This window comes from Myiozetetes cayanensis, unplaced genomic scaffold (genome assembly GCF_022539395.1).
Source record: "Myiozetetes cayanensis isolate MyiCay16 unplaced genomic scaffold, myiCay2020 scf4, whole genome shotgun sequence".
Taxonomy (NCBI): Eukaryota; Metazoa; Chordata; class Aves; order Passeriformes; family Tyrannidae; genus Myiozetetes; species Myiozetetes cayanensis.
The window spans coordinates 50,012,499-50,126,760 of NW_026087631.1; the positions used below are offsets into that span (position 1 = coordinate 50,012,499).

At 39.5% G+C, this 114,262-nt stretch overlaps 2 protein-coding genes across 5 annotated transcripts; both read right to left on the minus strand.

Annotated features, from left to right (window-relative positions):
- Positions 1-876: 876 nt before the first annotated feature.
- On the minus strand, positions 877-51,639 carry CMYA5 (cardiomyopathy associated 5). Its single transcript, XM_050328891.1, is given in 14 exon segments — positions 877-1,428; positions 2,310-2,486; positions 3,459-3,558; positions 4,279-4,412; positions 12,787-12,931; positions 16,350-16,496; positions 17,488-17,637; positions 21,508-21,629; positions 23,514-23,536; positions 25,330-25,563; positions 26,223-26,318; positions 28,882-35,269; positions 35,271-39,293; positions 51,467-51,639. Coding segments are annotated over 14 exon segments (12,165 nt in total). The 3' UTR covers positions 877-1,175.
- Positions 51,640-52,788: 1,149 nt separating this feature from the next.
- On the minus strand, positions 52,789-94,112 carry TENT2 (terminal nucleotidyltransferase 2). Of its 4 annotated transcripts, none has more exons than XM_050329060.1 (15): positions 93,917-94,112; positions 92,152-92,343; positions 91,426-91,554; positions 90,110-90,365; positions 88,854-88,968; positions 88,641-88,732; positions 87,770-87,836; positions 82,947-83,016; positions 79,791-79,867; positions 78,814-78,942; positions 76,676-76,719; positions 70,698-70,834; positions 63,568-63,659; positions 58,326-58,405; positions 52,789-56,478 (listed from the first exon to the last, which is right to left on the minus strand). In XM_050329060.1, the coding sequence occupies exons 2-15, from the start codon at positions 92,304-92,306 to the stop codon at positions 56,404-56,406; spliced, it is 1,518 nt and encodes a 505-aa protein (XP_050185017.1). In that variant the 5' UTR covers positions 92,307-92,343; positions 93,917-94,112; the 3' UTR covers positions 52,789-56,403. The 4 variants fall into 4 exon arrangements, with proteins under 4 accessions (XP_050185017.1, XP_050185016.1, XP_050185018.1 ...); XM_050329059.1 differs by having other exon boundaries at positions 91,426-91,563; positions 93,917-94,111; XM_050329061.1 differs by lacking the exon at positions 93,917-94,112 and having other exon boundaries at positions 91,426-91,576; positions 92,152-92,297.
- Positions 94,113-114,262: the final 20,150 nt, after the last annotated feature.

The following is a 114,262-nucleotide window of genomic DNA, read 5'->3' on the forward strand; positions in this document are numbered from 1 at the left end:
AAGCAGGCACAGCACAAAAAGCATTGCCTGCCTGTTTAAGATTAATTTCCCCTCAACACTCACTGGAGTTCAGCACCACTGGCATTTGTGCCTTCAGCCCTTGGGACAGGCAGGAAGACAGCCATACTACTGATGTGTGAAGTGCTTGGAAAAATGGTTTGAAAAAGCCAACAGTCAAAATCAGCATCCTTTTCCTTTGCTAATATCAACCAATTTTAGCCTTCCTGTTTTGATGACCCTGAAACACTGCACCTCACTGTCATGATGCTGGTGCTAGTGCAGGCAACGAGAGAGCAGGGCAGATGTAGGAATATATACACAACCCTGAAATTAGGAGCATCATTTTTGTAAGACCAGAGGTAAAAAGCAGTGATGGAAAAATGGTGATCCACAAGGTCCTGAGCAGAAACATTCCTTTCACCATTAAAACCACTTAACCAACAAACTGGGGATGAAAAACATAAGGGAAGACTTTTATCACTACTATCAAGTTTCCTTACACATGTGTTTCATGAGTAGCTATTCACAGGAACAGATGTTTACTGACACAGTCAGGTAGATGTTAGTCTGCTGTGAACACCTTAGGTGGGTGTGCTATACTCAAACTTTACCTGGCTGATACAAAAACTAGTCTGTGACCCACTCATTTTGCAAATATGCAAATTTTTAAGTCTCCAAGTTTTCTTAATTGATACATTTAAAGAGTTGGCAGACAATAGCACAACATATATTATCCTGCAGAATGTTTCAGTTGTTGAAATTTTTACATATTTTCTAAGCCAGTTGCCTTGGATTCAAGCTCTGACTGCCCTGGCAAATGATGAAATGATGACTTTCACATATTGCAGTGAGAAATGCATTTATTTCATACACAGGTTCATAATTAACTTTAAAAAGACAGCTAGCACTATCATATCTAACAAAACTTCTTTATCCCCTTAGAAGTACTGCTGTGTGTATCACTGAGTGCATCTCCATCTGAAGAAGTTGATTTTCCTTCCAGGCTCCAGGTGATTACGTGTCTGAGCACTAGCAAAATTACTGATGATGTGAGGGAGAGCTGTGAACATAGTGTTCATCAGTGAAGATTAGACATCCCTTCCTGGCACCCCTCTTCCCCTCTCTATCCCCTGATACTATAATTGTCAATTTTACGGAAAGTATGAAGAAGGATATCAGCATTGCTTCACGAACTCAGGCAGCTCCATTCCCGTGCACAGGGTAAGCACTCCTGCCTTCTCCAGGGCAAAGGCTGGGTGAGCAGCATCAGTGAATTTGTGCCTCACAGCAAACAGCACTAGTCCTTTCTCTGCATTGAAGAACAACAGTCTCCCACTACTGTAATCCAACAGGATGCCAATCTTGGCCAGATGTTCTGTCACATGGACATCACTCATCACACCAGTGTGAAGAAATCTGTAAAGAAAGCTGTGGGAAAATGGAAACCAGAACACAGTGAGCCTCCTCATGGCAATTTACCAGAAATAACTTGCAGCTTAATTCCAATCTATTAACAGGCGGCTGCATACATCAGTTTACCACATGGTAACAGCATTTTGCTCAGTATGTAGGCAAAGCAAATGTGGCATCACTTCAAAGCCCTGCCTGGTATGCTGATGAGCCTTTTCACTTGGCATCTCTGGACTCTCAGAATAAAAGCATATTGGATGTTTCATTTAGCTAGTTGTGTTCATACATCTATATGATTTCACATTGAAAAAAGCGCACTTGTTTAGATCAAGATCACCTTTACACCATTAGCAGGGCAACACCTTACAAACCTCCAAGCAGCCTGATATTGGCCTGCTACCACACACTCTTCCAGCACCCTGCAGTCCTGCCACAGTGGCAGGTGAGTGTCTATCACTGTGAAGGAAAAGGTAGGAGAAAGCATTCTCTGTTGAGGCTTGACATCTCTTGCAGAAGGAAGTAGATTATAAAAAGACTGCACTTATGGAAATAAATACACTTGCTGGGGTTTAGTGAAGCAGTTCAGGATATGAACCTGGAATGACAAAGGAGCAGCAAACTAGTTCTTTAAGCTTTATTCACTGGCTGAATGAATAAAGCGTGATAAACTCTCTGTTTGAGATTAATTTTATTTTTAAAGGTATTTTTCTATGGAGGTGTTTTTAAGGTATTTGTTAAGGAGGTCTGAAGACCTTTGGTAGTTGTTCTTTTCTTTTTATTCAAATTTTCATAAAGAAAGCAGAAGAATCTTTTCTGCTCTTATGATTCTTGAAGCTGTCTGGTTTTATTTTCATGAATGACAAGTAGCTTCCCAAGCAGCTAGACCGACTTTTCTTCACCTGGTTTGTGTAGGACAGCACCGCATGCACCAGGAGGTATCACTCAGCCCCAGGACACTGCTCTGTGTTATTGTCTCATAGCAAATCCCAATCCTGTAGCTTCTGCAGGCAGAGACAATAATTTCCCAGTAATGACATCCTTGAGCAGGCAGCAGTTCACCCAGGACTGAAGGAAACCTGTTTGTGAAAGAAACATGCAGTAAAGTAAGTGTGGTGGTAGACGAACCATATTGTGATATTTCTTTCAGTCACATCATGAAGCGTCACCTAAAATTACTAATGAATTGCACTCTGTTGTTCTAACTGCAGGGTTTTAACAAAGATTTAAATGTTGTCACTGAGAGTCTTTTCATCTTTGCAATGAGATGGTCTCATCTAAAAGATGTCAAATTTTGAAGGCTTATTCATACTAGAAAGCGTAGTTGTTTGAGTAGTCATAGTGATAAATATCTTGTGTACATTCAGTTGTAAGAGTAAAAAAGGTGCTTAAACCGCTAAATCTTCATCGCCTTTAAGAAGCCATATCAGTATGTCACAGTTGTTACAAGTGGACCTGCGTTTATGATAGGATTGATGTCAATATGTCAAAAAATCCCCCAGGTTCACAAAGTATATAGCTAGCTTGGTACAACCATGTTAAACATATCCCAAGAGCACTTCCTAGTTCTCTGAAGCCACAAATACTTTGGAAAACATTACCAATAATGCCCTCAGGAGAGGAGCAAAGTACAGAAGATGGATTACTTCTACCCACAGTATATTAAAAAATAAGCCCACAAATCTGACCTTTTCAAGGCAGCAAAAAATTGCTTTGAGACTGAAGTACTCTGATGGATTAAGCAGTGACCATGGGTTGAAGCAAATCAAGCAGTCCCAGAGATACCACTGCCTTTGACTTCCTGGCCATTCCAGAGTGTAGCACTGAACTCTTCCCAGCACCTACATCAATGCTACCACTGTCTTTATTGAGATGTTGCAATGCTTGAAAGGGGGGAAGGGTAAATCACACAAAGTCCAGGGGCTGCATGACAATGATTCAGTTCTTCTTCACAAATGGTATCATGCGAAAGCTGCCCATAAGCAAAAATACAAGTGAAGGATCTATCCTAAACCCCACAGAGTAGTTATGCTCATCATGCTTCTACTCACCCAGTGAGTTTAGTTTTCTCGGGAAGGTAGATCACTGTTGCATTGGAGGAGATTTGCAAAGCTGGATGGGCTGTGTCACTCAGCAGGTGAAATCGAGTTCCTGGTACAATTGATGACAAGGAAAGACCAAGATCTGAGAACCTAGCTACTTTAACATGAGACAAATCATAAAAAGTTAAGCAACAATAATTACTATCTTAACTTGACACAGTTGTGTCTACTGGCAGGTAGGAGTGACAGAAAATTGGGTACAAATGCAAGGGGTTTTCCAAGCTATGCCAAACTGGAACATAGTCTAATATTCAGAAATGCAGGTGGGTGATAAAGAGGTCTTCAATATTTAAAAAGGCTGAATAATTTTCAATAATTTGTTTTTTGAAAAAAGCAAATTTGAATTTTGAGGCTGATTTGGAAGAACCATACATTATTTATCTGGGAATCTTAGAGTTTAAATCATCCGTTACATTTTAAGACACTTGCTTTGCATACTTCCTCACCACTGAAACTCAAAGTCCATCAGGCTTTTATCTGAATATGTTCTGCCATATTCATGACAATGAGATTGCCTGAAAAATGTTTAATCACTTCATATCTGACATAATTCAATGTTTTTGTTTCTGAGGTCACACCAGTTTTACATTGAGATAAATATACAAACTTAAGCAAAAAAAAAATGATATAAATTTGAGTTATTGAGATAAAAATTTCAATAACTTGTTTACTCCCCAGTTGGGGACTTCAGATATGATTTTCAAAGAAAAATGTTTGGCTGCTTTGGCCCTCCATCCCATTGCTTTGTCATCAAGAAATTATGATCTACCTTTAGTTGAGATGAGAGCTGCTTCACTTTGCTCACTTGTTCCAAATGGGTTGACAGCCCTCAAATAGAAGAAATAGTTCACATTGGGCTCCAGGGATACTTGCAGTTCAGGTTTCTTTATGCCAGCAAAAGATCTGCAAATTTTGAACATACATGAAAATTTCTGCACTTACCCAAACTAGGAAAGACTAATTTAAGAGAACAGCTAAGCTGCCTAACATTATTACTGACTACTGAAACATTAAGCACCACACAGAAATTCCAAATCAGAAAGGTGAAAACTGTTTTTGCAAACAACTGGGTTATGTAGGAGCTTCAGTGTGGAACTTGAGGGATTGTCCTCACTTTGTCTGAAAAATTTTCAGGCCCTTGTTTCTGTACCACCTTTTCACTCAGTGCAATAATTTGGATTAGTGATCACTTTATGTTTGTTTGGCATTATAATCACCACATAAATTTCAAACAGCACAGAGGTAAATCCTCATCTGCCTCTTGTGAAAAGTCTGCTTTACAAAATTAAGAAGTTTCTGAAGAAAAAACCCACCCTTTAATTAATTCAGTTGCATGACAGTGAATGCACTTGTGTTTTTACTGTCTGGACACATGCTGCAAGTCCAAAAGAATGGCTACCCTTATATGAGGCCACAGAGAAATCATGTACTTCATTATAGAATTATCATAAAATAGTGATTCACCTTCTTATTATGAACTCCATGCTCACAAATCTTTCAACAGCTAAGTCTGAGCCCTGTCTCCCTCATGCTGCTGTGCACTCAACAGGGCAGTTTTACAGGAGGCAGCAGCAGAAGAGCTGCCTTCATACAGTGCCCAATTTTGACTAAGTCTCCCCATCGTGGTACTTGAAAAGCTCCAGACCTCACATCCTAGACCACTGGTGTCTTTTTGCTAGAAAGCAAAGGTCAGCACCCACTCAATCTGCTTCACAGGTGCTTTGGAGTACCAGTGAAAAGATTTTGGATGGCTAGAAAGATGCCAATTTTATTTTCTGTTTTGCCAGAAATATGAAAGATGGGCTTAACAAATTCTCATGCACTGGATCTTGATTTTCCTCGTATTTGCCTCATATGGTAACATCGAAGACAAACAGTATATATGTACTGCATTGTATGCCTGGAGGTAAAGACCGTTTATAAATTAGCTAATTACCTCCCAAAATGCTTTCAGGAATTTTCAAGGCAAGTATTTAAATTCGCAAACAGGAGACCTGCCTTTGGAGAGTGTGCAAGGCCCTTTCCCCTCCAAGTTAGCTTTGAGAGTGGAGCCCCCCGCAGACAGTGCCTCTGTAAGAAGCTGGACTAAACAAATTACCTTTCTCAGCACAAATTTCTGTGACCCCAGAGGAGATAAGGCAGGCGAGTCAGCAGTCGGACCTGCTATTCATTTCGAATGACTGTTTTCACCCCGTATATCCCACCAGAGGGCAGTACAAACTGAAGTATGATCAGTGATCATCCATAGTGATCTCTCATATGCCTGTCTCTGCTGCATTTATCACGTCAAGGTAACATCTCCCGGGTCTTAACACACCAAAATCCTGCTAACACCACACAGATCTCTTTCTAGGAGGATCCCATCTTGAGAAAAGTCTGATGCATCATCCTTATTGGTCTCTAATATGTATTTTACACTGACAATTCGATCACTAAAAGTGATTGAAAGCATCGAGAAAAAGCTGGGTTTTCCTGTGATCTGTTCTTTCAAATTAAAAGAATTTCAGGGTGCTCAGGGCTCCTGTGTGATTAGCACAGGACTATGCTACCTTTGGGGACAGCGTTACATTAACACTGGAACAGATGCAATAGAGAGAAGTGGTAGAAATTGCATGTTTTGCTTCACCCTGGTGACTCTATGAAGCCCCGAGCACAGGAGCATTTCAGCAAGGCACTGGGAGTCCAGCAGATTGGTCAGTTTTTACTAGAAGGTTTAGGGAAGACAGGTAACCTGATAAATTGCTTGATAAGAAACCTCAGCTCTTTAGACTTGAGAGAAGAAAAAGACTCTGAGTATAGAAAACAAGAGGAAAAGGGAAGATAAGATGAACAAGATGGGAACTGAGAAGAGACGCAAATACAAAATAAGTGAGAGAAAAGAAGATGAGGATAGGCGCAGAAGTGAGGAGAAGAAGTAGGCACCTAGGCTTTGAAATTTGCCCACACTTCCTAGGCAAGACTCACCCAATCCTTAGAAGGACCATAGTGACATCTTTGATGTAAATCTGAGAGACAGACCACTAGAAAGGAGTTTGGAGCAAATACTTACAAGTGAGATGAATTAATAACACACTAAGCCATTCCTCAAAAGCTGTTTGTAGCAACATGTAGTACAGCACAATAATGCCCTGTACATGGTTCCTTCTTCTGTCTTCTAAAAAATGACATATAGTTCAGTATCCTCCAAAGAAATTAGATATTTTTCACTACATGCCATTTGTCTGATGGTTAACTAACAAAACACGAAATTCTTAATTCAACTACACAGTTACATTCTGGTGTAACGAATAGACATGGGGTATTCATATTCTGGAACTGAATCCCAGAGACTGGGATCCAGCCACTTGCAGAATAGGGTCAGCCATCAAAATTCAGACTTGGATCTCTTACAAATATGAAATTATTCGAAGAGGAATTTGGATGCGTATTTACATCAGAGACCAATAGAATGCCTTTTTTCTGTTGTAATAGTCAGTGAGACAGAAAAATCATGACTTTAAGCAGATCTAGTCTGTAAACCAGACTTTCGCATAGCGTTCTCTGCTTGATAATCTATTTCAGCCATCTTTAAGCTGCCTAAGAATTAGAGCCCAGTAATTTTTGCTATGATTAAGGCTTACAAATAGTCCTGCTGCTGCCAACTAATGAAACAGAATATGCTGACAAAAAGGAATTTCATTTGCTACATTCTGAGCTGGGTCCAAGCTCAAAAGTTGCGTGCAAAGAAGAAACTATCTATTGCCTTGTTAGAGGGTAGGGTGAAGTGGGAGAGTAAATACTGAGGACTGTAGTTTCTCAAGCTTCAGGTTAACCCTGAAAAAGCAAGGATGAGAAGAAGGTATGATTAGTGGTTAGCTTACAACATCCAGGTTATGTGTAGGAGAAGGTGAAGGAAAATGCGTCCTGACGGTGTTGGTGAAAGCCTGTTTAATTTCTGAGTTCTTGTAACAAGCACTGCAGCTAGATCTTACTCAAGCTCACCTTAAGTACTGAACTGTAATTTTGAAAGAAAAAGAAATTTACCTACAACATTTCTAAAGTCAGCTATTTTCTACTTTATCTACACCTGCCCACTTTATAGATGATTAGAAATGCAATAATGTTGTTATCAAACCATGAGGCATCCTGGCCTTTATATTATGTTATCTTATTTGCACTGTCCTCTCAATTTCTTGGTATCATGACAGAAAAAATAGTGCAGAGAAATTTAAGAAACATTGGAAGTCAAATATTTTAAACATCTCCTCTCAATCCCTCTCATTATAAGAGGAATCTTTAAGTCTGAAAATACCATCTCCAAATTTCAGGTATGTGCTATTCAGAGGAGAACAAAAATTGCATATATCTTCACCTTTAAATTGTCAAGGAATACTATAGTAACAGTTGTCTGTTAAATCTGCAATTTCACTGATTTTAGGGAAATCTGATGCTGTGTTTTGATGCACATTTCTCTCATCAGCATCCTCATTTATTGAAAGGAAACAACATCTAGGGGATTTTTTTTGCATGAACCCAGCAAACGATATGCCTTGCAGTGATGCATAACACCCTCTGTGCTATAATTGTCATTTCCACCACCAAGATCCCACTGAAACAATACCTCCAGAGCTGTGCTGGTACCACTGATGTGAAATTAGAGCTGAAAGTATACAAGCTTCTCAAGATACATGTAGAAGCAAACAAAAGCTGTGCACCATGAGTGGAAAAAAAGCTCTTGAAGGTAAAAATGATGAGTGAATAGTTCTGAGTTGGCTCCCAGCTGTGCCACATGCTTCCTCTTTTCTCCTCTGTTCCAGCTCTGGCTGTTTTGGGGTTAGGTCACCAAAACACCACCTGCAACTGTACTTGCTGCTACCTGTGATGGCAGAGCCAGAAGAAAGAAAGATTCTGTATTTCCCATACCCTGTTTTCTGAGCTAGCAGAACAATCATGGGGGCAATGCAAGAGGAGGGAGGCTTGCTCCTCTTGTTCCAACATTAGACCTGCTCCATGAGAAGCCTGAAATTTTCAGCTGCTAGAAATGCAGGTTTTGCATTGTTGGAGAGGAAGACAGGCACTTCCACTTCTACAAGCCCACCACATACTGCACTAATTCCTGCCTCCCTGAGTCTTACAGATTTCTCATGATGTGATACAAGCTTTCCATCTGAACAGCCCACACACCTAATCCCTGGACTACATTTCTCACAGCTTTCCATCTTCCACCCACAACTCCATTGACTTCTCAATACAAAGAGGATGAATGATAAGAAAATAGCAGAGCTCTGGAAACTGAAAGAAATATTTCAAAGCCTCACTCATAAAGATTCTGAAAAAAGATTCAACCTAGGAAGGAGCTTTAAAACCACAGCATCAGGCCAGGGACCCATTGTTGCCAAAGATTTAAGATGATTTTATATGAAAGCACAGCCCTCAGGTGGTAAGCTAGCAAGGAGAGAGAATGGAGAAGGGAAAACATAGATTTGGGTGAAGTTTTGGTTTTTTGGTGTGGGAGGGTTGTTTGGTTGGTTTGGTTTGCTTTGGGGTTTTGTTTTTGTTGGTTAGGGTTTGTGTGTGTGTGTGTCCTATGGGGGGGGTTGGGTGGTACTTTTTTTTTTAAATATTTGAAAGGAAACTTTAGTGAGGTTTCATTTCCAGATGTGCATCAAATTCTCTCCCTGGGGAGCTCAAACTGCTCCAAGGACCTCTTTTGAGATGTTCAAAAGCCTCCTGGACAACTGGCTCTGGGTGGCCCTACTTGGTCAGGGGTGTTGCTCCAGGTGATCTCCAAAGGTCCCTTTCAAGCTCAAGCATCCTGTGATTCTGTGATATACAGAAGGTTACAGGCTCAGATCAGGGACTCCACATGTGTCTCCAGCTGTTCAGTGGGGACATTTTTTCCTGCCTACTCCCTTGGCAGTGTCCTTCACCTTGGGTGAGCTCACAGAGAGATATCTGTGAAAGCAGCATTGTGAGATGGGACTATGCTGCTTTCTTCGGGACTTTTCTTGGATGTTCTTCCCTGACCTCTACTTTCAAGCTCTGCTTCCAGCAGCAGCTGTATGAACCTTCCAAGGTTGCTGCAAAATGTGTTTGAACTTCCACCCAGGGACTAGGAAATTGCTTAGCTACAGGGCTGCCTCAAGCACAAAAGTCACAGGCTGTCTGTGAAAGGGCACCACATTTGGCTAATCCCCAAAATGAACATTGCTCAGGAAACCTGTGAAGGACTAACTCCAAGATTTCAAGGAAAGAAGAGAAGAAATGACAACATTTCAGGTCAAAATTCTGGATATGCATAGAGACTGTATTATTTCACCTGATATCGGCCTCTAGTCAAGTTGATTGACTTCTAGACCTTAATTTCACATTAGGGGCCTTGGATAGGAGCAATGTGTGCTCCATCCACCAGTGTGCTCTGTCCACCAGTTAGCTCTTTTTCCCTCAGCTTTATACAAAATCTTAAACAGAAATCTTTAAAAAAATGTCTCCATCAGTGACACAAGCATTACAGAAAATTTCCAGGTTATTCTCAGGGGACTGATTTTGGAAAAGGAGAGAGGAATATTTTTCAGGAAGAATAAGTAGCAAAACATTAGCTTTGACATGCAGAAAGAGGTCAGAGGCCTTATGCAAATAGCGAATTTTAAACTACAGCAATTCTGAGAAAATTTGTGATTTTGTCCTGTGGGAAGTTTTCACACTTGTCATAGTAAAAGGCCAGCTTCTGCCCACAGGGAGGCCAAAAAGCCAAATGTGACTCAGTATAATTATAACCACGTTAGATTTTGTATAAGGTGACTTAAGAAAGTGAATGGGTCAGTCCTGGTAGCTTTTTGCCACAGTTATCGGCACACAAACTGCGTGATGTTATCAACACCTTGCTCATGGATTACAGGAATGAGCACACTCTCTGATTCTTTGAGAAAAAGAGTCAGTTTCAGTTAAAAGCACAGAAACTTGAGGGCAAAAAAGCGGAATTTTTGGGAGCTGTTACATTTTCTTACTCCCTGTTCTCTTCAATGTCTCCATAATGGACATAGGACTAGAAGGGACACTAAGCAAGTTTTCAGATGACACAAAACTGGGAGGAGTTGTTGACTCCCTTGAATGCAGGGAGGCCCTGCAGAGAGACCTCGACAAATCAGGGCAGGGGACTGGGCAATGACCAACCATGTGAAATTCAACCAGCAAAAGAGCTGGATTCTGTGTATGTAATGGGGCAACCCTGGATGTACAGAGAGACTGGAGAATGAGGCGCTGGAAAGCAGTGCCATGGAAAGGGACCTGGGGTTCTTGGTCAATGGCAAGTTGAATCTGAGTCAGCAGTGCCCTGGCAGCCAGGAGGGCCAACCATGTCCTGGGGAGCATCAGGCAAAGCATCGCCAGCCAGTCGAGGGAGGGGATTGTCCCACTCTACTCTGCACTAGGGTGGCCTCACATTGAATATTGTGTGCAGTTTTGGGCACAACAATGTAAGAAAGATATTAAGCCATCAAAGAGTGTCCAAAGGAGGCAACGAAGATGGTGAAGGGCCTTGAGGGGAAGCCATGTGAGCAGTGGATGAGGTCACTCGATGTGTTCAGCCTGGAGAAGAGGAGACTGAGGGGCAGGCACTGATCTCTTCTCTGTGGTGACCAGTGACAGAAACCAAGGAAATGATCTGAGGTTTTGTCAGGAGAGGTTTAGGTTAGACATTAGAAAAAGATTCTTCACCTAGAGAGTGATTGGGCACTGTAACAGGCTCTCCAGGGCAGTGATCACAGCACCATGCCTCACAGAGTTCCAGAAGTGTTTGGATGATACTGTCAGGCACATGTTGTGACTCTTAAGGATGGTTCTGTGCAGAACCTGGAGTTGGACTTGATGATCCTTGTGGGTCCCTTCCAACTCAGAATGTTCTCTGATTCTGTGATCCCTGACCAAGAGCAACTTTGGCAAGCTGACAGAGGCCTGATGGCCTCATGAAATATGTACTAAACAAAGCAGGTCACAGCTGCCCTCTGAGAGGCAGGAGAGCTGGACAAGACTTCTTCTTGGTTGCATTAATACAGCACACTGGTACTGCATGAAAAGAAGTCTTCCACCCATAGAGAAATTTTATTTCAGTTTTCAACCTACTTTTGTAAGGACCAAGGCATGTACAATTTCACTGTTGTACTGATCTACTACAAACCCATAAACCCTTCAGTCCAGTTAAGTAATTTTGACTGCAGGGAGAGGGGCTCTTCCCTCTCTGCCACATCTCCATAATGGTCACGTGAACTAGCCCCTAGGTGAAGACCTTACTCAGGTTCCTCAGGAAGTGAAGACAAGAAGTGAAGAGCCTCACTGAACTGAGGCTCTTCCACAGGGTCCTGTGGCCAGTCACCCCTCTCCACTTCCCAAAATTTCTCAGACCTTTGCAGTTGTAATTTCCTGGAATATTGTCACGGTTTTTAAAAAGCAAACAAACAAAAAACCCCAGGCCCCAGGGACATACAGACCACGACATATTTCCCTGCCCACAGCAGCAGGGTTGGAACTTCATGATCTTTAAGGTCCCTTCCACGATGCAGGTTATCCTAGGATTCTGTGATTCTAAAATAATTTTCTCTGCATTTCAGCAGTGCACTGTTTCATGGCTCAGTGGTGCCTACATCCCTCCTCACCCTCTCCTCTGTGCAGCACAGGCTTAGCATAGGGGAAACCAGAGAGGATTTGGCATAAAGAGACACTGCCTCAAATTTCAAAGCTACACTCAGACCCCTGTGGCACGCCTGCACAGCCTGGCAGCACTGAGCTCATCTGTGCTTTGAGGGGGCATCTGCATGCACATCCAGACACCACAGATGGGTCACCAATATTACTGGGATACCCATATCACCCTTGCTAAGCCCGGAGCTGACTCCCATGTTGTTCTCCACAGAGAGCAATCTGGTCCAGGCTACCCCATCACACAACTCTCCATGGAGCTGAGCTGCCCTCCCCTGCCCTGCCCCGGGGCCAGCGATTGCTTCCCCGGCCAGCATAGCCCTGAAACTTCTGGTTGATTGCAGACAGCACAACATCTCCAGGGTTTTGGCCCCAAATGAAAGGGATTGTCCGGTTAAGCGGAATAAAAAGGAAGTACTTTTGTGTCTCAGACTAATCTCATGGATTAGTGTCTGTCCCTTAAATTCCTCAGCACACAGAAGCAGATTTCTTCCTCGCGTGGCTGAAGGCAGAATAATCTCTTGCGTAATGAACCACGGCCTGGGGGACGGTCATTAGCGGCTGCCTAATCTGACCAAGGGGCTTTTATGACCGCGGCACTGACCTGAGACCTTCTCCTTCCGGCGAGTGCTGTCGGCAGTACTCCAGGATGAAGGACTCCGCTGACACAGAGCCGGCACGCCAGCGGACGGTGGCCGAGTTCCAGCACACCGTGCAGTCCTCGGCCTTGATGGTGGGGACAGCGGGTGCTGGGGGACACAAGGACACGTTAGCTTTACTCCGAAGACGGTCCCAGCAGCTGGAGGGGATTGTTTCAAGGGAAAACAAGAGTCACCTCCTTGAAAATCTATGGGATAGTTAATTTCCCCCCCTCCAGAAGTGATCTTTTGCTTGTGTTTCAATAGCAGAGGGGCACATTACAGGTAAAAAATAAAAACATACTGGGAAAGTAACTGTGAAGATCTGTGCATTTCTACACATCGTTAGAATGGTAGTGTAAATTTTTATGCCTTTCCTCAAGCACATTTTCCTCATTTCTGCCAATCTTCAAGAAGCAGAACAGAGAGGTAGCACTGCCTACGGCTCCCCCTGCATCACCTCAGTCCTGTCCTCAGCAGTGCCTGCATGAATTGCATCACAAAAAAATGTGGTGCTGCAGGGAGATGCTGACTTTCTGTTTGATTATGTCCTGGTTATTTTTGCAATGCTAAAATTTGGTCCTGTAATTTCTCCTTTTTAGAGACTTAGTTTAAGAACTACAGGGCCAACTGCAAGACAGAAAATGGAATGTAAAATAGTGCACTAGATACAAGTAATCAAAAGCTATTGTGTGAAACTGCACATTCACCACTGTAAGTTGAGAATGGATCAGTTGTATTTTCTTGCTTTCTCCCTTTCTGGGAAATAGCAACTTAAAACACCTTATGGCCTGTTGTGAAACTCACATAAATAGTCTTAGTACCAATTCTAAAAGAAAGCTTATTATTTAAAAAAACCAAACAAACCAAACAACATAAAAAGTCATTTAACTTCTAAAGACAGAAGGTTCCAAATAGGAGGTTTAAGTCAAAAGCAGAGATGATACAATTTTATGACAAGATAATCTAATAGAACTGCAACAAACATTCTAAATGCATTCTGTCTTTTAAGAAAAATAATTCGTTGTTAGTAGAAAAGGAAAGAAAACCACACAGAAATATGTAACAATTTCCTGGATAGTGAAAATTGGGCAGGTAGTAGTTCAGATTAAGATTTACTTGATGTTTTACTACATCTACTATCTAATGTAGGCATTCCCCAGAACAATGAATTTGTGGGATAGAGTCTCATCTGCTAATACCTCTTTGTAGCTCCCTTAGCAATAGTTCCTTTATTCTCCTCACATATATTTGATTATCATCGGTTTCTAAATGCATCTGTTCCTAAAGAACAAAAAATTATTAACTGAATCCCCTAATGCCTGCATTCAGCAACTCACACACATACTCACATCGGTGTATGTGTAAGCAGCATGTTACAAGACATGAAGCTTTTTTTTTAATTTTAATTTGAAAATATCCATCTAAAGAATAACTGGAATGAACATACCAGAAAAAGCTGTTACTGTGCTTCTGAGATTTTTTTAACAAATTGACTGCAGCTGGAATACATATCTAATTTAATCATAATCTTTCAGAACTTATTTAAGTGTTTGTATAAGAGGCAAAGAGCCAAATAGGGTGAGAATCACATGGGTTTTGAGCAACAGCAGAAGGTGGGCTCCCTTTTATGTCTTTAGGACTGCAAAGAGCCTTCATGAGGAGATCAGTTTAGGGGAGGGGTTGGAGGGTTAAGGGATTCTTCCTGCCTTTAGCATCATTTCCTCACAGAAAATACTCCTTGGAAACAGCATGTTCCTCCGTGTGGGGAAAGACAAGCTGTGAGTTTGGGAAGTGGAGGAGCATGAGTCAGGAGGTGCTGGGGGAATGCCTCAGCAGCTCCCCCTGCATCGTCCACAACTTCCCAAGCCCACTGTCACCTCCACGGGTACAATACCAACAGAGAAACTTTGTGAGGATTCCCAACACCTGGAAGAGTCACAGCTTGTTCAAGCATTGGTGTGTGTTTTCACATACCTGCAGATACCAGCAAATTATTTTCTTCTGTGTGCCAAGTTTTAATTTGAACTACTAAAAATAAACTCTAAATTCTTGCTTATGAGTTCACTGGGCTACTTGAAGAATTGAAATATTTTTTTCTTTATATCAAAGCAGCTGGACTCCTTTAGAAGAACTCTTTTCCATTACTGGTGCTTATTTTTCTGGATTTGGTATTGAGGAGATGCAGCAATTTTGTACCACTTAGTGCTTGGTAGTGCCCCACAGGTCCATCTGGGTCTCAGTGCACTCCAGAAGGAGTTCAACTCAGCTTTGAGAAAAATTGTTTAATAAGACCATGTTTATCTAATTTATTTGTTTTCTTAAAGAAGCCGGCCAAAGGAAGCAATAAAAGACTCATGGAAATTGACTTCTTTTTAGAAGGCTTCCATTTTGAGGAAAAGTATGGTGATCTTGATGCCAAAAGACAAAGTGATTTCTTAAAAATAATAGTGTCAGAGAGGTGGAAACCTTTTTTTAAAATTATAATTTATTAGCTAATAATAACAACCCATCATTATTTGGGCAGAAAGTCTACACCATGTTCACAATTGCATTTTTGAGGCCATAAAATATGAATTTCCACTTTGAATTATCCAAAAATTAATCTTTCTTAAAATACGAATCCCAAATTAAGTAATTAAGAGAATTATCAACACATTTCAAGTCTATTAAATTAGGCAAAGGGCTTGAAGCTATGGGTGCTGTCAAGTGATTTCAACAATACTCTCAGAATTTTTTCGTTATGAAATTGTTAAATATCCTTCCCTGTATTCATGACTGCAGGAATAGAATAATTGCTTTTATCCTGTAGCACTGAAAAAATTGTCTGGCAGGAGGGCCTCAGACACAAGGCTGCTTCACCTTGTGTGTAATTTAAGAAGCAATAGTTTTGTCAATACAAATTATTAAAGTAATTAATGCTGAGAAAAGTGAATCAGTCAAATGAAGCTCATAAGAAATGCTCATCTAATTACTCAATTTATACTGCTTAAACAACAGCAGAGCCTCTCAGCCACACCTGAGATTTGTGTCCCAGTGAGCAAGACACAGCATGTAAACTTGGTAAAGCAGGTCCTCCTTTAAAAAATTAATAACTTAAATCAATGCAATGTAGGTGTATTCAGGAGGATGGCAGAGAGGCAAACCACACAGTCATCTTCTCTGTTGTGTGCAGGAAAAGGAGCAGCAGCAGGGAGCAGGCAGGTGGCTTTCCCAGAGCTTCTCTGGAGCACTGCAACACACTCGGAAGAGAAAGGCATAATGTGCTGCCCCAGTCCCCAGCCATCTGGCCTGAGACTGGAAATGTCTTCAAAACTGAATGTCTTCAATTTTCCTCTCAGGAGCAATTATGCCTCTATTTCCTAGCAAAAGGGGAAATGACTGTGAGCTGTCTGCTATCTGCCAGATGGGCTGAATGAAGCAGTTTCTTCTGTTTCAATAACACTTTGGACTAGAATTTGGTTTTGAACCTGAGGCTTGTAATAATAAAATGTCAAAATAATAATCAAATACCAAAATAAATACATACCTGTTTTAAAAATGGCTTTTTCACTGGGTAAGCTACAGCCTGTGCCATTCACGGCCATGACCCACACGCTGTAACAGTGATCTGGCTCCAGGTCCTCCAAAATGCAATGGCTCTCTTTCACCGTCACTCTGTACTCTTCCACTAGGGCTAAGAGAAACACACACTAGCTTGGAACATCACACTCGTGTTGCACTGTTAGGGGTTACAGTTCAGCCTCTCCACTAATATATTAAAAAAGTCAATTAAAAAAATCCAGAAAACATTAGTAGCCCAGATCATCGTATCTTACACTAACGCGGTTCTGACAGAAAGTTTTGATGTGCCCTTGAATTGAGTGTACACAAATACCACTGATACAAGGGGAGATTATGGCCCCCAGTCCTACCGAGGACTGGACTGCAAGTTTGGGATGCAAAATCAGCAGTTACCAACACAGGCTCTATAACATTATATATATAATATAACAGGCTCTATAACATAATAATTTCTCATAATAACCTGTATAGGACTTAGCTATAAATTATCTATTTTAAAAAGCCCTTAGCATCCTTTAGCCTGCACACACATGCACACATGGATTTGTGCAGGGCGTGGTTGCTAAAGGTGACTTTATGATCAGTCTGAGCTTTTTAATGAATGAATGTTTCAATTCCTTTTATTCAATTTCACATTTAACATATGACCTTTTTTTTTTTTAAAATCTTCATCTACATGTGGAAATACTGATTACCTTTTCCTGCTGCTTTTCTAGTGAATACGTATTTCAGAAGCACGTGCAGGGCCCTAAAGCTTAATGGAGGCTGTCCCTTTGGGAGATCTATCTGCAGTCTCCTGAGTACCCAGGAGCAGCATGGACACATCTTCTCTAGAGGTCAAGCCACTTTGTAAAAGGGCAACTCAGCAAGTGAAAACAACTGCCCTTCACTTTACAGACTATGACATTTATCTTACATTTTGGAGGACAAAGGGGAGGAGAAGAAACATCATTGCCCATCCTCAGTCCTACATGTGATGTCTTCACAGCCACTTTTCTTTCTGTGTCCTTGTCACTCCCCTGCAGCTCATATCCCCCTCTGTTTACCCCCTCTATTTAGGGCAGAAGGAACTCCTGCAATTGAGAAGGCAAGACGTTACGCACCCCCTGCATCTTTGCTGGCTTGCAGCTCCTCCATACAATAGACCTGGAAGCAGTCGATGACATCCCCATCGTTCACGGACCAGTAGACAGCAATGGAGGTGCTGGTGGCTGAGTTTGGCTCCTGGGGTACCACAGTCGGTGTCTGTGGGACTGAGAGGAAAGTATCCCATTGTCATACGTGCTCCTGTGTTTTCAGCCACATTACCTACAGGTTTATGAGGCAACCCAGTTGCTTATTTTCATTCAGATTGCTTATTTCCACAAAGCAAGTACAACAGGAAAGACAGAATACTGGCACAGTTTTAGAGCAACAGGTCCTCCTAAATTAGGAGCAGAAAAAAGTGTGTGCTTAGCACTGAAAGTTGTCCATTTCCCTCATAGTCTGAACGAAACAAGATCTAGTCCTGGGACTACCCAAACCCAGCATAAAGTGTGTGCCCACACCCTCATCCAGAGACAGATGTATGAACTGATCCCAGAAATGTGGGTACGGGAAAGGACCTGCCACACCAGGAAGGGATTCCTCCAGTGTGTCAGTTCTACAGATACTGACAGCAGCAGGAATGTGCTTTAGGCAGAGGAATGCTCTAACAGCACTGTGGAGCAGAAGGCTCCCTGAAGCCTTGGACCTGAGGTGGACTCCCACAGCACATACACAACTCAGAACTCCTTCCTGGCTTGGTCATTTTTCCACAGACCCAAGGGACTGAGAATCCTTGGTGTGCAGGTGAACCTGAACTCTGCCGAAGTACCTGAACCCCACAGTACAACCAGTATCATTCCTCACAAAGAATGCTTTGAAGACTTTCAAGGTTCCCCAGATTTACCATAAACTTTGTTTCCTCATTGACACAGATCCACCCCAGATGAGATATTGTTCCCCTCTGTGATTATGTCTTAAAAGAGAGAGAGGGGAAAGAAAGAGGCAAAAAGCCCCAAAAGATGTTAATTGTTAAAATGATTGCAGGGAACGAAAATACATGGTTCTATTTCTTCACTCAGTTAATTTCCATACTGCATGAATTCTCTTAAAATCTCAGCAGAAAGCTTTTGCTTTCTTTCCAGTTATCTCCACAGTAATGATGATGATCCCCTGTGGCATGAACAAGGCAAATGCAGATGCTGGCTGTTTTCTTATGACTTATACACAGAGCTACCAGTACAGTAGGATTACATCTGCTGCCCATTGAAAAAAATAAATTATCCTTCTCATTGCTAAAAACAATCCTCATTTTGTCTTTTGACTGTAACTAGAGTTGGTAATTAAAAAATCTAACGTCTTTAGGAAAATACTTCCAATCAATGGACATAGTAGGGAAACCATTTTTCTTCCCCATGAAGTTGCCTAGAAACCACTATTTATGATCACAGAAACCTCACAGTTGCAAGATTTATTATTATGCCAAATCTGAACAGAAGCTGGTTTATTGAATGAAAGTTCTGGGGTGGGGGTGGGGGGGAGAGTGATAGATCAAAATTCAGTTCAGCAACACTGAAAAACATTTGATTTCTAATTTCCTTTTACATAATATCAAACAATTTGAAAGGAAGCAATTTCAAAGCAAGAAGTCGAACTATTCTCCTCAGAAACAGAATATTTATGGGTTGTCAAAGTACTGGTCCCTTTTTAAGTGTATTTTAATTTAAAAAATGAGATATTTGCAACATGAGTTTGAATAAATGATATTTTTCAACAGAAAAGTGGGAAATGTTCTCATCACTTCACTTTTCATTGAAGTGTTGTGGTGTAAGGAAGTTTTCCTTCTCACTACCTAACACCCACTGCCCCTGGAAGAAAAATAATAATCCAAAATATTTTCCAGTGTAATGAGAAAAACACTCCCTTGGCTTTGTGGATTTGAAAAAGGAGAACAGTTACATTCCTCTGTGACTCTATTGGAAGAATTTTACAATCAGTAAAGGTCCTTGCCTTACCAGATGGCTTTGGAAATAATAATCTTTAAATTTTAAAATTTTTGATTATTTTTAATTTAAATTTCAAATAATAATTTTAAAATTATTCTGCCACTCTTTTGTGGCAGAACCTGAGTTCCTATATGCTCAACAGGATGCTGCTACAGTCTTTTTATGCTAATGCATTTGTGAATGGGGATAGCTTACATGAAAAGAGGAAGAATTTCAGGGAAAACAGTTTTACATTAGTGAATATGGAAAAATCAGATTCTATGAAATTATTCAGCAAACCACCACACTTTCTGAAGGAAAAATATATAGATTGGAGAAAATTCATATGTATTCATCATATGGCTTCAGGCAAATAAAAGAGTATCTGACAAAGGTCTCCAGTATATGACAAATTAAGTATTCAAACTATTCAATTCCAAATCAAGTTTCTTGTATGCATATATAACTCTATTGTCCTTCAAGAAGGGAGTAACCTTGAAAAACAAACAAGCAAATGAAGATAAAACACCCAAATTTTTCTGTCTTCTGCTAGCTAAAGTAAAAATCACAATAGCAATTTAAGTACTTGGTCGTGGAAGTGAAGAATGAAAACCAGCTGCCAAGTAAATATAAAGGATAAGGAACTTTGAAGATCTTTTGCTAAAGGACAGTCATTCATTTGCAGTTTGTCAAAGTAAACTGGTCTGGAGTCAGCAAACATAATAGCTAATGCAAACCAACCCAAAAAGCACATTTCAGCAGTTTAGGGAAATACATGCTGGAGTGGTTTGTGGGAAAAAGAAACAGCATGACAAAATGGATCTGTCCTCCTGTATGACCTTGCTAGTAGGTAGCAGCCTAGGAGGAATGAATGGTTGCACCTCTGGGATTGCAGGAGGAAGTTTGGGGACTAACCAAGACACATAGGCCATTTGCACCAGCAAGTTGACAGAGTGGGTTACAAAAAAGGTCTTTTTATCTGACTTCTGAAAAAATGACATGGGATAACAATGCATGCACTAGTACCAGTCCAGCCTCACCTGAGAAGCTTCCAATGCCATAGGCAAATTCTTATAAATCTGATGAGGATTTTAAGGTCTCAGACATATTCAAGTTCTCTAGGTCTAAGTAGTGGTATGGAGAAGAGAGACAGTCTTTCAATAGTAACACTGCTAAGTGCACTCAACACTTATTAGACACTGGAGTGTCTGCACAAAGTGGCATTTCTCCAATGTCCCATTAGTCACCTGAAAATTCAGCCAGGAATCAAAGCACCTTAGGGAATTTGATGCTCCAGTTTCAGTGCTCAGGAACCAAACATATGAGAAAGAGGCTTCACTTCCAAAGCCAGGGAGTGACTATGGTAACATTGCTGCATATGGATGGTAAATGGGAGGCCACAAAACATGACAGTGAGATGCAAGGCTCTAAACCAATGTTCTCTTGAAAAAGAAATTGAGTGAGTTCCATTATGAAGAAAATTAATTCACAATTTGGTGCTGACAAGCTGTCCAGATCTAGATATGCAGGTAGATCAGAAAGGCTTTTTACAGGACATGAAATACCACACACAGTTTTCACTACTACCCTGACAAACCATGGCTGTTTCCAGCTATAGTTAACCACTTTCTCTTCACATCCTTTGGGGATTTCATGTGCCTCCATTCCTTTGGCACAAGTTCAGGGACCTCAGCCATCAACCATCCCCATACTCTCTTCCCCATACCAGACATGCTGGGGCTGCCCCCCTTAGAGGAAGAGAGCTCAGGAGACCATTAGGTTGCTTCTTCTGTCCCTGCCTGCAAGGAAAACCAAATTCTTTAGCCCTGGGAGATTTACAGATCAAGACTTTCAGACAGTTGGAGGTACAGATGTCTGAAATGATGCAAGAATTCCCCAATTTAGCACTTCTGTCTCTGTTGCTCATCCTACTGTCCCTACTATAAGCCAAACACTTGTGCACAATTAAACTTCATTTTACATTCAAATCTGATTGCTAATTACAGGGTTTTCAAATTTATACTTCTCAATAAGATTCTGTTTTTAGATTCCTAAAATGTCCAAAGCATTGCCAAACTGTTAGCTTTTGTAAAGATGATATTTAGAGATTCTTACCAGCCACATGTTGTAAGGACTGCTGGTTGCTTTGTCCTGGACTGTCTGCATAGTGCTCAAATAGTGAAAAAGCACTGGGCACCTTCTCTAAAGGGAGGGTGATATCCATTGCAGAAAGTAACCTATTTGGAAGAAAATACATCTAAATAATTTGTGTCACTGCATAGTTTTCCAAAGGCCAGAAGCAAAGACCATGTGACATATCTTCTGTAAATATTTCCCATGAACTTGAGGACGACATGCATGGAGAAGCTGTTTCCCTGCTTTTGAGCTTTAGACAACACTGCAATTTTAGATAAGGAGCACAGTGAGAGACCACATGGTCTGTGTACACTTAACCCATGAGAACATGAAGATCTGAAGTTCACAGAAAGAGTCCCAAGAGCACGGGGGTTTGGGCTTGCTAATGCAGTGCCTTTAAAGGTTACCTTTAAGCTAACTTCAGCAGCTGACTCCAAAGATGTAACATAAAGCAGCTGCTTGTGGCAAGTCAAAAAAATATGACAGGGAAGATAGATTCCACTTAACTAGCCTGTATTTGCTGAGTTCATTATAGAAAAAAAGCACCAACATATTTTTAATTCTGTGACAGAAGCAGCTTCAAGAAAATGAATTTTTTTTTTAATTCAATTGAATTTTATCTTTCTCCCCTTCATTTTTATCTAATCACTGAAGTAGTAGTTAATTATGCATAATTTTAACAAAGCACAACAAATATAAAATACACTTTCTTTAGAAAAACATGCATTGTTAAATAGACTTGTTCTTAACATTTTTTAGCTAGTCAGGTACTATCAAATTAAAGTAATAGCCAGCCCATGCACAAAACAGAATTTTAAAGTTTATTGTGTAAGTAAACAAGTGGAGAGAAAACTAGGAAAATTGTTTTGTCTCATTTTACCTCCAATAAACTAAATGCAGATATGTGGCCAAAACGTTTGACTTGCAAGAAGAGAGTCCAAATTTATAGTCCTAGTTCTGAAGATGATTGGAAACCCTGAAGGGGTGTTTGGCACATTGTTTTGAAACCACTCTCCTGTGGTTGTAATTGCACCGGACAGTGAAACCCTGGTGTCACTGTTATATCCCAGTCTGTGTCAGCACACATACCACTGCGATGGCAGAGGAAGCCCTGACAAGGGTATGTTTGATGTGCACTGCACAATGCCCAGGTCCCTTGGGAAAATCGGGGTGGGGAGGGGGTGGGCAATGCAGTTTTGGGGACTTGCATAGGAGAAGCCTGTAAGCCAACCACTATGAATCTTTTTAGTTCACCCTGGAAAATTTTTTTGGGGAATATGGGCTTACAGTTGAACACTTTTCTCATAAAGGATGGGACTCTCCCAAATGACTCCCTTGAGAAAATCCCACATGGCAGAGAACTGTTTGTGATTATATGCATTTACTTCTATGTGCAGGTGGACTGTGATGCAGCCGTGTTGAGGCACCAGTCCTCTGACACACCCTGAATCGGGCACTGACAGTGAAGAGGCATGGGAAAACATCAGCCCATAGTCTCCTGATAATGTTTTGAAATTTACTTAATCTCATTTTTTTTCTGAAACTGTGTTCAGAAACATAGTCCAACAACACGTAAGAGATGCTTTGTATTATAATCTTTCAGAGACTAAGTGGCATAAACCAGACTAGTGAAAAAAATTAATATACCAGTAATGTTTAACAGATGGAAGCAGGGTTAAAATGGTTTTTAGTATATGTGTGTATAATAATAACTATGAGGAACATTTGCTTAGAAATGTATGTGTAGAGATTTAACATTGAGCTGATGTTTTAGCTGCTGTCTTACAGAACGTGCAAAATACTTCAAAACCAGTCAGTTAAAGCAACAAGGATAAAACCTCGTCTTAATTTCATTATTTGCAAGGTTTATAAAAGTAGCTCTGAATATTAGCAGTGTGTTTTCAAAGCTTGAAAATACTAAATGAAGCATCCAGCATGCTAGGCCTAGTACTCACTACAGTGCGCTTAACCCATACTTCATGTACCTTTTATTCAACTCTTTAGATGACTAGAAGAAGAAAAAAAAAGTGTTAATAGTTTTCAAAACCACCAAAATGTTGAAAAACCAATCATCTAACAGTCTTTCTACTTTCCTTGGACATAAAATACACATGGCTTTACTGACTTGATGCTGCTTGGAATGCTGTGCATTCACACTAGCAGAGGATTTATTTCCTTAGGAATATTTCACTTCAAAGCTCTGACTCAGCAGGGTATTAGAGTATAAATCTGGTTTTAAGTTTCTGAGGGGTCAGTATTCCAAACTGAGGTTTAAAGACTGAAGCATAGTCAAGTACTCTCTTAAACCAAGACTTTTAGAGAGAAAAATCACTTGCACAGTAAGAATAGTTAAATTCGAATTCTGGCTAAAATCTGCTTCATAACTTCTTATTACTAGAAGCTGGGTGAGATTTTTACTGAGTGAGAGTTTGGCCCATGCTCCATGAATCTTCAGCTAATGTCTCCTAGCATGTGGACAAAAAAGTTCTTGTCTTTTATCACTAAAAGAAAGGAGAAGGGAATCCAATGATTTTCACACCCCAGAAAATAATTACAGATAACAAAACTTTTTTTTTTGCCAAAGCATTGATCCTGTACCTCACAAAATTCAGGAAAATAATCAATTTTTTTTGTCCATCCCAAAATAGCCTATCTACCACAATATTCACTTGATTACAGGACATAGTATAGCTTGGAGTAGGGCAGAAAGCCAAATATTGGTCCATCATTTCTATAATAGATAGGGCATATATGGGCTGGGTACTTGCATTTGGAAAGCTGGTTTATTTTACATGAATGATCAGTCTTTAGAGAGTAATTTGACCTTTTTATTTCTGGCATCCAAGGATAGTTTCTCTGTAACTTCTAAACTACATGCTCATTCTGTAACAGGAGATTATTATCCCAGAAAATCCATCCACTTCGAGACTGTTAATACTTGTAGAGTATTTTTACTTGTGTAAATATATATACTTGTGTAGAGAAGAAAGTAGCATGGCTCACTTATGGACAAGTCCTGCAGCACAAGAACAGTATTGGAGCACCCAGGACCTGCAAACACCCTCCGAATAAAGTTCAAGATTAATGACTGTAGACTGTATGAGCTTGGTAGGTCCAGTCCTGCAGATTCACTGGAGATGTGCTTCATATCCAGAAAGGACCATCAAACGCACATCCCTAAGCCGACCCCACTGTTGTGGTTTCACCCCAGCCAGCATCCAACTACCACAAAGCCTCTCACTGCTTTTCAGCAGTAAATATTTAATGCAGCCCCAGCAATTTAAGTGCGTAAATACTGTGTCTGTTTATTGTAAAATTCAAAAGCAACAACAAAAACCAAAAAAAGAAACCCCACAACCCAGAAACAATTCTACTTCAGACACTTTTCTTGTTTCAGAAATCACTTTGTTGTTTTTATCATACAAAATAAAATATGTATTTTATTTTTATACAGTAAAATACCTAAATCCTCTAATTTAGAGGATTTAATTTCTCATTCCTCAGTGAACAATTAATTCTAGATAAATTATCCAACTGTCTTTTTACCTTCTCCTTATAAAACAAATGAGAACCATTTTAATAGCATATCACATTTTCATCCTATGCGTCATCTCTGCAATTCTCTCTGAGAATTCCCACAACAAATTCAAATGATCCAGCAGTTTCAGAGTGGAATAGCTGAGCTAGCAGGATTTAGCTAATTTAAAAAAAAAGGTAAATAACTCATTGCCAGCCTGGATACAGAACTCCTTCCCTAACTAGCATTACAAAAACTACAGCATGAAAGCCATTTTTACTTACATTTAGGAAAATAAATCCATCCACTTCATCTGCTTCTTTAACTGTTGCCTCCAAAGTTTCCTTTGCTGAATCAACAGTTTGCTGGAAATTAACCATCTGCTCATACAGGTACTCCATTTTCATTTTCTTCACTTCCTCAAAGTTCTCTGATTTCTCATCATATTGTGCTACCACTTTCTTAAGCATCTCTTCATTCTGCTTTTCCAATAAGTCTGCACTTTTCTTACAATTTTCCTGCAAAATAAAAAGAGATGTATATTGTTCTGCAGAATAAAATTACAACATTAAACTAATACACAGAAATTCTGAATGACCCACATATGAGTCATCCACCAGATTCATTCTGGCATACTGACAATAAGATAATTTTATTTCTGCAAGCAAACTCCTCTGTGAGAAATATCACTAGAGAAATGCATTAAAAACAATGGCAGGGGTTTTTTTTACTGTTAGTGTTCAAAATTAAACTTAGATATTTAAGCACTGAGACGGGACGTCTGACTACAAAATAGCCAAAAATTCATACTTACAACTGAAATTAATACAGTTCTCAAGGCTTAAGAACCTGGGTAATCAGAACTTAAGACACTGGGCAACTAATTTATATGCTTCACATAAGATTCTAAATAAAGACACAGTATGAGCTTTTCATAGGCTTAAGCAAAATTAAGGGAACTTTTTTTTTCAGTGCTTGACAGTTACATATTTCACTTTGCACTGATGTGCAAAAAAAAAGCAGTCTTTTTCTTCCACTAAAGTTAACACCTTCAAGTGGAAGAAGCCAATTTAAGGACTGGAGAAACAGCCCATTTTGGTGAAAGCCATATTATAAAATAGGGCAAACATATCTTAGAAGTACAAGGAGAGAAAGTGTGGTAAAACACTGGACTTACCTCAACTGAGTTAAATCGCAATTCAATATCACTCACAAACTCCTCGATCTTTATTGACTTTTCTTCCAGTGCTATCAGCAATTCACTTAATTGATCCTGAAATTTAAAATCTAAACTTAGGCAGGTTATTTTACAAAGCTTATTTTACAGAACTTATTTTAGGTGAATATTTATCCTTTAACCCTGAGTCACCATTGGAACAATTGATAAATAAGTTCAAGTATCACTCTGGCTACAAAGATAAGCACCAGAAAAGCAACTGGAACAGTCATAGAACCATTTCCAAACCAAAAAAAGGGAACTCAGTTCGACAAGATGCTGAGTGTCTATACCAGTTTTTGAAAATTATGAATTTCAATGCAGCTTTGCTGACAGTGCAGGTACTTAGACTCTCATGAAAGTCCTCGAGACATCACAGGAACAAGCCCATTAAAAGGGATATAACAAAGGTAATGATGAGGGTAATAAATTATGCACTATCATGTTTTTTTTTTAATTAGAATTTGAAAGACATTTCCCATAAACAAGAATATATCAAAATCATTGGTTGAATTAGATGTGGAATCAAAAGCAGTCCAAGTGACAACAGGCATCAGAGACAACTCAGAACTTTTTCTTAGTCCTTCTTGACCTTTTATGAAAGAAAGCTGTCCATCTGCTCAGGTGCCATTCATAATTTTAAAAATGCTTACTTTTAATTAGATGGCATAAATCTAAAAGAAATGTTAGCTTTCTTTTGTAACAGCTTCTTATTATGGCACAATGTTACAGCTAGATCTATAGAAAACAAGCTTTTCATTAATTTTAAATGTCACATTGGACAGTAAAATTGAAAGCTCACTTTATAAATATTTAGGGCTAATCACCAAAATTTGGAGACTAACTTCTGTTTGTCAAGATAACCTATAAAACCTGACAGATGCCGCCCATTGCTAATTTCATTTACTGTGAAGCTATGATTTTACAGATTTCATGCAACAAAAAACTCAGGCAACAAACATGTTGCTAACTTAATGTTTTCTCAGTAGTTGTACAGAGGTAACAAGAAACATACAAATGCAGTTTCTTAGTAACCTCAGCCCTAAGGGTAAGAAATCACGTGAAGCTAATGCTGTGCTGTGGCCATATTTAATACTGGCTTCGTATCCGTGCTCCACAGCCAGGGAGTGATATCGTGGGATGTTTATTTGCAGCTTGCAACTGACTCGTTGTTATGCAGGTACATTTGAGGGATGGTTGGGGTCTGTGACTTTATTACTTACTAGTGCCTAATTGTCACTGCTAAGTCAAGCATGAGCGGCCATACATAAAAAGCAGCTCAGATATTATACTATGCTCAGATATCTGCATACCATGGAGATAGTTTGTAAACCTTGATATTTGAAACTCTCACATGGATTCCTCCTACTTTTGATTTCTCTTTTATGCATATGACTTTACATAAAGATACATAAATACCATCAATATAAACCCTTCTGGAATTTCAGTGAAATGACACAAAATCTATTTCTGTCAGATGAGCATGTGCCAAGAAAGAGACCTCACCAGATGTGTAAGAGGAAATAACTGGAACATCTGTATACTTGTACATGAACAACTCTGAGAAACAAGATGTCATATGAATGCTGTTTTCACAAGAAGAATTGCAATTTCCACAAAAATGAAAGCATTTTCACTAGTATTGAGGGCAAAGGATGAGGCTACTGAAATGGAGGGCATTTTATTTGTCTTTTGGAGTGGTACAGCTTAGAAATAATTGCAACAAGTAGGATCTGATAAACTCCTACCTGTGCTACAGGTAAAATATTTTTGGCAGAGGTCACAAAATGATTTGGGTTGGAAGGGGTCTTAAAGACCATTTACATTTAACCCCCCTGCCAATGGGCAGGTACACTTTCCACCAGAGGAGGTTGCTCAAAGCCCCATCTAATTTGGGCCTGAACACTTCCAGGGGTGGGGCAGCCATAGCTTCCCAGGAAAACCTGTTTCTGTGTTTCAGCACTCTCAGAGTGAAGAATTTCTTCCTAAAGTCTAATTTAAACCTCCTTTTTTCAGTTCAAAGCCACTACCCCTTGTCCAGTCACTATGCACCCTTGTAAAACGTCCCTTTCCAGTTTAGGGACATCTTGCAGATGAAGATGAGCTAACAGAAAATAAGTTGCATTTCAGCAAAACTGTGTAGTATAAACTGTGTAATTTGTCTAACATCTCCAAGCAATCAACACGTGTAAGTGGGACAGGAAACACTTTAGGATGATAGTGGCGTCCACACATGGAAGCTTCTGTACCTTTGCAAGTAAGCTGCTGTTACTTGAGTTTTCTTTTAACAGAAACAGCACTCTCCTAATTTCTTCCCTCGCATATCCAAACCAGAACAAACTTACAGAGTCTGAAAGTTGGAAATTCTCTTAACAGCTACATATACATATACTTCTGAACAAATAAGAATACAATCTAAGTAAACCTAGGACTCTAGAGAATACTTTAATAAGATAGTCTCCCTTCAAGATCTCTAATAGGTATTTAGGAATAGTTTATATTTCATAGATACTGCAACTTAGCTTCTGGACTGCTCTCTGAAGCCTCTCCCCCTAGCTACACAAGAGGACTGGAGAAATTACCCTCCTTAGCTCTTATTCTTACCCAAATGAATTCTTACCTTCATCTTGGTTGAAGCATCATCTAGTGTTGTGACTTCATGATCTTTATGCTCTCCAAAAAGCTTGTCAATAGCAGATATTGGGCATTTGCAGTGGTAACAATATGTGTCTACTTGTACTTTCTTCATTTCTCTGTGGGGGCTCTCAACCTGAGGAATGTTTGTTGTCGATTTTTCAGGATACATCACCACAAAACCTGAATCTTCAAGCTCAACAGGTGTTCCTTGTTCTGGCTCATTAACAAATTCATAACTATCAACAGCATGCTCAAAAGAGTCCCTGTCTTCAAATAATAGCTCTTCATGTGTAAATTGAGACGATATTTCGTCTTGCAAAAGTTCTTCTTGTGTAATCACATCATAGTCCATTGACTCAGCGAGATCTTCATAAATATCAGGGTGCTGCTCCTCTCTTTGAAAATCTGGTTTCTCTGTTTGTTGTATGGTAGGGACACAGGAAAGACGTTCCTGAGCATACTGATCACCTACACTATCTTCAACAAATGGAATGTATTTTTCCATTTGAGCAACAGCTGCTATATTTTGCTGTTCTTCCTCCTTTTCTTCCTGCTTATTACCGGCTTCTTGATATGCAGCTCCCTGATAATCCACTAGTTGACTATATGCTTGTTGACTTGAATGCTCTGGCAACTCCTCAGTTGTTTCTAGAGATACATTTTCTTCTTCTCTTTGTTCCGTGGTATCAGTTCTTGCACCTGAAAGGATTGTTCTGCTTCCAAAAGGAATGGCATGCATTGGTTTACAAATTGTTGCCTGAATGTCACTGTCAGCCTGGATTTTGTCTCTCTCCACAACACCCCTTTCTGGCAGAACCTCAGTTTTGACATACTGAACATCACCAGATCCCTCCTTCTGCTTGTTCTCTGAATTCCAAGTCAAAATTCCTCCACTAAAGGACTCATCCTCTGGTGTCTGATCTTTCTGAGGCCTTATGGCCTTATTTGGAATTTCATCTTTAAGAATATATTTTTCAAAATATATTCCAGTTCCATCATCTGTGTCTGAATTCCTACTAGGGAAAGACGCATTAGAATTACCACTTTCCTCATCAGAGGGAGCCTCATCCTTTGTCTTTTCTCCTACTGCTTCTGCATAGAGGTCCTTGTATAAAAATGATAGAGCAGGTGGCTCCTCTAGAAGCTCTGGATTAATCTCAGCAACTGTGGTAGGGAACAAGAGAGATCGTTCTAGCACTCCTTCTTCTGAGTCAAAGAGTGGGGTCCCTGGTGACTTCCTTTCATCCTCTACACTTGTAATGCTTTTACTGCAAGAATCAATTGATTTCTGCAGAGGTAAAGGTTTTGAAGCATCTGCATAGGACTGTATTTTGCTTTCTCCTTTCATGGTACCATAAAAGACTTCATCCAGATCCTCAAGTAAGGAAAACTCTTCCAAAGTATCTGCCTCAGTGCTTTCTTTAAAAGATTTGACTTCTTCGATAGATTCATTGGGATCTTCTGTCACAGGAGACAATGAAATTGATCTTTCAAAATGTGGCTTAATTGGGGATTTGTCGTCAATCAATGTATATTTTTCAAAATAATCCATATCAGCAGTACCATTATTAGGATCCAGCACTGCATAATTATTGTTCTCTGGTAAAAAGGGATTTTCTTGTTGTGTTTCTCCAGTTTCGTCAACATCATCTTTTTTGAGCAATTCTGGTATTTCATGGCTTGCAGTCTTTCCACACACTGAGCCTTCTGAAATTTCTGTGGTTCTTCCAGAAACTGGGGTTCTGTGGCCATCCTCAGCTAATTTTCTTTTAAATGAAGGATTTGTTTCCAAGTATTCTAATTTATCTGGCATGTGTCTACTTTCTTCTTGATCAACAGAAGAAATATGTGTAGGAGCATGAATATTGAGTATTTCATAACCTTCTGAAATTATATTAAATAGATCTTTTTGTTCAGTAGTCTCTGGAGTGCATTGACTGTCTTCTACAGCACTCACATGTTCCATTTCTTTCTCTTCTCCTCTCAGGTAATGTTCAGGCACTTCAGACACTTTGCCTGCCTCCAGATGTTGCATTACTTCCATTTTTGTAGGTTTTACAGTACTAGTTTCATACTCCACAATGCTATCTGGACCTTGATTATCTCCTACCCAAGGTGGTAAATCATACCTTTGTGTTCCAGGACTAGTGTCTGAGCTCTTCCTGTGAGCAAATCCATTTGACACTGATTCAGAAACTCTAAATGTATGCCCCCTTTTCTCTACAGTCCCATCAACTATAAGTTCTGTGCAACTTCCAGCTGGGAATTGCTTTGATCCAAAATCCGAAGCTTCACTTGGAGAAAATTGAATTCCTTGCCTATCTACATCTGCAGCCCTTATTGGACTAATTGAGCAAGCTTTCACCTCTTCTACCAGCCAGCTAGCTAGCCCAACAGATGGAATATCTTGGTTCTGCTTTTCATCAGAACTAGAGCCAGCAGACTTAATCTCTGCTGAAGAAAGACTGTCCAGTCCATAAGAATAATGCTGATTTTTGTGTGTCACAGTTTCACAAAGACCTGATGAAATAGCTTCCAAATTCTCCAAGGTTTTATTCCGTTCTTCAAAACGTTGCATTTCATGTTTCTGCTCTCCTTCAGTATAAACACCTGAAACTATGTTAGATTGCTTTCTAAGCATGCCTGCTACATCAAAAACAGATGATGGAATATTTTGTTTCTTTTCATCATCAGTAAAAGCCACTGATACTGACCTTACAGGTTTTGACTTTCCAGGTGACATATGAAAAGGTACAAATGACTCTGACTCTGCTTGCTGGTCTGCTACAGCAGTCACCTCTGACTCTGTGGTCACTGACCTTGGCACTGTCTGCACATCAGGTTGCATTTCTTGCTCATCTTGCTCAGTAGTGAATTTAGGGGAACTTCTTAGCTGCTCTGGTGACAAATATTTTGTGTCAAGCAAACAAGATTCTGGCTTGTCTAGATCTTGTGTGTGCACTTGAGACAGACTCTCTAACTGCACTGTCTTTGAGCTTGCTGTTTCAGCTGAACTGAGCTGAATTTTTTGCAATTGTTTTTCATCATGGGGTGGAATTACATGTTTACACTCTGATTGTACAGGCTGGGTAATAAGTGGCTGCATGCTTTGCTTCTTTTGCTCAGCAAGTGACCATGTGGGAACCAAATATTCAGAGTCTGGTTTTGAATAAGGTAGAATTTCTTGCTGACATGTTTCATCACCTGAATAAAATGAGACTGAAGGTCCAAAATCCAAATCTGAAGGTACAGTCAGGTAATCCTGACTTTCTAAAGTTTCAACTTTATCTGTAGAATATGATAAATTTGATTGTTCAAATTCTAATTGTGTAGCTGTGTGAAAGTAATGTGGAGTCTGTTCTCTCTCTGCTTCAGGTAAAATTTCATGTTCAGCCTCTGACTTTGCAGCCACAGGCAAATGTAGAAGACTTTTTATATTCTCTGTTTCTTTTCTTGGAAAAAAGGACCCTAACTCAGATTGAGCAGTTTCTGAGTGCTCTGCTTTACAGTAGGAGTAAGATAAATCTAAACATTTGGGTGATAGGCCTCCAGTTACAGGTGAGGACTCAAGGCTTCCTTCTTGGTTTGTTTCAGAAACAGCATGTGAAGCACTCAAAGGTACAGACACAGTTTTTTCAGTAAGATATGAATATGGTTCAATTTTTCCTCTCTCTGCTTCCTCAGTGGAAAATGGTAAATCTTGTTGTTCAGTTTCCGGCTGAGCAGTTAGAGATAAAGTAGCCCCTGTGTCTTGCTTCTCAGAATGTCCTGCCCTCAGCAGGGCCATTTCACACTTTTCTGCTTTGACAGAATGACTTAATAAATCTGATAGTTTGAGCTCTGGTTGTGCAGTTCCTTGCTCCCCTGTCCTGACAAAGGTATATGATACAGCAGGTGTTTCTGGTTGATCTGTTTCAACATCAGAGTACTGGAAATTAATATGTGGAAGTTCAGGTTGGACCCCATCTCTCTGCTTTATTTCACCCCCAAAATATGGTATCTCTGGATGCCCCAGCTGAGCATTCTGTGGTTGCTCTGACTCACTATAGGAGTACCATGAATCTAGTGGCTTCATTCCACGAGTCTCTGCTTTGCCAAGAGAGCACGACAAATCTGGATGTTTTGATTTCGGTTGTTCTGTTTGCAACTGCTCTGATTTTCTGTTGTAATGTGAAAAATCAGAAGGCATGAACCCTGCTTGTGAAGTGTCCTGTTTTTCTGTTTTGTCAGAGGAATAGAAATCTGGAAATTCCCCTTCCAGTGGGGATGTATTTGGTTGCTCTTCTGTGCCATGAGGACTTGAAAACGTTGGTTGTTCCAATTTTAGTTGTACTGTTTCCTCTGGATGTAATGTATAGCTTTGCCTCTCCTGCTTGACCTCCAGCTGTGCACTTTGTTTTTCTTCACTAACAGATGAGGACAAATCCGTGTGCAGTACTTTGCCCATGGCATCCGAGGCATCTGAATGTTCAGACTCTGATAAGCCAGCCTGTGATGTCTTTACGAAAGAATTCAACAAACTCTGTTCTTTCAACTCTGGCTGTGTTGTTTTATGAGGTTCTGCTGTGCCAACAGAGAAGGACAAATCTGCATATTCTGATTTTGCTTGGGAATTTTTCAGTCCTTCTCTTTTCTCTGTAGAGCACTGAAATTCAAGGTGTTCTGCCTGCATTCCTGCATCTTCCCATTGCTCTTCTTTACTTAGAGATGATGAAAAATCACCTGTTTGTTGCTGTTCTTGTTGAATCTTCTCCCGCTGTACTGTGTCAGTGGAATGTAATAAATCTGGATACTCTGAATCTTCTTCAGCAATCTGAGTTTGCTCTGTTCCACCAATTGAACATGATAAATTCATTATTTCTCCCTCTGGCAGTATGATTTCATGGTCTTCTAATCTGCCAGCAGATAAACCTGCTTGGTTTGATTTTGCATTTAAAGTTTCTTGTTCTGCCTCACTAACAGAATAAGATAACTCTGAATGTCTCAATTTTGTCTCTGCTTTCTCATCTTGTGCAGCTTTTTTGTAAGAATGCAAGAGGTGTGGCTTCTCGTCTTGAGCAGTTTGTCTTTGCTCTCTTTCGCCAGGCCAAGATGATAGAACTGGTTTTCCTGACACCAGTTGTGTAGTTTCTTGAGCTTTTGCTTTAGCAAAGTAATACAATAAATCAGGATTATTTGGCTCTGTTTTTGCCATTTCTCTTTGCTCTACTTTTCCACCACGAGACGATGAATCCAGAGTTCCCTGTTTCTCTTTGGTAGCTTCTGGATGCTCTGCTCTGCTGGCAGACTGTCCCTCATTAGGGCATTCTACAGCTGTGTGCTCCACCCCTTCTTGTCCCACTTCAGCAGCTGGGGGTGCCAAGTCTGTGGGCTCCAGCTCCAGCTGCGCGGGTGGAAGTTGCTCCGTCTTGTCATGACTGTACAACGCACCTGGCTCTTCTAGCCCCAGCTGGATTGTTTCTCGCACTTTATCAATGGAACATGGTAGACTAGAGTGTTCAGGTTTCGGCTGTGCTGTTTGCCCCTCCCCTACTTTGAAAACAGAGTAAAGCAAGTCAGGCTGCCCCTGCCCTGGTTCTGCCACTTTTGCTTCTGCTGAACCTGCGGAAGGGGACAAATGTGAAATTGCCACTTCTGGCTGAACCGTTTTGTGTTCTGCTTTTCCAAACCGGTAAGTTTGCTCAATTTCTTGTCGTCCTCTTCGTTGCACCTCTGTGTTGTACAGAGTAGATATCACATCAGTGTGCTCTGTCTCTGGTGGCATTATTTCATCATCTGGCCTATCAGTGGAAAATGATAAATCTGGTTGTTCCAAGCCCTCCTGGCCATGTTTGAAATGCTCCATTTTACCAGGAGAATGAGATAACTTTTCTTGTTCTAACTGCTGCTTTGTGGCTTGCTGTTGTTGTTCTCTGCCAACAGAAAGTTTTCTATGTTTCTGATCCAATGGTTCTTCTTCTTGCTGTTTTGTCTCATCAGTGGAATGTGACAAATCAGGACTCTTCACTTGCCATAATGCAATTTCTGGATTTTTCAACTCTATTTGTGCAGTTGCTGGAAAAGCTCTTTTTTTGGCCACTTTAGGCAATTCTTGATGCTTAGAATCAAATTTCTGAGTTGCTTGTTCTTTGCCTGAATATTTTGAATCCAGTTGTGAAGTTTCTTGCTGATTTCTTTGGACATCAGAACATAGCAGATTTGGGTACTGAAATTCTACTTCCATACTTGCATCTTGTGCTGCTTTGCCCAGAGTTCCTGATGAATGCATATGTTCTGATTGTTGCTGTATTTCTCCCATGGAGTATGAGAGCTCTGGATGTCCTGGGTCTTGGTTTCACAATGCTGCCTACTCGTCATCACTGTCATAAGTATGAAAAATCTGGATGTTCCATCACCACTACTTCAGTTCCTTGTTGCTTTGAATGAAGTGGGAAGGTTGAATTTTTCAGGTTTTTTTCTTGCTCAGTTTCATAGAAGGAATATGACAAATCTAGGCATTCTGAACTCGTTTCCATTTCCAGTGGAGCTTCTTTTCCACTGGAAGGTGGCAAAAACCTTTGCTCCAACTCTGGATGTACTATTTCTTGTTGCTCTGCTTTTCCAGTAAAACAGGAAAGAAATGGTTGTTCTGATTTTTGTTGCATTGTTTTCTCCTGTGTTTCTATACTTACATAAGATGTTTTTTCTGGATATGCTGGCTCTGTTTGCATTTCTTCTTGCATTTGTTTACTGAAAGAATATGGTAAAGATGGATGCACTAACCCTGGTTGAGCCATTTCTTGCTGTGCCAAATTAATTTGGTCTGTGACCTGTGTCATCTCTTTACCCCAGCTTTCTGACAAATCCGAATGCTCTGTCTCCATCGGCAAAGGTTTTTGTTCATCTGTTTCCTGTTGTTTCAGCTCTCTTTGTACTGTATCTTCTTTTTCCATTCTGCCAATGGAACATGATACACCTGGCTTAGACACATTCGGTGGTGGTGTTTCTTGTTGTTGAGTGCTAGCAGTGGAAAAGGAGGGAAAAGACTGTTCCTGCTCCATTTGTGTCATTTCCAAGGGCTTTGCTTTGTCAGTCAAATGTGACCCCAGAGAGCCTGACTTTACTCCTTTTTGCATTAGTTCTCCAGTGATAAATAAGTAATCCCTGTTTTCCGAAACTAGTTCTACATTTTCATGTTGCTCTGCTTCAGTAATGAAACACGTTCGTTCTGGACCTTCTAAGTTTCTTCGTACAGCTTCCTGTGCTGTTTCTCCCTGGGAATAAGAAGAATCTGTTTGTTCCAGCTTTGGTTGTAATACTTGATGCTGTTCTGTTTTGACAGGAGAGTATATTGTCTCTGGCTGTTCTGCCCTCAGTTGTAAGGTTTTATGTTGCTGTTCTTTACCAGTAGTATATGACCAAATTGGATGCTCTGGCTGAAATTGAGTAGTTTCTCCTTGCACTCCCTTGTCACTGGAATCCAGCTTACCTCCATGTTGTGAATCCTGCTGTACAGGCTGTGGTTGTTCTCCTTTGTCACTAAAATATGCATCAAGAGAATTTTCTGGATCTGCTTGCGACGATTCTTTCTGCTTTGTTTTATTCATGGGACATGCTAAATCTGAAAGCGCTGTTTCCAGATACTCAGTTTGCTCTTTCTCAGCTCTTCCAGTGGAATCAATTTTGTCTGCATGTACCAACTGGAGTCTTTTAGTGTTTTCTTTCTCCACTTCCTTCCTCAAACATGATAAATCTGAAGGTAACAGCGCAAGCTCTTCTTTTTCTTCATGTTCTCCCTCTTTGGGGAAATAAGATTCTGGCTGTTGCAGTTCAAAATGATCAGATGTTTGTTTTTCTGTTTCTTGCCTGGAAATTAAAAATTCCTGATGTTCCATTTCCAGCTGTATACTTTCTGATTCCTCCACTACTTTCTCAGTAGTAGTGGAGTCTGGATGACCCATGTCGAGCTGTGCACTCTCCAATTTCTCCACTTCTTCCCTGGAAAAAGAAGAGTCTGGATGATCCCCCTCCAGCTGTGCACTCTCTGATTCCTCCATTTCTTCCCTGGAATAAGAAGAGTCTGGATGATCCCCCTCCAGCTGTGCACTCTCTGATTCCTCCATTTCTTCCCTGGAATATGAGAAATCTGGATGTTCTGTCTCCAGCTGTGGACTTGCTGGTTCCTCCATTTCTTCCCTGGAAAAAGAAAAGTCTGGATGCTCTATGTCCAGCTGGGCACTCTCTGATTTTTTTATTTCTTCCTTGGAAAAAAAATCTTGGTGTTCTCTCTCCAGTTGTGAACTCTTTGATTTCTTTGTTTCTTTTGTGGAAAAAAGCAGTTCTGGATATTCTGTCTCCAGTACCGCACTCTCTGATTCCTCTGTTTCTTCCCTGGAATATGAGAAATCTGGATGTTCTGTCTCCAGCTGTGCACTTGCTGGTTCCTCCATTTCTTCCCTGGATAAAGAAAAGTCTGGATACTCCATCTCCAGCTGTGCACCCTCCAACTCCTCTATTTCTTCCTTGGAAGAAGAGAAGTCCAGATGCTCTGTCTCCATCTGTGTTGTCTCTGAATCCCCAATTTCTTTGCTGGAATATGAGAAGTCTGGGTGTTCCATCTCCATTTGTGCACTTTCTGCTTGTTTGGTTTTTTCACTGGAAAAATCAGACTGATCCAAATCTACTGCTTTATCTAGAGCTGAAGTTTTCTGAGTTTCTTCTGTTCCTGTATCAATAGGATATGAAATGCCAAAATACTTAGAATCTATATTTTGTAGAATGGGTGGATTTAGTTTAATTGCTTGCTCATCTGTTTCCTGAAGGTAGGAGGAAAAGCCTTGTTCTGACTTTGTTTGGTTCTCCAGATGAGTATTTTGAGTTTCTGAGAGAGGGGTCTCTTGACCCTCTTTTGTTTCAGCAGAATGCATTAGACCTGAAGTCTCAGACTCTGACAGTGCAGTTGTTGATAAGGGACACTTGGTCTCTTGCTTCTCCATTTCACCTCCAGAATATGGTAAAAGCACCTTTTCAGACTCAGATTGTGCAATTTCTGATGACTGAGGAATAGCATCTTCCTGTCTTGTTTCAGTTAGAGTGAAATATTTGGATTTAGCTGATGGAGCACTAGCCAAGTAAGACTTCTGCACTTCTCTCTCAGGGTGTTCTGACATGGATGCTTTAGACAAAACATGCTGAGTATTTCCATCTGCAGAATTGGGCTGAAATTCCTGCTTTTTCGGTTCATCCAGATGACCTGATGGTGTCAGCACAGATTGGTCTGTATTTTCAGCTGAGGGAAGCTGCAACTGTTTCTCATCAGACTCTAACAATGTGGAGGTTGTTGGCTCTGTTACTGATGTTTTGGCCACAGGTGAATGACTTAGCTGCTTCCTGGCTTCTTTAGGAGGGTAGGACTTCAGGGAATGTCCTGATACCTGATTTGGAGTCTCCAGAAGAGGTTGTCTGTCTTTTCTTTCCTCATATTGAAAAGTTCCTTCTTTCATTTTAATAGGTTGAATATTTTCAGATGAAACATTGTTTTTCTTAGTAAGGTGTTTTTCAAGAGTTGGTGTTGGTGAAGAAAAGCTTTGATTTGTGTGTTCTATGAGTTGTTCTCTTTTCTTCCTTCTTCTCTCTGATGGTGTTTCAAGAATTCTACTTCTTGCTCCCTGAAAAGATTTTGGACGTGTTGCTTCTAAGTGTGAAGTGAACTTCTGCAATCTTTCTTTTACTGGCGTTTCAAGGAACTGTTCAGATTCTCCTGAAACTGAGCTACTTCTCCGTATTCTGGTTTTCTCTGATGTTTCAGGGGGTGGACCAGTCCCTCCAAAAATTGAGTTGAACAGCTGGATTCTAGCTTGTACTGGTCCTCCAAGGATTGGACCAACTTTTCTCAGTTTGCTCTCCCTAAATATTGATCTTATTGGAGCACGTTTTACTGGCTCTTCTGTGATGTTCTCTTGATCCTCTTTGTTGTCCAACATTTCTTCATCCGTGTCTTGTGCTTCCACCAGCTCAACGTTCAACACAGAGGCCTGCACATCTCCTAGAACAGTTCTTGGTTCTTGCCTCTGCATTACGGATGAGTCACGTTTTTTATTGCTCTGGCCTTCCTTCCGGCTTGTAGCCATTGGCACCCTATTTGAAGATTTTCGTGTCCTTTTCCGAACAATCTTACCTTCATCCATAATAAAGATAACTTTTCCTGGAGGAGAACCTACCGGTGAACTTTCCATACTGTAAAGACCAGAAGTTGTACTAGTTTCTGAGGTCCAGGGAGTAGAACATCTGCTCGAGCTTGTTTCCCAGGTTATTCCACTGTCTTCACTTTGACATGTTACCATAGAAAAGGAGGGGTTAGTCATGATGTACTGAAGCTTGGGTTTCACATCTTCACTTTGGATAAGATCTTTTAAACTACATAAAAAAAAGAACACAATGGAAAAAAAATAAGCTGTAAAAACTCACAAGAAATTAAATTATTGCTGTATTGTAAAACCTGATTTTTTTCATTACAGGAAAAATACTTTTCAAAGTTGTAAAAATATTGCACAAGCATAAATTTTGAAGTACAAGCATAAGAAAAATCCTATTTCATCTGACAAATATATTTTAGATGAATTTGTGTAAAACTGCATGTTGCAGGATTAGTTCAGTGAAGGGGAGGTGTTTAAATGCTTTTGACAAAGCAGGAAAAACAGTCTTTGATCTGACCTTGTTTTGCCAGTGTGAGATTGAGCTGATTCTGGGGCTGGTCTCCAGCAGGTATTTATTTCACAGTATAAATTAAACCTTATATTAAACGTTTAGAAGATACTGTCAGTGTTTTAATAGCACCACACTTGCTTTGCGCAAGTGTGAATGATTATACAATGCTCAAAGGAGTAGGCAGTCTATCCACTGGTTTGATTCTGTCTTTTCATATGTTTCATCTCCTAAATGCTCTCGGTATTTAACAAAGTAATTTGGAATACATTCAACAATAAAAAAAAATTACTGTACTCTCCCCAAATGAAATAGCAATGTTTCATAAAGCTAGCTTTAAACCTTATGATGTATAATCAATACACTATCATATGCTGCAATCAAATTTTTCAGTTAAAAGAAAAAGTTAGAGAAATGTTTTTCAAGGAAGCTTTAGAAAGGAAATTGGTCATCAAAATAAGAGTGTAAAGACTAGCAAAAGCAATCAGAAGACATAATGTAGCAGGGGAGGGGGAGTATTTTTAGTTACAACATATACTCCCAAAAAACCCATAGAAAATGTAAGCAAAACACTTAACCCCGAATTTTTTGGAGTAGACAGTAGTTCATTTATGGAAATCACATTTGTAGCCCATAGAAAAAAAGACAAAGCATCTGCTGGACAAGGTATAGCCTTTAGTAGAGCAGAAGTTGTGAAGTCTCTGTCGTTCCCATGGAAGAACGCACACCTATGCCCATAAAACATCTAGCTTCCACTGAACAGAGGGAAGGCTCACTTTCCAGTTGATTAGGATAAAGTACTCAAGCTACAGTGCTACCTAGCTACCTCAAGCTACCTAGCTCCTGACCACTGGGTCAGAGAAGGAGAACTGACATGTGGCTGTGACTCAGTAGTACACAGGTACCAGAGATTCCTGCAGGCTACAGAGACAAAGAGACACACCCAGAGAGCAATCGACTTTGCTCCAGGGGGTGCTGAGCACCAGGTTGAAGGCAAAGGTCTTTGAAGAAGGAAAAGAAGAAATCCTGTGGAGAACCATAGTTTCTCCATCAAGCAGAAGAAATTCTGTGGAGAACCATAATTGCTCCATCAAGCAAACTCTCTGAACTGTAAGGTTTTTGTAAAGGTCACTCAGCAAAACTGCTCAGTACCTAATGGAAACAGAAAGGTAATCCTGCTACTAGCAATGCTGCCTTTACCTTTCATAAATTTGCTTTCCAGAGCATGAAACAAGAAGGACTACCCTGGGCTGACCCATGCTCAGGTCTGTGCAAACTGAGGCACAGACTGTCTCTTCACTGATTTCCTTGGTGCAAACTGAAGACTGAAGGTTTAGAGTGGTGTGACCAGCCAGAGGTGGGACAACACAGTATCAAACTCTGGTCATGGAGCTGGCCTGGAAACAGTGACTAGCAGGACAAGTTAGACTGAAGTCCACAGTTCAAAGCAAGTCTGAGAGTGCAATATTAAATAGTCACATTATAACCAATCCCCACCCTCCTCCCCCAAGCCCAGCCCTCGAACCGATATAAACCCAGGATGTAGAGCCAATTCTCTGCCTTGATGTAGTACTCTCTATCAGGGCTAGCTCCATAAGAAAAAACTCACAGGTTGGAGGAAGAGGCACAGCAAACACATCTATACTTATTTTTCTGGTAGCTTTTCCTTTACTGTTTCCATGGCTTGGCATTAAGTTGACTGGGGGATAACAAAATAAAATTAAATTAAAAAAATAAAAAGGAATAGCAATAGTACTAAGAAAGCTTTCTATTACTTGAGTCCACAATAACAAGATGACAAATCTTTTTTTCTCCCCAAAATATTTCAACACCTAAATCACACTCATATTTTTAAACTTATTTTTCTGCAGTACCTGGCACTATTAAATAAAACTTCATGCAGAACAGAATAGGACACCCACTTTAGCTAATATTAGTGAATACAAATGGGTTGCCCTGGCCCTGCCTATGCAAAAAGCTTGAATTATTCACATCATTATCTCATTTTCATGGTCACAAACCGGTCACAGTTCATATTTCTCTACAGTGTGATGAGACAGTGCTTTATACTTTAAAGACCAGAATGAAAGACACGTAATTCATGCATTTCCTCAACACATTCCAAAAGCTGAACAATTTGTATGCTGCACAGTATTAGTTAAAAGACCCTTCTCTCTAGTCAGAGGAAGTGTCTGCCATTGCAAAAAGATGTTTGCAATGTTTCAGCTCCACTGATATCCAGGGACAAAAGCCAGTGCTGTCTTTTCCCATGCAGATATTTCACACCCAATACTGTTGGCACATATGTTATCAGTTTGTTATTTCACTGCTAGGACAACAACTTTTAAACTTTTTACAAGTCTTGAAGACACTGACAACCAGTTTTGTGCTTCCTGCCAAAATAGCTAAAATCAGATTTATCTTATGTCCTCCCCCTTCTTCTCACATTCTGTGTCCACTGAGATTTCAGGTTTCTAGTTCAGCCTCTCAGTCTTGGGACATGTTCCCTCATGTATCATTCCAGGGAAGACTTTCCACCTCCCCAGCTGCTGAGCAGTCATGTTGAACATGCTGAGTGGGGTGTGCACATCTTTGCACACCACAGCTATCGCAGAGATGTAGCCAGCCCATGATCTTTCTAAAATCCTCCATAGCCTCTCTTTATCATCTTCACATCAGACCTTGCTATTACTGGTATCATCAAAATTGGTTGCTGTTTGCTGCATAGCACCTCATAAGCTGAAAACAATGCAGATAAAATTACTAAGATGTCAGCTTAGGGCTGCACTGACAAGATATCTCGTTCTCTGAAGTCTCCTACTTAAGGAACAATGCAGGGGTCATGGAAACTTGTAGTGGCCAGTTTGCCTTCCCAGGAGAAAGGAACTACTTATTTTGCTGTGCTTTTGTTTTTATTCTGAATATTCCTGTAGTTTCAGTCTTTACCATGCTGTCCTTTTTCCCCCTACAGAAATCAGTATGCTCAGCAATGAAATAGTTAATAAAGATAAAGATAAATAATTTGCTAATCAAATTATCTTTGCAATGTTAGTATTAGTGGTTAGTTTGAATTATGAATGTCAAACCACAATGTTATGTTACTATGGAAAGCTATATCTTACTATGTTAAACAAGTTCTGACTATAAGCTTTAAATGAGCCTATAAAGATATGGATAAAGGGGCATAGCCGAGCGGCACAGCCCCTGGCACAGACTGTGCAGCCGAGCCAGGAGCGGCGGAGCAGCCGTGGCAGCAAACTGCCCGAGGGAGGAGCCGGCCCGAGGGAGGAGCCACTCGCCCCGTTCCGAGAGCAGCCGCTGCCATCTGAGGACCACCTCCATCTGAGACCTGCCACCCGGCATCCAGGCGCCGCCTAAAGGGGAGGGAACAGCGGCACATATAAAAGATCATGGCACGTTTTTGGCGGGAAGACCGTTGGCGGAACAGGAGTTTCCCCGGGTCTTCCAGCGCGCTGTTTTGCTTATTTGCCTTCAATAAATTTCTACAATATATTTAAAAGAAAAAATTTATATCTGGTCATTTGACTATAACAATTTGGTGCTGTGCCTCGGATTTGGATCCCTGTGTGGTGGGATTCTCTCTCTCTGAGAGGGCGCCCCCGTCCCTGTTGGACGGCTCAGGGGAGACTCCCGCAACACAGATTCCAAATATTCGACCGAAATTTTGAAGGCAATTAAGCAAATAAACTACTGCAGTTCCCCATAATTTTCGTGCACGAACTCTGGACGAAGACTTGCTCGGGGAGAGAGCGAGTGATTAAGGAACCCGCCCGGCTTGCAGTCGGGTGGGGCCTTCGACTTAAGTCGAGCGAAGGCTTACTCAGAAGTAGTAAGTATAATAGGTGGTGCCGTCCGGTTGGGGAAGGGACCGTTTGGCTAGGAGCTGAACGAAGACTTACCCAGGGAGAGGTAAGTATTTTGCGGATCCCCCTTTCGGTTTGGGAGGGGTCCCGGAGTGCGAATAACTGAGACGTCCGTCGGGACGGAGCGAGTGCGGACCTTGTGGTAGCTGTCTTCACTTTGACATGTTACCATAGAAAAGGGAGGGGTTAGCTCATGATGTACTTGAAGCTTGGGTTTCACATCTTCACTTTTGGATAAGATCTTTTAAACTACATAAAAAAAAGAACACGAATGGAAAAAAATAAAAGCTGTAAAAACTCACAAGAAATTAAATTAATATTGCTGCATTGTAAAACCTGATTTTTTTCATATTACAGGAAAAATACTTTTCAAAGTTGTAAAAATATTGCACAAGCATAAATTTTGAAGTACAAGCATAAGATAAATCCTATTTCATCTGACAAATATATATTTTAGATGAATTTGTGTAAAACTGCATGTTGCAGGATTAGTTCAGTGAAGGGGAGGTGTTTAAATGCTTTTGACAAAGCAGGAAAAACAGTCTTTGATCTGACCTTGTTTTGCCAGTGTGAGATTGAGCTGATTCTGGGGCTGGTCTCCAGCAGGTATTTATTTCACAGTATAAATTAAACCTTATATTAAACGTTTAGAAGATACTGTCAGTGTTTTAATAGCACCACACTTGCTTCTGCGCAAGTGTGAATGATTATACAATGCTCAAAGGAGTAGGCAGTCTATCCACTGGTTTGATTCTGTCTTTTCATATGTTTCATCTCCTAAATGCTCTCGGTATTTAACAAGTAATTTGGAATACATTCAACAATAAAAAAATTACTGTACTCTCCCCAAATGAAATAGCAATGTTTCATAAAGCTAGCTTTAAACCTTATGATGTATAATCAATACACTATCATATGCTGCAATCAAATTTTTCAGTTAAAGAAAAAGTTAGAGAAATGTTTTTCAAGGAAGCTTTAGAAAGGAAATTGGTCATCAAAATAAGAGTGTAAAGACTAGCAAAAGCAATCAGAAGACATAATGTAGCAGGGGAGGGGAGTATTTTTAGTTACAACATATACTCCCAAAAAACCTATAGAAAATGTAAGCAAAACACTTAACCCCGAATTTTTTGGAGTAGACAGTAGTTCATTTATGGAAATCACATTTGTAGCCCATAGAAAAAAAGACAAAGCATCTGCTGGACAAGGTATAGCCTTTAGTAGAGCAGAAGTTGTGAAGTCTCTGTCGTTCCCATGGAAGAACGCACACCTATGCCCATAAAACATCTAGCTTCCACTGAACAGAGGGAAGGCTCACTTTCCAGTTGATTAGGATAAAGTACTCAAGCTACAGTGCTACCTAGCTACCTCAAGCTACCTAGCTCCTGACCACTGGGTCAGAGAAGGAGAACTGACATGTGGCTGTGACTCAGTAGTACACAGGTACCAGAGATTCCTGCAGGCTACAGAGACAAAGAGACACACCCAGAGAGCAATCGACTTTGCTCCAGGGGTGCTGAGCACCAGGTTGAAGGCAAAGGTCTTTGAAGAAGGAAAAGAAGAAATCCTAGGAGAAACAAGTTCTGTGGAGAATCATAGATTTGCTCCATCAAGCAAACTCTCTGAACTGTAAGGTTTTTGTAAAGGTCACTCAGCAAAACTGCTCAGTACCTAATGGAAACAGAAAGGTAATCCTGCTACTAGCAATGCTGCCTTTACCTTTCATAAATTTGCTTTCCAGAGCATGAAACAAGAAGGACTACCCTGGGCTGACCCATGCTCAGGTCTGTGCAAACTGAGGCACAGACTGTCTCTTCACTGATTTCCTTGGTGCAAACTGAAGACTGAAGGTTTAGAGTGGTGTGACCAGCCAGAGGTGGGACAACACAGTATCAAACTCTGGTCATGGAGCTGGCCTGGAAACAGTGACTAGCAGGACAAGTTAGACTGAAGTCCACAGTTCAAAGCAAGTCTGAGAGTGCAATATTAAATAGTCACATTATAACCAATCCCCACCCTCCTCCCCCAAGCCCAGCCCTCGAACCGATATAAACCCAGGATGTAGAGCCAATTCTCTGCCTTGATGTAGTACTCTCTATCAGGGCTAGCTCCATAAGAAAAAACTCACAGGTTGGAGGAAGAGGCACAGCAAGCACATCTATACTTATTTTTCTGGTAGCTTTTCCTTTACTGTTTCCATGGCTTGGCATTAAGTTGACTGGGGGATAACAAAATAAAATTAAATTAAAAAAATAAAAAGGAATAGCAATAGTACTAAGAAAGCTTTCTATTACTTGAGTCCACAATAACAAGATGACAAATCTTTTTTTCTCCCCAAAATATTTCAACACCTAAATCACACTCATATTTTTAAACTTATTTTTCTGCAGTACCTGGCACTATTAAATAAAACTTCATGCAGAACAGAATAGGACACCCACTTTAGCTAATATTAGTGAATACAAATGGGTTGCCCTGGCCCTGCCTATGCAAAAAGCTTGAATTATTCACATCATTATCTCATTTTCATGGTCACAAACCGGTCACAGTTCATATTTCTCTACAGTGTGATGAGACAGTGCTTATACTTTAAAGACCAGAATGAAAGACACGTAATTCATGCATTTCCTCAACACATTCCAAAAGCTGAACAATTTGTATGCTGCACAGTATTAGTTAAAAGACCCTTCTCTCTAGTCAGAGGAAGTGCCTGCCATTGCAAAAAGATGTTTGCAATGTTTCAGCTCCACTGATATCCAGGGACAAAAGCCAGTGCTGTCTTTTCCCATGCAGATATTTCACACCCAATACTGTTGGCATCATATGTTATCAGTTTGTTATTTCACTGCTAGGACAACAACTTTTAAACTTTTTACAAGTCTTGAAGACACTGACAACCAGTTTTGTGCTTCCTGCCAAAATAGCTAAAATCAGATTTATCTTATGTCCTCCCCCTTCTTCTCACATTCTGTGTCCACTGAGATTTCAGGTTTCTAGTTCAGCCTCTCAGTCTTGGGACATGTTCCCTCATGTATCATTCCAGGAAGACTTTCCACCTCCCCAGCTGCTGAGCAGTCATGTTGAACATGCTGAGTGGGGTGTGCACATCTTTGCACACCACAGCTATCGCAGAGATGTAGCCAGCCCATGATCTTTCTAAAATCCTCCATAGCCTCTCTTTATCATCTTCACATCAGACCTTGCTATTACTGGTATCATCAAAATTGGTTGCTGTTTGCTGCATAGCACCTCATAAGCTGAAAACAATGCAGATAAAATTACTAAGATGTCAGCTTAGGGCTGCACTGACAAGATATCTCGTTCTCTGAAGTCTCCTACTTAAGGAACAATGCAGGGGTCATGGAAACTTGTAGTGGCCAGTTTGCCTTCCCAGGAGAAAGGAACTACTTATTTTGCTGTGCTTTTGTTTTTATTCTGAATATTCCTGTAGTTTCAGTCTTTACCATGCTGTCCTTTTTCCCCTACAGAAATCAGTATGCTCAGCAAGGTCTCTACCTATTGCTCATCCATCCCCTTCTCCTAGGGCTAGGAGCTATAAAAAACCCACCATTTAAAACCCGGTCTTTAACTTGATAACCTATTGTTGATTTCCTTCAATGTAAATGATGCATCTTCTGGCAACAGAGTAGCTCATGCATCGTCCAAATTCAAATAAATAATTATCCTAAAAAAGAAAAAAATAAGACACTGCTTTTTTTTAAGCTGATTTTTATTATGAGTAGCTGGGAGACAGGAGCTGAGCCTGTCTCACATATTTTGTTCCATCCCCAACACTTAGAATGTCTGGGAAGGGACACAACTTGCTGCAGTGCTGATAACTTTTCCAGACACCAGGTCGTGGCATGTCCTAGGGCATTCCCAGTTGCATGATCAGATGATGCTCGAGAAACTGCAGCACCTCTGCGTCCCAAAGGTCTGCCCTTCTCCTGAATTCTGAATTCTCCACCATACATGCTGTGGAGGGAGCACAGGAATCAAACGCTTGAATCTGGATGGGAGACTTCCTTCACATCGTTATTTAATCACTCTGTTAAGACCCAGTGGGGAACTTCTTGATGTCTGAGTGTTATTTTAGATCCCAACTGCAAGGCAGACCTTTATTAAGGTTAATATTATCCAAAACACTGAAGAGAAAGAAAACATGGAGTGCCCAGTTGCAGGAGCCAGTAGGGGCACAGGGTGTGTGGTGGGGTCACTGTCTGTACCCTTCCTGTGTCCTATACCCCCACCTCAGCATTTTGCCCCATTTGGCTCCTCGCAGTAACCTTTTGCTCAAGCCTCTGCCCCGACATTCTTGAGATGGCTTGCACAGCTCTGGTTCCCAGCACCCTCACCTTCCCCTTCCCACGTGCCTGCTGCATGTGGCAGAAAAGCAGCCCTGCCGGCCCCTTCCAACCAGGGCCAAGGCAGGCACTGCCTCATCAAGGAAACTAAAATCACACACCCTTTCCCCACATCTTTCTCTGCTTTGAACAGGGTATGGTAAACCTTTTCTTGGGAAGACAAATCCTAAGCACTCCCCTTCCCACCCCTTCTTTCCCACATCCCATTTACTATCATTCCTAGATGCTGCAGCAATCCCCATGTGGCAGGCAGGCAAACCCCTTCTCCATTGTGCCTTCTCTTCTACCCATTTTCACAAATCATTCCAACTAAACCTGGCTCTAAAGCTTACACACTTCTGATCTTGTGGAAGGACTGCTTCATTTAAAACAAAACAAACAAAAAAACCAACAACCAACCAACCACCAACAAAATAAACGAAACAAAACAAAACATAACAAAGAAATAAAAAACAGTTCCAGAACTCTGGGACTTCTCTCCATCTACTGGTTATAGATCACCACTAAATGAGCAGATAAAATGAACCCCATACCTATTCCAGGCAAATGAGCTATTTGGAAACACTAAAATGGTTGTAGAGCCATTTTTATGTAAACCCTGTGCACAGACACATCCAGAGACCAGAGGCCTTCATACTGCAAAAGGAAATCAGCTGGGAATAGTCTGAGACAGAACTGTGCCAGAACAGCTCACCCACCATGTAGTGGTTAGAGACAGATACTCCAACAGGTATGTAAACCAGTTAAACAGTAAACAAATTTTGATAGACTTAAATCTCACCATTACCAACACAAAAATGAAAACCTATTAACTTCATAGTCATGCTTGCCTTAAAGCAACACACATTTTCAAAATATTTTCCCCGTTAAGATGATTAACTAGATACAAAGAGATAGAAACAGAAGTCATCTGCCACGATGTCCTCTATCTCAGATAATAAAATAGGCAAGAAAATATTGCAAGAACCCTGTGCAGATCAGTGAGTTATTTATGCTGACAAGGATGTGAAGCCCTTATCCCATCGTTTGAATAGGTTCTGATGCTGCATGTTAGTCTCATTACTTGTATAAAAATCTATGCCAGGAAACCAAATTATTTAAACATTACATTAAAAGGGATAATAAAGATGTGAAACCCAAACTCTTCTGCCTTTTATGTGCATGCATCATAATTTTGGGACAAGTCATAAGTTCTGCTGCAGCTTCTGGGATTTTATTTGCTGCAGCTGCTGCACAGTGTGGAAATGCAGCTGTTTAGTCAGGGCTCAGGGGCTGGTGTCCCAGAGGAACACCAGGGCTCTTCTGCTTCTTTCACATGGGTGCTTCCTGACCTTGGGCCAGCCATCTTGCTGCATGACTCATATAAAATGGGTATAAGGCTATTTAACATGTTGGAAAGGTGGAAATAGGAGCCAGTGGGGACTTTCCTGCTGACTGCAACATTGCACAACAGGTGCTCTTCAAATGCACACGGAGGAGGAAGGCAAAAACAAGAGAGAGATTGGCATTGTTAAAAATAAATTGATGACAGCAGAGCCCAGGATGGTCTGTCTTCAGCCAAGCTTGCATATTAGTTACACCTCCTCTAAGCTACGTCTTCATAGCGCATGCACACAAAAAAAGCTGTTCTGCAATGGGGACTTGAAAACCTGTTTGTCAACAAATAATTAGTGTTCAGCCTGAGTAAGTATGTCATAGGGGCTCAACCTGGCTGTTCTTGCCAGGAGCTCTCCCAGGCACTGAGCACAAGAGGAGGCCTGAAGCTCAACAGCCCTGCTGATATTTGTGACAACACCCAAGTATATAGAAAGTCAGTTTGATTTAACTTCTCTAAGCTATTGCTGAGCAGTTGGTGCACTTACCACATCTGTGCCTAACTCAAAATTTTACATCTTCTTGAACTTAGTTAAACTAATCAAATAGATTTAAATATGTTCAATTACCACATAGCAAAGCTGCTAAAATCTGCTCTGGTAGAGTCTGAACTTCTTATTAGTAAGACACTTAAGGATAAACTTCTGCTGTGTTTAAACAACAGAGCTAAAGGGAATGTTTGCTGTGATTTAAATAAGTGGTGAGACTCACTGCTCAAGTTTGCATTGCAGAGGCTTCCAGACAGAAGCAAGACCCAGCTAAGAGGAGCTGCTAACAGGCACTTGTGGTGAAGTCATCCTCCCAGCACAAGTAGTAAATATCTGCGAGGCTCCCTCCCTTTTTAGCTGTTCCTACTTATGTTTTACAATTAGAGTTTTATTATTAGCCATTTAATTGCGGATTCCATTAAAAATTATCTAGACTGTTGTTTTACCTGTCCGCAGAGAGTGGCTCTGCTCCATTAACTTTGTCTGGTTTTCTTGTAGAGTTACAGACAAGTGCAAGCAGTGTTTATCAGCACATATCCCCTCTGCCAGTATGGGACTGAAAAGTGAACTCCACCCTTGGCAATAAAGCAGCATTACACTGCTGTCACTGGATGTCCCTCTGCTGTGGAAAACTAGCTCTCTGTTCCCCATGCAAGGAACTTTTCCTACAGTCCTTGACTACATTTCCCCATTTGGTTTTTCGTTGCTGCAGCGCTTCAGTTGCATTAGGCTGCACAGAGTTCCCCACCCCCCTTCTGCCATCTTTTTGCTCCCAGTGACCATCACCAACGTCAGAAAGTACTTTGAACTGTGATACACACAGAGTGGAGGAAAACGCAGGACGCTTTCACAGCACTGAGGAACTATATGACACCCATTTCTTAAAATACGTGTTGTTTCTACAGTACCTACTCAAAACTGATGGACTCTGCCTGAGACAAGGAAGAACTGAGACCTGCTATGTGCAAGGGGACTCTCAAGCCTCATTGTCTCTTTATGAAATCAACTGTGCTGGTACAGCCAAAGGAGTCTGTCTGCATGGGTCGGGTTGCAGACACCTACACATCCTGCACAGGAACACTGGGCAGGGCACTGGGCCTCTGCCTTGCTCGTTATTTTCTTGATGGTAGGACAGCAATATCAGGACAACAAACTGCATCAGTACAAGAGTTATTAACAAAACAGAAGTATTTAAAAAAAAAGTCAAAGTGGTAGAATATTTCCTATTCCACCACAAAAATGAGCCAAAAACACACAAATCATGACCAGCAATGGCAAGCATCTACAAATTTTTCCTTTTTTAGGAAACATGAGACTGAAGAGGGAGGGACCAGTGGGAAGGAAGAAAGGGCCATAAAAAGAAACAAATTGTAATGCACCATTATAATCTTTGAGCATTTTCTCCCTGACAAGCATATCTCCAGAGCATTTAAGATCTGTATGTGACAAAGAGTCAGCCAAAGGGGGAGGAGTGGAAGGAGATGCCACTTGAGCTGGCACATCAGAGAATCTTTAAATAGAAAAGCTCTCAGGGAACTTGGGGTAGGCGCTTACTGCACAAAACTTAATTACAGCCATACTCATTTGAAAAAAAGAAATATTATAGCCTCCTCCCTCCCCCTTTTTTTTTTTTTTTTTATCTGCAGCAATTGGGTACGGGAAGGGGGAAAACCACTGAAGATAGCACAAGACCCCAGTCCTGTCATCCGGGGCTGGTGCTTTGGGGTGGAGCTGCCAGCTCTCCCTGAGGCTGTGAATCTCTAGGCAGACAGTACCTGTTAGTCAGTTCCTCTGCTTCCTCTGGGTCCACAGTCTTCTCCTCTTTCTCCTCCTCCTCCTCTTCTTCTTCTTCTTCCTCCTCCTCCTCTTCTTCCTCTTCTTCTTCATCTCCTATGAAGGACGAGGTCTCAGATGCCCTATCACACTCGGCGCCACGGGAGCCCTCCATTTCCTTCCCAGCTCAGGCCCTCTCCGGTGATTTTTACCCCCAACCCTGTCCTCCCCAGGGTTGCCTGAAGCAACTGTCATCCCCAGTGGCACTCACTTCTCCTGACTCAGGGCAGTCCTTAAATAGAAGGCAGCCAAGTTACAGCGCAGAGTGGCTGCTGTTCCTACCCTGGGCCGTAGCACCAACCGGGTGCCAGGACACGTGTCCAAACCAAATGGCCACCCCTCCAGCAGCTCACCCCCTTCGCCCTCCCACCACTGCCAGAGCTGTTTCTACAGCACACAGGGCAGCCAGGCAGCAGGAGGGAGGCAGGGGCTGGGGCCCCAGCAGACTTTCCAAAGCCACCTCTAGCAAATTTGGGGTGGACAGCACGTTTGAGGCAAAAGGAGAGTTCTCCTGTGGCCTCAGTAAAAGGCACATTTAGCAAGTTCCACCCTTGAGCACACACAGAAGGCCTCAAATTTGACCTGGAAAGGTCCAATACAGTGAGTGGATGAGCCTCAGATAAACGCATTCAGTAATTAGTATCGTGCTGTAAGGCGTATCAGACACACTGTGGCATTTAACCATAAAAAAGGAATGTATTTAAAACCCAAATTTGTTGCTGTTTCTCATCACAGGACATTTAAAATTTCCTCTTTGAGTGGACCTGGACCAATTTTAACTTAAACCAAAGACTAACTTTACTACCATGCAGAATTTAGATTAAGCCATCATTACCCTTTGTTATTCTGCATTTTACACAAAATGCAGTGCTTTTCACAGACAAAATGGAAATATTTCCAGTATGTACCAGCCAAATTAATTAATGACAAATTAAACAAAAATATTTTCAGAAGAGGAGGAAAAGCACCTCTAATTCTAAATAACAAACTTCCAAGGTAATTCAGGTATAAACCACTGTATACACAGCATAACCCTAACATCCCCATTATTTTTATTGTTCTTCAAATAAATAGGTGGTTATAAATCAGTCAGCAAACTCTTACTTATAAGTATAGAAACACCCAACCAGGTATTTCTGAGGACAAACTATCTCTGTGAAGGTAAATTAAAGTCCCCCTGACATTTCAAAACAGTACATGCAGGCAAAACCCTTCTGCTCTCTTGACCTACCCATCGACATACACAATTTACAAGGTGAGAATGTAATTTTTTGGAAAAATTGTATTTGAAAGTAATATTAAGCTAAATTAAACTCTACATTTTATCATAAGCACAGACAGTGTACACAGCACAATGAAATTTAAGGTAGAGTACTTCACATTCTTTACACGTGGAAGGCAACAGCATTACAAATTTTCTAGAAATGCTTATATATTAAGCATACATATATTGCACAAGTTTTGATTCAGTCGTCAGCACAGTAAGAGAAAGGTGAGTACCTTTTTACCAGAACCCCTTCAAATTATTTCCAGACCTAGTGCTCTCCCTTCTGTAGTTCTCACAAGTTAATTTCATCTGTAAATTGACCAAAAATAGCATATTTTTTCATGCTCTTCCTACAAGCATCATACTCTGTAAAATCAGTGAGGGAAAAATTTGTATCAGAACACACAAGGATTACAGAGAACAAGACAAACATAAATAAACTATAAAATACAAGACAACCCAGTGCAAGTAGAGTCCAATATATCAAGAGTGACATTCACTGATAGACTTAAATTTAACACCAAATATACTGTGAATTCAGTCCAGTGATCCAAGTATAAGTAAAGCACTGGTTCCAAAGAAGCATTTGGAATGGTATTCACAATTGCTAACTTCAGGTTTTCTCAAATCATCTTACATCCTTTTATCATGGCTGCCCATTTCTCCCAAATTATCATGTCACCCTGTGAGTCTTAAAATTGGTTTATATTGATTTATTTTTTTTAAATAACCCCTTATACTGTCAGAATACCTTAAGATACTGAGAGTACACTTATACATTCACATTTTAAGGAAAGTGAGAACAAGAGCTACAAGAGAAACTTGAAGTTTCACAGTTCACAGCCTATGCCAGTTCTGCATTTCTGTCACCAAAATGGAAGCTCTTGTTAACGTCTGGTCCTCCCATGCATCTCTAAGCCTGCTCATTAAACTCGCTCCTGAAGGACTGAAGAGAGTTCTTAAATTACCTTAGAAGACACTAGTGGTTTCTGATACATAAGGTGAGAAAAGACAAGCAAACCCAATGCCAAAATGAGTAGGCAAGAGTAGTCCTAAAATAACAAAGAGCTGAACTAAATCATTTTTATTTTGAGGCAGTAATAAGCCTCAAAGACAGCATCTTGCACACACAGTGAAACCTTGGTCAGCCATGAAAAACACCTTTTACCAAAGATCTCTCAGAAACAACTATTCCTGCTAGGGTGTATGCCAAGAGTTAAGTGGGTGAAGGTTTTTATTTTGAAGATGAGAAGGGAAAACTTCACACTAATGCAAAAAATTATGATAGCCATTAGCCAGTTTCTTCCTCTGGATACTTGCCCAGAGTAGATGAAAATTTGGGTCATTAAGCCTCTGAACAACTTCAGACTAAGCAGAACTGAATCAAAGTTAAAGTTCAGTTCCTACCCACTCTTCCCAAACCATTTATTTTGTGACATTATATCTGAAGTTTTCAGACAAAAGTTGCAGCCCACCATTTAACAAATATGCTATAAACAAGCTTGTCTTTAAACAACTGGGGAAACTGACCATCTAGAATTTATACTTCTGATTATAGATGTAGTTTATCAGAAGTACATCAACTTCAGAGAAATACACAAAAGGATTCTTTTGAAAGACCCAGACCATTGTGGCTACAGACCTTGACTTTCAAATTTTTACAGAGCTGCATGTAGGTATTACAATTTTTTTAACTAACTTTTTAAAAACAGTTAGGGAGAAGTGGTTTCAAACACAGAGCATTAATAATTAATAATGCAAACTTGTAAGAGACATAAAATTTTGTACCTGACATCCAGCTCACTTAAAATACATTTTTGCCAATTTTGAACATGTATGTTCTTCTACTTATCCTAAGTTAGGAGAGTTTTAAATTTTCTAGACAAAGGTACAGCCAACATCTTTTTAAAAAAAGAAGCAACCCTCTCCTTTCCCCAAAATTCACCTAGGGCTCGTAGAGCATCTTTGATTCCAGACATCAGCCTGTCCTAAAATCTTGTGCTTCAATTTTACACAAAGCAGATTAGAGTGAAGGTTTCACTGAGATCCAAGTCTACTATCTTTTAGAGGAAGGGCTGTGAGGGGGAACATGCACGTGGAGGGAAAATGTTTCAGTGGACTGATAGAGTCATATTAAAAGTGAAAGGCTGTTCAAATTACAGAAAGAAGTGTTTTAAAAAGCAAGCCAAATCCTATATAGACTAGACCATGATGAAGTGTCTAGAAGTAATCACACATCAGGCAAATAGTTTACAGTTCCTAGAACTCTGAAATAAACTAGAACTTTAAAATTTACACAAGAAATGATAATGCTTGTTATTTTACAATTATAAGGGTTTTTGCGCTATTGTTAGGGAATGCAATGAATCAAACTTTTACCTCTTCACAGATGCACTGCAAAATAGCCATTATAGATGTTTATGATTTGCAACACGGGCCCCACCTTATTGGGCATTTCCTATTCTACTTAATTATGGGAAATATTTTAAATGTGCAGTAGAAAATAACAGAAAGTGGAAAAATAGCCTGTACCTTCCACATATAAACTTTTATTTCACTGGACAGCATATAAAATATTAACCTAAAAAAATGGAAGTATGAATTTGACATCAGTGGTAAGTACAGTTTTAACAACTAATCGGTCTTCAATAGCAAATACATGAGAGGCAGAAATTGTGCTACAGGAGGTCTAAGAGAGAGTGTGCAATTTTTTCGGAAGAGCTCAAATTGTCAATATTACTTATTTAAATTCAATTTACAGTGGCTGACCAATTTACAAATATTTACACAAAATCAAAAGAGAAGCCCAGCATATTGTAGCACTGGTAGGGTTGTGAGGTGTTTTGATTTGGTAATTTTTTTTTCCCCCAGCAGGCATCACTACTACTTCAAAAACGTAAAAGGAAGTACAAAATTTTTTCTCACCTACCCTTGTGAGAATATGAAACATTTATGTATATTGAACTGAGCTTTTTTATTTCAACTTCTTTGTAGTAGAAATGTTGCTTGAAAATTCCAGTTTAGATTACAGTTCTTAATATCCAAGACACTACCAACCATAATTTAGCTTCATTTTCATAAAAGTCACTTCTTATTCCGAGTGAAATAAAAGTAGAAAGTGCCACGTTGAACCAAAGTGCTTACTAAAATTAAGCAGACGTAAAGCATGGACTCTCTGTTCATTAAGAAGTGGGTACTGTGCACAGTGCCTTAAGGATGTAGTCAGATTTGCACACTGATTAACTTTGAATGTCTGTGTTTCATCATTAAATCTGTCTGAATTAATGGCTACACAGATTATGCAAACAAGAAGTCAATATATCCCCATACTTTCCCTGAAATAGATTTATTCTGGTTGTTTGCTATGAGTTTCTTCTAGAAGCCAGCAATACAAGCATTTTCAGAAAACATATCTTTGAATGAGCATCTGTATTAACAAATGTCGGTAATAAAATATGCCACATCCTTATAACAAACATTTCCTTAACAAAAGTTTACAGAGAAAAACAGGTTGTAAAGAACCATTGGGTAGATGCCTTCTGATTTTGATACTGTTCTTTGTTTCAGCAGGATCCAAAAAAAAAAAAAAAAAAAGAAAGTGAAAGAAGTTGGTTATCTTTTCAGTTCTTCTACTCTTAAAGGTAATATACATTTCAGGTCTTTCTTATCTCGTAATACCCGCCAAGCCTGGGGAAAAAAAAGCACAAGGTTTTTAAAAAATAATCTTTGCTGTTAAAACTTAAATACCGTTATAAGCAATAAGCATCACAGATCCAACAAAACAAGCTTAAACTTTTTCCCTTCTTGAAAAAACAGTTTGTGGATTGTTTTTTTCTTGGTTGGCTGTTTTTTGGTGTTTTTTAAGGGAAGCAAAATCTAAAAGATGTATAAAACACAATGAACTAATGAGGAAGGTAGAGACTTTCAAGAAGAGAGTAGATTTGTGGGACAAAAAGATGTTAGGAATATTTAAGTATTACATTGATATTCTTGCTGCAATATCAAAGCTCCTCATAAACAGTATTATCTGTTGTCATTTCCTGGATGTAGTTGTGTCTTTAAAATAGGTTATTTCAACTTTCTTCTGTATTCTAGTGTGAATTCCAAGAAATCTGTCAAGCCATGAGCCTGCAAAGAACTGTAGTAGTTCTCCTGTCTTTACACAGAACTCCTTTAAACCCCAGTGTGTAGTGAAAACCAGAGAAGGAATAATCTCTCAAGGACAAAATAGATTCCTTAAGCTTTTTAAAAAATAGTGCAAGATATTAAAACGTACTTGTACTTTTAGAACGACTGTGATTCTTATGGTACCTAATAAAGAGGAGATTTTTTCAGGGCTTATTACTCTAGTATGTGGCTTCCCAACAGCTACAAACAAATAGCTGCTTTTACATTTTTCAGAAAACTACACAGGTTTGAACAAATTTTGTTCACTGAAAACTTGAGAAGTTTCACTCTGATTCTACAGAACAGTGAGAGAGTCCAAACTACTTTGTAAACATGACTTATAGCAGATTCACAAAATCAACTTTTATGTACAAGTATGTGAACCAGTATTTTTTATGTCAACATGGTTAAATAGAAGAAAACTAATGGACATTTCTGAACAGATTTACAAAGAAAATGTTATCCTTTTCTGACTAAGGTAATCTCTTATAATATTTGTTCTACTACAAGTATCTTGCATTGAATTACTTTTTGCTGGAGAAGTATTCAATGTATTTAAGGACTTAATAACTGAAGTAAACAGGAGTCTCCAAGGACAGCATAATAGGGGAGTCTTAACTGGTTAAAGCTGGAAGCCAGTTCTGTGCACTAATTCCTAGTGGTAACTAAATTTTCAATAGTGAGAGATCTCAGAAAACTGGTATTTCTGAGATCTCAGAATTGTGATTCCAAATTCAATGCCTATGATAGGAGACAGGAACAAAAACTGGTAGCAAAGATTTTCAGAAGAAGGATGTTTAGCCAAAGTCTAAATTTTTTCTTACTTCGAAGTATCTTTTCCTCCCCTGCCTAGGACAGTGAAAGCTCCAGTTCAAAATACTCATGTTCTAAAAAATTATGAGTGTGGTCTTGCTAAAGAAAAGTATCAATTTCATTAAATTGTCAAAAATAGGCAAACCCCTATCATTTGGGGGTGATATTTATTAAAAATGGGATACTAAGAAGTATAAAACATTGTCTATTACCAGTCAAGTTCATGTAGGAATAAATAATTAATGAAGACAAAGTTGTAATTCTAAAGCTATTAACCATTAATCATTAGAATTTTATGCACACAAGAAAATCTAAGACAAAGGGTTTATTATTTCAAGTACCCATCCCATTTCAACTGAAGCCTGATGCTTAATGGCAGACATTAATACTCTTACAAAATAATTTCCCAAATTTTTTTTTTTAAATCCACATTTCTATTATTTATATAGTGCAAAGTATAAACTATCAGAAACAGGCAGGTTTAATGACTAGAATTTGTATACTAAATTGATAAGCAAAGTGACTGGAAAAGTTAAATGAGGTGTACTTTTTACCTGTGCAAATTCACCTCTGATCATATCGAACTTCTGTTTCTCATGTACAGCTCTAGCAGTATTTGTCCCATCAAAAGGCTCTGCAAGACCAAACACAAACATTAAAAGTGATAAAAAAATCTAGAGCTAGGTTGTCTCCCCTAAGCAAGTAATCAGACAAAAACCAGTAGGGTCAACATATCATTGCTTCCCAAGAGTGTTTTGAATAGCCAATGCCACTTTGGTTCTCAAGCTTTCTTTCTACATAGCATTTATCAAAACAAAACACAAAAACAAACAGAGAAGTAAAAAAAAGTCCCAAACCCTGAATGCTCTCAATGTCCCAAATGGAGTGCACCGTCAGGGAGTTTGCAGAGGAGACAAAGCTGAGTGATGCAGTTGACACAACAGAGGGACAGGATGCCATTCAGAGGGACCGGGACAAACCTGAGGGGCCATGAGGATCTCAGCAAGTTCAACAAGTGCAAGTGCAAGGTGCTGACCTGGGTCAGGGCAATCCCAGACAGGAATACAGACTGGGAGAAGAAGTGATCGAGAGCAGCCCTGCTAAGAAGGACTTTGGGGATTGTTGTGGTTGAGAGGCTGGACATGAACCGGCAACATGCGCTTGCAGCCCCAAAAGCCAGCTGTGTCCTGAACTGCATCAAAAGCAGTGGGTCCAGCAGGTTAAGGGAGGCGATTCTGCGATTCCGCCCCTCTACTCTGACCTCATGAGACCCCAGCTGAAGAACTGCATTCAGCTCTGGGATCCTCAGCACACCAAAGACACGGAGTGTTGGAGCAGGTCCAGAGGAGGGACAGAAAAATGACTGGAGGACTGGAGCACCTCTCCTATAAGAAAAGGCTCAGAGAGTTAGGGTTGTTCAACCTGGAGAAGAGTTAACACCTTATAACACCTTACAAGGAGGCCTTATAACACCAATAAGAGAACTGGAGAGGGTGTGTAGTGATAGAACAAGTGGGAATGACTTCAAACTGAAAAAGGTCAACCTTAGATTAGATATTAGGAAGAAATTCTTTACTACAAAGGTGATGAGACACTGGCACAGGTTGCCCATGGATGGCGTGGTTGCCCCACCCCTGGAAGTGTTCAAGGTCTGGTTGAATGTGGCTCTGAGCAACCCAGCCTAGACAAAAATGTCCTTGCCCATGGTAGGGGGTTGGAAAGACATGACCTTCAAACCTAAACCATTCTATGACTGTATGAATGCTCTAATGATATGTAATCCATAATGAAGTCAGGTTATTATTATCTGTTGAAGCATACTATGATTGTTCTGAATTTATGCACCAATAATTACTTGTTACAGCTCAACAGTCTGTGATAACATATCAGAATATAACATATCAGAATATTATATTCATACCAGGATATGACTTTTGAATCTAACTACACATGAGCCTTCTGGAACTATTCACTTTAGGTTCATCTCATTCAACAGCCTCTCAGTGAAATACTGAGAATATAGCAAAATATTTACTATGACTTTTAATATAAGACATATCAACTGCTGTAAAACTGTATTTTATCACTTCATACCTAATCTGCAGAATCTGTTCATGAGTTAACAATTTGGGGCTTTTACCTTCTAACTGACCACAAATCTATGTGATGTCTTTATCCCTTTTTTCCTAGTAATTTTCCTTTTGTAATAGTTTGGAACTTTTTTTTAATTGCAAGATTAAAAAAGTACTCGTTACTAATAGGTTTGCCAACATTAAAGTAACAGATACTAAAAAAATGATGATGCAGAGACTACACATTACATTGTGCTACAAAACTGATTTTATAGTCTTTTCTGTCTTAATAGAAAACTGCTTAAGTAACATTGTATATTTCACACTGGCAAAATGTATGACAGTCCTTAAGGGACGCAGAACCACACAAGTATTAGCTAGATCAGGTAGCTTTTTTGGTTAGTTGGTTATGAATTCCTTTTTTCTCAGCTAGGGACACATAGTAAAATAAAGCATTAACCATATGCCAGAAAGCTTATGCCATTAGGGAGACTGGAATTTCAAATTTGGAACATGTTCCATGGCATTAGGTTTTTATTTCTGCTAGCTATTTAAATTCAGAAAGAATTTTTTTCATGCAATAAATGTTGTATATTTGGCAGTTTTCTAAAAGGCTTCTCTTCAAACTACCTGGTGTTCAGTGGACATTCACAGGCAGATTTATTTTATTTTAGGACGCATCATACCTTTAGGTTTGAACAAGAACCCACAATGAAATAAAAAAGTACATAATCCTCTAATATCAGCCACATAATCTCACAGAGTGATCTAGTGCCATCAAGAATTCCATGTTCCTTATTATATGAAGCAGTACAGAATTTCTTTTGTGTCTCAAACATGATGGTAACTGCTTTTTTAATGCTGTGACCATTATATACTTTATATTGAAACAAGATGTATCTGTATATTAAAGCAACAAGAGCAGAACTGTACAATCTTCTGAAACCATCAGTGGAAAAAAAGCAGACTTCCCTTTCTTCTTCCTGCATATTTACTGACTGTCAAAAGACAAAGTCATTCCCTGGAGCGCAGCAAGAATAGTTTTGCAATGAGCTACTCTTTACACCACTAAATTTGCTAACCATTAAGACAGAGAGAGTTCACTCTAAGTTATTTTGTTCACACAGAGACATGAGAATATTAAAAGAATAAAGTAACACAGCTTTAACACTGATGCTTGAGGGAAAGGCTAAAGTGGATCGTCTTTTCCAAATGAAAATACAGGAAATCACACAACTTCAAAACTGCTGCCAATCAAGCCCTGAGGAATTCTTTTTTAAATTATTTTTAACATGTAGATCTGAAAGATTTGAAAGCATGTATCAGGTGCAGCTTTGATGGCTTCCAATTCAACTTCCCTAAATGACTATCCATTTAATTATCTCACAAAACTGCCACATTTCTAACTTTTCCAAACTGTATCTTTTTCAATACCAGTGTATAATATTACCTGATATAGACAAGATTTAAACTGAAACTAGAATAGTCGCTAGCAATTTAGAATTTCTGACAAGGAATGTTCAAAATATTATCTAAAAGCAGTGTTTTTTGTATCTCTGTATCCCCATAGTGATAAAAGTCTGACAGATTTTAAACTGTCTGCAGAGATCTCTACTATATTTGTTTCTCTATCAGCAGAAGTACATGTGAGAATTAGCCTTAAGGTCAATAACAATTAAAAAAACCCATAATTTTTCCTGAGCAAGTCTAAATACAGTGCTATATGTGCAGGCATGGACTTGTGTAATCTAAAACCAAATATATTTTAGATATCTTAAAAATATATGCCATAATAACCATTACTGAAATTTTAGTCCACTAACTGGAAAATTTGACAGAGATTTGGAAACCAGAATATGTTAATATGTTTAGCTAGCTTTTGAAATCTTCTTCTCAAGGTACACATACTTTTTGAAAGTAGTTCAGCTTAACAGGTGTTATAAACATGAAGCTTACTTTGAGTTGAAATAGGAAATTTTATTTTTCCCTTCTGATTTAGAAGTAAAACTTTGCTATCTGAGGATAAACCTCACTAAGCCTTGAACCACATTGTAACAGGAAGGAATCAGATATGCCACCCATAGATAATTCTGCTTTTTTTTCATAGTTCAAATGGAAAATGCATTCTTAAGGAAAAGTTGCATGCAATCAAGACCATTAAATGCAAAATCTAGAGTGGTTTTTTTGTATGCTGATATTCTATTTTCCAACCTGACAGATAACCTAACTATTCAACCACTTTGTAATGGCATAAAAAATTTGAGAGCTTGAAATACACAGTCCCCTGCAACACAGTGGATCAACATCATGTGACAGCAGTAGACACAGCTGCCCAGCATTCCCACCTCCCACATTCAGACCAGAGCCTTGGCAATGCCTCACTATCACTGCTATCCTGAATTATTTCAGCTGTGCGGATACTCTAATTCTCATATTTGTCAACTCTGAGACTACAAAGTTGAGTGGGCAATCATATTTCAGTGTGGGGTTTTTCTCCTATGAGTGTTAGTTGATTTTTCCCAAAAAGTCAAACAAAGAACAGGAATTCCATCATGGGGATTCACACTGACATTCATACGATTACAGCCAAGTTGGTGAGCTCTAGGCAACAGAATAACCCCTTTCACCAGCAGGTAATTATTCTCTGCAGAGAGTAGCACAAATGCAGGAAATTACATACAAACACACATGGGTGCATGCCTACCCTCAGCGATCTTGAGGAAAGCCTGTCCAGCCACAGGACTTCTGCCTTACTCCCCTCCTCCCCCAGCAACATTTTCCCAGTGTCTAACAACTCTTTCCGTACCATTTGGCTCCTGGTTAATTTCTATTCCTCTTTTATCCTGAAACTTTAGCCCTTGATATCCTGATCTTAACAGCCTCCATTAACGCCCCTCCGGGGCCCAGGCCACTTCTCCCTATATAGTAACTGTTTCCAGTTACACAGCACCTCTCAGTCCCCTCCCTGCTCCTCTTTTCATTCTCCTAACATCTCAATCCTTCTCTTGGTCTATCAGCTCCTCTTTCCCTAGTGCAAGCTTCATCTCCTATGTACGCTTAACTACTCGTCTTCTCCATGTACACTCCCCACAGCAGTTGTAAGGCAGCACAAGCACATGGATCAGGTTACTTGGACAGTGCTACTGCCCACTTCTGCCATGAGACCTGGCTGAGACCTGCAACTCCATCAGGTAGCCTGGCTGTACCCTCCTGTTGTGTACAAAGTCTACATTCACAAGCTGGCCAAAACGAGTATCCACAAGATCAACATACACATCACTGATAGGACTTGCAATGCCAGAGCATTTCTAGAACAAAGAATATTCCTCGAGAGTAATCTGAGTATGTGCTGGGTGTGTTTTTTCAAAAGTTCAAACTTGGCAAAGCAGATGACTATTTTTGTGGAACAGAAAAACACACGACTGGCATAAAGGCCATTCCTTATCAAAGTCCTAATCCCTGTTCCAAAAGTAACAGGGCAATGAGTGCTCTTGAAGAAAAGGTCAGGAGTACTATTTTTAAACACTACGGAACTTAAAACTTCCTTCTCAAATGTTTTTGACGGGACTGTTTCCAAACTATTTACATTGGTTAAACTTCATTTTCTACATAATGCACATACATAATATATTTCTCAAAACACAACCAAGGTAAAGCCTAATTGATAGATTTATGTATTTAATGTCTTAACAGTTAAAAACTATAATGTAGCTTCACATTTTACCTTCTACACAAATAAATTTGTTTCTCCATTCAATACCATCAGGTCTTGGAATAGCTTTGGCTTCACGAACTGAAATCATTTGATGGCTCCAACTAGAAAAAAACAATTTGCAAACATTTTTAACTTGATTCCAAATTGATAGTATCAGTTTACATTTAAAAAAATTGTTAAATTGCTATGTCACAATCCTGGTTAATGCTGTACTTTATAATATTGAAAAATTTACTTTAACAGTCTAATCTTCACAATTCAGTATATAAGAATATGGAATCATGTAGGAAACAAGAAAATTTTTCCACAAACAGAAGTTTAATTACAAAAGCGTCTCCAAAATAGAGCAGCATGGGTATTCATGAGTAAGATATATTCAGAACAGAATAACTTTTTCAGCTAACAATGTCAAACTGAATATTGACACCTACATTTATTTCTAAGTTCAAAAGAAATTATAGACTCAAAACTTTTAGAATTTGCTATGGGGAGAAAAGAAAGGCAAAGAATAAGTGCAGATGAAGTCACATACTGCATTCCTTAAAAAAATACTCAGTAGTATAAAGATACATAGAGACAGCTTGCTTACAGGTTAGCATTCCTGGTGCAAGGAACCTATCATTAGAAAGCACCAACACTTTGTCTATACTGAATTTTATATCTACAAGTGCAACAACTTCCTACCATTATCTGTGCATAACTTTATGGTAACAAAACAATAGGAAATTATCATACTGAAACAGGAACAGCAGGCAATCTACAGGGCAATATTTATCATGTGCCAACATCTTTATGATGCTTGGCACAACAACACGCCAAACCTAATGGAAGTCAAAACAACCAGTTTCAGTTTTATGTTCTTATCTACCCAGCCAGTTTTCAGCTGCTCTTAAATAAACAGAGCAGCTCGTGCCCAGTGCCATCATCAGGCACATGCAGGGCAACTAGGGGATTGGGCCCAGGCAGCATGGGTTTGTGAAAGGCAGTTCCTGCTCAACCAACCAGATCTCTTGCTATGACAGGGTGACCTGTTTAGCAGACAAGGGAAGGTCTGTGGTAGCTGTCTATCTAGACTTCAGTAAAGCCTTTCACATTGTTTCCCACAGTGTTCTCGAGAAACCAGCTGCTCATGGCTTGTATAGATGCACTGTTCACTGGGTTAAAAAGGAGCTGGATGGATGGGCTCAGAGAGGAGTTACCTCCAGCTGGCAGCCAGTCACAAGGTAGTGTTCCCCAGGACTCAGTACTGGGGCATGATCTGGATGAGGGGATCGAGTGTACCTTTACACAGTTCACAGGTGACACCAAGCTGGGAAGGAATGTTGATTTGCTGGAGGGCAAGAAGGCTCTGCAGAGGGATCTGGACAAGCTGGATAGACCAACAATGGGACAAGGCACACAGTATAAAGCAAAGTGCCCCTTAGGTCACAATAACCCCAAGCAGCACCACAGACTGGGAGGCGTGACTGGAAAGCTGCCCAGATTAAAAAGGACCTGGGAGTGCTGGTTGACAGTGGCTGAACATGAGCCAGCAGTGTGCCCAGGTGGCTAAGAAAGTCAATGGCATTGTGGCTTGTATCAGAAATAATGTGGCCAGCAGAACCAGGGCAGTGATTGTCCCTCTGTACTCAGCACTAGCGAGGTTGCAGCTTAAGTTCTGTGATCAGTTTTGAGCTCCTCACTACAGGAAAGACATTGAGGTGCTGAGGTGTGTGCAAACAAGGTCAATGGAGCTGGTGAAGGGTCGAGACAACACATCCTATGAAAAGCAGCTGATGGAAATGTGGTTTTTTTTTTTTTATTCTGGAGAAAAGAAGGCTTGGGGGACCTCACTGCTGTCTACAACTACCTGGAAGAAGATTGCAGTTGGCTGGGAGTTGGTCTCTTCTGCCACGTTCCAAAGAAAAGAGGAAATGGCCTTAAATAGCATGGGAAATGGCGGAGGGAGGCATCAAATTAGGTATTAGAAAAAATAAATTTCACTGAAAGAGTGGTCAGGCATTGGAATGTGTTGTCCAGGGAAGCAGTGGAGTCACTGTCTCTGGAAGTATTCAAGAGGTGTCTTGATGAGGCACTTGGGAGTACAGTTTAAGGGTGTTTATAGTGATGCCAGGTTGGCAGTTGGACTGATCTTGGAAGTCTCTTCCAACCTTGAAGATTCTGTAAAGCAGGGAACTACTCTATCAACAAAATGCCTGGATCACCAACAATGTATCACCATATATCCTGACTAAATGGGGCTTAGAAATAGGTGGTTAATGTGCTGCCAGCTGTACTGGTGTTATATACACCTGACGTGATCTCCTGACTGAATCAATCTTTTGACATAATGCAAAGACAGAGGAGCTGTGCTGGGTATATCAACCAGTTGCAGTAAATCTGTAAATATCAACTGGAAATTAAAATATCATCTATAATTCATTAGTTTAATCATTTGGAAGAACTCCTTGCTCCCTAGGCCACAGATCAGCTGCTGTAACTCCATTAAGTCACTGCTGCTAAGACAGCTAAAAATCTATGACTGTAATTCCACAAATTATCTTGGATACAGCTCATAACCACTTATGAAAGTCAGTTGTTTGAATAACTGTACTTACACAGAACATGTGCATTATTCTTTTATTTAAAAATATGAATAGGGCTTATTTCCAAAAAGCGCAGGATGTAGCACATGAAGTAGGTTTAGGATACCTCAGTGTGTATATTTAGATTTCTCCTGATATATTCTTTAGAAAATTAGTACAGATGATGACGATTCCTTGCACTCAATGCAAACTAAACCTTTCATTCTAACCCATCACCCTTCCTCTCCTTAATTCCCATAGTAGACTACTTTTGCAAGAATTACAGATATTGTGAAGCATCAAATACTTTCCTATCATGTCTTTTAATAAATGAACATCAACAGACTTAATTCATATGAACTGCTCAAAAAAGAACAAACATGAACATATATAAAGAAGGAAAACAAACAAAACCCAAACAAAACCAAAAACCAAACAAACAAAACCCCCAAACCAAACCAAAAAAGAAAACCAAAACCAAACAAAAACCATCCAAACAAAAAGAAACAACAACATTAATAAATAAATTAAAAACCAAAACACCAAAAAACCCTCAAGTTTAAACCGCAGCCTGAGGACATTGGTTGTGAGCAGATGACTGTTCAACTCATCTGCTTTTTCTAAAAGCTAAAAAAAAAAAAAAGCCATGAAACAAAGTATTTGATCTGCATTTAGTTTAAGCAGGCAGTACTGTTTAACTTGAAAGAGTAATTCTGCTCTTGAATTCTCTTTTTTCTAGGTTATACTCAATTCCTCAGCAAAAAATAAATCCATTTATGATACACTGGTTAAGCAAAAAAGCAACAAAAAGTGCCATTTTAAACTTGAAAATAACTGTTTTATCTGATAGTGTCACTAAACCTGTCTTGGTACTGAAATCATACTGAATTAGAAGTTAATTACCAACAGCAAATTATTTGTGTATCAGTTTTAACCATTATACTTGCATACAAGAACTTCACTGTTAGCAACACAAAGCAAACATTCTCCACATACAGTTTTTCAATCCATAAGTTAAAAATGGTTATTTAAACAGCTATTTCAATTATCAGTTATTTTTGTTGTCACTGCCTTCATTAGATACATGATCTTCACTGGGAAGACAAGTATTTGAAAGAAAGATTAGGCAATTCTAGGTGTGTGTATAATACAAATAAAATAAAATAGAAAGCTTATCTTTTCCAGAGCAAACTTACAAATCAAAGCCACTTGTATAAACACACAAATTGCAAGCATATATAATTCAATGATATTAAAAATGATCCTTTTATTACTTGACCAATTCTACTGTGAAAAGAGTTGCCAGCACCTGCTCACTCTAATTTTATATTTTGTCATTAAAATGTAATCAATCTTTTTTCATGTCAAATACAACTTAATGAATGACCTAAAACAACTGCTACATAACTTGCAACAATAAATTTAAGAGAAGTAGTCATAAAGGACAATCTCTAGGTTCCCTAGCAGCATATTCAGGGAAACAAGGCCTTACTTCAAGGTCTCACTTTGGAAAGAGACAGCCAAGTGACAACCTGCTGCCTTCACTCATAGCTGCAGAAATGAAATCAGACACCTGCTTTGAAGGGACTGGTAAACATGGACCAGTTTACAAATACGTTCTTTGGACAACATCTAAATGCATTTTTCACTTATCACATTCACTGCATAATCAGCAGACCTTTGACAATTTTAAATACTTAGAGTTAAAATGGAGTCATAAGCATGCTTTTAGCCAGTTTTATCATAAGAAACATTATGCAGACTTGAGCTCTTATGGCAAGATAATTATACAACCACAAAGGCAAAACAAGCTCTGTAGTGTGTTAGTCCAATATATGTATCAATTTCCAAATCACATTTATTCAGGGATAGGGATGAAGGAGCGTAAAAGTTACTTCTTACGGACACATTGAAAGCCCCAAAGGAGAACTGTAGAAAGGGCATGGTATAAATATGTGGCAATAAGCAGTTTTCTGAAACATCTTTCAGTCTAAATAAATCAAACAGGTGAAAAGGATAAGGGAAAAAAACACAGCACAAGGAGATGAACTTATTCATGGCTGCACACCATGCAAGGTGCCTTTGTTTCTTCCTTTGCCATACTCTTTGGGCCCATCCTGCCTTTAAATATTATGCACTACCTAAAGTAAAATAAACCACAGATTTTAAATGAAATACCTGATGGTCTTTGCTAGAGTGAGAGACAAGTTTAAAACAATACATCCCCATCTTCTCCTACACTCCTGAACAACACTTTTAAAATAAATGAGTAGTTAAGCATTCTAGGCAGGTCACTTCAATGACTCATTCTGTTCAAAATTATGATCTTCACACATGATCTGATCATTCTTGATTGCATCCTATTCATTAAGCAAAACAGTTCCTGTGTATCAAACCTGGTAGTGCATTTTACTCCTAAAAAAGACAGAAACTTACAACAATCACTTTTATATTATTAACTGAAATAGCAGTCTCTTTATTAATCTTTTCATCAAACACATTACAGTACAATAGTGAAAGTTCACTGGCTAGGTCATTGAAATATAGCCCAGTTTAACAGTTGCAGTATCTGAAATATATCTCAACATTTCAGTGCATAAAAACATTAATAAATGTTTCACAGGAAAAGCAAACCCTTTAAAAATTACTAACCACACCAATGAAAATACTCAACACATTCTGGAGTAAGATATTAGTTCTTCCATGAAAGGCAGAACTAAGAGAGCACTGTGTTGTATTTACAAGCTGAATGACTCAGCAGTGCCCTGGCAGCCAGGAGGACCAACAGTGTCTGGGGGGCATCAGGCAAAGCATCACCAGCCAGTCGAGGGAGAGGATTGTCCTGCTCTGCTCTGCACTGAGGCGGCCTCACCTTGAATATTGTGTGCAGTTTTGGGCACCACAATATACGAAAGATAGTAAGCCATCAAGAAGTGTCCAAAAGAGGGCCATGAGGATGGTGAAGGGTCTGGAGGGGAAGTCCTATGAGGAGTGGCTCTGGTCACTTGGTCTGTTCAGTCTGGAGGGGCAGCGGATGGGCAGGTACTGATCTCTTGACTCTCACAACCACTGACAGGACTTCAGGTAATGGTGTAAAGCTGAGTCAGTAGAGGTTTAGTTTAGATATGAGGAAACTCAGCATATTCTGTGATTCTACCTATTTAACTCTCCTCATTCTGACTAGTACTGTTGTTTCCAACAGCAACTTCAAAGCAAAGGTAACACATTTGTGCCTAGCATGACACTGTTCTTTGGTTCTCACTGGCCTGCTCTCTCACACAAAAAAAACTTTTAAGACATGATCATGTTCCTCCATATGGGCACTAATTTGTCTTCTCCAGGCAATTACCATGTTTTAAGAAACTATATGGAAATTTACTACCTTCAAGACATGAAACCTATTCCTTTCAAACATTATTTATAGTTGTCAGGGATACACAGATGGTCAATTAAACAGTACATCTGACTAAGTTTTATTTCTGTAGCAGAAAAAAAACATAGGCTGCTGCATTAAGTGCATCATTTCCTCAAATAATTTCTCAGCTATGTAGCATTTTCAACACAGGACTTCTAATGGCTATTTTTTACAGGGTTTTTTTGGTAGGTTTTTTGTTTGTTTGTTTGAACAGAATATCATGAATGAAATGTTTAAATACTTAACAGATACTGGACCCTGGAAAAAACAGCCACATCATTGTTTTTTCAGTTGTTTTTAAAAAACATTTTCTTCCTTTGACATCAGCAACTATCCTGTCTTCAATGTTACTTTTTCAAGGCTTGTTTTAACCAGAATTTAACCTGTGTGATTTAATTTAGGTAACATTTTTTCCTGATTTATGAACATCACAAAAAAATAATATTTAGGGATTACCATCACTTCAAGTACTGATATTGCAGAAGTCCTCATATATCTTAACATATATCTGTCTAATAGCACACAAAAACAAAGTCTGTCTGGACCAGCCACCAACTAGGTAGAAATCTGGTCCTGACTATGTTTACAAGCACTAAAACCAGAAAAGCAAATTAGGCATTTTTCCTGCATTTAGACAAGATCATCTCTACTACTTTGCCCAGGCAAACCAGAAAATTGTTCCTTATTGGAAAATATATTTACTTTCGTATATGAGAAGATTAACAACTTGTTGTTCAGATAAGTAGCAAAGGATTCATCTAGTGCTCAACATAAATCAGGAACCTGAAGAAACCCTTCAGCAGTGTCTTCTCATTTGCCTCATTACCAAACATCACCTTGCCAGCTGAAAAGACAGGTACTCAGGAGAAACATTATATTATAGTGTAATATAACAAACCCTAGCAATTTGTAAAGGACAAAGCTCTCTAGTGTTCAGCAGCTATTTTGCAGGACAGAATGCCTGGCTAAGCAGAAGATGTCAGATACTTTATCAGCATTCCTGTTGTCCTTTAGCCTTTTCGCCCCTTTCCTCTCTGTCAATTCCCATTCCTTCATTACTGCAATTCCTTCTCTTCAAGCATTAGAAAGCATTGCTATATTGAACAGAAGGAATTAAAGTTCTGTGTATTCCAAACCACAAAGACGAGCTTATTACTTACTCAAATTCTGTGGCATAATATTTGAAGAAGCCTATTAGCAAATCTCCAAGGCTTGATCCATTTTTCGAGATGTAAGGAGGAATGGTACATGGAGCTTGATGAACAAGATGCAACTGCATAGTAGGATCAAAACATTCCTGTCAAAAAAAAAATCAGAGTGTATATATATACACATAGAAAGTCTTAAAAAAGACACACTTATTTTTCCCAATAAGAAAGCTGCCTACCATTGGCTTATTAGAAGTTCAAGGACATTTGCAAGAACAAATATTTCTCTTCTCCTTCTCTCTTGAATACTAGTTACTCTCCCTGAACTCAGGTAGAATCATCTTGCACAGGAGTGTGTGACCACCCCCTGACTTCTGTTTACTTAAGAACTTTAACATGGGAGGATCTTTGAACTGCACTGAGCTGGCTGCAGTTGAACTGAGATAAGGTAGGTAAAACTAATGCACCCATCGCCAATTTCGAATACCTATGGTACAGAAACAATCCCAAAGGAAGGCCTGACTTTTCTCCCACAGCATAGAGTTCAAATTATGTGAATCCCATTGGCAATAAAATGAATCTGCATCCTCTCACATATTAAGTTCAAAGACTGCAGTCACACTTCCTCTAGCCAAGCTATCTGAATGAATAAAAAAAAACCCAACGGTGAAGTTATACAAAACACCTGAATACACAGAATGCAGCATTTTAGCTGAAGTATGATTTTTTTCAGAGGGAAGGGGGTGGCTGTGATGGGGGTAAGAAAAGGTCAGATTTGCTGTGAAAAGAAATCACTATTGCCAGCTTAAAAAGAAATCTATACAAGGCTAAATTAGCATGGGTTTAGATCTGCTCTACTGTTTCAGTGTCCACTGCATCCTTTAAGTTCTCATGATAAACTGGAGTACATGGAGGAAAACATATCTTCCCTTATTAGAGAAACAATTTTTATAACCTGGTAATACCAGGTTTTAACACCACTTTACAACAATGTTGTGTGTTTTACTGAAAATTAACCCAAGATACAAAAGAGAAAGCTTTACATTCAAATAAAGGAACATATTTATGTAAATTTAGAGACCTATTCACTCATTACTATATCTCCCCTCTCCTCCCATTCATTTGTTATTTTAAAGAGTAGTATCAGCCATGAGTCAAACTTTATAGTACTAGAACAGCACTAGAAGCACTACACACTGTAATGCTATTTCCATGTCCACAGCTGGCAGCTCTTCCTCTGAGAAAAGCACAGTTAGTGATCAGAACCAGTAGGACTGAAAAGTCTAGGACTTCTGTCCTCTTCTGCCAATTCTAGCAAAACTTCCTGGAACCTCGTGCAGTATCTTCTGGGAAAAAAAAAACTATTCTTCTAGTAATGAAAAAATTTCAAGTGTTGACCTCACATGATATAACTTTACCTAGTTAGCAGAGCTCAGAATTTAACATCTTATAATTCATCATAAGACACCAAAACAATGGAGACAGACAGACATAAAAAGCAGATAAGCAGTGCACAAAGATGTACAAAGAGAACAGCCATTCCTATGTCATACAATATACACAGTTTTAACCCTAAAGTTAATCAGAAAGGTAGTAGAGTGAAAATTACTCCTTGCCCCTTCCCACAGAAAGCTATAGAAGAGTCACAACAGTTGAATTCAGAATTGGTAGTATACCAACTCAAAAAGAACATAAGAGGGAGGAGGTAAAAGGAAGAACAAGGGATGCTCATCTCCAAACAATATAAAACAGAAATGCAATGAAACAATTACAACAAATGTCTACTAAAACCAGTAAGTAAATGTTTGGAGGCAGCAGACATCTTTGAAAATGAGAACAAGATTAACTTTTTAAGCGTTGAATATTTAAATGCCTGAGAACTTCTCAATTGCAGGAAAATTCTGCCAGCACAGTGAGGCTGGCATCCTGAGCAGCTAAAAAGTTTGCGATAAGATTTCAGACAAATCAAAGTTTTCCTCACTCAAAAAGGCATTTGCCTTCAAAAAAACCATGTGCATTATACTATATAAGTACCCTTGTAAAAACGCAGGTTACACTCTATAGCAGCTAATCATTAAAAAACCCAACCACCTAGTGCTATAAATAATTCCCATTTCCATTTGGTTTAGTGGTTATATCTCTACAAAAATTGTTCTTAAAAAAGCAACTAAGTATTGCAAAAGAGAAGGTATGACTGAAATTACTTTTCTGGAAGAAAATAAGATCTTTTAGCACTAACTAAAGCGAAGTATTAATCACATTCCTGTGATACTGTTAGTAAAATTATTTTTTAAGCTCTGTCAGTTGCTGATCACCAGGCAAAAAACAGTGTTTCATCTTTCTGAAATACAGAAATTTTTTTATGGAAGAAGTAGCTATTACCATATTAGAAAGTTTTACATGTAAAACCAAATTAGTTATTACTTAAAATTCAGTATATGCAAGATGTAATGAAACCATTACACCAACATTCAATATATCAATAATCAACAATGTAATTTGTTTAATATAATTTCTTAACAAAGCAATAACTCAGTATCCAATGAACAAGAGGTCAGACCAGCCACAGGATACAAAGACTCATTTTTCTGCTTTGCCACAGACAACCCATGAAAACTCACTAGCCTCAACTCCCCTCCATTCACCTGGAGTAAAACAGGGATAACAGTATCTTCATTCCTGCTAGAGGGACTCAGGGAATAACTAGATAAACATAACAAGGTAGATTCTGCACATAAAGGATGTTGGCTAAAAAAAACCAGATTTACAAAGCATCATTCAAATTAGCTTAGTTTCAAGTAGGTAATCCCTGCAAGTTTTCCCTTCTTAACTTGCACTAAAAGGCAAAAGATCCAACTTCTATTAAAATTAGTCCCTAATTCAGACAAATTCAACTGTGTCTTTGCCTCAAGCCACCTTAAGAGATGGAAAGGAAATCCAATATACTTTAGAAAAAGGGACTCCACAGTCCTTTTCCTTTTTTTGCTAGATCTCTAATTTTTACCTTGGTTGGTTCATTTCTCAAGAAACACCAGTATTCAGCAACATGTTTCATGTTTAAGCTACATAATGTTTACAAGTACGCTCACTCCACCTTACACACAGGAAAGGAAGACAAGCATACATAAAAAAATCCCCTATATTTGAGTATCTTGATGCAAAGCAAGTTTAACTCTGAATGTACAAGACTCTTCGTTCAAAAAAGTTTACCGTTGTAGCATCAGCATTGTGTCTTGCCATTTTTTATATTCACACACATAAAATACCCTTCACCAGTCTTACAAATTAATATTTAGGTCATGTTTTTACTTTTTAAAAGTGCAACTCAACACGTGAAGCAAATTGTGTCTGCCCAAGGACTGACTTCTGCATTGAGCACAATCCCACCTTCTGCTCCACCGTTTTGACATGACATGAAGATGAGGCAGCAGATACAAAAATGTGCTTGTGCAAAGTCCACAAAGTTCACTAGGCAGAGCACTCATGGAGACCCACTTCCTTTTTGACTTAAGGTAATACACTTGAGGCTGCTTGAACACTGGAGGCTCAGGCACAGGTTTCCTTCTGACTGCCAGTGGCAGCAATGCGCACTAGCTGCAATCGCCTGAGCCATTACAGGCTCTCTAGAGCTCATCTGTAAAGTCCTGACTTGGAGGCAAGTTCTACATAGACTTCAGAAGTGATCAGAACATTTTGTGGGCTACTACCATCTACCTTATCTGGACAGTGGGGGCAGGAAGCCCCAGAATACAACCCCACATCTGATGTGGTCCAATACCCACTTTAAACCAGAGGTTGCAAAACACGTCAGCTTGGTGCCAGCTGGAGACTCACCCATGGCAACAGAATGCACCAGTGGGCAAACCTGGTAGCTTTCCAGGACTTCTCACCTATTCACATCTGCAGTAGGGATATACTGAGATACAGAATCTGCCTTTTGTTTCCTCCTCAATGAAAGCATGTCTCTCTTATATGGTACCAACAATTTAAAACAGAGCACAAAAGTATTTTCAGGCTGTAGATTCAATTTTGAAAAACTGGAGGCAGACGTATATAGGGGAGATGTAGTATTTATGTGTAGCATTAGCATAGAGACAGAGCTTTGACCAGCTACAACCACAAGAAAAACATATGGTTTCTTTCGATACTGACATTTGCCTATGCTTTGAAATTATTACTGCAAAGTACAACACCAAATTTGTGTTGCTGTATTTTTCATATTAAATTTCTTCGAAATATCAGTATTCAGAAACTTTAACTTTCAATTTTTAAACACTTAACTATAATTATATTCCTAATGGAAACAGTAGACCAAAAATAAATTTGCAAATTTGGGTTTATAGTAAACAAGTATAAAATATTCTTTTAATTCTGTTAGCAATCCTGAAATACTTGGTCCATTCTCCAAAGGTAATATAACTGACAAGAACAAAAAAACAAAAACAAAAAAATCTACATCAGAACAGGGTAAAAATCCAATTCTTCCAGTTTTGTTCTCAAAACACAGGTAACTGCAGGTGATTTACCATTTTGACATAACACAAGATAAAACCTTGAATTTAGTAAAAATTTTTCAGATTTTTCAGGTTTTGGTATTGTACACTTTTGCTTTAATAAGGCATTAATATTTGTATAGTACTCTGAAGGCCTTTACACAGTTCAAACACTACAAATATAAATTTATTTTGTAAATGTAAATAATAATTTTGCATTATAATTATAGAGGAATAAAAATTTACTAATTCTTAACAGTTTTATTTAAACAACATGCTACACAAAACTTAGAACACTACAGCATATGATCTTTAGGAAAACATAATTAACAAATTTAGCAATTCAAACCCTATCAGATAAAGCTAAGTGTACAAGAAATGAAAGACAACTTCAAATGCTTTTCAGCCCTCACAGTGAAGAAATTAGAAGATATATAGTGCCATAAAAAAAACCAGAGGAAAAGATAAAGACCACAAAAATGTAGCACAGGTATGCCTTAGCAGATTCACAATACAGAAATAAAACTGTAGCGTATTATCACTCAATGCTTTCTTCTGCATCTTGATTACCCTAATTACCCAAAATGGCTGACACCACAGTATTTTCTCCCTGATGTACAGTGTCAGTAAATATTCCCATTTCAGCATTATAGGAATTATATGCAAAAGATAGAACGGCTTTCTGATACTACCTCAGCACAACTGTCAGCAACAGATTACAGAAACGTAGGGGGACAGGGACACCAAACTATGTGAACTATGAATTAAAAAAAAAAAATTAAAAAGTGACACACGAGAGGAAAAGTAAGGAGGAAGGAACTGAGGAATTTCTGTAAATAAGTTATAGCATTGAACTATTCATCAATAGAGCTGAGAAATATTTAGGAGGGTGGATCTTACTTCTAGATCATCTTCCTTAGACTAAATCTCATTACTAGCAGTCCTAATTCTGGAGGGATCAAAGCATGCTAATTCACGGAGTTCACTGGAAGTGAACAGAGTACGATCTGGATACAATAGCAAAGTCCCAAAAAGGTGTTTTCTTGAAGTCAAATTTTGTGATGTCACAAAAGTTTGCATAGTAGATGTTTATCACTCACTCTGCACACAGAAATATCAGGCAACTCAACAGCTGTGGGAGGGTATGGAATTCTGTAACACCACAGTTGGCTGAAAAAAACACTACTTAATATATTAAAAATAGGAATCAGAAAGTTACAACTGGCACAGGGATATTTTCAGGCCAGCATAAAGGGAATTAGGTCAGCGGTTTTCATTAGCACTTGTTTCTAACTGTATGTGAAATATTCTCATACATAACAGAATTTTCCTTACAGAAATTAGCAAATAACCTCTTTCACACTTATGTTTAGCAGATCAATGACCAGATTTATAGACTGTGCTCAACTCAATCCATTATAAAGTTAAGAATTGATACATTTAGATAAGCAGGGTCATACACATACATTATGTAGTAAAACCATAAGAAACACTTACTGGGTAATTTTTCTGGAGGGATGGAAGGATGGGTTCAGGTAGGGCTATAAAAAAGAAAAGTTTAAAGTTACTGTGATTCATGTAATTCACAGGAAGCATTATCATATCAACTACACCACAGGGTTAGGTTGAAATTTTATCTTAAAAACATCTATCAAGAACTTCACTTTCAGGCATTTTTTAAAATAGAAGTTATTCAGCAGACATTTCTATTAGTGTATTTCCCACTATATAGTACTATAAGAAGTTCATTCAGCTAAAGGAGGCTGTTATTAAGATATTACTATATGTAGAAGGCATGAAAAATTCTACAGTAGCTCAAATTTATATTAATTCATGGCTATAAGAAAATCACCTAGATTCCCTAAAGGAAAAATTAGAGAGCCTTTTTTCCCCCCCTACTTCTAATACAATTCCATCACAGCATAAGTCTACAGATACTGCAAATGCATGTGTTTTTCAGCTGCAAAATATTACATACCGAACCTCCAAAAAGTCACCTAAAGGAAAAATGTCGAACACACTAGGTATTGCTAGCAAAATCTCCACAAAATACATAAATACAGTCTAATATTGTTAGGTGGTCTACCAAATGTTATAATGATCACGCAGTCATTAACGATACAAACCCAAAATGAATTAAATGTTTGTCATTTTCACGAAAATCATGGATTGGGAGAGCATCACTTGCACAACATAAAAAATAAAGAGAAAACTTATCACCCAGGTTAGATGACAGACCAAAATCCAAAAATACAGACAATGCCGCTCAAGCCTTAGAGCAGCTACCAAATTGCTAGAGCACTCCTCAGACTAAAGCTTTAACATCATCTCTTTAGCATGTTTTTTTTAAACAACCGGTCTACATTGTTCATTAGGGAGAATAATAATTAAATTCAGTACACAGGACTTGGGACTTAGTTCACACTTCAACAGGGTCTCATAGGGGATGAGATGTTACAGAATCCTTTTTCCACAGGGACTAAAAATCAGAACAGCAGAATTCTCAGAATATGCTTGGAATATCTTCATAGAGTATAATATACTACCTACCAGGTATGCTAAGACAATGATCACAGCTTCTTTAATTATATTCTTATTTTATTTGCAGGTTTTTAGAAATATGCAAGAGCTCATAGTTCTGCAATATCTTGGATAATTTCCAGGCAACAAAATCTAAGCAATACAAGCAATCAAGATATTGTATATGAGCCTGCATGGTTTATTAAGAGGACAGACTTTAGGGGAAAAGTTACCACTTATCACTAACATATAAGTTCCATTTTCTTACTGTGTAAGTTAGTTAGACCTGTTACCTGGCAGAAAGTTAATGTACAAGATACTGAGGTATCTATAAAATAAAATGAAGCCACACTAAACTTGTGTATGGGGACATCCACAGGAGTATAAGAACATGGAAATTAAGTAAGTAATACAGGACAGGAATTTGCCTAGTGAAGACAGGGTCACCATTTATTGCAAATGAAAGCCTTTGGTTTGTTCCCTCTCCAGTAACATGAACAAAAACACTATTAGAAGTTTGAGGATACAGGCTACTTTCAAGAGAATTGCATGCATGTAGCAGGAAAAAAAGACCCTTTAAAATCTTCATGAATAAAACACCAGAACCTAAACAGATGGTGCTAGATACATGTACAGACCCACATCTCAGGCAGGGTTTTTTTTTGCAGAAAAGGCTGATGAAGCACAGGTAAAAGGCTCCTCTTTGTAGACTTCTGATCCTCCCCAGACAGCTGACTGATCACAGTTTTGCATGAAAAGGATTACCTGAACCTTTTTTTCCCTTCTCTAGGGAGTTATGCCAGCTGCCACGCATGATTAAAGCTACTGTCCTCATGCATTTTTGTTAACTAGTGCTTGAGTTTATTTTATAGTTACATAGTGTTTTGCAGCTACATTTATTTAATTTTTTTAAAACCTTTTAAAGCTGGTAACCGTGTTTCCAGAGAAGAGGTCCACTTGTTAAAGACAAATGCAGTACTAAGGAAATAGAGTAAATGCACTTTACTTTCAAATCTTTCTGTGTGGAAGATGATTACTGTTTGATTTTATTAAACAGGAAAACTACAAAATATGAACTTAAAAGAGGCAGTTTCGACATGGAAAAAAATACTTACTCTGTAAATAGTGCAAAACCATCAGCACAAGACTGTAGCTGCTTAAAGTACCACGACTGGCATCATTTATCTCATGAAAACTTGCCCACTTCTTAATAACCAGTACTAATGGACGAACTCGATTCTCAACTGCAAGTAAAATAAGTACATCTCAAAAAAAAGTACATCTAACTACACAGCAATTAATCAACATTTGTTCCTACTTGATCAACATACTTCTTGTATACTAAGGTTACCTTTGCAAGTATTTTATAGAATTTACTTAGTTATTCTACAACTGCTAACCATCCTATAAAAATCAGAACCAAATAGTTGCATTTAAAAACAGTCTTTTGAGTAATAAGATCCACAGAAACATTATAAATGGGTATGTCAGGAAATCTGCATGCAAGACAAAACTGGATACATCACTCAATACAGTAGTGTCAGATTTGACTTCAAAGCTGTCTCCAGTTCCTTGTACTAATTTTCCCTGAATTAATTTGCTGCCAGGACAGACCCCAAGTTATTTTTTATTGAAGGGAGGGAAAAGAATTCTCATTGTTGGAGGACACAGATTTGGGCTTAGTATAAACACTGAAGCAGTATTTTGGATTTTCCAAGAAAAGACTCTAACAGCATACAGACACAATGAGCTATCAGCCACACAGCCTGTCAGTGGCTGTAAGGAAATATCACTAGATAACCATTAGTACAATGACCTTGTTATTCCCAGAATACTTGAAGCAGCCATAGTAGTAGATACGTGGACCTTAATATGAAGAATCTTTGTTATCTTCTGAATACTGTAATATTCAATTACAAACATACCTAGCTGATATATTTTCTCATATATTTAGAGTAAGTAACAAGAACTTAGAGTTAACTAATGCAGCTAAATAGGTAATGATATATATAGTAACATATTAAACTGAATGCCAAAATAAAAATTCAAAAAGAAAAATTTATAGAAATAAGAAAATACAATAAAAACTTACTGAATGCATAGGTTCTCAGAAGGAATGTATTTCTTATCCCTACAACATTGTTTACGTTCAAGTCAAACTCCACATAGCTGTTGGGAAGAAGAAAAAAAAATCAAGCATCATGGTATTCAGTTTCTGAATGTTTATTACCTACTTAGTGACAGATATGCAGAATTGTAATTTTAATATAAAATCCTAGAAACCTTCAACAGAGTTTTAAATGCTGTCATTTCTACAGTTTTGTTTATAGTACCTGAATTGCTTACAGACTGGAATTCCATTGTTACAAAAATATAATTGTTGTTTTACACAAAGAATACATGTAGATCTAAATTTAGACTCTTCCTCCCAACTAGATTTGAACTACGTGATATAATATGAATTAAGAAGAGTTTGAAAGGTAAGAGTCTAATGATGGTGAGAGATAATCAGCACTTTGAAACAAAAACCAGTTATAGTTAACGTTGCATGTTTTGCAATAAAAAACTTTTGATAACTTCGATTCTCTTAAGAGAAAATAAGAACAAGCCAAACAAGCACTAACAAGCTTTACTTACAGCACATCCCATCCCCGAATTTGAATTTCATACTGCATATGGAGCTTAACTACTCACAAGACTCAAGAAACTACATTAAACTCAAGCCATAGCAACACTAATTTGCAACACAAAGAGCCTACTGTTGACAAAGAAGTAGTTATCTGCTATGTACAGCTATTTCTATTTTATATATCTATGTATCAGTCACTATTTGTTTGCCCAAATATTCATTCAGTTTTTCTTACATGAGGGGAACATGGACATGAAATTCATTAAACTGGGTAAAACACATTACTTTGATGCTGATGAGGGTTTTTTTCACCCTTACCTACATGAAAACATTATCTGCATAAAAATATTAATTTTAAACATGAATTAACATCAAGCATGACTTTTTACATGTTTTAAGAATATAGTATATATCAGTACAGGAAATAAACAAGCTTGAACTACCACTTGACAGCTGCAAATTTAAGCAGTATGTATGGGGCATTGGTAACACATCAGAATGTGCATCTCCAGATACAGAGATACCACCCACTGAATTTTACCATCCTTTCCCAGCAGCTGGGCATCAAGAAAACTGGTTTTCAGAGGAAACTTGTTATGTTTAGTTTCCAGTTTTGGTAAAAAAAAGACTAGTGCCCTGGGTACAGAATATCCAATGCATTTCTCAAGACCTCTGTGAAAAAATGAATGACTGTGGGTGTATGTGTATGTATGAGCCTACAAAAAACAGAAGCCGATAAGTGATTGGAAAGAGACAGATATTTAAATAAAATGACAACACATGGATGGAGAAGACAGGTTATATAAGAGAAAGATAACTGTAAAGAGAGAAATTAAACAAAACCAAACACCAAAAAAAAGAAAAACAAAACAAAACAAAAAACAACAACAAAAAAACCAACCCAAAGTCATGCCACTCCCTGCTGCTCCTCTCTTCGAAAAAAGCAACAAGGGAAACCAGATGGCAAACAGCATTGGTTTTTACTCTGCAAAAATATAACGTGCAGCTTCCATCGTAAGAAGATTATATTTTGCTTTAGTAGAAAAAAAGAGTTCTTTAAATCATGTCTGTAAGGCATATAATTATCATTACTTACTATTTTTTGAAAGTGACTGTAGTACGGATTATAAATGCCTTCAATCTTCACATACAATCACCTCCATATTTAAGGTTTCTTTTTAAAGTTTATTTTCTGATTTTAAAGTGGAAAAAAATTCTTGCTATAATCCCATAACTTACACAGCATTTGCAAAAAGATTTTACTATTTCATGTATTATGGGAAAGACTAGCATTGCTGTATGTAGCTAAGCCACAGAGCCCAGATTTTAGCTTGACAAGTATAATACTTTCAGAAAGCATGGGAGAAATAACCTTCTGTACTGTTAGGGAAGAAAGTTACTAGAAAAAAAAATATTCAAATTTTTATAAGGTAGACAACTACACAAGAGTAAATATGGGACTAGGTGTAAATGAAGAAAAATAGCATAAAGTGAGAATCCCTACAAGTGTTATATAATCTTAGATGAAAGAAAAGTTTAAATGGACAATATAGATTAGTTCAAATTGTAAACACGACCAGACTTAGTTTTACCATGGCAAGGTTCCTGCTCTGATAAAGGCATATGGTGATTAAAAAAAGTGATACTCTTTTAGAAGGAGAGGAGAAGTGGGCTCATTTGTTTTCATGAGACAGATACAGGGTTGCAAAATTTTAGATGCATATAGACAGGGTAAGACAGGTAGATACAAAACAGTTGTTCTGATTTACAAAACCAGTGAAACTATGTTACTACATGAAGCTGATACACATCAATCTTACAAAACTAAACCAATAAACATAGGAATATTTAAACATTACTCAGACTGTTAACATATTTCAGTGCTTTGCATGCCTTTTTTCTCTCTTAGATACTTTTATCACACATAATAAAAATACATCATTCTCTGTCCTAGTACATCCCTCTCATGTCTTTATAATGAAGATACAATGAATACTACAACGTATAACACATAACACATCCACTTCTGTCCAATTACTTCCCACTTCTAAACAAAGCCATAAAATTACTACCTAATAGTGTGAATACAACATGTAATACTATACTGGTAAACACAGAATATCTCCCTAGAAGACAGAATATACTCTCTAAAATGAACAAGAACTTTTTAATCAAGAAAACATCACAATAAACTGAAGTTCATTTTAGTGTTGTTTGTATAGTAAATACTGTGAATTAGTCCTTAAGTAGCTTAGTAGTTATGTTTGCACAACAATCAAAATTATCTTTCACAGCAGTTTTCTTCCCACCATTGTATTTCTGTCATAAACTATCTGTCAACTGTAGTCCACTACGTACAAATAACTCACAGAAATATGTGATGTACTGGTTCTAATTCACATCACAGAAACCAAACAGCATTTCAACCACAAGAGGTGTTTCAGGCAATCAAGGAAGTAAGCTGATTGCCACTGCGTGCTAGCTGAACAAATCTGCAATACAACTAAGGCACCACACAAATAAACAGGCATGACAGTGGGATTACTTCTAAGGACAGTACAAATATGGAGTACTTCCTCATACCAAAGTCTAAAAAATTGTTTTGAACAGAATACTTGCCTGACTTTATCCCTGAATTTCACTATTGGCACTTTTGCTCTAATCAGCTGAGGTCGCTCAATGTAGCTTGCTGAAAGGGAGAAAAATATGCAATTAAGTTTCGTGTAGATGCTGATCTTAATAAAATATTCTAAAGTGGGGTCATATTGACTGATTTATCACAAATAGTAACTTATTAAATTTAGCAAATATATCCTCAGAAGGGTTACGCTAAACTAAGTAACCTTTAGCAACCACAGCAAAAATATAGGAGAGTGGGTGAAAAGAAAACCACTCTAAACATTAGAGAAGGAAGTAGAACATTAGAGTAGAAGATTTTGCTGCGGGAAATATATTCCAAAAATTTGAACATAAGGAATACAGTTCTAAAATGCTTTCATGGAACAATACTTGCAATAGAAATCCTGAATAGTTATAATAAATGTTCAAAAATAAGACAGCAAGAACATATATCTGCCCATCCAGGACGGGCAGACACTTAAGCTCAACACTACAGTGTAGAAACACTACCCTCAGCAACTGATCAGCTGCATTCTTTTTAATTGTGCCTAGTTTGCTTACAGTTGGAATTATGTATTTTAATGATCAAAAAATTAATATAGCTGTCTTTACTATTCATTTACTACTATTTACCCACAGAAACTTTATCATCTCAACAATAAACTACATACCAAGAATGCTATCCTGTAAAACAGGACAACACTTTCTATCAAAGATGGCATAAGCTGTAACTGCCTTTTTCTTTAATAGTGATAGGACATGCAATGAATTCACAATCACCGGATGGTACCTCAGATGATTATCCACACAGTATCAACACGTAGGCTCAATGCCAGACCATCCAAACCCACACATACTAAACTCTGCCAGACTCTCTCAGTGCCACCTAATGTACCCTTCGCACTCAGCTCCCCAAAACTGTTCTATCAGTCATATTATCGTGATTTCCCTATACTTCATGATACTTCAGCCTGTGTTTAGTAGTTGCCCACAATCCTGAATGAAAAATGCACCCAAGAAAGTAATGGAGAAGAAAGAAAAGTAGAGCCTGTAGGTTACATGATACAAATTTTCGCAAAAGGAACAATTTTAGTAATTTCTTCTGTTGCAAAGTCTAGGACCACTTGAATTTGTCCATATCTAACATCATATATTTTCCCATTGGTTCTACAAATTAACCTCAAATTAGTATAAATAAGTATGACACAGCTGGAAGTAATATGGATTAAATGTAACCTTAAATAAAATCTGATATTTTTCCCTCCCAAAAAAGGTGAAATGGTATTTCTGTTAGTTTGGAAAGCCACCTTGATTAACCAGCATCATCTCCACTGCTTTTGGATGACAAATTCAGATTTGGTGAAATGCTGCTGTGCAGTACTCAAGAAAAACAAACATCACTTTTTTTTCTTGAGATTTCTGAAACTGTTTTATGGATACACATGTTCAAGACACATTTGACCTGAGGCAATCCTTTCTCTAGATTTTAATGCATTGTACATGCCTAAGTAACATACAGACCGGCATTCAGAGTAAAACAATCTTACTGACTTATTAATGTTAAAGGAAGAATCTTTAAGAACTTCAGTTCACGTTCACTGAATGTAAAATTCAGTAGAATTCACACAAGCATCCCCTCTTTCCAGCTTTGCCTTCAGACACATCCAAGCATCCCTCCTCCAGCATCCTTAAAGTGATGTTCTAAAGCACGCAGAGCTCTCTGCCTACTTCCCTTTCACTACCAAACTTAGGACAAAGATTCCCAATGCATTTGCACATGGGACACAAGGGTGCATATCTGTCTGCATGCCATAGCAATTCACCTTTCTTTACTATGACCCTTTCCAAGTGCTCTTCAGAGGTTAACTGAACTCATTTTAGTGGCAATCCACTTCCAAACACACTCCTGTCTCAAATGCCCCACAACACTTGATGGATGCTTGTGCCAAATTAGTTGGTTAAGAAGAAGAGATACATCCCAAAGCGTAATCCCAATCTGTTTCAAGGAGGAAGTCAGAAGGCAGTAACTTCCTGCTGGTATCCTCTTTCTTGGCTCAGAACAATGACGCTGTTAGCAGGGTCTGTATTGTATCTGAGATTGTTATACATAAAAGGGAAGAAACAGTCACAAATACAGAATGCGGAATTCTGAAATACATATAGGTTGAATAAGTGCCTAAGCAAACTGACTAGGTGACCTTGAAAGCTTTGACCAGAGAGGCTACACCAAAATACATATAAAGAAATCTACATGGCTGCTCTGCAGTTTTGGGCATGTCTGTGAAAAAGTCATGAATACCATTTCAGCTTAGCAAAAAAAAATATAATGGCTTCAAAGAAGACTAAGCACTGATTCATAAATAACTTATTCATGTACAATTTCAGACTAAACAGCTAAATTCTCTCTTTTCTTTTACAGAATAGAAGATTAGGAATTGGACAAAACATTAAGCCCAAACACAGTATACGCCAAAAAGATCTTTGACATCCTGGACATGTAGTGTGGCCTCATTCACTGGGTTATACTATTGAAGGAGAAACCAGGCAACACAAAAGTCTGATCACATTCATGACGAATCTAGGAAGGTACAATCCAGCACAGGATGAATGAACTGCTGATTTTTTTGAATTCACTCACCTAACTGCATAGTCCTTCAAAGTCCCCTGCTTATCACAGCTGTTGCACATTTCCTACTAGACAACCATTAGGCAGATTCCACTCAGATACCCCAGTCTCAACACTAATGACCCAATTTGAAAATCCAAGAGAAAAAGAACTCATTGTTATTTACGCAGATAGTAAACACCAGTCAACCCAATACCGCCAAGTTGATTTTCAAATGAATCCTGCACAGATGAATCTGAAGAGAGTACTCAGTCTGAGATTTACTCTCAGTGGTTTGGATTATAATCTCTTCAGTTATCACTCCAAATAAATGTTTCACATTTCTAAAGACATTGACTTGAGCGTACATTCCTGGGAATGTTAGCCAATACCATAAAAAAATGTATGTGCAGGTATCTGAACAAATAAATCAAGAATTTACATGCACTTAGCTAATCTTAGAAATGGATGACATATCTGCTATCCCCACGTCTCTGCATTAGGAGAAACATAATATATAACAAGTCCCACAAAAACAGTGAATAAACACCAAAAGCCTTTTCCTACTGTTCTCTGTGATTAGACTATTCAAAACCAGAATACATTTTCATTTCAGTTGTTATTCTAGATGCAGAATGACAACACAGAAAAGCCACTGCTCTAAGAGACTCTGCTCTCATGGGCTAAAATGCCTTGCTCAAACTTGTTACCTTTTGCAAGCCTGAAACTGAAATAAGATTGAGCTTACCCAAATTTTGAATCCACTTCCCAAACCTCTTAGAAGGAAATACTAATCTAACAACCACATTTAACTGTATATAAAGGATAAGAGATAGGCCTTAAAGTTCTGATGTTGATATACCTAACACAAATGGTGAAAGAGGCTGATCTAATCAGCACTTGGAATGCTTTTTCATTTGGTAATCATGGAATTAAGGGGAAATAAACAAAGAATCACATCTCTAGCTGCCCTTATTTTGGAATATACAGGAACATCGCACAACAAAGAGGAAGATGCTATGAGAGGTACAGGTAAAAAAACCTGAAATTATCTGGAAAAAGGTTAAAAAAGCTCTTGAACTTTACCTATGTTCCAAATCTCCTCCTTATTTGTTTTTGTCCTTTAACTCTTTCATAAAACCAGAACAAGAACTTAAGTAACATCTTATCTTTCTTCCTCTTGTTGTTTTTCTTACATCTTGGCACATAATTTGTTAGCTTTGATGTTTGGACAAACTATGTTTATTTCGATTCTCTTGTGTGAAGCACTGGAAAGTTTTGCACTCCAGGAAAACCCAGATTAAGTTTTGGACTCCTTATGCAAATATCAATATACAACAGCAATAAGCATTAAATATCAGATGCCTATTCTGCAAAGGATCTATCAAATATCTCTTCCAAGTGGTCTCTTAAAATCTGCGTGTGCTTACTTGCCAATGAAGAAATTTTGAAGACTGCACTTAAATTTATGGTTTGTTCCTTTTAGCACTGCAGGATTGTTCAGAACATCCGTACAAGTTGGCATTAAAGAAGGTATCACAAGTTTGAGAAGCAGGGTGATAAAGTCAGTAAATGTCTGGATCTTTTACAATTCAAAGGATGATACAAAAGCCTCTCTAAAGTAGGAGGCTTTCACACTTAAATTAAGAACTACCTGTGTGAATTTTTCATCTGAAGGGAGTCTAAATTACAGTTTGGAAAAACAACAAATTAATCTGTTTTATCTGTATGTGCTGGTACTATCAACATTTAGTGATTGCTTCATTAGGCACCTAAGGTAATTTTTTCACACCTATCAAGGCCTCCCTGCCCAGAAAATCAATTCTATACGGTCTACTGTGAGTAATATCTTATTTTACAAATTCTTAAAGAGCATTTTTCCAGGAAAGCACTGAAATCTAAAAGAGGAGTAAAGGTTCACTAACAGAGGTTTCCCAAACAGAAATCTACTCCCTTCTCATTGTGTTCCACAATTAAAAATTTATTTGAGATATTTCCTATTACTGAAGTTCACTAGTTTTCAAGAAAACCATTATGTTTTCGTATTTACCATCACCAGCACCAAGTAACATTACTAAATACTCCTAGCTTTGCTTCAAACAGTACTGTGATTAGAAGCTAGACAACATGCAATCACATACAACAGTTGCAATTATGCATCAATACTTCTTCCAGAATTGCCAATAATCTTACCACCTCACTGTAGCCAGGAACTTACAAAGTTTAGTACTGAAGAGTTTTTGGACTAAGCTGAGTATACGTCTTGCTTCAGTCTTCTGATTCACCTGAAATATGATATTAAAATTAAAGAAATAAGTTGATATCTCTCATCTAACTGTTCCAAGTAAGCATGCTTTGCTTTTAACATAAGATTAATTCTCTGAGTAAGACATGAACATTTACATCAACACATTCTACATCCTAGATATAAATTTACCATGGCAAATGCCAGACAGAACAATCTATATTTATTATTCAAAATAATTACCAAATATTCAAAATTCACAAACTAGGTGAAAATCTAGCCCCACTTATACAAAAATGTGCTCTCCTTCTGTTTAAATGATGCTTCAATTCTTTCAAGATTATGGTCTATTTAGATTTCTTTTCTGTTACATCCTTTCTCTCAAGCAAAATTCCACTCATAACATTTTCTATCACTAGAAGTATTTAAGATATTTTTGCCTACCAAATTCCTTCCTACACCTATTCATTAAAATAGGTAGCTATGAATCAAAATAATGGTATAAAAAACGGACTTACTAAAAGTTGTTTCTGCATCTAGAATAAGTTAGAGTTCTCTAAACAATTTTCCTCCTCATTCTACACACTTACTTCTGCTTTGCTGTAATTTTTTTCACTCACAAATTGAAGGCAAATCTTACTTTTTAAAGTTTTATTAGGTTTATAGGGTTGAATTTATATCTGCAACATTACTGGGCCCACAGTTCATAGCTATTATGAATGTAAAAATATAGTAGTAAATCAGAAGGATTTGACCATTTGTTTATCATTTCAGAATCCAGCCTTTTAACAGCACACATATAAAGCCAGACTTTGTTTTACCTCTATAGTTTTAAATAACTTACTGGTTCTTCTTTAACCACCAAGCACAAATCACCATCACTGCTACGAGTGCCAAATCCATTCAGAGAAGACCCAACCAAATAAAGTCTGCTCTCTGTAATAGAAAAATAACAGAAGATAACCACGATGTGACATGTAACAGTTTGAGAGGAAGGAAAAACCGTGAACCTGAAGAACATTCAAACTAGTATTAAATAATCAAATTCAAAACTTACGTGGAAAAATGAGTTGAATTTCTCTCTGGAGTTCTGTTCTGCAGAGTTCTTTTCTGTCCAAATCAGAGGCCTGTTGCCGACATGCTTGAAACAACTCCAAAACCTGTTGACTTAACTGGACACACACATCCAAAAAGTAAAGATACAGAGAAGTGAACATTCTTTCCCATCAGAGATGCAATTACAAGAAACAAACACTGAAGGTATTTTTTTTAATGCAAAAACCAGCATCATTTCACATTACCTTCTCTATTGTCTAGAGTTTTACAGTACTTGAATTTCATATTACCACCCTCAAAGTCACTTCTGCTAAGTTCTTAAATTAAAATTCATTCAATTTTTTATAAAATGTCTACCAAAGGAAAAAAATTTTTGCGTCATCAGTATCAGCAGCCTCTCAAGAAATTAGTAGTGAAAGATTAGAGACTCCTTCTGCTGACTTTAATGTCAACAGTTTGCCTACCAGTAATAGGGTGAAAAAATTATTAAAAAAACCCAATTTAAATTAGTTTTCTTTTTTTATCCCACACAAACTATCAAAGAAGTAGTCAGATCTTTGCTGGAAGGAGGTATTAACTGTTTTCCTTTCACAATACTGCTACATGCTACACTAAGCAGGCACGTTTATACTAAAAAAAAAAAGCCTCTCTTATGTGGATGCAAATAAAGTATCAAGACTGATTAGCCACATAGGTTTTTAGTATTTATTTAAAACAAGAAAAGTTTGAAGCTACACTGTCCATCTAAAGAAGGCATTCTCTTTTATTATTATAGAAAAGCTACAACCATAACTTTTACGTCCTCTTGAAAAGAGGTAGAGGACATCTTTACAGGCCCCAAACTGTATTTATTCAGAATGCACGTCTCTCATATTACCACGGAGTTTGTCTTTTTATAAATCAGGATTCTCTGTCCCCTCATATCATGTGAAAAATGGACCATTCCTCCAATTTTTACTTTCTGGAGCAGACATATAGGTTTCCTGACATAAGTATGGAAACCAAACAACACAAGTAAAACCCACACCCTAACTCTCCCTACCCCCCACAAAAATGTTCAAACCCAAGCCCACATAAGAGGTTACACAGAACTATAGCAGCAGACACATTTATTGATATTTCTTCTAAAGACAGCTCAGCAATAAGAGACCCTGTAACACTGTCAAAAACCCTTGCACAAATTTTTGCGGTCTCCAACAGCACCTCTGGATTCTGCCTAGTAAGGCAGAAGAAAGCATAAGCACAGAAAGTTACTACCTCATCTTTGGCCAGAGGGAGCCTGGCTTCTGCAGGGTCTGGAAACAAAGTATCTCGCAGAGGAGGGACACATCTAGCTAAAGCTGGTGAGTCACGAGCGAGGAACGGTGGTGACTGAATTGAAATTGGTCCTGGGAAGGAGTGTCTACGTTCCTCTGCTAAAGGCACTCCTTGGTTAACTACAGTTGTGTCAGAATTCTGTGAATCAATCCGCTGCCGTTTGACATTATATGAAACACTTTGTTCATTTTGTCTCCTACAGGGAGGCGGGGTGGGGAGGAGAGAGATTGAGAGAGAGAGAGAGTGTAATTCCACTAGTTTGCAAATTTCAACATATGATTAAAAGACAGTTTCTAAAAAGTTCAAAAACCAACATCTAATGACATACCTACTTCATTAAAAGCAAGTATTCTACAGAACAGGCATGCCAATCTTAGATATTATGAGAAACAAACCTGCAATGGAAAAAGAGACCACTCAACTGCAGAAGTGCAGTTACCCTAGAACTGAACTGATTAAGCTTTAAGGCATGTGTCTGCACTAACCAATTAAACCCAAATGGCAGGTTTGGTTAAGCTGGCTGCATATCTCTCAACACGGCACAGCCTTGCATAAAACAGACTGTTCAAGAGGAAAAGATGTATGCAGCATGAAAACAGAAACTTCCTTAGTTCATGGTCTAGTAACATACTCAGCTATAACTTAATAACATATTGTACTTATTTTTTCATCTGTTAGATCTGAAAGAGAAATAGCATACAAGAAATAGTTCTGAAGACAGGTAACATAAACTTTCTTCCCTCTCAGATGATTCACAGAATTATTACAAACATGTACCAACTACTACATCTGAACCCTTATGTATACACTTGAATTTAACATTTTGTATTTGAAAAATAAAGCATCATATAATTAAGAAAATCAGGAAAAACATGTAATGTGTCATGAAAAACATGACAATTCCCATAAAACCTTTAGGGTGCACTCTTTAACAGGAAAAGAACATTTGCTGACACACATCTGTTTATAGCCAACTACACACAGATTACAATCTATTGTAGCATTAAAAAAACCCACTTAAATCACAGTTCTGCAAGGCTACAGCTGTTGGAAGAGAAAACCTAGGTATAGGAAGTCACTTTTTAGTACCAAGACTCTCAAAAACATGAATGCTTCACATGACCTGTTTCATAAAAAAAAGTACTCAGTATTGCAATTTCTACCATAACTCAAGTTGCCTAAGTAATTGATACTAGATGAATTTCACCACGGGTATATTAAAACCATTGTTAGTCATACACACACAAAGAACTTACTTTCTTCCTTGAAATGACTTGAGGGCACCTGATGTAGACACTGGACTGACATTTCCATAAGTCATTGGTTGCAGTGTAGCAGTCGAAGTAACAATTGGAGTAGCTGCAAGGTTCCCACTCAAAAGAGCTCTAGAAAGACTACAGTCCATAACTATTATTCATAAGATAAGATGTTTTTTATTAGTTGGTAGTTATTATTAAATGAAAACTAAACTCTACAAGTCCTGTCATTTTATCTCTTAGAAGCAATAAGTCTTTCTTTTTTATTCAAAATGAAAACATATTTCAGTATATGATATGTATTTCATTAAAAAACAGAAAATTGTCATTCTTGACAGCACATTTGTACAAAGGAGTTAGCAAAGAAATTAAAGTAAGGCACTGTTAAATTCAAAAGCCTAAAGAACACTACAGCATCTATAAATACAGACCCAAGAATAGATGTTTCTTCCCCTTCGCATTTCCTCCCTGTTCATCCCAACAAACAAATACAATTGAAGCCCTTTAAAACTGAACTGTGGATTAACAGTCAGTGCAACAGCATTTCATGCACTATGCATAGTGCTAAGACTTGCAGGTCACCAACAGAAATTATACAGCTCTGTTTTACAGGTGACATCTTCCTAATTTTGAAGTTCAATGCAGTTTAATGTTAAAAACCATCCTCCATAAACAGAAACAGTTCTTTCAACCCCAATCTTGCCTATCAAATCTTACTGTACTTACACTGCAGTGCGAAAATTCAGCGGAGGAACAACAGTTTGCTGGTGAGAAAAAAGAGTAGGAGGTATATTTATGGGAAGTATATTGGACAAATTACTCTGTTGCTGATGCGTTGACGGGAAGGGTGGATGACCCAAGTTGGAAAAATTTGGGAACATGCTCCTTTCTACTTGAAGTGAACATGTATCCTTTCACCTACATTAAAAAAAAAAAAAAAGGAAAAAATGGCATTAAAATTAGGCAAAAAGAAATACTAGTTACCATTTATTCTCTTGGTTTAAAAATTCAAGTAATCTAGAATACACTTCCAGGAATTGCTTCAGAGAATTGTGATTGCAGGCTAGCTTTTATTGCTTTTCAGGACAAGAAACTAAACAAAAATACTGTACACTCTCAAGTTTCACAATTACTACTTACTTTATTTATGTTTAAAAGTGGATTTTTATTTGCTCCCCTCCATATTAAATTTAATTTTTGAAAAATTACATGTCACAAAGCGTAAGAGTGTTCATCTCAAGGAAAAACAACACATTACAGTGGAACATGTTTCATAATCAAACATTCCACAATAAGATTCACAGTATATGGGAAGAAATACTTGACTACATCGTAAGAACATGAAGATGCAGCTGATCACAACCTATATTTTTTTCATGACACAACACATAAAAAAGCAGCCAAATTATGACAGGAATTGCAAATAATCTATTCATGCTTTAAGAATATCATACATATAGTACTTTACTGAATGGCCTTTGTGATAAAAAACATAGGTTCACTCCCTTTTAAACTTAGAATTCATTCTGCCAAAACTGGCTATGTTCAACTTCCCGGGACAGCTTTGACTGTCACTGCAGGTAGCATTAGCACAGAGCATAGGAAAATGAGTAACAAGGAATTTATGTGCTTGGGCTTGACTTTGTTCCTTACTTCCTGTGATGACAACCCACACGAGTGAAAACCCTGTAGTACATACATAGGCATTGCTGCAATAGCTCCATGAAAAAAGTATAAGGATTAATGTTGTCACAGTTCTTCCTCTTTCCCCCCTCCCCCCCTCTTTGGAGGGGTGGGTGAGGGAAAGCATTATGTACTAATGTAAGTTATTATTTGGGTGTTCGCTTTCAATTCTGCCAAACGAACCAACCAAACTTCATGAGAACAAAGTCACTTGACATTTACGCTTAATCTGAGTGATTATTTATGTGTTGTCTAAACTTTTCCATTTTTAGGAGACAAAACAACCCTTAAAACGCCTCGTTCCTCTCTTAACAGACCAGGCACTCTCCACAGCTCCCTCAGGATACATAAGCAGTTTATGGATACAATTAGCCAGTAATAGGGCCGTTCGTAAGAATCCAAAAAGGTGCAGAAGAAACACCATTTGGCCTTTGAAGCAGTAAATACGAGGAATAGAAGCAGTGGAGGAGTTACCTTCCCCACACCAAAACAGCGCAGCAACACCGCCTGCTCACAGCAGCGACAGCGACTATTACCGTGCCTTCTAGCAGAGGTTACACTGGCAGGAACTACCAGGTTCTCCAGAAAGAGCTTCATAAGTTTGTCCCAGCGGGCACCGTTTCCAAAGCAGCGCGTTCTCGCAGAGCCACCAAGTGCCCGTGCAGGGAGCCCGGCCTACGGATCCCCCACAGTCCCCAGTGACACCGCCGGGAGGTGTCCGGGGCGACCGCCACCCCTGCGGCCCGGGACCGACCCTCGGCACCTCTCTCCCTGTCACATCCACACGGGATCCCCATGGGATACTCACGCCAAGTCCGGGCGGAGGCACGCGGGCGGGGCCCGCGATCAGCACTGAGCGGGGCCAGCAGTGGAGACCAGCTCCTGCGGCAGAGCGTCACCCCGTCCCCCGGATGGAGCCCGGAAGCGCCCGGGATGTAGCGGAAGGGCCGAGGAGCGGCAGGAAGAGAAGAGAAGAGAAGGAAGGGAAAGGAAGAGGAAGAGGAGGGAAGAGGAAGGAAGAGGAGGGGAGGGGAGGGAAGAGAAGAGGAAGAGGAGGGAAGAGAAGAGGAGGGAGGAGAGGAGGGAGAGGGAGGGGAGGGGAGGGAAGAGGAGGGGAGGGGAGGGAGGGGAGGGGGGAGGGGAGGGAGGGAAGGGAGGGGGAGGGGAAGGCAGGGGGAGGGGAGGGAGAGGGGAGGGGGAGGGAGGGGAGGGAGGGGAGGGGGAGGGGGAGGAGGAGGGGAGGGGAGGGGAGGGGAGGGGAGGGGAAGGTAGGGCCTCTTCCGGCAGTTCCCGCGCCACTTCCCCACGGCTCCCGGGCACGCGCCCCCTAGAGGCCCGGCCGGGCGAAGCGCGGGGCGCATGTGCGAGCTACGCGGGCGGGGCCAGCGCGGGCCAGCTCCGCCCTCAGGAGGAGCGGCAGGCTGGGTAGCGGGAACAGCCGGGCATGGAGAGGCCGCGTAGCAGGTAGCCGGGATGGTACAGCCACGGGTGCAGGTACAGCCGGGCATGGAGGCCGCTGGGTAGCGGGTACAGCCGGGCATGGTGGAGGCCGCTGGGTAGCGGGTACAGCCGGGCATGGAGAGGCCGCTGGGTAGCGGGTACAGCCGGGCATGGTGGAGGCCGCTGGGTAGCGGGTACAGCCGGGCATGGTGGAGGCCGCTGGGGTGTAGGCCTGGCCAGGGCGGGGTGGAGGCCGCTGGGTAGCGGGTACAGCCGGGCATGGAGAGGCCGCTGGGTAGCGGGTACAGCCGGGCATGGTGGAGGCCGAGGGGGGAGTGGCCGTGGGTGATTTGCTTTCTCTAGTAGCTGGCCGACTGTAATTGAGCTGTTGTTCAGGAGCGTGTCAAAAGTATAGTATCTGGCTAAACCAGTTAGGATTGTAGGTGTGCTAGGATAAATCCGAGGTCACGAACGGGCTGAAATGCCTGCACCCTGAAAAGTTCGGAAGACAGAATCACAGAATCGTCAAGGCTGGAATAGACTTTAAAGTTCATTCAGCCCAGCCACCCACCAGCACTGTCTCTGTAACCACTAAGCCAATACCCAGCATCAGAAGCAATCATCCCTTGAACATCTCCATGGATAGTGTCTCCATGGCTTCCTTGCGCAACGTATTCCAGCGCCTTACCACCCTAACAGTAAAAAACATTTTCTAATACCTCCTCTGAATCTCCTCTGCCTCAGTTTAAGGCCATTTCCTCTTCTCACTGCAGGCAGAGACCTGCCCCCACCTCACCACAAGCTCCTTTCATGTGGTTGTATAGAGTGATAAGGTCCCCCCGAGTCTCCTCTTCTTGAGACTGTGCTCTCTCGGCCGTTACCCATTAGATACGTTGTCCAGACCTTTTACAATCCTTATTGCCCTTCTCTGGATATGCTCCAGCACCATAAAGTCTTTTTTAACATGATTCCTTTTTGAGAAGGACAATTACTGGAAGTGGGCTCTTGCCATGAGCAGGTACTGAAACAGTAAGCAGGTACACACATGTGCACACGCTGTTGAAGCTCTCCCCTTTGAGAGGGAAGGAGTAAGATGAGGTCTTGCTCAGTTTTGAGTTTCTTTGAAGGCTTGCTCATCTGAGAGCAGGCAACAGCTGGGGTTGTCACTCTAAGACTGGCTACTCACAGATAGACTTACTGGATAAGAAAGAGACAAAACACTGGGGCCCAATGAAGTGGGGCTACAAATGGACTGGGAAGGGAAGTTTTGGGCTGCAAAAGGACTTAATAACCTTGGCTGTGGCATGGGACCTGTGCTTAAGGGTCAGCCCATGGCTATGGTTAGCATTACATTTATGAGAGACAAATCCTAGGGTCGTACATGGAATAAGGCTGCAAGGCAAAGTTCAGCCACAAAGAAACTTCCCTGTGAATTTTTTATTTTGGTCTTTTTGACTATTTATTAGCCAAAGCACATGGCAGGAGTTAAAGGTAGGTTTAGAGTTCAGAGAGAGACAAAATCTCTAGGTCTAGGTGACATGGCACTGCAGACAAGCTTCCAAGGGAGAGTTTGGACTGCAGGAAGTGTGTTCTGGGCAATTTTAGACTTAGAAGAGAGACAATTACTGGGGCTCTAGTTGTAGTGGATCTGCAGAGGGACTAGCTAGGGATAGTTCTGCAGAAGAATTACTCTCAAAGACTTGAATCAGGGCCATGTTTAGGTTTGTCTGGGGTTAAGGCCTTGGGCACTTTTAGGACAAGGAAGGAACAGTTTCTAAGGGTTTAGCTGAAGTGGGGCTGCTGAGAGAAGATCTGAGCTACAGAAGGAATTCTTTGGGAACCTTTTTATCTGAGCCACATTTCAGTCTGTCTGGTGTTAAAGGTCTTCTAGCACTAAGGTTCAAAGAGAGACAAAACCTAGAGATCTAGGTGAAGTGGCAGGCTGCCAAGGGAAGGTTTTGGGCTGCCAAATCAGTTCTGTCCTGGATCTTTTTCATCTGTGCCACAGTTTGGGTTTTCCATGTTTAAGGTCTACCTTAAAGGATACCTGGCCAGGGTTAAGATTAGAAGAGAGACAAAGCTGAAGAGTTCTGTTGTGGGGGGGTTGCAAAAGGGCTTCTACAGGCAGATTTGGGCATCACATAATGCTTTGCCATCTCGAGTGTGATTTGGGGTCTTTGGCTAAGCTCAGCCCACAGTTAACATAGGGGTAATGGATATGGTTTATAAAGGATACAACTTCCTGGTGTCAGTTGGGGTTGGGGCTGATAAGAATTTGAATTGGGACACATTAGGATGAAAGAAGAGTTGTCCTCTGTGGAGTTCAAGAGTTTAAGTTAAGTTTAAGATAGCTTAAACAGAGAACCAGTAGAAAAATAGATCTTTCGTTTCCTGAGAATCCTACCAGTGCCCTGTTAAGCAGAACTTGGATTTTGTTCTGAGTGCTGGTTTTGTCTGGTGTAGAGTTAATTTTCTTCATGGTCGCTTGTACGGGGCTATGTTTTGGATTTGTGCTGAAAGCAGTGTTGGTAATATAAAGATGCATTTGTTATTGCTGAGCAGCACTTACAGCAGAGTCAAGACCTTTTCTGCTTTCTGTACTGCCATGCTGGTGAGGAGGCTGGGGGTGCATGGGAGGCTGGGAGAAGACACAGCTGGGACAAGTGACCCAAACTGACCAAAGAGATATTCCATGCCATATGACACCATGCTCAGTACATAAAGTTGGGGGAAGACGGAAGAAGCCAAGGACATTTGGAATTATGGTGTTTGCCTTCCTGAATAATTGTTACTCATGATGGATCCCTGCTTTCCTGGAGGTGGCTGAATACCTGCCTGCCCATGGGAAGCAGTGAATTAATTCCTTGTTTTTACTTTGCTTGCCTGCACAGCTTTTGCTTTCCCTATTAAACTATCTGTATCTCAACCCATATGTTTTCTAGATTTTACCCTTCTTATTCTTTCCTAGATCCTGCTGGTGGGGAAGTGAGCAAGTGGTTGTGTGGTGCTTGGTTGCCAGCTGGGTTTAAACCATGACAATCCATGACAAACCATGACAAACTCTTTCTGTGCTAATTGTTTGGAACCAAAGGAATAATATCCACTCAAGGCAGAAACTTCATGTCTTAACTGTTAAAAGTCATAGTTAAAAGTGATACCACTCCTTATAGCTGGAGTTCCGCATACAGCCCATTCAACCACTGTTCTCCAGACCATTTGACCACTCTTCTCACCATAATCTATGCATTAAGCAATACCATGTCACTCTTCTAGGATTCTCACTTTTTCCATGGGGCCTACAATAAATATAACCTAAAACAGTCAGTAAAACTCGTAGCAGGCAGTTTATAGCAGTGTATTAAGCATCAACATTTTTTTATACAGCAAAATGGAAAAAAAAAAAAAAAAGAAAAAAGGAAAAAGAAGATTTAGGAATCATTTATCCAATTAAGGTAACTTGTGTTGCTATGTTTTTTCCTGATCTCCTTCTTCCCTACTCCTTGGCACAAGGCACCCTTGTATTTTGTGTTTATATCAATTTAGATTACCAAATCACTTTTTTTTTTTTTTTCCTGGCTCAAACTGCTCTTACCTGCATTGACTTGTCAACATAGCTACACATTTCAGTGAGGCACCTGAAATAACCTGACATTTTACAAATTGCCAACAGTCTTCTGAGACAAATCTCTGTGCTTTGATGTGCTGAGAGCTGCTCTATTTTTCAGTATCTGCTGTCTTACTTCCTGAACCTGACTATGATCTCAGCCAGTTTACAGATCCTCTTCTGTCAGAAAAGACATACAAAGCCTTACTTCTGGATTTAGTCAGGAATCAGGCTGCTGGACAAGAGACACTCAACTGAACAACTGTACAACAAGGAATTTGAGAATTTGCACCAGTGATTCCAACAGATTCCCCCAAACAGAATAGCTTTAGGACTGGTGTAAAACTCCAGCCCTGGGAGCTGCTGGCTCATGGGACTGGCTAAGAGCTTTACTTTAACATATAGATACAGGGTTCTTTAATACCTCAAAATAGAGTCAAGAGAATAAGCTACTGGCTTGTTTCCAAGGAATTACTTTATTAATTTTGAGGAGTAAATAAGGGGACTTGGCCAAAGTTCAAAAGGACACCACACAAGCTAGACAAAATGTTCCACCACAATACTGATGCAGCACATACTATTAATCCAACAACACTGAAGTCAAGGTCCGGTAAGCCAATAACACTTAAATCAAGATCCAATCCCTCCATCCCCAAACTACCCTAAGCATCAAGAAAGGAGCAGAGAAAGAGGAACAGAGGGATCAAGAAAAGAGAAGGAGAAAGAGGGAGAGACAGATTTTAGAGCTACCACAGAAGTCTTGTAGAAGACCAGCTCTCACAAGACCAAGTGGCAGTGCCACAATACGAGGCGGACACATGCCCTTGTTTTATTTGGTCTGGTCTCTATGGCCAACCCCTCCAGCCACTCTGGGGTTCCAGGTCAGGGTGAGAAACAGTGTTCTCACTGTTCCCACCAGTCTGAGCCTGGGTTAGGGGCTCCAGGAGGTGTGGTGTGTTCTAGTTTTCCTGGGCTGCTTGACCAGCAGCTATGCTGGGGCTGTCCCACGTGGGATCCAGGGGCTGCCATGAGGGATACGATGCCACCCCACCTCCCTTAAGTTCTACCCATCCCTTCCCCCTACACACACACACACACACTCCCCACAAGTGGGTTCTGACAAAGTAATAACTCACCTGGTGTCTAACAACTGGTCCTGTGTTTCTGCCTTAAAAGAGGCTTGCTTTAAAATAAATATTTGTTGTGTAAGAGGAGCTTGTAAGACTAATTTGTTGGAAAAACAAAAAAATAACCTGAATGGTTAATGAAGGAAATTTATGATCTAATAGAATCAGAGTCTGAATTCAGCCTCCATAAACTATATTTCGTTCTGAGAGAGAGGAAAGAGAGTGTTTTCCAGAAGCGATTGACAAAGAGATCTCTGATCAACCATTTGCAATCTCTCTCATAGAATGGAAACAATTATGCAACATTAAATTCCCTATTTGGTGCTTTTTGTAATTTTCTGAAACTTTTGGAGCTGAAGTGCTCCAGCTGTAGTCACTATCTGAAGGTAAACAGTGCTGGAAAGTTTGGTCAAAGCAGCTTAGTGTTCAAGGAGCAAAAAATGAAGAATAAAACCCAATTCCTCTATGGAAATCTATCTAATATTAAGAAAAAAGCCTGCAATACTCTTTTCTTTGCCTCTTGGCACCAGAGAAAGACTATGGGAAATGAGACATGTATGGTTAGAACATACTTTAACCATAACAAACAGCCTTATTAAAGAACACCTGATAATACTGCACTCATTAAGAGTGATAAAAAGCTGGGGCTTGTCTACTCATCCTTTCCCTACAGGGAATTATTTAACTTACTTGAAACACTTTTTCAGTTTCAAAGTCAGCTCTAATATGCTATCATTTTTGATGTTACTAGCTTCCATGACCAGTTCTGAAAGAAGGAAACATGTCAATACAGTGCTTAATTTTAAGTATCCCTTTTTTTATATTGTACTGAGACCAAACACAGCCCATATATTAAAATAATAAATGTAACTCCAGAGAAATAGATGGCACATAAAAGGGATTAATACAGCGCAGGATCCACTGTGAAGACTGAAGCTTTTTAATCATGATACCCATATGAAATGCTTTGCAGTTTGTTTAGAAGTCAGGATATTCTGGGACTGAAGCCAAACCAGAGACTTAGGTCTAAAATAAATTTTATATACCAGGCAAAAAAGTAGCTTTCCCCAGGAAAACAATACAGGATTTTAATAATCATACAAAGAACATAAATTAGATGTACATTAAGAAACAGTGTTAAAAAGGCACAAAGGCATTAAAAACAAGGTTCAAAAGTGTAGCAAGTAAATGCTGAATGAAAAATTAATAATTAAGTACAGAACTGCTGTATTTTTTCCCCATTGTGCAACATCCTGATTCTGATGTTCAGCCTTCAGCCAGATTCAGTGATGTTCATGTATGCCTTTATTTTCTTTCTTCTGTGCTTTTTAAGTGAGAGATCAGCTGATATATTTATTACATAAAATATGGTAATTTTTATATGCATATATGTAATACACAGTACTACATATATATATGTAATAAAGTATTTATGAAATGTAATTAGTGTCATAAACATTGAAATGAAAATATTAGATAATTGCAAACCTATATCTATGAATTCCAACTTAAAATTGTAAAATACAGATTTAATGTATCTATTATAATGATTTATGCAAAATATGTATTTATGGTTATCTTTATTTGGGATGTCTACATATGAATGATCCCTTTGTCTTTTCCAGATGAGTAGTTGCTAGTGCACCATTTAGATTACTGTAGAAAATATACTGTGTGCATTTGATGAGAATTAAATTGTTGTGATAAATTGTTAATGCTCTGCAGTAGTTAGGTTAATGATTATATTTGCTAGTAATTTTATTAATTCAGTGCTTAGGTTTTGTAAACTTTGTAATTAAAGTCCTTTCAATACAATATTTTTAAAGGTTTTTGAAGGGTATGGCTGATATGTCTGTTTCTGAGGGCTAGTATTTAAACAGGAATTTTATTATTGTTACAACAGATCTAGTAGATATTCTGCTGTTGCCCAGTGGCTGAGAAAAATTGTTGTAGAGTTAATGTATCTGGATGCAATTCCTGCTTATTGACTTTGTGCATACAGTAACATCCCCAAACTGGGGGACAGACAGATACAAACTTTTTTCTCTCTTAAATTAGGCATTTAGTAAAAACAGTATTACCTCTATTTTATACTTGATTTAAAATTGATAATTTTAAGTATGCAATTAGGATTTATGAGTTCCCAACCCGCATATTGAGATTTGACCTTAAAATTGGTGAGGTCCTACTGTGAGTTAATAAACATAACACAACTTCCTACCTGCGTTCTGTTTTCCTGACATTTCTTGTGTGCACTGCCAAAGGTTGAGTAGGGTGCAAGAGCTGTCTGTTGGTGGTCAACATAAATTCCTCTGTATTATATTTCTTTACTGTCTCCTTCAGGTTTTTATCTCCATCCCACAGTGGGCCATCTGGTCCAACCTTGCTGCTCGAGCAGGATCATCCTAAAGCACATGGCACAGGAATGTGTCTGGACAGTTCTTGAGTATCTCTAGTGAGGAAGACTCCATAACCTCTCTGGGCAATATGTTCTAGTGCATGGTCACCCACAGAGTAAAATTATTCCTTGTTATTCAGGTGGAACTTCCTCTGCAGCAGTTTCTGCCCCTTGCCTACTCTTATCCTACTGCTTGGCACCACCAGGGAGAGCCTGGTTCCATCGATGTTCTTGACATCCACCCATCAGATACTAATAGGCATGGATGAATGAAGAATATTTTCCTGCACCATAAAAGCTTTGAAATAAAATGTACTAGTGTTAAAGAGTTTTTGCTCCAGAAAACAGAACATTTTTTTTTGCTCCAAAAAACAGAACAGAAAACAGATCAAAACAAAACAAGTTTAAAGGTTACTTAAACTTTTCAGTGTGTATAAATGTGTTTTCTTCAGGACTTTTCTATGAAGCCTTACAATAGGAATAATTGAAGACATAGTTTTACTAACCATTTAATTAAATCAGCCTTTAAACAGTTGGTACTATGTACCTGTACCCAGGTCTCTCTCTCTCAAGTTGCTAGCATACATGTTACTAGTAAGCTATAAAAGTGACACTAGTTTTAAAATGCAGTTAGCCAAGAGATGGACACATATCTAGGTGCCCATACACACTTGCTGAAGTAAACTACAGAAGCCCAATCAAAAGTTAGAGGGTCAAGATTAGAACAGTTCTATCTAAAGCGGAAGTAATCCACAGTGTTGCTCGCTTATATTCACAACGAGCATTTTTCCAGGTGCACTTGTTATATGTTCTTACATGAGTTGTAATTCAAATAAAATTTTTTTTTTCAGTTTTACATTTGCAGATGTGCTCCTTCTCATGTTCTTAATACGGTGTTTTTCAGGCCAGATAGTTCTTCAGCCAGTGTCACAAAGAAAATGAAATAGAGCTCCAAAGGGGAGCTGCCAGCACCTTATCCATGAAGAGGCTGCCACATATCCATAATACATTACACCAGCTTGAGACAAGTTCAGTCTTCATTGTGCACTATGTATTAGTACAGTTTCTTCTGAATAATTTATAATGTTGTTTTCAAGTTGGGTTAGTGTTAGGAGTCCTAGAAATGTCAGGTTTCAAAATAATCCTTCTATTGGTGAAAGTATTCAGTGTGAAATACTATATTAAAGGTACAGTAAAACTGAGATTTGAAATCATTAAAGGCAGGAAATGCAGAGTTAAGTTTGCCATGGAAGCCTTAACTCTACACTTTTAGATAGGTTGTATACTATGGTTTTAATTACTTCTTCTTTATCCAATTCTATATAGGAATCCTTCTTTTATTATATAAATTCTAATTATATGGAATGCTATTTATAATATATATATTATGGCTACTCAGCAAACATCAGATATCAGATGTTAGTTGTAGCTTACTGCGTCTTGCACTCCTATATTAAGGTGACTGTATGATGTGTGACTAGAAAATAATATTACGACTAACTTATTGGCCAAGGTATTAAAATACACTTTTTCTAAGTTAGGATTGCACAGTATGGTCATCACATTGCAAAGTATGATCACATGAACAGTAAAATCTTAGAAAACACAGGCAATCTACAGGAGGTAAACTGAAAATGGTACTTCATGGAAGTTTAACCAGTATAATGGTACACTTCTTTAGCAAGGCGTGAAAATAAAGCATTTGCGCTTTGCAAATGTATCTTATGCATAAAGTCTACAAATGTAAAAGCAAGCAGCTGTAGTGGGTTGACCCTGTTTGTATGCCAAAAACCCACCAAAGTCACTTTATCACTCTCCTTCTTATCCGGACAAGGGAGAGAATATTTAACAAAGGTTCACTGGCACTGTCACACTACTCGTCTGCTGGCAGTAGCAACTTCTTAGCATCACTTCCACCCCTCATTTAAAATGCTGAATTTTCTGGTGTTTCAGCATAATTTTTAATAGGGGGACAGGGCAGAGGGGGCCTGCATGTGAGGAGAGGCCCGAGCTGCCCTGTGCAGGTCAAAGCCAGATCCACCTACAGAAGAGCTGAGCCAGCCAGTGAAGCTGGTGTATGAGGAAGTGTTTAGGAAATGGCACAAGTCTGTCTTGTCTCAGGAAGTATGTGTGATGTTGGGGCCTGCAGTGCTAGGGTAGGTTAGGGTAAGTTTATTCAGCTGTAGAACCACAAGGACTGGAATGGTTTGACAGAGAAGAAACTGCACTGAATCACCTCAGGGTGTGTGTCAAAAGTTTTACATTCTCTTCTGTGACAACTACAATAATATACATTCAGTGGTTAATTAATATGCTGATTCTGAAAGATTTGGCCTTCCAGCTCTCTTTTTTTTTTTCATTTAATTTCTGAGAGTGAGATCTGTCCTCTTCATGGTGCTCCCTGTAGGGCAAAGACATAATTTACACAGAAATGCTTCCTAAGATCTACACAGTTCCTATGAAGTAAGTGAATCTGCTGTCAGAATTTAAAGAGCTAACTGCTATAGCATGGAGGGTAAGAATGGGAGGGTATCTTCCCTATGGCATTTCTCAGGGTGCTGTAACCTCAATTAACTTTCAGACAAGATTTCTGAGTCAGTTAATTTGTAACGGAGTGTCTACATTTACATGACTAGATATAGTGTCAAGCAGCACCCAGTGAGATATATAGCTGAAAGGTAAATACTTAGGAAAGTTGGTTCATCCTGGTGTTTTGCGTTTCCAAGATCACAGTAGACAAACAAGGGCCTACATGCAAGCCCAGGAAAAGGCATGCCGATGCCTTTGGGGCTATCTGGCTGGTGACCAGCCACCAGGATGTTCCTCAGCAATGTTCAGCTCTAGGACCAACCCTGTTCAGTACATTTATCAATGATTCGGATACAGAAGTGAATGTACCATGAGCAAGTTTGCTGATGACACCAAACTAGGAGATGTTGCTGACTCTCTTGAGGGACAAGAGCCTTACAGAGGAATCTAGCTGACTTGGAGCATCAGACTATCCCTAACGGGATGAAATTTAACAGGTCCAAATATTGGATTCTGCACCAGGGCTGTAGTAAAGCCAGGCACAAGTATAAATTTGGAATGGCTGTAGAGCAGCCCTGCAGGAGGGTATCTGGGCGTGCTGGTCAATAGCAGCTCACTGTGAGTCTGCAGTGTCTTCTGGCACACCAGGAGGATAAACACCATCCTGTGGTGCACCAAACACTGCACCGTCAGCTGGTCAAGAGGAGGTTATTATCCCACTGTATACAGCATTGGTGCAGCCTCACCTGAAGTGCTGAGTGCAGTTCTGGGTCCCACAATTTAAGAAGGGTGTGAAGGCCCTTGAATGCATCCAGAGGAGGGCAACAGAGCTTGTGAGAGGGTTGGAAGGCACGTCTTATAAGAAACCACTAAGGACTTTGGGCTTGTCTAGTAAGCTGAGGGGTGACCTCATTGCTCTCTACAGTTTCCTGAGCAGGGGAAGTGGAGAGAAAGGTGCTTATGTCTTCTCCTTGTGTTCCAGTGATAGGACACATGCAAATGGTTCAAAGATGTTCCAGAGAGGTTAAGACTTGAGATTAGGAAACATTTCTTTACTGAGAGAGTGGCCAAACACTGGAAAAGGCTTCCCAGAGAGGTGGTTGCTGCCCTAAGCCTTTTGGTGTTTAGGAGGTGTTTGCATAATGCTCTTAATTACATTCTTAAACTTTTGGTCACCTCGGAAGTGGTCAGGCAGCTGGACTGGCAGATTATTGTTGTAGGTCCCTTCCAACTGAAAGGAATCTAACTATTCCATTCCATTCCACTCTATTTTATCTACTCTTCTCTAAAGGTACAACACTTTGAGTGCAGTCTTTGAACAGCAGTGCCCTGTCCCGTCCTGCCAGGATGTCATGGCCAAAAGAAAGGGAGGTTGAATGGGGGCACTGCTAAAGGCTGTGTTAGCTGAACCACTCAGCCCATGGACTATGCATCTGACCAACAGAATTTGAGACAGAGTAGCTGAAAGGTTAGGAAGAGATATTTGTCCTGATGAGGAAAGAAAAAATGGAGGAAATAGATTTCTCTTTGGGTTCTTAGAAAGCAATATGAGGGTGGCACTGTCCTGGCTGCTGGTGGGGCAAGATAATGGGCAATGACACAGGGCTATTGCAGAGCTTGTTAAGGTCTTTAGATGTGGAAGATCAAGATAATAGAAGTACATGAAAATACAAAGGGAATAATAAAATGCAGGAGAAAATGGGAACAGAGAGGGAGGAGAAAGAGAAGATACTAGTCTGACTTCTGTATTTTACTAACTTGTAAGAAGAAAAACCTCAACCCCTTTACATGAATCTTAGACATATGAAAAACTATGCTAAACTATGCTAACAGAATTCAAATATAAAGCCAAGTGTTTAAGGCGGGGGCATGAAAGGGATGAGATTGTTAGTGTAATCTTAATTCAGTTTTGTGTGTGTGCATTATGCTCACTTAATATATCCTTAAACCTGTTGAAACAGAAATCCTATTAACAACCCTAACAGTTAGTATTCTCAAAATCTTGAGTTTCCATGAAGATGGAATTTTTTTCTACTTAGAAAAAAGTTCTTTCCTCAGAGGGTGGTGAAGCACAGAAACAGGTTGTCCAGAGAAGTGGAGAATGCCCCATCCCTAGGAGTGTTCCAGGCTGGGTTGGATGGTGCCTTCAGCAACATGATCTAGTGAATAGCATCCCTGCCCATGTCAGGAGGGTTGCAACCAGATGATCTTTGAGGTCCCTTCCAACTCAAACCATTCTATGATTCTATAGAAAGCACTTATGCTAATTTCAAGTTCATCTCTCAGGTAGAGTTGTGTAACTATTGTAGCAAGGACATAAGTATTGTTTCATTGGACAGAATTCAGCTACTATAACTTTAAAATCATCCTCTCTTCATTTCATTTAACTTCATTTCCCTTACTCTTCCACATCTAAAGCTACCTTAGTAGAAGCTTTTCGTTCCTGTTGAGTGAAAACTAAGTTTCCACTAGGAAATGCATTTGTTCAAGTAATGCAATACATGAGGCTTCTTGCTTCTTCAAGGTAGATTTTCTTTCACTGCAGATCATCTTCAAAGATCCATCCTATTTGTTGAATGAGGTAGGAATTCTGTGCAAAAAATATCTGCAGTCATGTAATTATCAAAATGAAAGGAAATTACAGTGTTTGTCTGTGCAACCTCAGTTGTGGAATTTCTGACCCTTGATAGCCTAATGTTACAACCTTTTAGTGCACTCTGAATGTCCTTAAAGGATCTGAATGATAAAAGATAAATCCCACCCTATGCTATCCTATGGTCCCACATGGGCCACCAGCAGAATGGAGTAACTTCACTCTTCAGAACAGCTAGTATCTTGTCAGGTTTGAGAGATGGGCCCATGCAAACCTCATAAAGTTCAACAGGCCAAGTGTAAGGTCTTGCACATGGATCAGGACAATCCCAAGCACAAATTCAGGCTGGGTGGAGAATGGATCAAGAGCTGCCTAAGGAGAAGAACTTGAGGGTGTTGGTGGATGAGAAGACATGACTTAACAATGTGCAGTTGCAGCCCACAAAATCAATGACATTCTAGGCTGCATCAAAAGAAGAGTGTCCAGAAGCAGCTCAGGTTGTGGGAGGTGCTTCTGCCCCTCTAGTCTGCTTTCATGAGACCCCACCTGAAGTCCAGTTCTTGACCAACCTGCCAGAAGAATGGAAGAAGATTAAAAGTGGGGGGGAAAAAGATAATCAGTGTGTTTGTGGCCAAATTTCAGTTTTCTGCATCACAGCATGTAGATGTTAGTATTTCTTAAAGCTTGGTCAAAAATCTTTGCACATGAAGAAAAAACTTTGTGTATGCTAGGACTTCAGTCTCAGCAGCATCTGGAGTTCAAGCACATGGAAAGTCTGTGAAAATAGTCGGGAATTCTAGATTTTCTTCATGGAAAGATTTACAGAAAGCACAATTTTCTCCAAACATTACTTTTTCAAAGTCTCAAAAAAACTTACCTCTAAAAAGGAAAACTCAGGCAGAAAATTAAGCAATTTTTACAAATATTCACAGACTCTATTAAAAAGTCTACAAGAACTTTTAAAAAACAAGGAGGAACTGCTTTGCAGAGACTGCTGAGCTTTTTGGACTAGAAGTCAGCTTGAAGAAGACAGAAGTTTTATATCAGCCTGCACCTCAGGAAGTCTCCCATCATCCCCATATCACCATTGGTGAAACAGAGCTCAAATCAGGCCAGCAGTTTAGTTACCTGGGAAGCATCATCTCCTCGGATGGTAAGATTGATGCAGAAATAGACAACAGGTTAGCAAAGGCATACAGAGCTTTAGGTAAACTCCATAAAAGAGTGTGGCAAAACAAACACCTGAAGAAAAGTACAAAGATCAGCGTTTACAGAGTCGTACTGTCTGCTCTTTTATATGGATCTCAATCATGGGTCATTGACCGGAACCACTTGCGTCTCTTAGAACGCTTCCATCAGCACTGTCTCCATGCAGTTCTAAACATCCACTGGGCTGACTATGTGACCAAAACATCTATCCTTGAACAGGCAGCAGTCACGAGCATTGAGGCCATGCTGCTGAGAACACAGCTGCGTTGGGCAGGGCACGTCTCCAGGATGCAGGACTACCGCCTCCCTAAGATCGTACTCTATGGGGAACTTGCCACTGGCTGCCGCAAGAGAGGAGCCCCAAAGAGGAGATACAAGGACTGCCTGAAGCAATCCCTCAGCCTTGGCCATATTGATCACCACCATTGGTCTACTCTGGCCTCCAGTCGGGAGGCCTGGAGACACACCATCTATAACGCTGCTGCTGCTTTTGAGAACACACGCAGGATCACTCTCGAGGAGAAAAGACAACGCAGAAAGAATCGCGTCTTGTCAATATCACCTGGGGAGTCTTTCTGGTGTACCTTCTGCAACCGGACTTGTCTATCTTGCATTGGCCTTTTTAGCCATCAGCGCGCTTGTAGCAAGCGTGGGTAGAGCCCTTCTCAAATCTTCGTTCGCGAAGCCTAGCCATGATGAGGAGGAACTGCTAAAACCAGAAACTAATTATTCTAAGGCAATCTCACATTCACTAGTGAATTAGTATTTCATATATTACCAGTGTTCAGACCCTGAGAAATAAAAATATTAAATTATTATTTCAAAGATAGGAAAAACAGATACAGAATTCATGGGTGATGTTTGGAATTTGTCAATTCTGTTGGAAAGCAACTTGGTCTGGTTTGAGAAGAGTGACCAAAAAGAAGAATGGCATATGATTGCTATGACTTATTCTTTCTGAAAACACAGACCATATTGTCTATGATGTAAATATGAATGAAAAAAAAAACTTTTATCAGTATGCAGTTTCTCAGATGTGATCCACAAAGAACACACTAGAAAAGAAGACTCATTGTGTGCAAATACAGTTTTGCCAAGAAAGGGTACTGTTGGGGAGGTTTCAGGTCCACAGTGCCATGATTGCTGCATTTCAAAACCCATATGTAAAAAATACACTGATTTTTTTTTTTTAAATATTTTTATGATCTTCAGCTGGAGCTGCAAAAACGTCTGCAAAGACTTTGGGAAACAAAGCTGAGTGATGTATCTAGATAAACTTGGCAAAATAAAATAGAAATGACAAGCTGACATAATCTGTCTAGTGGCATAAACTGTGTTTCTGTATGGTCAGAAAAAGCACTGGAAGAAATAACAGCTACTGATAAACCCGAGTAAGAAATGAAAGCATTACTTGGGGATCAGTATCTTAAAAAAATTCCAGTAGGGGTGTAGTGCCACAGAGCTGTGTAGGAGATGTGCGATATATTTCTGGTGGCAAGACAATGAAATGTTGGAAGTGGGTGCTGGAAAATTAGCATTCACTGGCAAAAAGATAGAGTCAGAAATATTGGACCATAAGGCATCTCAGGGAATTATGTCATATGGTTGCTTTCAGAATCAAATCTAGTCTTAGTTTGAGAATACCACATTCACTTGAATATAAGGCAACACTTATGTTTTGTCATCTATTCTAGGAGAAAAAATAGTGGTTGTAATATTGCTCCAGAACCTCTCCAGGCCCACCTGATATGACAGTGAAGATTCTTCTAGAGTGATGAAAATGCAGACAAGAACTTGGGCTCAGGGAAGAGGATGACATTTACTCTCTTCTTTTTTTTCTCTGCTTCACTTATAAATTAAACACAGATCTTGCAAGGGAAAATGATGGAGAACTGATCCCACTCACTGAAAGAATCATGTGTGTGGGGAGAGAAATATGTGATTAGACAGAGAAAGGAGGGCAAGGAGAAGATATAAAGGAGTAGGAGGAGGGAAGAAACACTAAATAGCAGTAATGGATGAGAAGTGAGGCAAGTGTGAGGTCCTGGCTCCCTTATCTTCAAAGGGAATAAACATCCCTTATTTCCTTAGGGATTTTTGAATTTACACTCATCTGGTATTAAACAAACAGCAGCTGATGGAAGAAAGCAGCAGTAGCACCCCAGCCCAGAGCCCTGGAGGAAGCAGTGCCTGCAGGCTGTGAGCTGCCAGAGCAAAGACGTCTTTTGTCCTTACAGTTGCCTCTGCCTTCTCCCACATGGAGCCAGTGATGACTGCCATCCATGATGGCTTCTTTTGCACACAGTCTTTGTTTAGGAAGGTTACTCTTGAAGCTATGAGCTTCTTGAAGAGCAACAACCTTTGGAGTACTAGAAAAAATATTTATAGTGAGTTTATACTTGTTAATTTTGCCCTTTAACAGCTCTTTTTGCTCCCTTACTTGTAATAACCTCACCCAAAATATTTACAGAGCATCATATTATGTTATATTGGATTTTAGTTTGATAAAACAACCAAGCAATTTTTTAGACTTTTACTCTCACATAATGACTCAGAGGTTCCCTAAACATTGTTAAGTTTCTTTCTGGGTTTCGTGCAGCTAGAAGTCCTTTGTTTTGAGTGCATTGACTAGAGTTGAACAAGCAATTGCAGTTCAAATCTTTTCAGTGTCTAATCTAGCAAAATGGGATTCCCCTATCTTTTCCATGAGAATGGTACCTCCTAAACAATGTGCAATCAAGCGGTAGAGAACTGGTTTTTTATAGAGAAAACAGGTACCATTGAAGGTTAGGCAAAATGCAGACCTTATTGGTGTTTCTTGATTTTTCAGCTCTGCAATTCTGCTCTTCCAGGACTTTGAGCAGGCCAGTGGACATGTTGATACACAGCAGGCTTGAGTTTCAGACAGTATAGCCATCTGTGGGTTTTTTTTCCCATCTACAGGTATCCCACTGGGAGTTTCAATGCAGAACTCCTTTCAGAAGTATCGATAACTGCTGCCAAGCTTACAGGTGTTGCCCCAGCCTGTTGGCCATTCTGGGCAAGGGTGTCAGAAACGAGTTTGGTAATAAATGAGCTCAATAACTCAATCCGTCTTGCCATTTCCCAGATTAACATATGATACAAAAACATGGTGATCTACATCAGTTAAGGCACATACAAAGAACATGCAGATAACAAAGAAAGCAAGCCTGGTGATTAAATCATAGATGCCAACAGGGGAAACAATACACAATCATCTCATCTTGAGGGCTGAAGTAATATAACATAGCGAATTTCACAGTGATGAGAAGAGGTTCATCTCCAAATTAGTTGGTTTGTGATTTCCCCCTGCTTGGCAGTAAGCTTGGCAAGCATAAACAGAGGCTTTTTTCACAAGATAACTAATGTTAACCAAATCAACGTGGAAACTGATCAAAATTGTAAAAGGTTGTAATTGAGACAAAGTTTAAAGCTTAGAGAAAGCTGTCAGACACAGAGGAACAGCAACAGTAAATATAGCAGTAAACAATTAGATAGACCTTCTACACTTAACTGTAATAATAAGTAAACACTGTTTAAAAGAAGAATTAGGAAGAAAAAAAAGATGAATAATGAGATTTAATTGGAGCGATCCTTTCTTTGTCCCTATAGCTCTGTTTCCCTGATCAGGATCTTATCTGTCCCCCTATTCATACTAAAGTATTACTTATAGAAGGGCATGAAATATATAGGGCACTTATTTCACAAGTCAGTAAAGACATTCCTGGTATTCCATATGTTTTTTTGCCTCTGACTGTTCACACCTCTGATTATCAAGTGAACATTCAATTCTTTAGCCCAGGGTTCAGTGTGTGTTTGGTTTCCTTTATATTTTCTTTCTTTTATCTTCATTCTTGGGAGTTTCTGCTTTTGCACACATACTGTAGGAAAGCATACTTCATGCAAGACAAATATGTGAACAAGTTGAAAGGCAGAGACAGAAGGAACCATCTTTGTGGTATCTAAACAAAATGCTGTGAATATAATCAAATACTAAAGCATTTGCATTACTGTGTGAGCTTGAGCTGAAAGAACAAAACTGATGCAACAGTTACTCATACGTGGATTTAAAGCCTTAGTTTCTTTGCTGTTGACCTGCTGTTACTGCATGCAGAATATAATTTGGGACTTTTAGAAGCTAATGAATAAAAATTCCTAGCTACTTGACATCAATGAATACATCTAAGTGCTATGTATTGTTTATGCTTGATTAGTCTGCATTAACTTTTATCATAGACATTTTCACTCTGATCATATGGAAGAAAGAACTGTTGTGAATCTTTGTCTTCCTCCCCTGCCCCAACACAGGGACTGCACTAGTTTTAGCAATAGAAGCCTGCACACGTAGTTTGATTTTCAGAGGAAAATACCTAGAGCTTTATATGTTTCAGAGCTAACATGTGAAACCCAACCAGCAAATGATAATGGCAGTCCAGAAAAATAATGCAGCCCCATCATAACTATGCAGGTAGGCTCTAAGAATTGCCCACGATAGACTCTTACCACTCAAAGTTTTTTAGCTCAGTGGCTTTACTTTAGCTTATGAGGTACTGTGTGAGAAATGAGAAATGGGAAACTGAGAAAGCTGTTCTTTTCTGCAGTGAGGTGGTATACCTTGCTGCTACTGCCATTGTAATGCTGTGTTTCCTATGCTTGTTCTTGATTAGAGATTTCCCTTGATATCTAATTTGTCATTCTTGTTCTTCCCATAGCTGATTACTTTTATAAGTCAGAATGTTTAAACAAGAGTCTGCAAAACATCTGCATGTGTAAATTAAAATAACTTTTGGAAATGTGTGTCCTGACTCTGGGGAGATCAGATTGTTAGCACTTTCTCTTTCATTCCAGCCTCTTTCTGGGATACACTTGGTCCCAGTAGAGGTGTTATGAGAGGACAAACAACTCTCTGTTAAAGCAACAGTTGTGAACATCCTATGATTGGTTTTGTCGTGCTTTACAATGCCATAACATACCCTGGTAAAACTTGGGTGTTCTTCAATTTTTATGTTGGGATTGGCACCTAGAATTGTATAGGTGCCTCCCTCTTATGTTCGTTGTAGTTTAATATGCCTCTGGTGGCTACATCATTTAAACAGGAAAATACCACGAAAATACTGAAATTCACTCTAGCAAGGAGCAAAGAGCATGTTCCTTGTGGGGTATCCCAGTGCCATAGATATTGCCTTGGAGCAGTTAGACCTAATGTTTATAAATTCAAGGAATCTCAGAGAATTATTGGAAGCATTGGCAGAACCTAAGATGAAGTATATATACATATATATACGTATAAGTAGTGTGTGACGATGGATCTCGGGCTATTCTGATGGATGAGAAGCAGCAACACGTGCTGCTTGCATTGCACCGTTGAAGAACTGAGCTAGATACTGTAGGTCGTACCAAGCTCACAGTGCTGGCCGTTCCTTTTCAGTAGTACCAGCACGGACGTGCTGCAACCTACATTTTTTGAGGGCACAGTTTTAGAATGGCTGCCGCGCTTCTCTCCCGTTTATCCGGCACCGCCGTCGGGTGCGAAGCGTCCGCAGACCAGAGGGACGCGTGTTTGACGGGGGCACTGGCCGCCTTCGGAGTGCAGCGCCGTGCCCCTCGCTCGCCGAGTGCCGGGGGCCGGGGAGCGGGTCCCGCAGCGTGGGTCCTCCCCCGGCGCGGGCTTCCTCCCGCACGGGCCGGCGGCAGCGCCGTTGCCATGGGGACGGCGCCGCAGAGCCCGCGGGCGGGCGGGGGCGGGGCACGGACCGCCCCTCCCCCACCGCCCTGCCCTATTATAGCAGCGCTTCCGGCCGCGCCGACCGCTCTGACATCATCCTCCGCACCCCGGTGACGTCAGCGCCCGGAGTGGGCCGTGACGTTGGTGCGTAGGGGCGCGCGGTGACGTGTTGTATTTAAAGACGGCCGGGCGGAGGATGGAGGCAGAGCGGGCAGGGGCTGCGTGCGCCGCGGGGCTGTAGGGCGCGGCGCGGCGCGGCGCGGCGCGGCGCGGCGCGGCGCGGCGCGGCGCGGCGCGGCGCGGCGGGGCTCGGCTCGGCTAGGCTAGGCTAGGCTAGGCTAGGCTGGGCTGGGCTGGGCTGGGCTGGGCTGGGCTCTCTTCTCCCTCCCCTTTCCTTTTCCCGGCAAGGAGGAGCGGGCTGCGCGCGGCGGCTGCGCCTGCCCACCGCGAGGGGACGGGCGGGCGGTGGCGGAGGTGTGAGGCGGGGGCGGGGGATGTGAGCGGGCAG

Bases quoted from the DNA above. Each gene is read 5' to 3' on its own strand.
- TENT2 (XM_050329059.1), bottom strand. From the start codon at position 92,306: ATGTTCCCAAATTTTTCCAACTTGGGTCATCCACCCTTCCCGTCAACG. The intron at 90,366-91,425 runs GTAAGTTCTTTG...GCCTCCCTGTAG, and splicing joins AAGTCATTTCAAGGAAGAAA to GAGACAAAATGAACAAAGTG. The intron at 70,835-76,675 runs GTAAGTGTTTCT...TTTTTTTGACAG, and splicing joins CCCTCCAGAAAAATTACCCA to GAATGTTTTGATCCTACTAT.